We start from the raw sequence: 144,179 nt of genomic DNA on the forward strand, positions 1-144,179 counted from the left end.
GTTTTTTGGTGTTAACGGAATCGTGGAGGGCTGATTGGATAGTTTGAGCTACATCAAAAGTTTTTCCGGTCATGAGGAGAAAAATGTAAAGGGCTTGGCGTTTAGGAAGGTTTTGGAGATGGGAAGTGGGCAAGATGTTATTGCAGACCAGGTGCAGCCACGGCCTCGCCTCAGGCCAGAAATCGAAGCGTTTCAAGTAAAGCTCAACAGTGCGGGGACGATGCCAAGTGGCACCATCCCGGCATAAGGTCTGGACAATTTCATCATAAGGATAATTATCTCTATAATGTGAATAATGGGAATGATGAACCTCAGGAAGCCGGTAGTGGTGGGCTATGTTATATGTGGTGAAGGAGTAATTCACATGGTGGTCACGGAACAGGATGGATAACATGCCATGAAGGCGGGCGTAGGTGTAAAAGTGGCGGATGAAGGCATCATTGCCCATTTCTCATGGGCGAACCAATTCAGTCAATTGGGATTCCCAGAGTCTTTGGACAAAGGGGTGGTCTGGTGGGTCAAGAGGAAAGGGTCTCTCCTTAAGGAGGGGGCGCTTGTCTACTATCTTATAGAGGTCACCATAAGATAAGGCTTCCTTAGAGTCAGAGTCAGACACGGGTAAGGGTTCAGGATTTTTGGTGTGAGGCATTTTCCTGTAGCAACAAACAATAAGAACACTAAACACAAAACAAATAACCACAACCTAAACAACTTAGAAAAAAAAAAACAAAATTACAACCTAGACAGTAGCAAATGGTTAGTTAATGGTTCATAGGTTTTCAGAGGACCAAAAGTTGTCAAAATTAAGCAAAGAGATTAAAGAAAAACACAATGTACTATGAATCATTAGATAACCTACAGGCTACGTAACTACAAACTAACAGCAAAATAACCCACCCCAAACAACACAATACCAAAACAAACAAGCTAATAACAACTAAACAAAATTAAACTAAAGGAAAGAATAAAGGAAGGGAGAAACATACCGAGAGAGGAAACGAGAGACGCACGGTGGAGAGCAGAGAAAGAGAGAGAGGGAACCAAAGAGATAAGGGAGAAGAGAAGAGAAGAGAGGGGGAAGCCACTGAGAGATGGAGAAAGAGACAGAGGGAGCCGATAGGAGGGGAAGAAACTGTTAGAGCGCACACTGAGAGCAGGGAAGCCGAAGAGGGAGATGTTCAGAGTGAGGGGGTCGACGGTTTCAAATGGAAGGCTTGAGCAAAATAATAGGGACCGGCAGATGTGAAGAAAGAAATAGGTTAAAAAGGGGGGTTTAAATGAATGGGGGAGGGAAAAGACCAAAAAGGGCTCAGGAGAGAATGGTGGGTGATTCAGAATAGGGGGCAAAATGGTAAAATCACGTGAAAAATCAGGGAAAAATGAAACCGCCCACCGCAGAAACGGCGGGTTCGCTGCGGCTAAACCTTCCTGAGAGCAACACACAGAGGCCAGCAACCTTCGCTGCGGCGAAAGAAGAAGTTCGCCGCGGTGAAACATAACCGAGAGTGACACAAAAGGAAACGAGCCACTTCGCCGCAGCGAAGGCTAGGGTTTGCCACGGCGAAGTGTCACAGAGAGCACAGAACAAAAATATAAACACTCAAACATCAGAGAAACACAACACCAAACAACAGATGAAGCTGGATACTTTAAAAACTTTAAAGTGCTTCAAAAGAGATCAAAAGGTGTTCAACAAGTCCATGATTAAGTAGAATACCACATACAAATTTTCTCAATCAATCTGAATCATATAATTCATTCCAAACACCAAATCATCAAGCACAAAATAAGATAGGACAGAGATCAAAACTTCCAGGGGGTTTTATTGAATTGAAACAACAACTACACTACTTTCCTACTGAAAAGAGTTTCTCCCCCACACTCATTCAACATACAATGCACAAAACATAGCAAGATCAATAATTAAGCAAAAGCATGTAAATTAGTGAAGGAAAGAAATGACCAGGGAGTTAAGGAGGCTTTTGGTTCTCATGGTAGAGCTTCAGTTGATGGCCATTAACTTTAAGTTTTGCTCTAGTTTCCTCATTAAGAAGCTCCACCATTCCAAAATGATGCACCTTTGTGACTGTGTAAGACCCATCCCAATGAGTATTGAACTTTCCTTGCTTAAACGTGAATCTGGCCTTAAACATCAGTACCTTGTCTCCCACCTTGAAATTCTTCCATAGGAGACCCTTATCATGCACAAGTTTTGTCTTTTCCTTGTAAAGTCGAGAGTTCTCATAAGCCTCCAATCTCAACTCCTCTAACTCTTGCAGCTGCAACTTTCTCTCCATCCCAGAAGATTCCAAGTTCATGCTACATTGTTTGACTGCCCAATATGCTTTATGCTTCAATTCTACAGGTAGGTGGCATGCTTTGCCAAAGACTAAGCGATAAGGAGACATTCCAATTGGTGACTTATAGGCAGTTCTATAGGCCCACAATGCTTCCTCTAATCTTAGGCTCCAATCTTTCTTGGATGGTTTGACTATCTTCTCCAGTACCTGTTTCACCTCTCGATTAGACACTTCGGCTTGGCCATTGGTTTGGGGGTGATATGCAGTGGAGACTTTGTGGGTGACACCAAATTTAGAAAACAAGTTATCTACTACCTTATTACAAAAATGTGTACCTCTATCACTCACCACAGCCCTTGGAATCCCAAACCTACAGAAAATGTTGGACTTAAGAAACTTAGAAACTGCCTGGGCATCATCTTTTCTAGTAGGTACAGCCTCTATCCATTTGGAAACGTAATCAACAGCTAGAAGAATGTATATAAAAAAAGGACGGAGGAAAGGGACCCATGAAATCAATTCCCCAAACATAAAAAAATTCACAAAAAAGTAAAGGTTGTTGGGGCATTTTGTGTCTTTTACCTAACCCTCCAAAACGTTGACATTTGTCACAGGACCGACAAAAGTCATAAGAATCTTTAAAAAGGGTTGGCCAATAAAAACCAGAATCTAAAATCTTCCTAGATGTTCTTCTTGCACTGAAATGACCACCATAAACCATGGAATGGCAAGCTGCAATGATAGACTCAAACTCTTCACTAGGCACACACTTTCTTATAACCTGGTCACTACATATTCACCATAAGTGAGGGGCATCCCAAATGTAGTGTCTCGATTCGCTTTGAAGTTTTTGTGCCTGAAATTTAGACATAAAAGGAGGGGTGAGTCTAGTTATAAGATAGTTAACAATATGCGCATACCAAGGCTCTTTAACAGCTAAGGCACATAATACTAAATCAGGAAAGGAATCACAGGTGAGTTTAGAAGAGTCTACTCCCTGTGTATCATCTGGTAGCCTACTTAAGTGATCGGCTACATGGTTCTCTGCCCCTACTTGATCCTTGATTTCTATGTCAAATTCTTGGAGAAGTAAGGCCCACCTAATCAATCTTGGCTTATATTGTGGTTTCTTGAGAAGATAGCGAACAACTGCATGATCAGTGAAAACAGTCACATAAGAGTTTAACAAGTAAGGCCTAAACTTTTCTAAAGCGAAAACAACTGCAAATAGCTCTTTTTCTGTTGTTGTATAGTTGACTTGAGCTGCATCCAGTGTTTTCGAAGCATAGGCAATGACTCTTGAGAGCTTCTCCTCCTTTTGGCCTAGCATAGCTCCTACAGCAAAATTAGAAGCGTCACATGAAATTTCAAAGGGCATAGTCCAGTTGGGTGCAACAAGAATAGGAGGAGAAATGAGTTTAGACTTTAAATCATCAAAAGCAACTCTACAAGAATCATCAAAATCAAATTTCACATCTTTTTGTAAAAGCTTTGAGAGAGGTAAAGCAATCTTGCTAAAATCTTTTATAAACCGCCTATAGAATCCCGCGTGACCCAAAAATGATCTAATATCTTTAACACAAGCAGGATAAGGCAAAGAAGATATAACCTCAATCTTAGCTTTATCAACTTCAATTCCTTTTTTAGAAATCAAATGCCCTAGCACTATCCCTTCATTGACCATAAAATGACACTTTTCGAAATTTAAAATCAAATTCTTTTTAATGCATCTTTTTAAAACTTTTCAAGACTAGCAAGACAATCATCAAAAGAGCCACCATAAACAGTAAAATCATCCATAAAGACTTCCATACATTCCTCTAAGAAATCACAGAATATAGCCATCATACAACGTTGGAAAGTCCTTGGAGCATTACATAACCCAAAAGGCATCCTTCGATAGGCAAAGGTACCAAAAGGACATGTGAAAGTAGTTTTATCTTGGTCCTCTAGTGCAAGAGGTACTTGAAAGTACCCAGAGAAACCATCTAGAAAACAGTAATGAGATTTGCCTGCCAGTCTCTCAAGCATCTGGTCTATGAAAGGAAGAGGAAAATGATCTTTTCGTGTGGCATCATTGAGTTTTCTATAATCTATGCACACACACCAAGAATTCTGAACTCTCGTAGGAATAAGCTCATCCCTATCATTTCTAACCACAGTAACCCCACTCTTTTTAGGCACTACATGTATCGGACTAACCTACTCACTATCAGATATGGGATAGATGATCCCAGCACTTAGAAGTTTGGTAATTTCCTTCTTAACCACATCAAGAATCAGGGGGTTTAGTCTTCTCTGGGGTTGTCTCACTGGTTTGGAACCTTCACTAAGCAAGATCCTATGTGTGCAAATGGCTGGACTAATCCCCAAAATGTCCGCTAAAGTCCACCCAATAGCCCTCTTATGCTCTCTCAATATAGTAAGGAGTCTTTCTTCCTCAACCTTAGACAGGGAGTTAGCTATAATGACAGGTAATCGCTCATCAGAATCTAGAAAAGCATACTTCACAGTAGGGGGTAGGGGTTTCAAATCAAGCACAAGTGGTTGCACAATAGAGGGAATCAAATTATGAAGTTCAAGAGAGAAAAGATTACTCCCCTTTCCTTCAACCAGTGAGAGTTCCTCAACCTTGCAGATAGCTTCCTCTCCAAGCGTTGAACCAACTTCTAGTTGATTTACAGCAACGCCTTTAGAGGGAATCTTCTCCATGACTTCTTCCTCCATATCTGATATAGCAACAGAAAACCTTTCCCCAAGGGAATCATCACTGACAATAGAGGAATCATAGTCTAATTTGGAGTCAAGGGAGGAAACAGAAAATGCATGTGGGATGGAAAGCATACAATTAAACACAGTGCAATCAAGGCATGTAACTTCACCACCACATGAGCAAGAAGAAGGTGTAGAGTAAAGTGATGAAAAAGAAGAAATAGTGTCATCCTTATCAGCAGAATCAAATGAATAAAATTTAGAACAAGAGGAGTCATCTTGCAATTCAAACTCAGAACAAGCATCATCAACAGCAACATCAATCATATTAACACCCAAAAGAGAATAGTCTTCATAAGGATGCTTCATTGCTTCATACATGTTAAAACAAACCTTATGATCTCCTACCTCCATAGTAATGGTACCTTCTTTCATGCTAATCATAGTGTTAGCAGTCCTCAAGAAAGGTCTACCAAGAATCAGTGTGGTCATGAACAAGCTTAGAAGACATGTCAAGTATATAAAAATCAGCAGGAAAGACCAAATCCTTAACCTGGACCAAAATATCCTCTATGATGCCTTCTGGATACCTAATAGTCCTATCAGCTAACTGGAGTACTACAGTGGTTGACTTAAGAGTCTTCACTCCTAGTGAAGTGTATACAGACTTAGGCATGACATTAATAGCTGCTCCTAGATCTAACAAGGCTCCCCCTATAGAAACTTTTCCTATAGTGCAAGGGATAGTGAAGGATCCAGGGTCTTGGCATTTCATAGGGATTTGAGGTTTAAACAGGGCAGACACATTTGAGCTCACTTGGACTCTTTCATTTGGTCTAAACTTTCTCTTATGGGTACACAGGTCTTTAAGGTATTTAGCATAAGTAGGAACCCTCTTAACAAGATCAAGCAAAGGAATATTAACTTCCACTCTACTAAACAAATCAATAATATCTTTTTCATACTTAGTTTCAGTCTTTCTTTTGCTTATCAAGTACGAATTAGGAAAAGGAAGGTCTTTGAGATTTACCTCTTTATCATTCAGCTTATCGGCTCTATGCTAAGATGACCCAACATGCTCCTTTGATGTTACTTGCTCATAATTGCTCTCATATCTTGCTTCTTTGCTACTTAGAAGGGTTGACTTATTTTCATCTAGCAGTTCTCTCTCTTTTGCACTCTCAGAATTCTTAACCCTTGTAGATATAGGAAGAGGCTTATCACACTCAATCTCCTCATCAACTGATTCTTCATCCTCTTCACTGAATCTTACTTGCCTCCCACTTCGCAGTGTGATTGCATTCAAACCCTTGGGGTTTATGACAGTATTTGAAGGAATGGTGCCACTGCTTCTAGCTTGTTGCTCACTCATGTTGTTAGATAACTGAGTTACATAGGAGTTAATGTTCTCAGATTTAGTCATCTCCATTGCTCCATTCTCTTTTCCAAAGCACTAAATCTAGCATCATTCTTGGATGAGTCTTGTTGAATTAGTGAAGCTAAGAAGTTGAACTGAGTAGCGTTGGCAGCCCTTTCTTCCTTCATTAAGGCAATCATATTTTGTAGGAGTTGATTTGTTTCATCCTTAGGTGGGACCGCCAAGGCTTGAGACTGGTTTTGGAACTGCTTTGAAGATGGGCCAGCTCCTCCACTCTTTTGAAATCTGTTTGGAGGTCTAATGTCATTATTCCTCCAGCCCAATCGAGGGTTTGCTTTCCACCCCTCATTGTAAGTGTTGGAGTAGGGGTCCCACTTTTGATTTGGACGGCCTTGGAAGACTGCAGATACTTTTTCATAGCGGTCTGGACAAATGCTAGAAATATGCATAACTGATCCACATGTTTCACAACTAGGCGCTGTAATGTCCATAGGAGCGGATGGGCAATACACACTCATATTCTTCAATTCAGTAGTGATCAAAGACAGTTGAGACGTCACTTTGCTTCCCAAAGAATCTACTTTTGATTCTAAAGCGTCCATTCTTCTACTGTGCACCGAAGCAGCTCCTATCTCATGTACTCCTCTAGTATCTCTCATACCATGTTATTGATGATTCAGGGCCATCTTCTTTATCAAATCCCAAGCCTCCTCAGCGGTGGAGTCTATCAAAGATCCTCCTGATGTAGCATCTAACATACCCTTCTCTTGGTTCTTCAACCCATCATAGAAGTACTGGACCAATTGTTCATCCGGGATTTAATGATGTGGGCATCTTGAAAGTAGGTCCTGAAATCTATTCCAGTAATCATAGAAAGATTCATCGTAGTCTTGCTTGGCAGAATAAATCTCCTTCCTCATTGATGAAGTACGAGAAGCCGGAAAGTATTTCTCTAAAAATGCCTTCCTTAAGTTCCCCTAACTGTGGTATGCATCAGCTACATGTCTTGGGAGGCTCATGTACCATTCCCTAGCTTTGCCTTCCAAGGATAGATGAAAAACCTTCCATAGCACTTGGTCCAATGATGCTCCCACAGGCTTCATACTCTGACAAATCATGGAAAGAGATTGCAGATGGAGGTATGGGTCTTCTCCTGTTAAGCCATGAAATTTAGGAAGAGAGTTAATCAATAAACCTTTAATCTCAAAGTTAACTTCAAAATTTGGACAAGTTGCAGTAAAAGGGTCAAAATTTACATCAGAAGTTGTGGCTTCTCTAATTGTTCTTCTCCTAGGGTTTCCATTATTTTCTCCTACTCTCTCTTGTTCACCATTTCCACCATTCCTCACTTGATTAGCATTCAGGTTAGGATTAGGTTGATTTTGCGGTAATTCAGCCATTATCTCTTGGTCAGTAGGCTCACTCTCACTACTGGATAGGCTAGATTCCATAGAAATATTCTCTTGCTCAATCACCAACTCACTTGTCCCTTCAATTCTTTTCTCTCTTCTTATCTCTCTAAGTCTTCTCTTAATCTCAGGGTTATAGGGCACAAGTTTTGTTTTCCGTGGCATGCAAAATAAAAGTCACAGGAGAAAGAGCAAACAAAATTGACTTGCAGCACACAAAGTCAACTAAAAGCATGCAATGTGATGAATGCAAGTGTATGGTTAAGTATACAAGTATATGGGTGAGTATGAGTATGTATGCACAGAAAAAGAAGCAAAAAGTGTAAGTTTCAAAATTTCCAGAAGGGTTCACCGCAGCGAAAGAAAATATTGGCCGCGGCGAAAGTTGACAGAGGTGACCAGATATCTGATTGTAGGGAGTTGGCCGCGGTGAAAATAGAGGTTGGCCGCCGTGAAAGTATCCCGAGAGGATTCCCTCGGTAATTCAGACAGTTGGTCGCGATGAAGGAGAATGTTGGCAGAATGCTTATCAGATACTGGACTCCACTGATGCAACGTGAGAGATGCTAAAAATCAAGAAAATCAGTATATTTGTTTGTATTTCCAAAAATTTTGATGCTATGCAAGATGAAAACCTATACTATGAACAAATATGCAACTAAACTACCTAAGATGCTACCCAAAAAGATCAAAACTTCAATTGACAATCAAATAGCACAAGCTAACCTAGAGAACCAATTTCTTGGCTCCCCGGCAATGGCGCCACTTGAAAGAGAGCCTTTTTGTCGTTCGCTTTAGGGTTCTCACTCAAAATTTGATTCCAAGCTATGCAATAATGCAAACTCGGGTCGTTTCTCTTTTGGGAGCCTTAATTAATTACCTAAGTTAGACTAAATGCTATGCAAAGTAATGAAAAGGGGTTTTTGGGTTTTTAACATTTAATGAAATGTGCCAAAATTGAATGCAATGAAAGCAAACCTAAGATACTATGTTTTTGGAGTTTTTAAGATAATGATAATGTAATGGAAGTGATTGATAGGAAATCTCTTGAAAATGGTTTTGATAGCAATCACGGTTCATTTAAATATGGGAGTTTCACAAATCATTAGGTTTTCTTAATAAGAACCTCATTAACTCAATGAGTCCAAAGCTTCCATTAATGAACTCATTAATGAAAACTTTGTTTAGCTTCCCTAATGTGTAAAATTGGAATGATCATGCAATTGGCTCAATGTAACACACAATCAACTCAGTACCCAAACACAACCATGCAAGATATGAGAGAATCATGAGAGTTACAATAAGCATATATGCAACTACATATATTTAAGCTCATAGTTCAACATCAATCAATCCAAATTACAAATGACAATCAGTAACCACTGATTACAGAATTAATCAAAGTACCTAACTAAGATTTTACAACTCCTAGACCTAGGAAATCATAAACACATAGCTAGAAACTAAAGATTAAAACTAAAACTCCCCTTTAAAGCTTAGGAACTCATGCTACTCTACCATCTTCAAGAGTTGAGAAGCTTAGCTCATCATAGCCTTAGAATCAGCTCCAGCCAGAGATAAATCTTCAGCCATAATGGTAAGGAGATGAAGGAAAATGAAAATGGGTGAAGAAGAGGTGCAGGAAAATGGAAGGTAAAGAAGATGGATATGGAGGATTAGGGTTTCTGAGGGAGAGATGAGAGAAGATGATGATAGAAACGTAGATGGAGGCTGAATAATAAGGGTCTGACCTCACCATACCCAAAATAGGGTTTCTAACCCGAAAATGACGTGTATGGGTTGGTTCCTGGAGGTGGGCAGGTCAGATTTTCCCAAAATGGTCAGGTCTGAAATTTGCTGATACGAGGCATTCGCCGCGGCGAACCATGGTAGAGAGCTATGCTTCTTTGACGACGATGTTCGCCACGACGAAAGCAGAAGTGTGTCGTGGTGAACTATGGCAGAGGCTCCTTTTCGCTCTTTGTGCCTTGAGTCTTCAATTTTGGCCCCAATCTCTAGTGTCCTACAATAAAAAGCAACAAATTGAAGCATCAATTGTCCTAGAAATCAATTGAATACAATTAATAACCAATTATGACAATTTTATCCTCAAAAAGACACTAACTTAAAGTAAGGACTCTTAATCTAAATTAAGCACAATTATCATTAAAAAGGGCCAGAAAATCCCACAAAATCATGGATAATGTAATGAAAAGATAATAATATCTTAAGCTTAATCAGGGATCAATAGAGACTTAGGAGATGATGGTAGCTCAACCTATTGTAAATCTGTAGAATGGGAGAGTGTCTCTTCATGGTGGCTGCCCCCTAGGTGTAGAAGCTCAGAAACCTATTCCAAAATGCACAGCTTCACTTAACGCACTCAGGTCGCGACTGCAGGAGTGTTAGGTTGTGACTTACGGGACTCAGATCACAACCTTAGGAGTATCATGTCGCGACCTAGAAAGACAGAGAGCTTTCATCTTGACTCAGGTCCAAAACACATAGTTTCATTAAAAGGGCATCCAGGTCGTGACCTCAGAAGTCCATGTCGTGACCTGGGGAGGCAGAACACTCTAAACTCTTATGTTTTAGTCCTTGTAGCATTGTTGCTCCATCCATGTTCCATCTTGGTTCTTGGATCCTTCTCCAATTGCCTGAAAATTACGACAAAGAGCTTTGTAAAGATCAACTGATTACAGATCAAGGCAATTAAAATTTGGGAGAGAAAAATGACCCTTTTTACCCCTTAAACGGGAAAATGCAATGCATGACCCAATGTAATCAAATGAATATAAATACATTCATAATGAGAGTAAAAGTGTTGCAAAACATTAGAGAACACTTGAGAAAACCATATAAAGATTGAGTTCTATCACTCCCCCACACTTGAACCTTTGTACTCTTGGACAGAGACTTGAATCATTCTAAAGAGAGTACAGCTACAATTAAGGAAACTAACATGTTCAAAAGTGACCTCAAGAACTAATCAATCAACATCTTTCAGGAATACAAAAATGATAAGATAAACAATGCTAAGTAATTGGATACAAGGTGCAATTGACTTTAAATGCATGAACATCAGAGATTTGCTCACAGAGTATAAGTGTTTGATTCGCTCATCTCTGCTCATCGGGGTTCTTTTCTCTCAAACATCCAAGCAGCAAATATTCTACCATAAGCTTGTAATGACTCTAAAATCTTCACTACTATTCAGCATTTCATGTAAAGAATTAAGAGGACTTTTAAGGTTATAGTGATGGAAAGGCTAAATGGAACAGAAAAATAGTGAACTCGAGTGTCAAGAATTAAATAAATATGAGTTGAATATCATCTATTTTTAGACAAGGGAGTTCAGATCCCAACCTTCTACCATCAAGAGAGTACTTTATTCAACTTTATTTTGTTGCTATAGCTTATATATATATATATATAAGAAGTATTTCTTTGCTTTTTTGTTCCTTTTGCTTTCTTTTCTTTTCTTTTCTTTCTTCTTCTTGTTTTTTTTTTAAACTTTGAAATAAAAGTAAAATTCTCAATTAAGACCCATGAAGATCTGTAAATCATAATTGTCGAGATGGAATCAACTCAATTAACATCGTTGCTCAAAATACTCAAAATAGTAGACGAAATGAAGGAAGTGTAGGCTCAAAAATGGTTAAGCAATAGATAGATGGTTGTAGGTTGTATTTGGGTAGAAAGGTGTAGAAAAGAATGCCTCTATCATTATTCAAAATCATAAATGCACACGTAATTTTGACCAACAGCTAAAACAAGTTCTAGAGAATGTAAACCACATGAATAATTGTCACATCCAGTAATATGGCATTTAGGAATAGGGATATTCCTAAATATTTAAAGGCCAAAAAGAATAAGGAGAAATAAAAGATTTATAGTGGAAAATAATTATTACTCCCTCCGTTCCTTATTATAAGAGACATTTGATGCTTATGGCATGTTCTTACATATAAGAGACACTTAAAAGTTGTCTCTACTTTTTCTTGTTGATTTCCTATTTTACCCATATTTATTATCTCTAACTCACACTCTCTCTCCCTCCCACTTCTCTTTCTTTTAATAATTTAATTGTTCTCTCTCATGCTCTCTCTCCTTATTAATGAGGGCATTTTTGGAAAAAAAATTATACTTTTTACACATTAATTGTTCTTAACTAATTTTAACTATTTTTTTGATCAACGTACTTCGGTTATTTGTCTCTTATAATAAGGAACGGAGGGAGTATAATTTTCCAAGTCGATTATGAAAAGTTTGACTAATTAAAGAAAATTGGTCAAGAATAATTATGAAAAAATATTTCCAAGCCTCAAAAAATTAGGAAAAAATATGTACAATGTTCTTTGAGAATTATATGGGATTATAAAATTGGTTTTATAACCAAATTGCCCTTAGAGGAATTACAAAGGAATTTAAGGGCGATTAAAGCTAGTTTAAGGTCCATTATTTAGAAAATTCCAAATAAAGATTTGGAAGGATAATGAAATACCAAGAAAATTCCTATAATATCCCAAAAAATTATAAGAGATTATGGAGTTAAAAGAAGACTCTCAAGTATCCAAGATTTTTCTCAGTTTATTTGAAAAGTGGAAAAATCACTAAAGAGAAGGAAATTAGTTTTCCTTTTTATTTAATTATTGGGAAATTAAATTTGAGACAAAGAGGGAAATTTGGAAAGATAAAAATGAGGAGAATAATTTATGAATCTGATAGAAAATAATTACAAAGGCCAGAGTAAAGTAATTATAGAAAAGAAGTTAAACCCGGAGTAAAAGTGCACCGATAAAGTAAAGACTAGAGTCTTATACTTTACTTGGCCCACAAGTTGCCACTTGTCAAGCCTCTAATGGATGGTAATTAAAGCTTTCAAGTGTCAAGCATTAAGTAGAGAGATCTTGACTTTGGAATTTAATTACATTATGATTTACTTAATTAAGAGAGAAATTTCAAGACTAAGTAGGAAGGTGACACTTGGCAACTCATTTATGATGGTGGTTGGGATATTTTGGTACATTAATTGAGCTCTTCCTCCCCCTAAATCAGATGTTAGTTTTGGCCAAGAGCAAACTAAGAGGAAAAAGAGAGAGTTCAAGGAGAAATCAAGAGAAAAGGCACCAATTTTGATCATCCAACTAATATCCAAGGTTAGTTTTTAGTTCTAAGTTGCTCCTTGCCTTGTTTGCTTGAGTTGTATGGTTAGAATTTCTGGTTCTACCCTTTTTCATGAGCTAGCTGAAATGTTTATTGAGTGGCAAAGGAAGTTTGGTTGTTAAATCTTGCTAGAACACTTCAAAGTATGATAGATCCAAGTGGTTACAAGTGGTTATAGGTTGATTTTGGAGTGTTTTCTTTGTTACGTTGCATGAAAACCATTTTGGCCAAAGCAAGAATTGGACCCTCATATGTGTTTTTCAAAGTTTTGAGGCTTCCATTGTGTTCAAAATGGAAAATGGTGTAGGATAAACCTAAAGAACAAGTGTTGGAAGCCATAAAATCAAAGTTGTAATTTTTGAAAAATAAACCATAGTGGTTTGGCCAAGCTGAAACTAGAAGAGAAAGTTTTATTTTCTTAAATCTAAGTAGATATTTGGAATCTACATGAAAAATCATGTAGGAATGATTTAAGAGGGAAATTTTAGGGTTAAGGAAATAAACTTTAAAAATTCAAGAACAAAGATGGAAGTTTTTAGGGGTTTAGGAGTTATTTGAATTATGTTATTAATTTTATATGGAATGGTTGGTAACCTTGCTGCCCTTTTTGTGATATATCAGGATTAGGGTTTGTTAATTGTGGAGAAGAGGAAAAAGGTCAAAGAATCAAGAGCATTGGATGAAGGTAGTAAGGTTTAATTGATCTTAATGTTGAGTGTTGTATTGATTGCTATGCAATTTCATGTGCTATTATGTGGTTGAGCTAAACGATAATGATGATGATGATTGTGTAGCTATACTCCTTGCTTTATGTGCCTTGGCTATTGCATGTTAGATTGCTACATGTATGAGGTAGAGTAATTCCCTATTAATAGTAAAAGGTTGGAATGCTTGTAATTGATGCATATTGATGTTTTGGTTGATTGATCTTGCTACTGGGATTTTATTGAAATCTCATCCCCCACATGTAACCTAATATTTTAGGGACTAAATCATCAAAAGGTAGGCTGTAAATCCAAGGATAAATATGGTGAGGAACCATGAGGAAACATTTATATTTAGTTATGTATAAGTATGTATGGTTGGAGCTGTAATCCCTAAGCAGGATGCCAAATTAGAGCCATATTTTATTAAGTTCCCAAATGAATTTCTGCATGAAATTTGATATGCTTAAATTTGATATCATGAGCTTCAAATCAATAGGTATCATGTTAAAAATGGCCAACTACACAATTTTTTAATTATTTTTCAAAGTTAAGATTCAGAATCTGGAAAAAGGATTTTTACCAAATGGACAAAGATGACTTTCACATAAACCAGACACATTTTCAAATGGAATTGATTCATAAGATTATTTTTCCTTGAAAGAGAATTCAAAGAGCTTTTTATATAATTTTTAACCACTCTATTTTGATTTTTCTAGATTAAGTTATGAATTTTTGAAATTGAGCCAGAAAACTTGATTTTTACCCAATGAACAGTAAAAATCCGAAAATCAGCATTTTTTATGGATTTTTGAGCCCAAGACCATCCAAGGTAGTCTAAAATAGTTTTAATTAAACTCTAAGTGGATCCGATAGTAAGGTGTGACATTTTTGTATCAGAGTGGAGGTTCTGGCATAGGATAGAACACTCTGCTTAGTTAATGTGTCAGTTAAAAGGAAAATTGACATTGTTATAGGAGTTGTGATGGAAAACGCAATGGATTGGGATGCTAGATTTGAGAAGTTGGTTAATGATGGGGATACTAACATAATTGATCTCACAAAAGAGGATCCGGTGGGATGGACTATGGGCACTGCTAGCCCAGGATATTCAACAAAAGGGTCCAACAATTATCCAGACCATGGGACTAACCTTTTAAGGATTACTATGAAGGATTTAATGAATCTTCCTAGGTCCAGTAACCCGGTGGATCCCACAACTAATTTGTATCAGGAACCAGTGGACCCTAGTTTTGACATTCAGTCTCACAGACAGCTTGTTACCCCAAGTGTGTACCCAAGCGACATCCTCGGACCTAGTACTAAGCCAGGGATACCCCCGACACCCATAGTACCTATCCCTATTCCAACTAAGCCTAAGATCCACAGTCAGGATCAGCTGAGAGATAAGTTGGAATTCTTGGGTCGACATATCAGGAAAGATGAGGATCAGTAAGACCTGAACATTTACGTAAAATACCTTCAGGGAGTAAAGGTGTTATATCAGACTCAAGGACTAGGTAAGCCTTATGTAGACACTAAGGACTGGATCTATACGATGACAAACATGCTTCCATATTTACCCTTCTGGGTATATGAGTTCTGTCTCCTGAATCAAATAGTGGATTTAGGTGTTGAGGATTACATCCAGCACCTTGAAAACTTTGTTAAGATTCACTATTTTTAGATAGTCAGATCCTCATAAAACTGAGGTAGGACTTGTTTTGATACTACTAACTTGAGTAGGTTAGTTTAGCATGTTTGATGGCTATGTATGTTAAACTATATTGCTGTGACTGAGGACTGATGCTTGAATAATGTATTATGAATGCATATGTTGTTAAATGAAATCCAAGCATGATGTTTACTTCTTGTTCCTCTATTATGCTATCCGTTAAGTTAGCACAATGGTTAGAGCCCAAAGAAACCTTTTGCCAAAGAGACCCTCAGGACATGACGTAAGGGTCCATCCTGATCCAATACAATTAATTTTAGAATGCTTAGAATCACAATAAAAGGTTATTGAAGGGATGAGGGCGGCACAAGCTAGCCAGGAACAAGAAAGAGATGCCGTAATAATAGCAACAGTAGCAGTGGAAGTTCCTAGATTGGCAGCCAGAGGAAGAAGCCCCAGCAGCACAAGCAACAGAACATTTGCCTAGATTGGCAGTGCTAGCAGTAGACCCTGACAGCATCCAACAGTGGATGACTCACTTTTGCAAGCACAATCCGCCATCCTTTGATGGAGTGATTGACATCCAAGCAGCAGATGACTGGATCATCTGCTTGGAAAAGATTTTCGAAGTTCTAGATTGTCTGACTAAGCAGAAAGCCTAAATGGCTATTTACCAGCTAGAAAAGGATGTCGATCATTAGTGGAAGAATACCAAGATTCTTCTGGATGCTTGGAACACAAGTGTGACATGGGAACTGTTCCTGGAGCAGTTTTATGAAAAGTAATTATGCGGTCAATCAGGGACGAAAGGGAAGAGGAATTCCTAACCCTAAAGCAGAAGGATAATGAGCCATTTGATGAGTACTTAGCTAAGTTTGTACGTCTTTCTCACTACTTTAGTTATCTATGTTACCAAGATGATGAGAGGCGAATGACCAAAAAGACGGTCAGAGGACTGAAATAGTCCTTAAGGGAGATGATTGCTCCCAGGCAGTTCAAGCACTTCAACATTGAGGCTTGCCGAATTACAGAGAACAGCTTAAATCATCATTTGATGATTGAGCCTCCTCCCAAGTTAGAGAAGGGAGATCAGGGTGGCACCTCTTATAATGCCAACAGGAAGAGGAAGAGGCTATGGGGCAACCGAAAGAGTAACAAGGGAGGTAAGCCCCTAAATAGCAAGGAATGCCCAATTGCAGCAAGAGTCACAGTGATAGAACGTTTATGGTCAAGAAAAACATTTGTTGTACTTGCGGCAAGTCCAGACACTTCTCTAGAGAACGCCTACAGAATACAAAGAAGCCAAGGTCATGCACCCAAGGACGAGTATTTGTCATTATAGGGGAAAAGGCCTGGAAGTCTCCTTAACAACTCCCTAGTGATTACAATGTTTAATTAAGGTACTAGTCATTCTTTTATTTTATATGCCTGAGCTAAAAGACTTGGCTTGATTATGAATACATTGCCTTATGATATACATGTGTCCACACCAACACATAATAGGATAATTACATTTGATGTGTGTTTAAACTGTATAGTTGGTTATGAGCACTGTTAAGTTGCCTTAGACTTGATATATATGCGTTTTATGAAGTTGATGTGGTGATGGGATTGAATTGGTTGTCTTCCCATAATGGCAAGGACAAGACCTTGATCCTACCCCCAAGAGAAATGGAGTAAATCTGAAAGTTAAGTTAAACTTCATAACGGATGCCCAGACAAGTAATGGTATGATGAATGAAGCTACGTAAGACTAGCAAAGGTTAAGAGAAAAGTGTGTTTCATCATGATAAACCAAGGGAATTAGTGGTGATGGATGGATACGGAGTGATTACTAAAGGAGATGGTAACTTCTATCACTGCAAACAAGGATTCCAGTCATGATGAACAAACACAATAAGTCTCAGATGTTGAGGTGGTATCTCAACGAGATATAACGTCTTTTAGAGGTCACAGAGAGTAAGATAAGTAGAAGTCAGGAAGAGAGCAGTAGCCACTATTTAGAGTTACTAGATTCCCCCTCAAAAAGAAATGTAATGATAAGGAGTTAAATAAGACAGTTAGGGGTTGAGTCTTTACACCGCTAAGAAGGTGTAAGTGGCAACCTAAGCTAGATAAACTCTTACAACCTCATTAGGGCTAGGGCACCATGATAGAGTAGCTATCTCAAGTCCTAGAATAGATGAATAGGAACTTTGAGATAGTGAAGTCAAGATGGAGAGCTCTAATGAAATGTCTTAAGGATCAAGAAGAAGAGGACAAGACAGATAGCTTTGTAGGGAACTAGCTTAGAGGTTGGCATGTTCCCCTTAATATTAAAGAATACTTAGTCTCTTGGAGTTTAGGTTGAGAGGCACCCTTTTCAAGAGATAAGGTCTTAGCCAGGAATCTTCCTAGAGAAAATGGGAATTGGTCCTCCAACTTAGAATTGATGTTGCTCAAGATGGAGCAAGGTACCTTATTCGAGCGGGAAAGGGAAGCAGCCGAGGCACGACAAGTAGAGTGACCTTACCCAATGGAAGTATGACTAGCCAAGAACGAAGCTAGGCTTAGTTGTATCAGAGCTTAGCAGAGTACTAGAGAAAGTAGAAAGAAGAAGAACCTCAAAGTCCTCTCCTTATCACTTTCAAAAGCAACTGCGAACAGAAAGAGAGGCTCCCTTTTTAGGGATGAGATATCTGGTTGGCACACTACAGATATAGCAACCAGTAAGAGCTTGCACTCCTTGCATTTGAAATGCCAGGCATTATGCATGTTAGAGCATACTCCTACTAAAAGGTAAAGTAGAGGAAAGAGAAGTTACATAAGTCCTCTCTTTGTAACGTTCTAAAATAGTAAGAAACAGTAAGAGCAGCTGGAGGAATAAGAGAACTCCTAAGACAAATTGGCTTAGGCACCTGCAGAGACAAATAGGTGGCCTAGGGAATTGACATGAAGTCTAAGAGAATGGTATTGGTTCTTGGAATAGTTTTGGAAAATTATCAGTTAGGTGACCAACTGAGAGGAGGTGACTAAGTCCTATGGTCAAAAATCTCCCAGAAATCTTAAGAGTATGATACCACTTTGGGAAGATAAGGACTAGGGATAAGTTGAGGATATGGAAACCTCTTGCAGTTGTAAACCAATACCAAGAGAGTACCCACGACTTCCTTCTAGAAAACCTTATCATTAATTAGGCTGGATTCAATTTCCTTCCGATTAACAGAGGAAAGCCAAAGTTAGAGGAGTTAGAGCCATAAGACTTGAAAAAGAGACATTCATGCTAGCTTTAAATACAAGAAGAACCCATGTTATACAGAGACAAACTGAGTATTGATGGACAGATCCTTAAGATCAGGTGAGAGACAAGAATATAAGTTGAAAAGACCAAACTAAAGATAGATCAGAAAAGGGGTCTAAGATAGCAAAGTACTAGGGTGAGCCTATCAGAATCAGTGCCTCAGTTTCCCGTTAGTACTATTTAGTTAAGTGTTTCAGGCAAGAGTAGCCCAAGGAAGGGTGACCCTGGGAAAAATGTGAGAAAGTGCAAAAGCCAAAAATGTTAGCCATTTTGGCAAGAATGCACTAAGTCCAACAGAAAACGGGAGATGAAAGTTAAGGAAGCGCTTAAGCTACCGAGTGTCCTAAGCAGTATTGTTTTGGACGGAGACCCGAGATTTACTTGAAGTTTTGGAGGTTCTTATGAAAGAAATGGACACTACTCTCAGATTCAATACAACCTACCATCCTAAGATGATGGGCAGACATAGAGAATGATACAGATGTTAGAAGATATGCTACACGCATATGTGCTTAATTTCAGTGGTAACTAGGATACGTACTTACCGTAAGCTGAATTCAGTTAAGATAACCATTTCTATCTAGTATCTGAATGGCACCATATGAAGCATTCTATGGGAGGAAGTGTAGATCTCCCTTGTGCTGCATAAAGTTCAATAAAAGAAGTAAGTATGGTCCTAATTTAGTGGATCAGACTTCCCAATAGATTAAAGTTATTCAGCAAAGACTTCTAGCGGCTCAAAGTAGACAAAAGAGCTACTCAGACATTAAAAGACACCGTTAAAGATTAAGGTTGGTGATTAAAGTGAAACCAATAACAGAAGTCAGTCGATCCCTCAAGATTAATAAGTTAAGTCCAAAGTATGTTGGATCATTTCAAATTTTGTCCAAAGCTGGACCAGTAGCTTATAAGTGACCCTTCCCTTGAATTTGAGTCAAACTCATGATGTCTTCCATGTCTTCTAATGAAAGAAGTACTGTTTAGACCCGACACATGTCATAAGCTATAATGACATTGTGATCCAGGACAACCCGTCTTTTAAGATCAGACTAGAGCAAATCATTGATCAAAAAGTCAAACAGCTGAGAAACAGGTAGTTTTTACTGGTTAAGGTTGTCTGGAAAGGTTTTATACTGGAAGAAGCTACAAGGGAGATAGAAACTGAGATAAAGAAAAAGTGTTCTGAACTTTTCCAATAAGATACGCTTTAAATTTCAAGGATGAAATTTATTTAGGGGGAGAAATGTAACATCCAATAATATGACATTTAAGAATAGAGATATTCCTAAATATTTAAAGGCCAAAAAGGATAAGGAGAAATAGACGATTTATGGTGGAAAATAATTATTATAATTTTCCAAGTCGATTATGAAAAGTTTGACTAATTAAGGAAAATTGGTCAAGAATAATTATGGAAAAATATTTCTAAACCTCAGAAAATTAAGAAAAAATAAGGACAATGTTCCTTGAGAATTATATGGGATTATAAAATTAGTTTTATGACCAAATAGCCCTTATAGGAATTACAAAGGAATTTAAGGGCGATTTAAGCTAGTTTAAGGTCTTTTATTTAGAAAATTCCAAATAAAGATTTGGAAGGAGAATAAAATCCCAAGAAAATTCCTATGATATCCCAAAGAATTATAAGAGATTATGGAATTAAAAGAAGACCCTCAAGTATCCAAGATTTTTTCCAGTTCCTTTGAAAAGTGAAAAAATCACTAAAGAGAAGGAAATTAGTTTTTCTTTTTATTTAATTATTGGGAAATTAAATTTGAGACAAAGAAGGAAATTTGGAAAGATAAAAATGAGGAGAATAATTTATGGATTTGACAGAAAATAATTACAGAGGCTAGAGCACTGTAATTATAGAAAAGAAGTTAAACCCGGAGTAAAAGTACATCGATAAAGTGAAGACTATAGTCTTGCACTTTACTTGGCCCACAAGTTGCCACTTGTCAAGCCTCTAATGGATGGTAATTAAAGCTTTCCAAGTGTCAAGCATTAAGTGGGGAGGATCTTGACTTTGGAATTTAATTACTAAAAATCGCCTTGACTGTCTTTGTTTACACCTTGGGGCTAATTTCAAAATTTATCCAAGGATTGTACTATAGGCACAACCTCGGGTAGTTTCACTTGTGGAGCCGAAATTATGATCCTAGATTAACTAAATGCCATGGTTATGCAAATTAAGCTTGAAAGGTTAGGGGTTTTCATTGAGATTTGTAATTAAGATAAAATGCAATAGAATGTAAATATATTTTTGGATTTTTGGGAGATTAAGATGAAATGGATGAAATCAAGTACTGAATCAATTGATAAAACCTCTTGAAAATGGATTCTTGGCAATCATAGTTCTCTTAAGATATGGGAGTTTTAGAAATTCATTAGGTTTTCTTGATAACAACCTCAATAACTCATTGAGTCCAATGCTTACATTAATGAACTCATTAATGAAAACATTGCTAAGCTTCTCTAATGTGTAATTAAGAATGATTAATGCAAATGGTTCAATGCAATAGAAAATCAACTCATCATCGAAACATGACCATACAAGATGAAGAGAATCAAGAAAGCTACAAAGAACATATATGTAACTACATATATTGAAGCATGAAATCCAACATTAACCAATCCAACTACAAATATGAATCATCAACTAATGATTACATATCAATCAAAGTCTTTCACTAAGAATTTACAAATCTTAGACCTAGGAATTCATAAATACATAGCTAAACTAAGATGAAACTGAAACTCCCCTTTTAAGCTCTTAGAACTCATGCCAATAATCCATCTTCAAGAGCTGGAGGAAGCCTAGCCACTTATGGTGTGCAGAAACATCTCCATTGAAATTGACTCAGTGTTGCCCATGGATGAAGATGACAGTGGAAGATGAGGGATTAGGGTTCTGGTGGGAGAGATGAGAGAATATGAAGAGAAAAACTTGGATGGTGGCTCAATCTTTGTGTCTGACCTCACTCATACCGAAAATAGGGTTTCTAACCCGAATATGACGTGTCTGGGTCGGTTCATGGAAGTGGGCAAGTCAAATTTTCCCGAAATGGTCGGGTCTGATTTTGTTGGTACGAGGGGTTCGCCGCAGCGAACCATGGCAGAGAGTTTCATTCCTGAAGGCAGACGTACACTGCAGCAAAGGCAGAGTGCGCCACGGCGAACCATGGCAGAGGCTCCTCTTTTTGCTCTTTGTGCGTTGAGTCTTCAATCTTGGCTCCAATCTCAGGTGTCCTACATTGAAAAGCAGCAATTAAAGGCATCAATTGTCCTAAAAATTAATTGAATACAATTAATAACTAATTATGACAATTTTACCCTCAAAAAGACACTAACTCAATGTAAGGACTCTTGATATAAAATAAGCTCAATTATAGCCAAAAGAGCCAGAAAATGCAACAAAACCATGGATGATATAATAAAAAGATAAGAATAATTTGAGCTCAATCAAATTTCCCTACACTTAGACCTTTGTACTCTTGGACAAAGCTCAAAAATAATTCAAAGAGATATCAGCACAAAGAGAAGCACTACCATGCTTAAAGATGAAAGCAGAAGATTAGTAAGAAATTCTCACAGGAGTTGACAATAGTAAAACAAGGATATGCTAAGAAAATGAGCACAATGGACAATTAACCCAAAAGATTTAGCAAAAGAAATCTATCTCACGGATAAGTGTTTCGCTCTTAACTCACTTGTCTTGGGATTATTTCACTCTAAGTCTACTCAATCCAATTTCTATCATAGGCTTGTAATAATTCTACCTCTCCATAACAGGAAGCAAACTTTGCAAATTAAGAGGACTTTAAGGGGTTAGAATTTGAATGAAGGCGAAATGAAATGAATTGAATGAGAATGAAAATGGAAATGAGTACAAGCATACAAATTATTAAAATAGAATTAATCTAAATAAAAGTAAGGAGAGAAGCTACTTATTATTTTTGTTTTGTAATGTTTATATCTCTAACCTTTCTTTTCTTTGGTTTTTTTTCTTTTTTGTTCTTCCCTTTTTTTTCCGATTGGCGCAACTTCTCTCTGTTTTTTTTAATGACAAAATAATTGAATGAATGAACTCAAGATGAAGGTCCAAAGGGGTTAACAATAGTGAAATGATTGGGTTTGTGTTTGGGAAACGAGGGTTTGAAATCGAATGCCTCTATCATTTTTACAAAAAGAAAGAACAAAGGAAGAGAGAAAAACATACCACATGAGAGAGAGGGAGTCAGCGCCGAAGGAGAGCAAAGGAGAGAAGGGAGAATAGAATATGGAAAAAGGAAGAGATAAAAAGGAGAAGAGGAAAGAGGGAGAGTGCGATTGAGAGGAATGGAGAAGGGTAGAGGTCGACGGTCTGAATGGCTAAAGGTGAAGAGAGCGCCGACTTGTTAAGGGTGGAATGCGAAGAGTGGAGCTGTTTCTAAGGGGGAGAGGCCGAGCGGTTCAAGTTGGGGGGCGACGGTTTTGAAAAAAATAAAGGGTAAAGGGAGTATAATGGAATGGGAGAGGGAAAAAGACCAAAATGGGCTTAAGATAATGGAATGTATTGGCAGAAATGGAGGGCAAAAAGGGAATTTCACAAGTGAAAATAGGGAAAAACGAAACTGATCAGTGCTGAAACGGAGGGTTCGCTGCGGCGAAACCATCTCGAGACGAAAACGAAGGGAGAGAAGGATGTTTCGCCATGGCGAAGCTAGAAGTTAACTGCGACAAAACCATCCTGAGAGCAACACCTAGAAGCTAGCGATATTCGCCCGGCGAAGTCAGTGTCTGGCCACGGCGAAAGGTCACCGAGAGCAACACAAGAAACACAGAACCACTTCGCCGTGGCGAAGGCTTAGGTTTGTCGCGACGAAGTGTCATAGAGAGCACAGAACAACACAAAAAACACCCAAACAACAGAGAAACACAACACACAAACAACATATGTAGCTGGATACTTTAAAAACTTTAAAGTGCATCAAAATAGATCATAAGGGTACCTAATAAGTCCATGATTAAGCAGTATACCACAAACAAGCTTTCTCAATCAATCTGATTCATATAATTCATTACAAGCACCATATTACCAACAAGCACAAAATGAAATAGCATAGAGATCAAAACTTGCAGGGGGTCTTATTGAATTCAAACTACAACTACACTACTATCCTAGTAAAATGGTTTCTCCCCCACACTCATTCAGCATACAATACACTAAACATAGCAAGATCAATAATTAAGCAAAAGTATGTAAATGAGTGAAGGAAAGAAACGACCAGGGAGTTAAGCAGGCTTTTGATTCTCATGGTAGAGCTTCAATAGATGTCCATTAACTTTGAATCTGGCCCCGGTCTCCTCATGTAGTAGCTCCACCATACCGAAATTGTCCACTTTAAAGACTGTGTATGGCCTATCCTATCTGGTGTTGAATTTTCCTTGCTTGAAAGTAAACCGAGCCTTATACAACAACACTTTATCACCTTCCTTAAAGTTCTTTCTCAAGATACCCCGATCATGCACAAATTTGGTCTTTTCTTTGTAGAGTCTGGAGTTCTCATAAGCTTCAAGTCTAATCTCCTCCAACTCTTGCAATTGCAGCTTCCTTTCCATGCTAGAGGACTCTATATTCATGTTGCACTGCTTGACCGCCCAATATGCTTTGTGTTCCAGCTCCATTGGCAAGTGACATGGCTTTCCATAAACTAGATGGTAGGGAGACATGCCAATGGACGATTTGTATGCAATCTGGTAAGCCCATAATGCTTCTTCTAAACGTGAGCTCTAGTCCTTCTTGGATGGTTTAACCATTGTCTCCAGAATATGCTTCACTTCCCTATTAGATATTTCAGCTTGACCATTGGTTTAGGGGTGATAGGCAGTAGAGATTTTTTGAGTGACACCAAATTTGGACAACAGGCTGTTGACTATCGTATTACAAAAATATGTGCCTCGATCACTCACTACAGCCCTAGGAATCCTATACCTACAGAAAATATGTGATTTTAGAAATCTATGAACAATTGGGGCATTATCTTTTCTGCAAGGTATAGCTTCAATCCATTTGGATACATAATCTACAGCTAATAAAATATATACAAAACCAAAGGAAGAAGGAAAGGGTCCCATAAAGTCAATTCCCCAAACCTAAAAAATCTCACAAAACAGAAGTGGCTGTTGAGGCATCTCATGTCTTTTTCCCAACCCCCCAAATTGCTGACACTTGTCACATGATCTACAAAATGTAAAAGAATCTTTGAAGAGGATGGGCAAATAAAATCCAGAATCTAAGAGCTTCCTAGATGTCCTCCTTGCACTAAAATGACCACCACAAACCATGGAATGGCAAGCTGAAATAATAGGTTTAAAATCCTCCTCCGGCACACACTTTCGTATCACTTGGTCACTGCACATCCTCCACAGATGAGGGGCATCCCAAAGGTAATACTTTGACTCACTACGAAACTTTTGTGCCTGAAATCTAGACATAAAGGGAGGAGTAAGTCCAGACATGAGATAGTTGACAATATTAGCATATCAAGGCTCTATAGTAATCACAGAACATAAAGCTGAATCAGTAAAAGAGTCACAAGTCAAGTCAAAAGAATCTACTCCCCTTGTGTCCTCCGGTAGCCTACTCAGGTGATCAGCTACTTGATTCACTGCCCCGAGTCTATCCTTAATCTCAATGTCGAACTCTTGAAGCAGTAAAGCCCATTTGATCAATCTTGGTTTAGATTGTGGCTTTTTAAGTAGATAGCGGACAGCTGCATGATCTGTATACACAACCACTCGAGAATTGGTTAGATACTGTCTAAACTTATCTAAAGCAAATACAATAGCAAACATTTCTTTCTCAGTGGTGGTATAGTTGACTTGAGCTGGTCAAGTGTCTTAGAGGCATAGGTTATGACTCTAGATTGCTTCTCCTCCTTCTGGCCAAGCATAGCACCCACTGCACAATTAGAAGCATCACATGAGAGCTCAAAATGTAAATTCCAATTGGGTGCAGTCAAAATAGGAGGTGAAACAAGCATAGACTTGAGAGTATCAAAGGCATGTCTACATTTTTCATCAAAATTAAATTCAACATCCTTTTTAAGAATAGTAGAAAGGGGCAAAGCAACTTTACTAAAATCTTTAATAAAGTGCCTATAAAACCCTGTATGCCCAAGAAAAGATCTCAAATCTTTAAGATAAGTGGAGTAAGGCAAAGATAAGATAACTTCAATTTTAGCCTTATCAACCTCAATCCCTTTGCTAGAGATGAGGTGACTTAACACTATACCACTACTCACCATGAAATGACATTTCTCAAAGTTCAAAACAAGATTTTTGGCTATGCATCTCTCTAGAGCCTGCCTTAGGCTATTCAGGCACTGATAAAAGCTCTCCCCATAAACCGTAAAATCATCCATGAAAACCTCCATATTGTGCTCTAAAGGGTCACTAAAAATCGCCATCATGCACCTTTGAAAGGTGCCTGGAGCGTTATATAACCCAAATGGCATCCTTCAATAAGCAAAGGTACCAAAGGGGCATGTAAACATGGTTTTGTCCTGATCCTCGGGGGCTATGGGTACCTGAAAATAGCCGGAAAAGCCATCTAAAAAGCAGTAATGTGATTTACCAGCTAGTCTCTCCAACATTTGGTCAATGAAGGGTATAGGAAAGTGATCCTTACGTGTTGCATCATTAAGTCTCCTATAGTCTATGCACACACGCCATGAGTTTTGAACCCTTGTAGGAATTAACTCATCCCTTTCATTCCTTACTACTGTTACCCCACTCTTCTTTGGCACAACATACACCGGACTGACCCACTCACTATCAGAAATTGGATATATTATCCCAGCACTCAATAATTTAGTAATTTCTTTCTTAACTACATCCAATATGAGAGGGTTCAATCGTCTTTGGGGTTGTCTCACTGGTTTTGATTCCTTACTCAGTAAAATTCTATGTGTGCATACAGCAAGACTAATTCCTGGTATATCTGCTAGTGTCCAACCTATCGCCCTTCTATGCTCCCTCAAAAAAGACAAGAGTCTCTCTTTCTCACTCTTAGACAGTGAGTTAGCAATTATAACAGGTAGTTGTTCATTAGACTCAAGGAAAGCATATTTCAAAGTAGGTGGTAAGGGTTTCAAATCAAGTGTAGGTGGTTGTACAATAGAAGGAATCAATTTATGAAGTTCAAGAGAGAACAGATTACTCCCCTTTCCTTCAACCAGTGATAATTCCTCAGCGTTGTAGTTAACTTCCTCTCCAAGCGTTGAACCAACTTCTAGTTGATCTACAATAACCGCCTTGGAGGGATTCTTTTCCATGACATCTTCCTCCATATCTGAAACAACAACAGGAAACCTTTCCCCAAGGGAATCATCATTGACAATAGAGGAATCACAGTTTAACTTGGAGTCAAGGGAGGAAACAGAAAATGTATGTGGGATAGAAAGCATGCAATTAACCACAGTAAAATCAAGACATGTAACATCACCACCACATGAGCAAGTAGAAGGTGTAGAGTAAAGAGATGAAAAGGAAGAAATGGATTCATTCTCATCAATAGAATCATTAGTGTAAAGATCTGAATAGAAAGAGTCATTTTGCAATTCAACTTCAGAACAAGCATTCTCAACAGAAATGTCTATCATGTTAAACCCCAAAAGTGAATAGTCCTCATAAGGATGTTTCATTGCTTCATACATGTTAAAAGAAACTTTATTATCACCCACCTCCATAGTTATGGTGCCCTCTTTCATGCTAATCATGGTATTAGCAGTCCTTAAGAAGGGTCAACCAAGGATGAGTGTAGTGTCATTTACAAGTTCAGAAGATATGTTAAGCAAATAAAAATCAGCAAGAAAAACCAATCCCTTAACTTGGACTAAAATGTCTTCAATAATGCCCTCAGGATACCTAATAGTCCTATCAGCTAGTTGGAGCACAACAGTAGTAGACTTAAGAGTCTTGACTCCTAGAAAGGTGTATACGGACTTATGCATGACATTAATGGCTGTACCTAGATCTAACAGGGCCCCCTATAGTAACCTTTCCTATAGTGCAAGGGATAGTGAAAGATCTAGGGTCTTGACACTTTACAGGAATTTGGGGTTTAAACAATGCAGACACATTAGAGGGTAATTGGACTTTTTCATTAGGTTTAAATCTCCTCTTTTGAGTACATAATTCTTTTAAGACCTTAGCATACTTAGGAATCTTTTTAATCAGGTCAAGCAAGGGTATATTCACTTCTACTTTCCTAAATGTCTCAAGCAACTCATGATCTTGCCTCTCCTTACCCATTTTAACATTTTTCAAATAAGCATGAGGGAAAGGTAGTTCATTGATGTTTACCTCCTTACCTTCTTTGCTTGAGGCTCCATGATTGCTTGGCTTAGATTCCATAGCTTTACCCTTGCCATCATGTTCTTTTGGGGCTTCTTTCAACTTTAGCTTCATCTCCTTGGAGCTCTCAGAATTCTTGACCTTTGAAGATGCTTATGGCAGCTCATCACTCAAGATTTCCTCATCTATAACTTCCTCCTCCTCTTCTCTAAAATTCACTTGCTTCCCACTCCTAAAGGTAATGGCATTCAAGCCCTTAAGATTGATAACAGTGTTGGAGGGGATAGCGCCACTGCTCCTTGCTTGTTGCTCACTCATGTTGTTAGACAACTGAGTTACATAGGAGTTGATATTCTCAGACTTAGTTTCCCACTGTTCTATCCTCTTTTCCAAAGCACTAAATCTAGCATCATTCTTGGATGAGTCTTGTTGAATTAGTGAAGCTAAGGAGTTGAACTGAGTAGCGTTAGTAGCCCTTTCTTTCTTCATTAAGGCCATCATATTGTGTAGGAGTTGGTTGGTATCATCCTTGGGTGGTGTAACATCCCAAAATTTCTAACATAGAAATAGGGAAATATGTCATACCCTGATATCTTTAGTATGATTAATGAAAGATTTAGGGCTGACCAAGGCCAGGTGAGATAAAAGATAGATAAACAGCATAACAATTGAAGTGAGAACTGAAAAAGGACCAAATTGTCATTTTTAAAATGATTGGTCTACAAAGGGCATTATCATAATTTTTGTCCAGAAATCCTAAAAATTTCCAGTAAATCATGGAAAGTAGAATTAATGTCGTAGAATGGTATTTGAGGTCTAGAAAGTAAATAAATACAGGTTGAAAATAATTTATTAAAAATTATTTTAATTATTAATATTCTGGCTAAATTAAGGAAAATTAGCCAATGTTAATTATTAAAAATATTTAGAGATTTCAGAAAATTATGAAAATTTAAAGGAAATTTATTTAGGAATTATGGAAATTTATAAAATTATTTCCAACCCTAGATGATGAGGAGGTTAGCTTTAATTGAATTTAAAACTAAATTAATATCGGTAGATTGTCTGTTTTTATAGGAACGACAATTTAAGGAGTTATAGAGGGAGAAAAATTGTGAAATTAATCAGAGAAGTTCCCTTTACTGAGACATAATTAATGGTGAGTTGATATAAGAATTTTGAGATACTAGAATTTTTTAGCTATCAGATAAAATAAACCAGTACTATATTAAGACTCAGTAGACTGTCTGGACAACAGGGGTGATAAAATTTCCTACAGATGGACAAGGACAAATGTCACACCTAAATTAGCCAAGAAAAGAAAAAAGAAAATAAAAAGAAAAAGAAAAAGAAAATAATAAATCAAGATAGGTTAAAACCTAATTAGGTTTAAGTAAGATGATTAGGGTTAAGTCATCTTTCGTAGGATTGTGACATGTGGCAAACATGATTCATTGGATGGCTAGGATTCAACCATCTACTTTTGAAAAGTCAAAAGTTTCTAGAAGGTTGATTAGCCAAGTTAATCAAGGGATTAAGAGAGTAAACCTTGATTAGAGCCTAATTAATCTTAATGGATAAGAAGAGATGACATAAGCCCTAATGACTCATCATCCAAGTGTCAACATATTAAGCTACTTAGCCTAAGCTTTGTACATGTGGAAAGAGGTAAAAATTGGAGGGCTAAGATTAAGTCTTATGCAAGAAGGGCATATGTGGAATTAGTGAAATATGAAGCCTATAAATACCCCCTCACATGTTCATTTCATGCAAGACCTTTCAAGTAGGAAACCTCTTGCAACTTTCATGTAGAGAGAGAAAGAGGAGAATTCTAGTGAGAGAAAGTCATCTGGAAGCAAGGTAAGCTTCTAAAACTCTTCCATTTCAAGTTATAATGATAGGATGTTAGTTTTAGGCTATTTTAATGATGGTAGAAAGTCATTTTCCTAAGGGGAAGTGCTGTCCAAATTTTATCAAAATGATAGGGAATGGTTTAGATGAAGATTAGGTGGTTAAAGGTTAAAGATTAAGTGGTTACATATTAGTTTGGTTGAAAATCCTTTTCCCTACCAATATATATATGGTTCGGCCAAGCTAAGTCAATAGAAAGGGATTGGATTTTCATAAAACTAATATGATAAATGGATTCTACATGGAAAATTATATAGGAAAGGCCCAAGAAAGTTCAAGAATCAAAACTAGAAAAATAAACCCTAAAAATCAAGAAAAAGGGGTTTAAAGGGTTATGTTAAGTTGTGAAGTTGCAATGATACTTAATGTTGTGTCATTGTTTGCCTAATAGGCTATACATAACAAAGGGGCAAAGATCTAGTCAAGAGGAAAGAGTTCAAAAGGAAGGAAAGTGTTCAAGGTAGCTTTTGCAATTCATTATATTAGAGTATTACCTTACTTTGTATGATTATGGCTATGTGTTTTGCTAATCTGTTATGCTATGAGGTGGATGAGAATGTTATGTTATATGGTGTTGCCTCCATGCAAATTATGCCTTGGCTTATGCTATGTTGAGTGCTATGAATGTTTATGATGATATATCCTTGCCATAGCATGAACATAAAGTTAAAGTATGCATGCATGTAACTTGATTTACAATGTATTGTGTGACCTTGATAATGTATGCAATTGCTACTAAGATTCCTCAAGAATCTTACCCCAATATTTAAACAAACCCTAGGGCCTTCAACATCCAAGGGCAAAGGAAAGGAGTTGGCTCTTACTTGAAGAGGTAGTAAGCCATAGTAACTTTATATGGCTTTGAACCTTTCTATTTTGGAGGAATGTAATATGAAGCATGCTTTATGTTTCCAATAGTATGATTAAGGTTAGAGGTATACAAGCATGAGTAGAATGGTCCAAGCATGATTAGAAATAGCTAATATAGCTAAGCAGAGTATGCTATGATGTTAAGTGGTCAATTAAGTTAAGTTACCCTTCCAAAGGGGTAAAAAGTCAACTAAAAGGGATCAAAGTTTGACCATTGACCATTTGAGTAAACGAGTGAGTTAGGTTTTGAAATTTGGCGAGCAAAAAGATCTTATTTTTCTCTTTAAAAAGAGGGGTAGTTTGTCTGATTCCGATAACCGAGCAGAAAGTTTTGCCTTTCCAAAGTTAGGCAAAAATCAAGTAAAATCCGAAAATGACCAAATGAACAGTAACTTTTTCAAAGAAAATTGGGCTCGAATTCCAAGGAAATCAGTCCAGAAACTATTTTTCCTCAAAATTTTATCCAAAGAGCTTTCTGTAGAACTTGGAATCACTCAATTTTAATTTTTCTACAATTAGTTATGAATTTTCGAAGTTTGTCACATTTTAAGGTGACAATGAATAGTAACCCGTAAATGAAAATTTTCAAACTTGATTTTTCATCATTTGTAGCCTTCATAAGTGATTCCAAATGCTTCTGCAAGATAAGTTATTTGGTATAAACATAAGGTGTTACAGGTGGGACGGTTAGGGCTTGAGATTGGTTTTGGAACTAGGTTGAAGATGGACCAGCTCCTCCACTCTTCTGAAATCTGTTTGGAGGTTTACTATCATCATTCCTCCAGCCCAATCGAGGGTTTGCCTTCCATCCCTCATTATAAGTGTTGGAGTAAGGGTCCCACTTTTGATTTGGACGGCCTTGGTAGACTGTAGATACCTCCTCATAACGGCCTGGACATATGCTAGAAATATGCATAACCGAGTCACAAGTCTCACAACTAGGGGCAGTAATATCCATAGGGGGTGCTGGTCTATGCACATTCATATTCTTCAATTCCGCAGTGATTACAAACAGTTGAGAGGTCATCGTGCTTTCCAACGAATCCATCTTTAATTCCAAAGTGTCCATTTTTCTATTGTGAACAGAAGCAGCTCCTGTCACACCTTACTAATATATTGACTTAGGTTCCTTTTAAAATCATTTTTGAACACATTGGAAGGTCTTGGGCTCACTTTTTACCATAAAAACACTAAATTTCGGATTTTTACTGTTCATCAGGTAAAAATCCAGTTTTTCTGGCCCAACTTCAAAAATTCATAACTTATTCTACAAAAATCCAATTGGGGTGGTTCAAAATTCTACTTAAATCTCTTTAAGTCCTATTTCAAGGAAAAATAATCTCATTGTCCAATTACCTATGCGAAAGCATCAGGTTTTTGAGAAAAGCAACACTGTCCATTTGCCAAAAACCCTGATTCCCAGATTCTGACCATTAATTTTAAAAAATCATTATAAATCTTATACTAGGCCATTTTTAATGTATTAGCTATCAATTTGAAGCTCAGGACGTTATCTTTCATCATGCCAAATTTCATGACTAAACACGTTGGGGAGCATAATCAAAAAGTCACATGAACCAGTCAGTGTCAGTGTGCTTTCAGCACTGTTAGTTTAATATGTCCATAACCAAATGAGCTCACCAATTTTTATGGCTAAACCCCACAAATTACCCTTTAATCTGCAGCTTTCCCTTGGAGGATTCAGCCCCTAAAATGTTATATTATTTTTGGGGGACGATATTTTTGAAAATCCCAATAGCAAATTAACCAACTATAGCACCAAGCAAGCATCATTATTATGCATGATCACATTAGCTACTATTGATGAACTAACATGCTTATCATTTGGCAAACTCAATCATGCAAAGGCTAAAGCAAGATACTATAAAGAGCAGCCACATAACAATCAAGAGAGCTCAACCACAATAATAGCAATTAATCATACAATAATCAACAATGCTAGTGATTGGTAGTAGCTAGGTTTAACTTGCTACCTTGATCCAAAGATTTGTGCTTTCCTTGATTCTCTTCTTTTTCTTCACAAAGGTCAAACCCTAGCATGATAATCCATAAAAGGGACAACAAGAATCATTATCCATTTCAACCAAAAGCAAGAACATAACTCAAAAATACTCTTGCTTCATAAAGGTTCCATCTTTGCTTTTGCTTTTGAACTTGTTTTCCATAGGGTTTAAAAATCCTTTCTTGCCTTATCCCCACATTTTTTCCATTTTAAACACCATGGAACCATCAAAACATTGAAAATATCATCCTAGGGGCCATTTAGTGTCAAAACCAAAATGCTCCTTACAATACACAATAAAGAACACACATCCAAAACACCCTAAAATCACTTGTAACCACTTGGATCTTTTATGTTTTGAAGTGTTTTAGCATATTTGAGCAATATAACTCCTCCTCCTACACTATCATCATTTCGTCCAGCACCCAAAGAAGAGGAGAAACAAGATTTCCAACCATACAAAGCAAGAAAACAAGGCAAGGAACAACTTAGAACCAAAAACTAACCTTGAATCTCACTTGTGTGCTCCAAGATGCTATCTTTCTCCTTATTTCTTCCCTGGTTCCACTTGAAACACTCTCTTTTCTCTCTTGGCTATGGCCTGCACGAAATGGAGGTTTGATTTTAGGGGAGGACGTGCTCATTTAATGCTTTAAAATATCTCAACCACCCCCATTAATGCTAATCCAAGTGTCACTACCCCCTTGGTTCCTTCTTTCTTTTTCTTAATTAACTAAATCCAAATGAAATTAATTACCAAAAGTCAAAATCCTCTCCATTTAGAAAATGACACTTGACAATTTCAAATCCTCTCCATTAAGGGCTTGACACTTGGCTCAATGAGGATCATTCAAAATGCAAAACTCTTTATCAGTGCACTTTGACTCCGGGTTTGAATCCTTTTCTATAATTACAGTATTCTAACCTCTGTAATTATTTTCTATCAGAGCCCTATTTTATTCTCCTCGTTTGTTTCTTTCTAAATTGCCCTCTTTTGTCTCGAAATTGATTTCCCCATAATTAAAATAAAAGGAAAAATTAATTTCCTTTTTTTACGGATTTTTCCTCTTTTCAAAGAATTTAGGGAAAATCTTGGATACTTGAGGGTTTTCTTTTAATTCCATAATTTCTTATAATTTCTTGAGATATCATAGGAATTTTCTTGAACCTTTCTTCTCCTTAAAATATTTATTTGGAATTTTCCAAATAAAAGCCCTTAAACTAGGCTAAATCACCCTTAAATTCCTTTTTAATTTCTCTAAGGGTAATTTGATCTTAAAACTAATTTTATAATCTCATATAATTCTCAAAGGATATTATCCTTATTTTTCCCTCAATTTCTATGACTTGGAATATTTTTTCCATAATTATTCTTGACCAATTTTCCTTAACTAGTCAAACTTTTCATAATTGGCTTGGAAAATTATAATAATTATTTTCCACCAAAATCCTTCTATTTCTCCTTTTTTTTTACCCTCAATTATTTAGGAATATTCCTTATTTTGAATTACCATAATACTGGATGTGACATTTCTCTCCCCTAAATAAATTTCGTCCTTGAAATTTAAAGCGTACCTTAATGGAAAAGTTCTGGGTACTTCTCCTTCATTTCGGTCTCCATCTCTCATGTGGTTTCTTCAGATGAAAGACCCTTCCAGACCACCTTGACCAGTGGAATTTGCTTGTTCCTCAGCTGTTTGACCTTCCGATCAATGATTCGCTCTGGTCTAACCTCAAAAGACAGGTTGTCTCGAAGCACAATCTCATTATGGTTTATGACATGTGTCGGGTCTGGATGGTACTTCTTTCATTGGGAGACATGGAAGACATTATGAATCCAATTCAAATTCAAGGGGTAGGCCAACTTGTATGCTACTGGTCCAGCTCTGGTCAAAATCTGAAATGATTCAACGTACTTTGGACCCAGCTTCTTAGTCTTCGAGGATCGACCGACTTCCCTTATTGTTACACTTTAATCACTAACCTCAACCTTTAACGGTCTCCTTTAATGTCTGGGTAGCTCTTCTGTTTATTTTGAGTCATTAGAAGTCTTTGTTGAATAACTTTAATCTACTGGGAAGTCTGATCCACTGTCTTAGGACCATACTTACTTCTTTCATTGAGTTCTGTCCAGTATAAGGGAGAGCTATACTTCCTCCCCAAGAGTGCTTTGTATGGTGCCATTCGGATACTTGCATGGAAATTACCATTATACGCTACTTCAGCTAACGGTAAGTACGCCTCTGAGTTACCACCGAAAATAAGCGCAGATGCATACATTGAATTTGAGGGTAGTGTCCACTTCTTTTATAAGGACCCCTAAAACTTCAAGTAAATCTTGGGTCTTAGTCCGAAACCATACTACTAAGGACACTAGGTAGCCTAACAGCTTCCTTAACCTTCGCCTTTCATTCTTTGCTAGACTTAGTGCATTCTTGCCAAAATGGTTGACACTTTTGGCTTTTGCAAGCATTCTTGCCAAAATGGCTGACACTTTTGGCTTTTACACTCTCTTACATTACTTTCCGGAGGTTACCTATCACTGGGTTACTCTTGCCCAGGCACGCTTAACTGAACAGTGCTGACGGGAATCTGAGGCACTGATTCTAATAGGTTCAACTCTGGCACTTTGCTATCATAAACCCTTTCCTGACCTATCTTTAGTCGGGTCTTTTTAGCTCACCTTCTTGTCTCTCGCCTCATCTTAAGGATTTGCCCGTCAATACTCAGTCTGTCTCAGTATCGTATGGAGTTCTTCCTGTATTTGGAGCTAGCCTGAATGTCTCTTGTTCAGGTCTTACGGCTCTAGTTCTTCTAACTTTGGCTTTCCTCTATCAATTGGAAGGAAATTGAGCCTAGCCTAACTAATGATAAGGTTATCTCGAAGGAAGTCATAGGTACTCTCTCAGTATCGGTTTACAACTGAAGGAAGCTTCCATAACTTCAACTCATCCCTAGTTCTTATCTTCCCAAAGAGGTACCGATCCGTAGGGGACATAGACTATAAGACCAAGTAAAGTTACCTCCACTCAGTTGGTCACCTAACTGATAATTCCCCAAAACTATTTCCAAGAACCAATACCATTCCCTTGGGCCTTGCGTCAATTTCCTAGGCCACCTATTTGTCTCTTTAGGTGCCTAAGCCAATCTATCTTAGGAATTCTCTTATTCCTTCAGCTGCTCTTACCATTTCTTATTATTTTAGAATGGTGCAGAGAGAGGGCTTACGCAACTTCTCTTTCCTCTACCCTACTTTTCAGTATGAGCATACTTTAACATGCATAATGCCTAGCATCTCAATGCAAGAAGTACAAGCTCTTACTGGTTGCTATATTTGTAGCGTGCCATCCAGACATCTTATCCCTACCAAAGGGAGCCTTTCTTTCTGCTTGCAGTTGCTTTGGAAGTCATAGGGAGAGGACTTTTGAGGTTCTTCTTCTCTCTACTTGCTCTAGTATTCTGCTAAGCTCAAATACATCTAAGCCTAGCTTCGTCCTTGGCTAGTCATACTTCCATTGGGTAAGGTCAACTCCACTAGCCTTGCCTCGGCTGCTTCCCTTTCCTGCTCGGATAGGGTATCTTGCTCCATCTTGAGCAACATAGATTCTAATCTGGAGGACCAATTCCCACCCACTCTAGGAAAACTCCTAGCCAAGACCTTATCCCTTGAAAAGGGTACCTCTCAACCTAAACCCCAAGCGACTGAGTATCTCTTAACATTAAGGGGAACATGCTAACCTCTAAGCTAGTTCCCTGCATAGCTATCTGTCTCATCCTCTTCTTCTTAATCCTTAAGACATTTCACTAGGGCTCTCCATCTTGACTTACTATCTCCAAGTTCCTATCATCTATTCCAGGACTTGAGATAGCTACTCTATCATAGTGCCCTAGCCCTAATGAGGCTATAAGAGTTTGTCTAGCTTAGTGACTACTTCCACCTTCCTAGTGGCATGTACACTCAACCTCTAACTGTAGCGATGGAAGTTACCACCTCCTTTGGTAACCACTCTGTATTCATCCATCGCCACTAATTCCCTTGGTTTATCATGACTTACATAGCTTCATTCATCGTACCATTGCCCGTATGGGCTTCTGTTACGAAGTTTAACTTAACTTCCGGATTTTACTGCATTTCTCTTAGGGGTAGGATCAATGTTTTGTCCTTGCCATTATGGGACACAACCAATTCAATCCAATTACCTCATCAATTTCATATAAGACATACATATTAAGTTTAAGGCAGTAAACAGTGCTCACAACAACTATAATTTAAGCACACATCAGATGTAATTATCTTATAATGTGTTGGTGTGGACACATAGATCATACAGCAACATATTTATAACTACGCCAAGTCTTTTAGCTCAGGCATACAAAATAAGGTAACGACTAGCACCCTAATTAAACATTACAATCACTGGGAGGTTGTTAATAATGATCATGCCTTAGATCATTTCTGGTGACTTTTGGGCTTCTTCCTATGTGATGGCAAATACTCGTCCTTGGGTGCGTGGCCTTGCCTTTTCCGTGTTTTGTGGACATTCTCTTGAGAAGTGTCCGAGCTTGCCTCAAGTATAGCAAACATTCTGCCTGGCCATACACGGTCTATCACCGTGACTCTTGTCGCATGTTGGACATTCTTTGTCATTCGAGGGCTTGCCTCCTTTCTTATTCTTTTGATTATCCCATAGCCTCCTTCTATTCCTATTGGCATTTGAGGAGGTGCCACCTTGACCTCCCTTCTTTGCTCTGGGAGTTGTCTTGACCATCAGGTGATGGTTTAAGCTACTTTCTGTGATTCAATAGGCCTCCACTGCTTTGTTGAATTGTTCTAATTGTCTGGGAGCAATCATCTCCCTCAAAGATGGCCTCAGTCCTCGAACCATCTTCTCTGTCATCTACCGCTCATCATCTCGGTAACGTAGGTAACTGGAATAGTGGGAGAGACGGATAAACCTAGCTAAATACTCGTCAAATGGCTCATTATCCTTCTGCTTCAGGGTCAGGAATTCTGCTTCCCTTTCATCCATGACTGACCTTGGAAAATATTTCTCATAGAATTGCTCGAGGAGCACTTCCGATGTCACCCTCATGTTCCGAGCATCTAGGATAAGTTCAGTATTCTTCCACCAGCGGTCGGCATCTTTCTCTAATTTGTAAATTGCCATCTGAACTTTCTACTCTGTCGGGCACTCTAATACTTTAAAAATCTTCTCCAAGTGGTTAATCCAGTCTTCTACCACTTGGACGTCAAACACTCCGTCAAATGACAGTAGGTTGTGTTTACAGAAACGTGCCATCCCTTGCTGGATACTGTCGGAATCTACTGCTGGCATTGCCATTCTAGGTAATGGTTTTGTTGCTTGTGCCGCTGAAATTTCTTCCTCTGGCTACCTCCTATTGAGGTTAGCCATTGCCGCTGCCACCGCTACTACACTATCATGGCATCCCTCTCTTATTCCTGGAGAGCCTGTGCTGCTCTCATCTCTTCGATGGTCTTCTGCTATTACTCGAGACGATCCATAATTATTTGGAGTGGGTCAGGAGGGACCCTTGCGTCTTGCACTGGGGGTCTTTCTGGCGAAGGGTTTCATTGAGTTCTAACCATCGTATTTAATTGCTTGGATAGTATAATAAAGGAACAAGAAGTAAACATCATGCTTGGATTTCATTTACCAAAACATTCAGCATACAATACTTATGCATCAATCAAAGCAGCAAGTTCAGAACATACATATGAAAAGCAAACAATATTATAATCAAGCACCGCCAGTCTAACCTACTATTTGATCCAGGCAACAGGATCCCTTCACCCACGAGGGTAAATATGGAAGCATGTGCATTATCATATAATCCCAGTCCTCAGTATTTAGATAAAAGTTATCTAATCTATACGTCTGATACAACACCTTCAGCCCCTGAAGGTAATCTAGGTAAATCTTACTGATCCTCATCTTTCCTGATATGATGACTGAAGAACTCTAACTTCTCTTTAGACTGCTCATGACCATGGATCCTAAGCTCCATTAAATCAGGGTCAGGCATTGCAAGTGCCGGGGGTTTCACTAGCCTGATAAGATCTATCAAATGACTGAAGAACTCTAACTTCTCTTTAGACTGCTCATGACCATGGATCCTAAGCTCCATTAAATCAGGGTCAGGCATTGCAAGTGCCGGGGGTTTCACTGGCCTGATAAGGATCTATCAAGTGTTGAATATCCTAGGCTATCGGTCTCTATGGTGGTCTATCTCACTGAATCCTCCTTACCAACACCGTTATCTAACGATAACTTAAGCAGAGCGTTCTATCCTATGCCAGAACCTCCGCTCTGATACTAAAATGTCACACCTTACTAATATATTGACTTAGGTTCCTTTAAAACCATTTTGAACACATTGGATGGTCTTGGGCTCACTTTTTACCATAAAAATGCTAAATTTCGGATTTTTACTGTTCATCGGGTAAAAATCCAGTTTTTCTGGCCCAACTTCAAAAATTCATAACTTATTCTTAAAACTCCAATCGGTGGTTCAAATTCTACTTAAATCTATTTAAGTCCTATTTCAAGAAAATAATCTCATTGTCCAATTCCTTATGAGAAAGTGTCAGGTTTTTGAGAAAAGCAACACTGTCCATTTGCCAAAACCCTGATTCCCAGATTCTGACCATTAATTTGAAAAATCATTATAAAATTTTACTGGGCCCTTTTTAACGTATTAGCTATCAATTTGAATCTCAGGACGTTATCTTTCATCATGCCAAATTCATGACTAAACATTTGGGAGCATAATCAAAAAGTCACATGAACCAGCAGTGTCAGTGTGCTTCCAGCACTGTTAGTTTAATATGTATAACCAAATGAGCTCACCAATTTTTATGGCTAACCCCACAAATTACCTTTAATCTGCAGCTTTCTTGGAGGATTCAGCCCTAAAATGTTATATATTTTGGGGGCGATATTTTTGAAAATCCCAATAGCAATTAACCAACTATAGCACCAAGCAAGCATCATTATTATGCATGATCACATTAGCTACTATTGATGAACTAACATGCTTATCATTTGGCAAACTCAATCATGCAAAGGCAAAGCAAGATACTATAAAGAGCAGCCACATAACAATCAAGAGAGCTCACCACAATAATAGCAATTAACCATACAATAATCAACAATGCTAGTTAGTGGTAGTAGCTATGTTTAACTTGCTACCTTGATCCAAAGATTTGTGCTTTCCTTGATTCTCTTCTTTTTCTTCACAAAGGTCAAACCATAGTATGATAATCCATGAAAAGGACAACAAGAATCATTATCCATTTCAACTAAAAGCAAGAACATAACTCAAAATACTCTTGCTTCATAAAGGTTCCATCTTTGCTCTTTGCTTTTGAACTTGTTTTCCATAGGGTTTAAAATCCTTTCTTGCCTTATCCCCACATGTTTTTCCATTTTAAACACCATGGAACCATCAAAACATTGAAAATCTCATCCTAGGGGCCATTCAGTGTCAAAACCGAAATGCTCCTTACAATACACAATAAAGAACACACTTCCAAAATACCCTAAAATCACTTGTAACCACTTGGATCTTTTATGTTTTGAAGTGTTTTACCATATTTGAGCAATATAACTCCTTCCCCTACACCATCATCATTTCATCCCACCCAAAGAAGAGGAGAAACAAGATTTCCAACCATACAAAGCAAGAAAACAAGGCAAGGAACAACTTAGAACCAAAAACTAACCTTGAATCTCATGTGTGCTCCAAGATGCTATCTTTCTCCTTATTGGTTCCTTCTTTCTTTTTCTTAATTAACTAAATCCAAATGAAATTAATTACCAAAGTCAAAATCCTCTCCATTTAGAAAATGACACTTAGCAATTTCAAATCCTCTCTATTAAGGCTTGACACTTGGCTCAATGAGGATCATTCGAATGCAAAGCTCTTTATCGGTGCACTTTGACTCCGGGTTTGAATCCTTTTCTATAATTACAGTATTCTAACCTCTGTAATTATTTTCTATCAGAGCCCTATTTTATTCTCCTCATTTTTTCTTTCTAAATTGCCCTCTTTTGTCTCAAAATTAATTTCCCATAATTAACATAAAAGAAAAATTAATTTCCTTTTTTACGGATTTTTCCACTTCTCAAAGAATTTAGAAAATCTTAGATACTTGAGGGTTTTCTTTATTTCATAATTTCTTATGATTTCTTGAGATATCATAGGAATTTTCTTGAACCTTTCTTCTCCTTAAAATTTATTTGGAATTTTCCTAATAAAAGCCCTTAATGAGGCTAAATCACCCTTAAATTCCTTTGTAATTTCTCTAAGGGTAATTTGACCTTAAAACTATTTTATAATCTCATATAATTCTCAAAGGATATTATCCTTATTTTCCCCTCATTTCTTGACTTGGAATATTTTTCCCATATTATTCTTGACCAATTTTCCTTAATTAGTCAAACTTTTCATAATTGGCTTGGAAAATCATAATAATTATTTTCACAAAAATCCTTCTATTTCTCCTTATTATTATTTTTAACCCTCAATTATTTAGGAATATTCCTTATTTCGAATTACCATAATACTGGATGTGACAGCTCCCAACTCATGTACTCCTCTAGTATCTCTCACACCGTATTGTGATGATTCAGGGCCATCTTCTTAATCAAATCCCAAGCCTCCTCAGCAGTGGAGTCTATCAAAGATCCTCCTGATGCAGCATCCAACATACCCTTCTCTGGTTCTTCAACCCATCATAGAAATACTGCACCAGTTGTTTATCCGGAATTTGATGATGTGGGCATCTTGAAAGCATGTCCTGAAATCTATTCCAATAATCATAGAGAGATTCGTCATAGTCTTGCTTGGCAGAATAGATCTCCTTCCTCATTGATGAAGTACGAGAATCGAAAAGTATTTCTCCAAGAATGCTTTCCTTAAGTTCCACCAACTGTGATATGCATCAGCTATGTGTCTTGAAGACTCATATAACACTCTCTAGCTTTGCCCTCCAATGATAGGTGGAAAACCTCCATAGCACTTGATCTAATAACGCTCCCACAGGCTTCATACTCTGGCAGATCATAGAAAGGGATTGCAAATGAAGATATGGATCTTCTCCTGTCAACCCATGAAATTTGGAAGGGAGTTAATCAATAATCCTTTAATTTCAAAATTAACTTCAAAATTTGGACAAGCAGCAGTAAATGGGTCAAATTGACATTAGATGTGGTTACTTCCCTAATTGTTCTTCTTCTAGGGTTCCCATTATTTTCTCCACTCTCTCTTGTTCTCCATTCCCTCCATTACCTCCATTCCTCACTTGGTTGGCATTGGGGTTAGGATTAGGGTGGTTAGGTGGTAAATCAGCCATTATCTCTTGATCAGTAGGCTCACTCTCACTACTAGATAGGCTAGATTCCACAGAAATGTTCTCTTGTTCAACCACTAACTCACTTGCCCTCAACTCTTTTCTCTCTTCTTATCTCTCTGAGTCTTCTCCCAATCTCAGGGTTACAGGGTACAAGTTTTGTTTTTCGTGGCATGCAAGAAAAGAATCACAAGAGAAAGAGCAACAAATTGACTTGCAGCACACAAAGTCAGATAAAAGTATGAATTGTGATGGATGCAAGTGTATGATTAGTATGAGTATGTTTGCACAGAGAAAGAAGCAAAAAGTGTAAGTTTCAAAACCTTTCAGAATAGTTTGTCGCGGTGAAAGCAGTGGTTGGCCGCGGCGAAAGGGGACAGAGGTGACCAGATAACTAATGCAGGAAGTTTGCCACGGCGAAAGCGGGAGTGTGCTGCGGCGAAGGTATCCTGAGAGGAATCCTTCGTGTTTCAAAAGTTTGCCGTGGTGAAGGGATAGGTTGGTCGCGGCGAACTGTTACAGAAAGCTTATCAAATACTGGACGCCACTGATGCAAGGTGAAAAATGCTGAAAGTGTAGAAAATCAATATATTTGTTTGTATTTCCAAAAATTTTGATGCTATGCAAGATGGAAACCTATACTATGAACAAATATACAACTAAACTCACTAAAATGCAACCTAAAAGGATTAAAACTTCAATTGACAACCCAATGACACAAGCTAACCTAGAGAACCAATTTCTTGGCTCCCCGGCAACGGCGCCACTTGAAAATCGCCTTGACTGTCTTTGTTTACACCTTGGGGCCAATTTCAAAATTTTTCCAAGGATTGTACTATAGGCACAACCTCGGGTTGTTTCACTTATGGAGCCGAAATTATGATCCTAGATTAACTAAATGCCATGGTTTACAAATTAAGCTGGAAAAGGTTGGGGGTTTTCATTGAGATTTGTAATTAAGATAAAGTGTAATAGAATGTAAATGTAGTTTTGATTTTGGGAGATTAAGATGAAATGGATGAAATCAAGTACTGAATCAATTGATAAAACCCCTTGAAATGGATTCTTGGCAATCATAGTTCTCTTAAGATGTGGGAGTTTTAGAAATTCATTAGGTTTTCTTGATAACAACCTCAATAACTCACTGAGTCCAATGCTTACATTAATGAACTCATTAATGAAAACATTGCTAAGCTTCCCTAATGTGTAATTAAGAATGATTAATGCAAATGGTTCAATGCAACAGAAAATCAACTCATCATCATAACATGACTATACAAGATGAAGAGAATCAAGAAAGCTACAAAGAACATATATGTAACTACATATATTGAAGCATGAAATCCAACATTAACGAATCCAGCTACAAATATGAATCATCAACTAATGATTACATATCAAAGTCTTTCACTAAGAATTTACAAATCCTAGACCTAGGAATTCTTAAATACATAGCTAAACTAAGATGAAACTGAAACTCCCCTTTAAGCTCTTAGAACTCATGCCAATCATCCATCTTCAAGAGCTGGAGGAAGCCTAGCCACTCATGGTGTGCAGAAACATCTCCATTGAAATTGACTCAGTGTTGCCCATGGATGAAGATGACAGTGGAAGATGAGGGATTAGGGTTCTGGTGGAGAGATGAGAGAAGATGAAGAGAAAAACATGGATGGTGGCTCAATCTTTGTGTCTGACCTCACTCATACCGAAAATAGGGTTTCTAACCGAATATGATGTGTCTAGGTCGGTTCATGGAAGTGGGCAAGTCAAATTTTTCTGAAATGGTTGGGTCTGATTTGGCTGATACAAGGAGTTCGTCGCGGCGAACCATGACAGAGAGTTTCATTCCTGAAGTCAGACATTCACCGCGGCGAACCATGGTAAAGGCTGCTCTTTTTGCTCTTTGTGCCTTGAGTCTTCAATCTTAGCTCCAATCTCAGGTGTCCTACACTGAAAAACAATTTAAGGCGTCAATTGTCCTAAAATTAATTGAATACAATTAATAACTAATTATGATGATTTTACCCTCAAAAAGACACTAACTCAATGCAAGGACTCTTGATCTAAAATAAGCTCATATAGCCAAAAGAGCCAGAAAATGCAACAAAACCATGGATGATGTAATAAAAGATAAGAATAATTTGAGCTCAATCAAATTCCCCCACACTTAGACCTTTGTACTCCTGGACAAAGCTCAAAAATAATTCAAAGAGATACCAGCACAAAGAGAAGCACTACCATGCTTAAAGATGAAAGCAGAAGATTAGTAAGAAATTCTCACAGGAGTTGACAATAGTAAAACAAGGACATGCTAAGAAAATGAGCACAATGGACAATTAACCTAAAAGATTTATCAAAGAGATCTATCTCACGGATAAGTGTTTCACTCTTAACTCACTTGTCTTGGGGTTATTTCACTCTAAGTCTACTCAATCCAATTTCTACCATAACCTTGTAATAATTCTACCTCTCCACCACAGGAAGCAAACTTTGCAAATCAAGAGGACTTTAAGGGCTTAGAATTTGAATGAAGGCCAAATGAAATGAATTGAATGAGAATGAAAACGGAAATGAGTACAAGCATAAAAATTATTAAATAGAATTAATCTAAATAAAAGTAAGGAGAGAAGCTACTTATTATTTTTGTTTTGTAATTTTTATATCTCTAACCTTTCTTTTCTTTGGTTTTTTTTTCATTTTTTTTCTTTTTCTTCCCTTTTTTTTTTCGATTGGAGCAACTTCTCTCTTTGTTTTTTAATGACAAAATAATTGCATGCATGTGACGAGAGCCTTTTTGTCATTCACCTTAGGGTTCTCAATCAAAAATAAATCCAAGTTAAGCAGTATAGTGCAAACTCGGGCCGTTTCACTTTTGGGAGCCTTTATTAATTACCTAAGCTAGACTAAATGCCATGCAATGTAACAAAAGGGGTTTTTGGGTTTTTAACATTTAATGAAATGTGCCAAAATTGAATGCAATGAAAACAAACCTAAGATACTATGTTTTGGAGTTTTTAAGATAATAATGATGTAATAGAAGTGATTGATAGGAAATTTCTTGAAAATGGTTTTGATGGCAATCATAGTTCACTTAAATATTGGGATTTTCACAAATCCATTAGGTTTTCTTAACAAGAACCTCATTAACTCAATGAGTCCAAAGCTTTCATTAATGAACTCATTAATGAAAACTTTGTTTAGCTTCCCTAATGTGTAAATTTGGAATGATCATGCAATTGGCTTAATGTAACACATAATCAACTCAGTACCGAAACATAACCATGCAAGATAGGAAAGAATCATGAGAGTTACAATAACCATATATGCAACTACATATATTTAAGCACAGAATTCAGCATCAATCAATCCAAATTACAAATGTTAATCATTAACCAATGATTGCAGAATTAACCAAAGTGTCTAACTAAGACTTTACAACTCCTAGACCTAGGAAATCATAAACACATAGCTAGAAACTAAAGATTAAAACTAAAACTCCCCTTTGAAGCTTGGAAACTCATGTTACTCCACCATCTTCAAGAGTTGATAAACCCTAGCCCTCCATAGCTTCAAGAAAAGCTCCAACTGAAGTGAATCCGTCGGCCATAGTAGCTGGGAGTGAAAGGAAATGAGATGGAGTGAAGGAAAGATGAAAGAAATGGATGGATAAGAAGATGGAGGTGGAGAGGCAAGAGGATGGGAGAATAGAGGTGTTGGAGATGATAGAATGGAGTTCTCTCCCAAAAATAGGGTTTCTAAGGGTTTAAAGGGTCCATATGGGTCGGATCATATGATTAGAGGCTCCATTTTCGCGTTCTGATCCGGATCTGGCATTGCTGATACGAGTCTTTCACCGCGGTGAAGCATTCTTGAGAGGAGGTCTGCCTAATCTTGTGATTTTACCGCGGCGAACTCTGCTCGAGAGATTACTGGTGAGATTTCAATTTGGCGCCGCGGTGAACTGTGTTAGTGCTGATACTCTGATCTTGTGTTGTGTCATCCTTTGGTCTTTGATCTTGGCTCCAATTCTCAAGTGTCCTACAATAAAAAGCAATAATTTGAAGCATCAATTGTCCTAGAAATCAACTGACTACAATTAATAACCAATTATGACAATTTTAACCTTAAAAAGACACTAACTCAAAGCAAGGACTCTTGATCTAAATTAAGCACAATTATCATCAAAAGGAGCCAAAATCTATGATAAATACCCTTAAAATGATATGAAATAACATAGAACAATTGGGTTCAATCAGCATGAACTCAAGATGAAGGTCCAAAGGGGTTTACAATGGTGAAATGATTGGGTTTGTGTTTGGGAAACGAGGGTTTGAAATCGAATGCCTCTATCATTTTTACAAAAATTGATTCACTAAGCTTCGATTAAGAATTAAAACAATTTCTAGAGAAATATGAAATAAGCAGATTCACTCAATTTAATAACTTTAGGCCAAAAAATCCTTCCAACAAGGCTAAAGTCTCAATTAGTCAATCTCAAGGGTTAAAAACCACATAATCCTAATTTCAAAGCATATCATCATTTACTATCTGTCAAAAACATAAGAATAACTAGTCCAAGTTCAACCCTCATTTAAAAGCATGGAAAACTTTCTAAAAGGACTAGTACAAATTGAACTTTCCATCAATTTTAAAAGGGATGCAGGAGCATAAAGAATCTAAGCCAGGAAAAATATCTGAAAATCAGCTGAAATTGCAAAGACTTTATTATTTATTATTATTGTAAATTTTTTTTCTTTTTTTAAAATATTCTTTTTTTTTTTTGGGGTCGTCGCGGCGAAGAATGGGGGTTGCTGCGGCGAAGGCTCACAGAGAGCCAAGTCTGGAGAAAGGGCCTGCTTTGCCGTAGCGAAGTGTGGCTGAGAGCTACATTAACGTTGATAAAAGGGCTTTTGCCACGGTGAAAGTAGATGTTTGTCGTGGCGAAAGGTGAAAGAAAGCAGTAAACAATGCAATTTTCAACTATTCAGAAAACTAAGTTCAAAATATTCACAATTCAACAAATTTATTAGTTAAAAAATACCTCAAAATCACATAGATGCATGGATGCATGAGAATTATTTGCTAAAATCCACAATAGGTCCCTCCCCCACACTTAAACACAACATTGTCCTCAATGTTTGATCCAGTATAGGCAAACTAATCACAAAGTGAACTGGAAGTTGCGAAGTCCAGTTGAAATTGAAGCATAACACATCGAATTCACCAAAAGGAGGCAGAAGGTGATAGGTTGCATGCAAAACAAAGAGGAAAAGAAAAAAAATAGAAGTTGGGACCAATGTAAGAGTAACAGCAAATTGTAAAGGCCATTAGTAGCCAAAGAGTCGAACCACATCCAATGTAACATCCAAAATTTTAACAAGTAACCAGCTACACCAACTAAAAAGAAACACAAAGAGTAATAAAGAAAACAAAACACAAGCAAAGAGCTACTGTTGTGTCCCAGTATCATCTGCCCCAAACCCGGATGGTCCTGCACTAGAAGTGCCTACTCCAGATGTGCCAGCTCCGCTCTGAGGGTCTTCCACTTCGAGAGGTAGGATAAAGTTCAACCAGTCAGCAATCAGAGCATCCACACGACGACAGTAATGTCGGTCTCGATCATACAGAGCATCATGGTCCTTTTGCCTCTTTATCTCGCGGAGGAGGGGGACTCGCAACTGGTGGACATGGTCTGCCAGCTCATCAATATCATTAGCCAAGGTGTCTAAGGTGACAGGCTCAGGAGCTTTTGGATCTGGCTGTTCTTCTTGAGCTTCAGGAGCTGGTGCACCAGTTGCATGTACTGCGCCAACATCATACACAGGGTGGATGGGTGGAGGGGGTCCAATGACAGGCTATTTGAGGCGGTCATATCTAAACAAAGGGGCTGGCTCAAAGTAGCTGTCATTATTGTACTCAGGGACATTGGTAGCCCTAAAAAGGTCAGTCACTAGGTGGGGAAAAATGATACTGTTGGTGAGTTTGGGGGTGTTGATGGCATCATGGAGGGCTGAGTAAATGGTGTTGGCTACATCAAGGATCGGCTAGTCATGAGAAGGTAAACGTAAAGGGCTTGGCGCTTTGGAACATTGGCTAGGTGGGTGGTAGGTACGAGGTTGTTACAGACAAAATGCAGCCAGGGGTGAGCCTCAAGTCGGAACTCGGATCGCTTAAGGTATTGCTCAGAAGTACGGGGGCGATGCCAAGTGGCTCCGTCATGACATAAGGTTTGGACCACATCATCAAATGGGTAGTTGTATCTGTAGGCCGAATAACCCGAATAGCGACAAGGGGGAAAGCGGTAATGGAAACGGATGTTGTCAGCGGTAAAGGAATGACGAACGAGGACATTGCGGAAGTCAATGACCAAGGAGCCATGGAAATAGGCATAGGTGTAAAGGTGGCGAACAAAAGCGTCATTACCCATAGAACGCTCTTGGACCAAACCGGTCAATTGGGAGGCACGGAGCTGGCAGATAAAGGGGTGATCAGGGGGGGTCTAAGGGAAAAGGTCATTCCTTAAGGAGGGGTCTTTGGTCAATTTTTCAGTATAATTCCCCAAAAGTGTATTCATCCCCCGAATCAGACTCAGACACAGGTGCAAGGTTCTTAGTGTGAGGCATACTCTGAACACAAGAAGTAAAACACACTAAACAAGGGCCACACAAACAACAACTAACACTACCCCAGAAAAACCAAAATCACAACCTAGACAGTAGCAAATGGCTATGTAATGATTCATAGGTTTTCAGTTTATCAAAAACTTTCGGAATCAAGCAAAGAGATTAAAGAAAAATGTCACACCCTGATAATTTTATTCTAATTGATGAATGATTTGTGACTGACTAAGGCCAAATAATATAGTAGACTGGTAGAGGATCCAAGCTATGAGGAAAAATTAGGATAGGGACATAACGGTCATTTTTGAAAAGATCGGTCAAGAAAGGGCAGTATTGGAAATAATGTCCAAAATTCCTGAAAATTCCCAGAAAATCATGAAAAATAGAAAGGAGGGTACAGAATAATGTTTGAGGCTTAGAAGATGAATATAGGATTAAAAATAATTTATCAGGAAATTATTTGTAATTATTGGAATTTTTGGTTAATTAAGGAAAATTAGCCAATTTCCATTATTTAAAATATATAGAGGCTCAAAAATTCAAGGAAAAATAGGGATAAATTATGTGACATATTATCCTAATTATAAAATTACTTCCCACCTTTGGATGTACAGAGGTTAGCTTAAAGAATATTTATTACCGAATTATTATCGGTAGAATAGTGATTTTTGACAGAATAAAATTTAGAAAATTATAGAGGGAGGTAAAACTTGAGAAAAATCATGGAATACCTTTGGAATGAGGGGAATTTAATGAGGTGTTGAAATCAAAATTTTGTGACAGTAAATTGGACAGGATTGTTGGAAAATCGGATCGAAAATACACAAATAATCAGTGGATTGCACTGAATATTGGATGAGTCATTTTTTTTCCGAATATTTAGAGTAATATTTCGGCCAAAAAATAAAGGGGAGGACAAATTTGGAATTTTTCAAATTGTTCAAGGGCATAAAGGGAAATAAGAGACAAAACATTAAAATAATATTTTATTTCCACATGAAAATTACATTGTGATTAGGTGTCCATCCATGTGTCAACTTCTTATGGTGTGTGCCTTAGGATTTTTCCATGTGTAAAGTGGAAAAAAAATGGACGACGAAGATCGCATCTTTTACCCGAAGGGCATTTTTGGAATTTTGAAAAATCAAAGCCTATAAATACCCCCTTTCATGAACAATTCAGCCAAAGTGGTTTGGTAGTGAGGGAATGTTGTGTTCTTGAGTTCTAGGAGAGAGAAGGAAGAAAGAAAGAGAGAGAAAGGGAGAAAGCAAAGTTAGACACCTCTAATCGCCGATTAAGAGCTAATTAAGGTATGTCTACCTCCCTAAGTGTTAATTATTTTTAGTTACTTATTTATTTGAGGAAGATTAGGATTAATTACCTTGATTAATTATGGTTTAGTGATAGCTAAGATTAATCATGTTATTTGATTAAAGATTAGTAAGTAATTAAGGTTAGCTACCCTGATTAATTAGTAATTAGTGATTAGTTATTAATTATAATTAATCATGTTGATTAAGGAATGATTAAAGGTTAATCATATTGATTATAGAATGATTAATGGTTAATCATGTTGATTAGAGAATGATTAATGATTAATCCATAAGGGATTAGTGACTTAATCTTAGAAGATTATGTTGTACTAATGACTATGTGACTTGAGGACCTTAATTAAATATTGGATTAAGGATTAAGGGTTAGTGATTAACCGAGAAAGCATGATTAATCATGGATTAAGGAAGAATTCCAAGACCTTGACTGAGGATTAAGGCTTGGTCAAACCAAAGTCAAAGGATTAGGAAAGGTATACAGAAATTATAAATTGAAAGGCATAAGGGTAGCATTATATAGAGAAAGAATTGTATACTGGATATAGAATTTACCATACCCTTACTGTATGGTTGATAGGCAATTTTTTGGAAATCTAGGAGGATCTCAAGCAAGGAGACAAGGAGGAAACATTAAGCGTGGAACTGAGGTAGCGTGAACTTGCAATTATTTTGTTGACCTGCATTTAGTGTTTCTGCTATGTGTGTTTATGTGCCATGAGAATGTTTATGTACAGATGATGTGAACTCCTTGCAATGTATGCCTTGGCTCTTGCATGATTGAGTTTTGACCAGAATGATTATATGCTCCATGATATGATGACATGGATACAGAATGGTTATGGCATGGCATAAAGACTAGCAATGTTATTTTACTGCATGTAGCATGACATCTTATGCATGTTGACTTGATGGTTGTATATTCAATGTTACTGGGATTACTATGAAATCTCATTCCTCCTATAACATGATATCTTAGGTGCCACTGCTTCCAAGGAGAAGGGAAAAGAAATAATCATGGCTTGAGGAAGTTATGAGTCATGTACTGTATTATATGGTTTTGAACCTTTTTCTTTCAAGCCATGTAAACATATTCTAATCTTGAATACATGATATGATAACCTTTTTGGATGTATATTAATGGTAGAGTACCTTTATATGTGATTATTGTATTCTTATAGTGAAAAACGAAATGGTGCTAGAATTAGTGAAAAAGGAGATAAAAATGATCTAGATTTGACCAAACTTTGACCAATGAAGACCCTGATCAAATAGTTGACCTTTTCTCTAAAATTTGGCATGCAAATAGATCTTATTTTTCCCTTTAAAATGAGTGGTAAAACATCACGATCGGAGCTCTGTACAAGAAGTTATGCCTTTTCAAAGTTAGGAAAAAATCCTGGAAAATAGAAAAATGACCAAATGAACAGTACTTTTCGAAATTAAAAACGGATGCGTTTCTGATTAAAGTGGAACTTGAGGTCATTCAACTCGGTAACCTTAACTTGTGCTTCCGAGTATCTTAACTTGGCATGATATAAGGTCATAAACGTAAGGTGTTACAAAAAACACAATGCACCATGAATCATTAGATAACCTAAGAGCTACGTAACTACAATCTAACATCAAAATAACCCAACCCAACAACAAAATAACAGAACAAATTAAAAGACTAACAACTAAAAGAATTAAACCAAAAGAAAGAACAAAGGAAGAGAGAAAAACATACCACACGAGAGAGAGGGAGTCAGCGCCGAAAGAGAGCAAAGGAGAGAAGGGCAAAGAGAATATGGAAAAAGGAAGAGATAAAAAGGAGAAGAGGAAAGAGGGAGAGTGCGACTGAGAGGAATGGAGAAGGGTAGAGGTCGACGGTCTGAATGGCTGAAGGTGAAAAGAGCGTCGGCTTGCTGAGGGTAGAATACGAAGAGTGGAGCAGTTTCTAAGGGGGAGAGGCCGAGCAATTCAAGTTGGGGGGCGATGGTTTTGAAAAAAATGAAGGGGTAAAGGGAGTATAATGGAATGGGAGAGGGAAAAAGACCAAAATGGGCTTAAGATAATGGAATGGGTTGGCAGAAATAGAGGGCAAAAAGGGAATTTCACAAGTGAAAATAGGGAAAAACGAAACTGATCAGCACTGAAACGGCGGGTTTGCCACGGCAAAAGCATCTCGAGATGAAAATGAAGGGAGAGAAGGATGTTTTGTCGCGGTGAAGGTAGAAGTTCGCCGCGGCAAAACCATCCCGAGAGCAACACCCAGAAGCTGGCAATATTCGCCGCGGCGAAGTCAGTGGTTGGCCATAGCGAAAGGTCACCAAGAGCAACACAAGAAACACAGAATCACTTCACCTTGGCGAAGGCTTAGGTTTGCCTTGGCAAAGTGTCACAGAGAGCACAGAACAACACTAAAAACACCCAAACAATAGAGAAACACAACACATAAACAACATATGTTGCTGGATACTTCAAAAACTTTAAAGTGCATCAGAATAGATCATAAGGGTGCTCAATAAGTCCATGATTAAGCAGTATACCACAAACAAGCTTTCTCAATCAATCTGATTCATATAATTCATCACAAGTACCATATTACCAACAAGAACAAAATGAAATAGGATAGAGATCAGAACTTGCAGGGGGTCTTATTGAATTCAAACTACAACTACACTACTATCCTACTAAAATGGTTTCTCCCCCACACTCATTCAGCATACAATGCACTTAACATAGCAAGATCAATAATTAAGCAAAAGCATGTAAATGAGTGAAGGAAAGAAACGACCAGGGAGTTAAGGAGGCTTTTGATTCTCATCGTAGAGCTTCAGTAGATGGCCATTAAATTTGAATCTGGCCCCGGTCTTCTCATGTAGTAGCTCCACCATACTGAAATTGTACGCTTTAGTGACTGTGTATGGCCCATCCCATCTGGTGTTGAATTTTCCTTGCTTGAAAGTAAACCGAGCCTTATACAACAGCACTTTATCACCTTCCTTAAAGTTCTTTCTCAAGATACCCCGATCATGCACAAATTTGGTCTTTTCTTTGTAGAGTCTGGAGTTCTCATAAGCTTCAAGTCTAATCTCCTCAAACTCTTGCAATTACAGCTTCCTTTCCATGCTAGAGGACTTTATTTCATGTTGCATTGCTTGACCACCCAATATGCTTTGTGTTCCAGCTCCATTGGCAAGTGACATGGCTTTCCATAAACTAGACGGTAGGGACACATGCTAATGGGCGATTTGTATACAGTCCGATAAGCCCATAATGCTTCTTCTAAATGTGAGCTCCAGTCCTTCTTGGACGGTTTAACCATTTTCTCTAGAATATGCTTCACTTCCCTATTAGATATTTCAGCTTGACCATTGGTTTGGGGATGATAGGCAGTAGAGATTTTATGAGTGACACCAAATTTGGACAATAGGCTGTTGACTATCCTATTACAAAAATGTGTTCCTCGATTACTCACTACAGCCTTAGGAATCCCATACCTATAGAAAATATGTGATTTTAGAAATCTATGAACAGTTGGGGTATCATCTTTTCTGCAAGGTATAGCTTCAATCCATTTGGATACATAATCTACAGCTAATAAAATATATACAAAACCAAAGGAAGAAGGAAAGGGTCCCACAAAGTCAATTCCCCTAACCTAAAAATCTCACAAAACAGAAGTGGCTGTTGAGGCATCTCATGTCTTTTTCCCAACCCCCCAAATCACTGACACTTGTCACATAATCTATAAAATGTAAAAGAATCTTTGAAGAGGACGGGCCAATAAAATCCAGAATCTAAGACCTTCCTAGATGTCCTCCTTGCACTAAAATGACCACCACAAACCATGGAATGGCAAGCTGAAATAATAGGTTTAAAATCCTCCTCCGACACACACTTTCATATCACTTGGTCATTGCACATCCTAAATGTAATACTTTGACTCGCTATGAAGCTTTTGTGCTTGAAATCTAGACATAAAGGGAGGAGTGAGTCCAGACATGAGATAGTTGACAATATTAGCATACCCAGGCTCTATAGTAACCACAGAACATAAAGTTGAATCAGTAAAAGAGTCACAAGTCAAGTCAGAAGAATCTACTCCCCTTGTGTCCTCTGATAGCCTACTCAAGTGATTAGCTACTTGATTCACTGCCCCGGGTCTATCCTTAATCTCAATGTCGAACTCTTGAAGCAGTAAAGCCCACCTGATCAATCTTGGTTTAGATTGTGGCTTTTTAAGTAGATAGTGGACAGCTGCATGATTTGTATACACAACCACTCAAGAATTGATTAGATACTATTTAAACTTATCTAAAGCAAATACAATAGCAAACATTTCTTTCTCAGTGGTGGTATAGTTGACTTGAGCTGGGTCAAGTGTCTTAGAGGCATAGGCTATGACTCTAGATTGCTTCTCCTCCTTCTAGCCAAGTATAGCACCCACTGCACAATTAGAAGCGTCACATGAGAGTTCAAAATGTAAATTCCAGTTGGGTGCAGTCAAAATACGAGGTAAACAAGCATAGACTTGAGAGTATCAAAGGCGTGTCTACATTTTTCATCAAAATTAAATTCAACATCCTTTTTAAGAAGAGTAGAAAGGGGCAAAGTAACTTTACTAAAATCTTTAATAAAGCACCTATAAAACCCTGCATGCCCAAGAAAAGATCTCAAATCTTTAAGACAGGTGGGGTAAGGTAAAGATAAGAGAACTTCAATTTTAGCCTTATCAACCTCAATCCCTTTGCTAGAGATGAGGTGACCTAACACTATGCCACTACCCACCATGAAATGACATTTCTCAAAGTTCAAAACAAGATTTTTGGCTATGCATCTCTCTAGAGCTTGCCTTAGACTATTCAGGCACTGATCAAAGCTCTCCCCATAAACAGTAAAATCATCCATGAAAACCTCCATATTGTGCTATAAAAGGTCACTAAAAATCGCCATCATGTACCTTTGAAAGGTGCCTGGAGCGTTACATAACCCAAATGGCATCCTTCGATAAACAAAAGTACTAAAGGGGCATGTGAAAGTGGTTTTGTCCTGATCCTCGGGGGCTATGGGTACCTAAAAATAGCCGGAAAAGCCATCTAAAGAATAGTAATGTGATTTACCAGTTAGTCTCTCCAACATTTGGTCAATGAAGGATATAGGAAAGTGATCCTTACGTGTTGCATCATTAAGTCTCCTATAGTCTATGCACACACGCCATGAGTTTTGAACCCTTGTAGGAATTAACTCATCCCTTTCATTCCTTACTACTGTTACACCACTCTTCTTTGGCACAACATGCACCGGATTAACCCACTCACTATCAGAAATTGGATATATTATCCCAGCACTCAACAATTTAGTAATTTCTTTCTTAACTACATCTAATATAAGAGGGTTCAATCGCCTTTAGGGTTGTCTCATTGTTTTTGATTCCTCACTCAGCAAAATTCTATGTGTGCACATAGCAGGACTAATTCCTGGTATATCTACTAGTGTCCAACCTATTGCCCTTCTATGCTCCCTCAAAACAGACAAGAGTCTCTCTTCCTCACTCTCAGACAGTGAGTTAGCAATTATAACAGGTAGTTGTTCATTAGACTCAAGGAAAGCATATTTCAAAGTAGGTGGTAAGGGTTTCAAATCAAGTGAAGGTGGTTGCACAATAGAAGGAATCAATTTATGAAGTTGAGAGAGAACAGATTACTCCCCTTTCCTTCAACCAGTGATAATTCCTCAGCCTTGTAGTTAACTTCCTCTCCAAGCATTGAACCAACTTCTAGTTGATCTACAGCAACCGCCTTGGAGGGATTCTTTCCATGACATCTTCCTCCATATCTGAAACAACAACAGGAAACCTTTACCCAAGGGAATCATCACTGACAATAGAGGAATCACAGTCTAACTTGGAGTCAAGGGAGGAAACAGAAAATGTATGTGGGATAGAAAGCATGCAATTAACCACAGTAAAATCAAGGCATGTAACATCACCACCACATGAGCAAGTAGAAGGTGTAGAGTAAAGAGATGAAAAGGAAGAAATGGATTCATTCTCATCAATAGAATCATCAGTGTAAAGATCAGAATAGAAAGAGTCATTTTGCAATTCAACTTCAGAACAAGCATCCTCAACAGAAATGTCTATCATGTTAACCCCCAAAAGTGAATAGTCCTCAAAAGGATGTTTCATTGCTTCATACATGTTAAAAGAAACTTTATTATCACCCACCTCCATAGTTATGGTGCCCTCTTTCATGCTAATCATGGTATTAGCAGTCCTTAAGAAGGGTCGACCAAGGATGAGTGTAGTGTCATTTACAAGTTCAAAACATGTCAAGCACATAAAAATCAGTAGGAAAAACCAATCCCTTAACTTGGACTAAAATGTCTTCAATAATGCCCTCAGGATACCTAATAGTCCTATCAGCTAGTTGGAGCACAACAGTAGTAGACTTAAGAGTCTTGACTCCTAGAGAGGTGTATACGGACTTAGGCATGACATTAATGGCTACACCAAGATCTAACAGGGCTCCCCCTATAGTAACCTTTTCTATAGTGCAAGGGATAGTAAAAGATCCAGGGTCTTGACACTTTACAGGAATTTGGGGTTTAAACAATGCAGACACATTAGAGGGTAATTGGACTCTTTCATTAGGTTTAAATCTCCTCTTTTGAGTACATAATTCTTTAAGACCTTAGCATACATAGGAATCTTTTAATCAGGTCAAGCAAGGGTATATTCACTTCTACTTTCCTAAATGTCTCAAGCAACTCATGATCTTCCCTCTCCTTACCTATTTTAACATTTTTCAAATAAGCATGAGGGAAAGGTAGTTCATTGATGTTTACCTCCTTACCTTCCTGCTTGAGGCTCCATGATTGCTTGGCTCAGATTCCACAGCTTTACCCTTGCCATCATGTTCTTTTGGAGCTTCTTTCAGCTTTAACTTATCTCCTTGGAGCTCTCAGAATTCTTGACCTTTGAAGATGCTTGTGGCAGCTCATCACACAAGATTTCCTCATCTATAACTTCATCCTCCTCTTCTCTAAAATTCACTTGCTTCCCACTCCTAAGGGTAATGGCATTCAAGCCCTTAGGATTGATAACAGTGTTGGAGGGGATAGCGCCACTACTCCTTGCTTGTTGCTCACTTATGTTGTTAGACAACTGAGTTACATAGGAGTTGATGTTCTCAGACTTAGTTTCCTACTAATCCATCCTCTTTTCCAAAGCACTAAATCTAGCATCATTCTTGGATGAGTCTTGTTGAATTAGTGAAGCTAAGGAGTTGAACTGAGTAGCGTTAAGCCCTTTCTTTCTTCATTAAGGCCATCATATTGTGTAGGAGTTGGTTGGTATCATCCTTGGGTGGGACAGTTAGGGCTTGAGATTGGTTTTGGAACTGGGTTGAAGATGGACCAGCTTCTCCACTCTTCTGAAATATGTTTGGAGGTCTACTATCATCATTCCTCCAGCCCAATCGAGGGTTTGCCTTCCATCCCTTATTATAAGTGTTGGAGTAAGGGTCCCACTTTTGATTTGGACGGCCTTGGTAGACTGCAGATACCTCCTCACAATGGCCTGGACATACGCTAGAAATATGCGTAACCTAGCCACAAGTCTCACAACTAGGGGCAGTAATATCCATAGGGGGTGCTGGTCTATGCACATTTATATTCTTCAATTCCGCAGTGATTACACACAGTTGAGAGGTCATCGTGCTTTCCAACGAATCCATCTTTGATTCCAAAGTGTCCATTCTTCTATTGTGAACTGAAGCAGCTCCCAACTCATGTACTCCTCTAGTATCTCTCACACAGTATTGTTGATGAGTCAGGGCCATCTTCTTAATCAAATCCTAAGCCTCCTCAGCAATGGAGTCTATCAAAGATCCTCCTGATGCAGCATCCAACATACCCTTCTCTTGGTTCTTCAACCTATCATAGAAATACTGCACCAGTTGTTCATCCGGAATTTGATGATGTGGGCATCTTGAAAGCATGTCCTGAAATCTATTCCAATAATCATAGAGAGATTCGTCATAGTCTTGCTTGGCAGAATAGATCTCCTTCCTCATTGATGAAGTACGAGAAGCCCGAAAGTATTTCTCCAAGAATGCTTTCCTTAAGTTCCCCCAACTGTGATATATATCAGCTATGTGTCTTGGAAGGCTCATATACCACTCTTTAGCTTTGCCCGCCAATGATAGGTGGAAAACCTTCCATAGCACTTGATCTAATGATGCTCCCACAGGCTTCATACTCTGGTAGATCACAGAAAGGGATTGCAAATGAAGATATGGATCTTCTCCTGTCAAGCCATGAAATTTTGGAAGGGAGTTAATCAATAATCCTTTAATTTCAAAATTAACTTCAAAATTTGGACAAGCAGTAGTAAATGGGTCAAAATTGACATCAGATGTGGTTGCTTCCCTAATTGTTCTTCTTCTAGGGTTCCCATTATTTTCTCCCACTCTCTCTTGTTCTCCATTCCCTCCATTGCCTCCATTCCTCACTTGGTTGGCATTGGGGTTAGGATTAGGGTGGTTAGGTGGTAAATCAGCCATTATCTCTTGATCAGTAGGCTCACTCTCGCTACTAGATAGGCTAGATTCCACAGAAATGTTCTCTTGTTCAACCCCTAACTCACTTGCCCCCTCAACTCTTTTCTCTCTTCTTATCTCTCTGAGTCTTCTCTCAATCTTAGGGTTATAGGGTACAAGTTTTGCTTTTCGTGGCATGCAAGAAAAGAATCACAAGAGAAAGAGCAACAAAATTGACTTGCAACACACAAAGTCAGATAAAAGTATGAGTTGTGATGGATGCAAGTGTATGGATTAGTATGAGTCTGTATGCACAGAGAAAGAAGCAAAAAGTGTAAGTTTCAAAACTTTTTAGAATAGTTTGTCGTGGCAAAAGCAGTGGTTGGCCAGGTTGAAAGGTGACAGAGGTGACCAGATAGCTGAATGCAGGAAGTTTGCTGCGGTGAAAGCAGGAGTGTGCCGCAGTGAAGGTATCCCGAGAGGAATCCTTCGATATTTCAGAAAGTTTGCCGAGGCGAAGGAATAGGTTGGTCACGGCAAATTGTTACAGAAAGCTTATCAGATACTGGACACCACTGATGCAAGGTGAAAAATCCTGAAAGTGTAGAAAATCAGTATATTTGTTTGTATTTGCAAAAATTTTGATGCTATGCAAGATGGAAACCTATACTATGAACAAATATGCAACTAAACTCACTAAAATGCAACCTAAAAGGATCAAAACTTCAATTGACAACCCAATGACACAAGCTAACCTAGAGAACCAATTTCTTGGCTCCCCCGCAACGGCGCCACTTGAAAATCGCCTTGACTGTCTTTGTTTACACCTTGGGGCCAATTTCAAAAATTTTCCAAGGATTGTACTATAGGCACAACCTCGGGTCGTTTCACTTGTGGAGCCGAAATTATGATCCTAGATTAACTAAATGCCATGGTTATGCAAATTAAGCTGGAAAAGGTTGGGGGTTTTCATTGAGATTTCTAATTAAGATAAAGTGTAATAGAATGTAAATGTATTTTTGGATTTTTGGGAGATTAAGATGAAACGGATGAAATCAAGTACTGAATCAATTGATAAAACCGCTTGAAAATGGATTCTTAGCAATCATAGTTCTCTTAAGATGTGGGAGTTTTAGAAATTCATTAGGTTTTCTTGATAACAACCTCAATAACTCATTGAGTCCAATGCTTACATTAATGAACTCATTAATGAAAACATTGCTAAGCTTCCCTAATGTGTAATTAAGAATGATTAATGCAAATGGTTCAATGCAACAGAAAATCAACTCATCATTGTAACACCTTACGTTTATGACCTTATATCATGCCAAGTTAAGATACTTGGAAGCGCAATTTAAGGTTACCGGGTTGAAAAACCTGAATTTGAAAATTTCTTTTCCCGCATTACTATTCATTGTAACCTTAAACTTGGCATAACTTTGGAAAATCATAACTAATTCTAGAAAAATCAAAATAAGGTCGTTCTAAGTCTCACTTGAAGCTCTTAACAACAACTATCAAGGAAAAATGACCTCAGGGTCCTCTTTAATCAGAAACGCATCCGTTTTTAATTTTGAAAAGTACTGTTCATTTGGTCATTTTTCTATTTTTCAGGATTTTTGCCTAACTTCGGAAAGGCATAACTTCTTACACAGAGCTTCGATTGTGACGCTTTACCACTCATTATAAAGGGAAAAATAAGATCTATTTGCATGCCAAATTTCAGGGAAAAGTCAACCATTTGACCAGGGTCTTTGTTGGTCAAAGTTTGGTCAAATCTAGACCATTTTTATCCCCTTTTTCACTAATTCTAGCACCATTTCGTTTTTCACTATAAGCATACCATAATCACATTTAAAGCTACTCTACCATTAATATACATCCAAAAAGGTTATCATATCATGTGTTCATGATCAGAGTATGTTTACATGGCTTGAAAGAGAAAGGTTCAAAACCGTATAATACAATACATAACTCATAACTTCCTCAAGCCATGATTATTTCTTTTCCCTTCTCCTTGGCAGTAGTGGCACCTAGGATATCATGTTATAGGAGGAATGAGATTTCATAGAAATCCCAGTAGCATTGAACATACAACCATCAAGTCAACATGCATAAGATGTCATGCTACATGCAGTAAAATAACATTGCTAGTCTTTATGCCATGCCATAACCATTCTGTATCCATGTCATCATATCATGGAGCATATAATCATTCTGGTCAAAACTCAATCATGCAAGAGCCAAGGCATACATTGCAAGGAGTTCACATCATCTGTACATAAACATTCTCATGGCACATAAACACACATAGAAGAAACACCAAATGCAGATCAACAAAATAATTGCAAGTTCACGCTACCTCAATTCCACGCTTAATGTTTCCTCCTTGTTTCCTTGCTTGAGATCCTCCTAGGTTTCCAGAAAATTGCCTATCAACCATACAGTAAGGGTATGGTAAATTCCATATCCAGTATACAATTCTTTCTCTATACAATGCTACCTTTGTGCCTTTCAATTTATAATTTCTATATACCTTTCCTAATCCTTTGACTTTGGTTTGACCAAGCCTTAATCCTCAGTCAAGGTCTTGGAATTCTTCCTTAATTCATGATTAATCATGCTTTCTCGGTTAATCACTAACCCTTAATCCTTAATCCAATATTTAATTAAGGTCCTCAAGTCACATAGTCATTAGTACAACATAATCTTCTAAGATTAAGTCACTAATCCCTTATGGATTAACCATTAATCATTCTCTAATCAACATGATTAACCATTATTCATTCTCTAATCAACATGATTAACCATTAATTAATCATCCTTCAATTAGCATAACTAATCACTAATTACTAATTAATCAAGGTAGTTAACCTTAATTACTTACTAATCTTTAATCAAATAACATGATTAATCTTAGCTATCACTAAACCATAATTAATCAAGGTAATTAATCCTAATCTTCCTCAAATAAATAATTAACTAAAAATAATTAACACTTAGGGAGGTAAATGTACCTTAATTAGCTCTTAATCGGCGATTAGAGGTATCTAACTTTGCTTTCTCCCTTTCTCTCTCTTCTTTCTTCCTTTCTCTCTCCTAGAATTCAAGAACACAACATTCCCTCTCATGCAAACCACTTTGGCCGAATTGTTCATGGAAGGGGGTATTTATAGGCTTTGATATTTCAAAATTCCAAAAATGCCCTTCGGGAAAAAGATGCGATCTCGGCCGTCCATTTTTTTCTACTTTACACATGGACATTAGGGCACACACCATAAGAAGTTGACACATGGATGGACACCTAATCACCATGTGATTTTCATGTGGAAATAAAATATTATTTTATTGTTTTGTCTCTTATTTCCCTTTATGCCCTTGAACAATTTGGAAAATTCGAACTTTGTCCTCCCCCTTTATTTTTGGCCGAAATATTACTCTTAATATTGGAAAAAAATGACTCATCCAATAATCAATGCAATCCACTGATTATTTGTGTATTTCCGGTCCGATTTTCCAACAATCCTGTCCAATTTACTGTCACAAAATTTTGATTTCAACACCTCATTAAATTCCCCTCATTCCAAGGGTATTCCATGATTTTTCTCAAGTTTTACCTCCCTCTATAATTTTCTAAATTTATTCCGTCAAAAATCACTATTCTACCGATAATAATTCGGTAATAAATATTCTTTAAGCTAACCTCTGTACATCCAAAGGTGGGAAGTAATTTTATAAATTAGTATAATATGTCACATAATTTATCCATATTTTTCCTTGAATTTTTGAGGCCTCTATATATTTTAAATAATGGAAATTGGCTAATTTTCCTTAATTAACCAAAAATTCCAACAATTACAAATAATTCCTTGATAAATTATTTTTAATCTTATATTCATCTTCTAAGTCTCAAACATTATTCTGTACCCTCCTTTCTATTTTTCATGATTTTCTAGGAATTTTCAGGAATTTCGTACATTATTTCCAATACTGCCCTTTCTTGACTGATCTTTTCAAAAATGACCGTTATGTCCCTATCCTGATTTTTCCTCATAGCCTGGATCCTCTACCAGTCTACTATACTACTTGGCCTTAGTCAGTGTCAAATCATTCATCAATTAGGATAAAATTATCAAGGTGTGACAATCATCATAACATGACTATACAAGATGAAGAGAATCAAGAAAGCTACAAAGAACATATATGTAACTACATATATTGAAGCATGAAATCCAACATTAACCAATCTAGCTACAAATATGAATCATCAACTAATGATTACATATCAATCAAAGTCTTTCACTAAGAATTTACAAATCCTAGACCTAGGAATTCATAAATACATAGCTAAACTAAGATGAAACTGAAACTCCCCTTTTAAGCTCTTAGAACTGGCTGGAGGAAGCCTAGCCACTCATGGTGTGCAGAAACATCTCCATTGAAATTGACTCAGTGTTGCCCATGGATGAAGATGACAGTGGAAGATGAGGGATTAGGGTTCTGGTAGGAGAGATGAGAGAAGATGAAGAGAAAAACGTGGATGGTGGCTCAATCTTTGTGTCTGACCTCACTCATACCGAAAATAGGGTTTCTAACCCGAATATGACGTGTCTGGGTCAGTTCATGGAAGTGGGCAAGTCAAATTTTCCCAAAATGGTCGGGTCTGATTTTGCTGATACGAGGGGTTCGTCGCGATGAACCATGGTAGAGAGCTTCATTCCTGAAGGTAGACGTTCGCCGCGACGAAGGCAGAGTGTGCCGCGGTGAACCATGGCAGAGGCTCCTCTTTTTGCTCTTTGTGCCTTGAGTCTTCAATCCTGGTTCCAATCTTAGGTGTCATACACTGAAAAGCAACAATTTAAGGCATCAATTGTCCTAAAAATTAATTGAATACAATTAATAACTAATTATGACGATTTTACCCTCAAAAAGACACTAACTCAATGCAAGGACTCTTGATCTAAAATAAGCTCAATTATAGCCAAAAGAGCCAGAAAATGCAACAAAACCATGGATGATGCAATAAAAAGATAAGAATAATTTGAGCTCAATCAATTACATTACGATTTACATAATTAAGAGAGAAATTTCAAGACTAAGTAGGAAGTTGACACTTGGCAACTCATTTATGATGGTGGTTGGGATATTTTGGTGTATTAATTGAGCTCTTCCTCCCCCTAAATCAGATTTTAGTTTTGGCCAAGAGCAAACCAAGAGGAAAAAGAGAGAGTTCAAGGAGAAATCAAGAGAAAAGGCACCAACTTTGATCATCTGACTAAGATCTAAGGTTAGTTTTTGGTTCTAAGTTGCTCCTTGCCTTGTTTGCTTGAGTTGTATGGTTAAAATTTCTAGTTCTCCCCTTTTTCTTGAGTTGGCCAAAATGTTTATTGAGTAGGGAAGGAAGTTTGGTTGTTAAATCTTGCTAGAACACTTCACAGCATAATAGATCCTAGTGGTTGTAGGTTGATTTTGGAGTGTTTTCTTTGTTATGTTGCATGAGGACCATTTCGGCCAAAGCAAGAATTGGACCATAGTTGTGGAGGAGAGGAGGAAGGTCAAAGAATCAAGAGCATTGGATGAAGGTAGTAAGATTTAATTGACCTTAATGTTGAGTGTTGCATTGATTGCTATGCAATTTCATGTGCTATTATGTGGTTGAACTAAATGATGATAATGATGATGATTGTGTAGCTATACTCCTTGCTTTATGTGCCTTGGCTATTGCATGTTAGAGTGCTACATTTATGAGGTAAAGTTGTTCCCTATTAATAGCAAAAGGTTGGAAAGCTTGTAATTGATGCATGTTGATGTTTTGGTTGATTGATCTTGCTATTGGGATTTCATTGAAATCTCATCCCCCATATGTAACCTAATATTTTAGGGACTGAATCATCAAAAGGGAGGTTGCAAATCCAAGGATAAATATGTTGAGTAACCATGAGGAAACATTTATATTTGGTTATGTATAAGCATGTATGGTTGGAGCTGTAATCCCTAAGCAGGACGTCAAATTAGAGCCATGTTTTATTAACTTCCCAAACGAATTTCTGCATGAAATTTGATATGCTTAAATTTGACATCATGAGCTTCAAATTGATAGGAAGCATGTTAAAAATGGCTAACTACATGATTTTTAATGATTTTTTGAAGTTAAGGTTTAGAATTTAGAAAAAGGATTTTTGCCAAATGGACAGAGATGACTTTCACAAAACCTAACACTTTTTCAAATGGAATTGATTCATAAGATTATTTTCCTTTGAAAGAGCATTCAAAGAGCTTTTTATATAATTTTGAGCCACTCCATTTTGATTTTTGTAGATTAAGTTATGACTTTTAGAAGTTGACCCAGAAAACTGGATTTTTACCCGATGAACAGTAAAAATCCAAAAATCAATGTTTTTCATGGATTTTTTAGCCCAACACCATAAAATACTTTTAATTAAACCCTAAGTGGATCCTATAGTAAGGTGTGACAATAATCACTCAATATAGAAATTAAGGCTCAAGAATATTCTTCCAACAAGAGGTTCACATCTCAATTGCTCATACAAGAAGTTTCAATCAATATACATTAGTCACAAAGGCACTAAGAGACTTATAACAAAAGCAACCCATAAGATGAGGATTAAAAAGATCAAAATAATCACTTGAGAACATACTTGAATCTCAAAAGTGACTATAAAGTCTTTAGAAAAATCATTTTAAAAAATCAGTGCTCTTAAAAGTCCAAGGATGGCATGGTTTTCAAGAAAAACTGTTTGATGCAATGAGGGTATATTAAAAAGGCAATGGTTTGCTTGAAAAAGATGCAAAGGTAGCTTAAAAAAGTTCCTCCTACATAGCATTGCAAAAAGCAAAGAGAAGGATAGCGGTGCACAGCAAAAGAGGCTAGGTTGCGACTTGAAAACAGTGAGGTCGCAACCTAGGTACACAGAAGCATTAAGTTAGGAAAGGGGGGTTAAGGTCGCGACTTAAAATCAGTAAGGTCATGACCTGAAATCATAGAGAGCCCTCCCTTGCCAAAATCAATCCTTAAGTTGTGACCTAAAGTAGTAAGGTCGCAACCTGAAGTCATAGAAACTACCAACAAAATTTTTTTCAAAGCTTGGCTAACATATAACAAGTAAAAGCCCTTTCAGCAAGCATCAAAATAGATAGAAATGATCTAATTCACAGCAATTTACCATCCATAACCAATTCAAAGCCAAATAATGATTATGAAAGATTGGATTTTCAAAAAAAAAAAAAATTTACCTATTTAGCAACAATCACCAAAATGAAGCAACACTAGGAAACAACAAAGCAAAATGAAATCCTCCCCCGCACATAAACTTGACAGTGTCCCCACTATCAAAGGGGAAGGGAAAAGAGCAGCAGCAACCATAAAAGGGGACACAGTAAACTGACCATTCATTGCAAGGGAGGACAAGAACAGTGTAACATCCCAAAATTTCTAACCTAGAAATAGGGAAATATGTCATACCCTGATATTTTTAGTATGATTAATGAAAGATTTAGGGCTGACCAAGGCCAGGTGAGATAAAAGATAGATAAACAGCACAACAATTGAAGTGAGAACTGAAAAAGGACCAAATTGTCATTTTTAAAATGATTGGTCTACAAAGGGCATTATCGTAATTAGTGTCTGGAAATCCTAAAAATTTCTAGTAAATCATGGAAAATAGAATTAATGCCGTAGAATGGTATTTGAGATCTAGAAAGTAAATACAGGTTGAAAATAATTTATTAAAAATTATTTTAATTATTAATATTGGCTAAATTAAGAAAAAATTAGCCAATATTAATTCTTAAAAATACTTAGAGATCTCAAAAAATTATGAAAAATTAAAAGAAATTCATTTAGGAATTATGGAAATTTATAAAATTATTTCCAACCCTAAATGATGAGGAGGTTAGCTTTAATTGAATTTAAAGCTAAATTAATATTGGTAGATTTTCTGTTTTTACAAAAATGACAATTTAAGGAGTTATAGAGGGAGAAAAATTATGAAATTAATTAGGAAATACCCCTTTATTGAGACATAATTAATGGTGAGCTGATATAAGAATTTTGAGATACTAGAATTTTTTGGCTATCAGATAAAATAAACCAATACTATATTAAGACTCAGTGGACTGTCTAGACAACAGGGATGATAAAATTTCCTACAGATAGACAAGGACACATGTCACTCCTAAATTGGCCAAGAAAAGAAAAAAGAAAAAAAAGAAAAAGAAAAAGAAAATAATAAATCAAGATAGGTTAAAACCTAATTAGGCTTAAGTAAGATGATTAGGGTTAAGTCATCTTCCGTAGATTGTGACATGTGGCAAACATGGTTCATTGGATGGTTAGGATTCAACCATCTACTTTTGAAAAGTCAAAAGTTTCTAGAAGGGTGATTAGCCAAGTTAATCAAGGGATTAAGAGAGTAAACCTTGATTAGAGCCTAAGTAATCTTAATAGATAAAAAGAGATGACATAAGCCCTAATGACTCATCATCCAAGTGTCAACATACTAAGCTACATAGCCTAAGATTTGTACATGTGGAAAGAGGTAAAAATTGGAGGGCTAAGATTAAGTCTTATGCAAGAAGGGCATATGTGGAATTAGTGAAATATGAAGCCTATAAATAGCCCCTCACATGTTCATTTCATGCAAGACCTTTCAAGTAGGAAACCTCTTGCAAATTTTCATGTAGAGAGAGAAAGAGAAGAATTTTAGTGAGAGAAAGTCATTTGGAAGCAAGGTAAGCTTCTAAAACTCTTCCATTTCAAGTTATAATGATGGTATGTTAGTTTTAGGCTATTTTAATAATGATAGAAAGTCATTTTTCTAAGGGGAAGTACTGCCCAAATTTTATCAAAATGATAAGGAATGGTTTAGATGAAGATTAAGCATGGTTAAAGGTTAAAGATTAAGTGGTTACATGTTAGTTTGGTTGAAAATCCTTTTCCCTACAAATATATATATGGTTCAGCCAAGCTAAGTCAATGGGAAGGGATTAGATTTTCATAAAACTAATATGATAAATGGATTCTACATGAAAAATTATATAGGAAAAGCCCAATAAAGTTCAAGAATCAAAGCTAGAAAAATAAACCCTAAAAATCAAGAAAAAGGGGTTTAAGGGGTTATGTTAAGTTATGGAGTTGAAGTAATGCTTAATATTGTGTCATTGGTTGCCTAATAGGCTATACACAACAAAGGGGCAAAGATCTAGTCAAGAGAAAAGAGTTCAAGAGGAAGGAAAGCCAACAAGGTAGCTTTTGCATTCTATTACTTGTTAGAGTTACTATACATTGTATGTTCATTGCTATGTGTTATGATGTTATGTCATGATGCCTCCATGCATGTATACCTTGGTTTATGCAAGGTTGAGATGATATGTTATGTTATGATGTTATGTTTTTGCATGGCAAGTACATAACACTCAAGTATGTATGTATGTATGTAGCTTGAATTACATTGTGACGTGTAACCATAGTAATGTATGCAATGTGCTACTAAGATTCCCCAAGAATCTTACCCCAATATTTAAACAAACCCTAGAGCCTTCAACATCCAAGGGCAAAGGAAAGGAGTTGGCTCTTACTTGAAGAGGTAGTAAGCCATAGTAACTTTATATGGCTTTGAACCTTTCTATTTTGGAGGAATGTAATATGAAGCATGCTTTATGTTTCCAATAGTATGATTAAGGTTAGAGGTATACAAGCATGAGTAGAATAGTCCAAGCTTGATTAGAAATAGCTAATATAACTAAGGAGAGTATGCTATGATTTTAAGTGGTCAATTAAGTTAAGTTACCCTTCCAAAGGGGGTAAAAAGTCAACTAAAAGGAATTAAAGTTTGACCAATGACCATTTGAGTAAACGAGTGAGTTAGGCTTTGAAATCTGGCGAGCAAAGAGATCTTATTTTTGTATTTAAAATGAGGGGTAGTTTTCCTGATTCTGATAACCGATCAGAAAGTTTTGCCTTTCCAAAGTTAGGCAAAAATAAGTAAAATCAGAAAATAACCAAATAAACAGTAACTTTTTCAAAGAAAATTGGGCTCAAATTCCAAGGCAATCAGTCTAGAAACTATTTTTCCTCAAAATTTTATCCAAAGAGCTTTCCGTAGAACTTGGAATCACTCAATTTCAATTTTTCTGAAATTAGTTATGAATTTTTGAAGTTTGTCACATTTTAAGGTGACAATGAATAGTAACCCGTAAATGAAAACTTTCAAACTTGATTTTTCATCATTTGTAGCCTTTAAAAGTGATTCCAAATGCTTCTGCAAGATAAGTTATTTGGTATAAACATAAGGTGTTACAAACAGCAAGGGATGAAATTATTGAATTGAGAAACTACAATGTAAATTAAGCTAAACTACTCTTCCTACTGGTTGGTTCCCTCCCCCATACTTATCCCAAAAACATATGGAATAGGTAAATGAGATATGTAAAGGAAAGAAACAATATAAGGTGTTACAGGGGCTGATAGCTCTCCTTGAAGAATCATAGGCATTCATTTTTGACTTGGAAGAACCGGCCTAGAGTGTGCTTTATAACAACCTTCCCACATTGGCATGTGGATAGAACTTCAAAGGGTCCAATTAGTTTGGCCCGTTTTCCTGCTTCTGGTGTGTGATCGGTGGATAGTAGACCCTATACTTTAGCACCAGCTTTAATCTTAATAGCCTCACTCACGGTTAATAGATGAGGGTCCTCAGGTGCCAGATTAAACATCTTGTAGTTGCCAATAGAGAGGGGGAAAGTAGTGGATATTGTCTTGATCTTCTCTTCCTTAGGATCCCCTTTCTTGCTATTCGTAGCACCCACCATATTACGTGATTAGTTGTCTCAGTTGAGGGCACAAAGATGGCAGGGTGAAGGGCAACTAGAATTACAACTGGTCTATGCACGACACTCAGGGCATGCAACTCCCTGAAACAGTTGAAGCACTTCTTCTTCTTAGAAGTCTTTGCAGCTCTACTAACACCTACATTAACATCAGAAACAAGGCCTCTCTTGGGCTTAAGAGGGTTAGTAGAAGACTTTCCAAGTGTATCATTAGCAATAATAGAATCAGATGGAGTGGGAAGGGTGTAATCTAACTGATGGACAGCAAAACAGCCCACGTCACTACCATTAAAAACGGAGGGGGAAGCAAAATCAGAAGCAGGGGGTGAAACATGTATTTTATTAACATTATAAAGCTCATCAATAAACAACCCATCAACAAAATTAACATCACACATAGAAAAATCTTCATGCGTTTGTTTTATTTGTTCATACATATTGAAATAAGCAAATTTATCCCCAGTAAACATAGTGATAGACCCCTTTTGCATGTTAATGTTAGTATTAGTAGTTCTTAGAAAAGGTCTACCCAAAATTAAGGCCCCATCCCCATCTTGTTCATTAGGCATATCCAAGACATAAAAATCGGTAGGGATAACTAAGTCTTTGACTTTCACTAGGATATCCTCTAAGAAGCCATTTGGGTACCTCATGGTTCTATCAACTAACTGGAGCCTCATGGTGGTAGGTTTAAGACTTTTGATTTGTAAGGACTCATACATTGTCTTGGCCATAACATTAATGGCAGCACCTAAATCAAGTAAAGCCTTGGGAATAGTTGTCCTACCTACAATACAAGGTATAGTAAAGGAACCATGGTCATGAAATTTAATTGGGAGTTGTGGTTTAAACAAAGCCGACACACTAAAGGGAAACTAGACTCTTTTATTAGGTTTAAACTTCCTCTTATGTGTGCACAACTCTTTTAAAACTTTGGCATACTTAGGGACCTTTTTAATCAGTTCAAGCAAGGGTATATTTACTTCAACTTTTCTGAAAGTTTCAAGCAAATCATTATCTTGTTTTTCATTAGCAATTTTCATACTTTTCAAGTAAGGCTGAGGAAAAGGGAGTTCATTGAGATTTACCTCCTTACCCTCATTGCTCATAACTCCATGAGTGCTTGTTTCTACTTTGTCTTTCCTCTGTTTGCCCTCACATTTTGATCCTTCCATAGTGTTTTTCTTTTCTTATGTGTCTTTATTTTCTTGGGATCTCTTCCTCCTTAGAAGTTCTTCCTCCTTGGAACTTTCAGATTTGCCCAACCTTATAAGAGTGAGTGAAGAGCTCTCTATTTCATGCTCAAATACATCTTTGCCTACCTTTTTATCATCAAAGTGGACCTTTCCTTTCTACCACTTCTCAAGAATATCACATTAAGAGCTTTAGGATTGATCATTGTGTTAGAAGGAATGCTACCCCTACTCTTGCTTGTATGTCATTGACCATATTAGACAGTTGGGTCAAATGACTAGTGATATCGGTGTTCTTCAAGGTAAGCTCCTCTAATTTCTGGTGCACATCAGAGTTATCTTTCTACATCTCTTGCAATATGGTAGTTATTGAGACAAACTTGTCATCACTCTCCTTTATTTGTCCTTCGATGTTTGTCATCTGTGTAGCCATACTCTTTAAAAGTTGAGAAGTGCTATCCCCTCTTGGTAGTGGTTGAGATACCATAGCCTGTTGAGGGGTTGTAACTATTGCTCTTGAAGGGTCTTGAAAATTGCTTAAGGAAGCCCCAGTATTGTGAAATTGATTACCTTGGAACTGATTTAGCCTATTTTCTCCTCCTCCCTATTTAAAGTTAGGGTGGTCTCTCCAGCCAGGATTGTAGGTATTAGAGTAAGGGTCCCTTTTCTGATATGGCCCCTCTTTACTTTGGTACATTGTATTGACTTCTTCAATTAGCCTAGGGCAATTTGGTGTAGTATGCATTGAAAGTCATAAACCCCACAACCTGTAGCCACTAAAGTAAGTGACTATGGCTTGTTGGAGTAGATGCTTTCAATTGTATTTGCAAGCTTAGACATGTCTTGGGCTAGCTTTACCAAAAGTGGATCTCTTTCAAATTTGTGGTCCCTTGAATCCCTTAAGCTCACATGTTGTCTATTAAGAGCAAAGGTCCTTATTAACTCCTATGCAGCCCTTGGTTCTATATTTTCCATAGACCCATTTGCAGCGGCATCCAAGACATGTGTATCATATGTTGACAACCCATTATAGCAATATTGTACCAGGTGCTCCTAAAAAATCTAATGATTGGGGCATCAAGTAAGCATCTCTTGGAATTTGCTCTAAAATTCAAAGAATGTCTTCAATGGCTCTTGCTTAACTGTCAAAATTCCTTACAGGCGGCTGAAATCTTTGTGGAGGGGAAATACTTATCCAAGAATGCTTTCTCCAAACTGGTCCATGACTCATAAGCATTGTCCACATAGAGTGGCAAGTTCATGTACCATTCTTTAGCTTTATCCTCTAAAGATAAGTGAAAAACCTTCCATATAATGTCATAAATACTTGCTCCAACTGGCTTCATGGACAAGCACTGCATATAAAGAGTTCAGAGGTGCAAGTTTGGGTTTTCTCCTGTAAGGCATAAACCTTAGGTATTGAGTGGATCAACTGACCTTTAATCTCAAAATCTGCATGATTGAACCCAATTCTTCATTGTCTTTTCATATCATTTTAAGGGTTTTCATCATAGTTAGTAGCTCTTTTACTGTTTATTGTGCTTAATTTATATTAAAGTGCCTTACCTTAAATTAGTGCATAATAGGGGCAAAATTGCCATAATTAGAGATTAATTATTATTAATTGATTTCTAGGATAATTGATGTTATATTATGTATGATTTTACTTATAGGTACTTTGGGAGAAATTTGGGCAAATTTGGAAATCACACTTTAGTCCCAACATTAAAAGTAGTAAAAGATCGAATTAATCGCAGAAAAGGGCCCCAGAATTCAAGAAATTACACCAAAGGGCCTGAGTAAATGAAGCTTTGCGTTTTGGCTGAAAAGTACCTTCCACCGTGGCAGATTTGTCAAAATTGTAAAAGTTGCGATTTCAGCATTTTGATTCGGATCCCTAAGCTTCAACCCGACCCAAAACCACCTTTAGTAGCCAGTATAAGCTGAGTTTCAACCTAGGAAAGCCTCATTCGGTCTCTCCTCACCTTTCTTTAACCGAATCATCCTCTCATCTCCTCCTTCCATCAATTCTTCATTACATTCCATCATCTTTCCCTTTAATCCATCCATAACCTCTTCTTCCATGGAGATTCGACTGTCGCTGCAGGCTGGAGCAATGCTTGGAGCTATGGAGGGCTAGGGGTTCTTCAACTCTTAAAGATGGTTGATGGGCATGAGTTCCAAGAGCTTCAAAGGGGAGTTAGCTTCATTCATAGTTCTGGTTGTTTATTTATGAATTTCTAGGTCTTAGAATTTGTAAATTGGGGCTGAACTGTTTTGATTATGGTTGTAATCAATTCTGGATGATTATCTTGTGTATTGGATTAGTTAATGTTGAATTTGAGCTTCAATATATGTGGTTACATATATGTTTCTATGTAACTCTTTTGATACTCTCTTTCTTGCATGGTATTGTTTGATTGTTGAGTTAATCTGGGCTTGCATGCAACCTAGTGCATTAATTAATCTTAATACACACACTAAGTAAGCTTAATAGGATCTTATAAGATGGGTGGCCATTGATTAAGATCCTAGACTTAAAGGGTTCTTTAAGGTTTTTTCTTTAGAAAACTTGGTGATTTTTACTCCCCAAAATCATTTTAAACTATGATTGCCAAAGGTCCAATACTTGTTTCCCATCCATTCCATCATAATTTCCCAAAAATCCAAAAATATATTTACATTGCGTTTTATCTAAATTAATAGTTTTAATGAAAAACCCCCAACTTTACCCTAGTCAATTTGCATTTTCATGGCAGTTAGTTAACTTAGGATCAATAGTTAAGGCTCCAACAAGTGAAACGACCCGAGGTTGTGCCTATAGTACAATCTTTGGTTTTAATTTTTAATTTGACCCTAAGGTGTAAGCAAGACAGGTCACATTTCAAGTGGCGCCTGATAAACCTTGTCACTAGGTAATCAAAGTTTTACTGGGGAAATGCAGCAAGTGAGACATTACCTAGGTCATTCTTCTCAAGAAGCCTTAAGTTGTATTTCAATTCTTAACAATTCACTTTTAATTATCAAATTACCAAGATGAAAGCTTGAGTTTCAGAAAACAGAAATTGAAACAAGAAACAAATCTAATGAAAGGTAAAATGCAAAAGAAGATTCAGATAAGAGATAGTAGTTCCCCTAGCAATTTATCCAACCTTCCTTGTTCAATCTTATAATGTGGAGTCTTTTAATGTCAATTAAATGAATAGATTCAACTACTGCTCAAATCTCTCTAAACACAGATCAGAAACAACTATCTTACTAGATTTATTGTTTTGGTCTGTGAGAAGGAACTTCAATTGACAAGAACACTTGAGAAGCAAGTTGCAATTCTCTAAGAATGATCACAACTGTGAATCATCAATATATTCAACCAAAATTCAGATTTACAGAATAACAGTCCAAGTAAAAACGAATTAGATTTACAAATCAACAGAGAATTCTCTATTTAACTGAATTAAAGGACACAACTCACATCTGAATGTTCAATCAGATCTAAATTGCAAGAAACATAAATCTGATCATCCAACCTTCATTCTAACCACAAATGTTCAACTGAAACAAATGAACCTTAGAATAGAAAGTAGAAACTAGATCTGAATGACTTCCTGTTCAGCTCTATGAACTCAGGTCAGCTTCATTGTTAGAAGAACTTGGAAATTCAGCTACTCATACTCTAGATTAGGGTAAAAACAGTAAGAATTGATGAAAGATTCATGGTTGATCGGTGGAAATTGATGAATTTGGACGAAAATGGAAGAAGAAATTGAGAGAGGGCGGAGAGAGCAAGAAAATCGCGTCTGGAGAGAGAATGAGGAACTGAAAATCTGATCGCGCGGTTGAAGTGCGCGACTCTGTATTTAAATCTGGAATTTTTCGTCATCCGCCACGGTGCCTTCGTCTATCTGCCGCGGTGCCTGGCCCATACAGTGCTATTTTGATTAGTGATCCTGAGCTTCATGTAAATACCAATCTGCCATGGCGCCTCTGTCCATCCGCCGTGGCGCTTTTTACTGAGAGTCCCCTTGGAAATCCACCGTGGCGCCTTCCCAAATCCGCTATGGCGCCTCAGACAGAACTGAAACTCCCTGAAATTCACACCAAAGCAGGGATCAAAAGTACACACATATAAAATCATATAAAAGCATGTAAAAACACCTGCAAGACCTCACAATTCCTCTCACCAACTCGTCCAAGAATCTTCAAGAAGGATCAAGAAGGCATCATTATGAATTGATTATGATTTAAATTCATTTTTTTTGGGTCAATAACCTAGGGAACCAATTTCTTGGCTCCCCAGCAACGACGCTGATAAGTCTCATTATTTGCATACATTTCTAGCCCTAAACTCATGCTTTTGCCATCTACAATTGCATACTTTGGGCATAATTAGCTTCCATTGTGCATATTTCTTGCACCAATTGGTTTCTTGGCTTGGTCACTATTGAACAGTTGGTTGTGTTGCTTTAACTTGTGGTTTGATATTTTGTGAATGTGTAATTTTGGTTTTAAATCCATTTAGATGCCCACACCATCTCTCCAAGTCACTTATAATTGGTTTTGAAAGTGTTCACATTAGGAAATTGGTTTTGAACTCATTTGCTCAAAGTTGATTTTGACAACTTAAAGTTTTGGAGTGTATAGAGAAAAATTTTGGTTTAATATCTTCAATTTTGTTTCAAAGGGTTTTTGCATGAAAAGTATTCATATTCAAGTGTATTTAACTTCTTGGAACTTATTTTGATTGGTTTAGAACTTTGGTTGCTGGAAAAATTCAAGTTGGCATCTAATCTGAAACTTTTTCTAAATTTTTTCTATTATTGTTGGTGGTTCTGTGAAATCCGCCGTGGCGCCTGTCTCCAACACGTAGAAAATTTGTTTCTGTTAAAGAGGCCATGGCTCTTTGGTTCATCCGCCACAGCACATCCTCTCTGTCAAAAGTGCCGCAATGCCTTTGCAAATCTGCCGTGGCGCCTGCACTGTTTTAAAAAAAATCTTTTTCTTTTTCATCTATTCTTGTGCACACACCTCATACACACACTTACCACCCATACCATACATCTTATACATATTTTCACACACTTGCATCCATCACATCTCATGTTTTTATTTGGCTTTGTGTGCTTTTCAAGTCAATTTTATTTTCTTCTATTTTGATTTGAGTTACTCTCTTGTATGCCCCGAAAGACCAAACTTGTACCTTATAACCCTAAGATTGAAAAGAGTTTAAGGAAGATAAGAAAAGAAAAGAGAGCTGAGGGGACAAGTGAGGTAATAGTTGAAGAAGAAAATATCTCTCTAAAGTCTAGTTTTTCTAGTAGTGAGAGTGAATCAGTTAACAAAGAGATAATGGCCGACATCCCACCTAATCCACCCAACCCTAACCCCAATGGTAACCAACTTAGAAATAGTGGTAATGGAGAGCATGAGAGAGTTGGAGAGAATAATGGCAACCCTAGAAGAAGAACTATTAAGGAAGCCACAATATCTAATGTTAATTTTGATCCCTTTACTGCTACTTGCCCTAACTTTGAAGTAAACTTTGAAATTAAAGGTTTATTAATTAACTCACTTCCAAAGTTTCATGGCTTGTCAGGAGAAGATCCACACCTCCATTTGCAATCTCTTTCTATGGTGTGTCAGAGTATGAAGCCTGTGGGAGCATCACTAGACCAAGTCTTATGGAAGGTCTTTCATTTATCGTTGGAAGGAAAAGCTAGAGAATGGTATATGAGTCTTCCAAGACATGTGGCAGATGCTTATCACAATTAGGGAACTTAAGGAAAGCATTTTTAGAGAAATACTTTCTGGCTTCTCGTAATTCATCAATGAGAAAAGAGATCTATTCAGCCAAACAAGACTATGATGAGTCACTGTATGACTACTAGAATAGATTTCAAGATCTTCTTTCAAGATACCCGCACCATCAGATACTGGAGGAACAACTGGTGCAGTATTTTTATGATGGATTAAGAAATCAAGAGAAGGGTATGCTAGATGCTGTATCGGAGGGTCTTTAATTGACTCAACTACTCAAGAGGCATGGGACTTGACTAAAAAGATGGCCTTGAATCACCAACAATATGGGCCTAGAGATGCAAGAGCTGTGCAAGAACTAGGACTTTCAACTGCACATGCTAAGAGAATCAATTCTTTGGAAGCCAAGGTGGTTTCTCTCAAATCCAAGATCACATCTCATCTCTCTTTAATCACTGCTGAATTGAAGAATTTGAGTGTTCAAAGGACTTCTTCCACTTCTCAAGCTTTAGTTGCTCCAAGCTGTAACACTTGTGGATCTATTATGCATGTCAGCAGCTTATGCCCTAATACTCCTGAAGAGGTATCTGCTGTCTTTCAAGAGAGACAAAACCATGATCCAAAATGGAATCCCTACTCTAACACCTACAATGAAGGATGTAAGGCTAATCCAAATTTTAGATGGAGGAATGGGGACAACAATAATAACTTCAAGGGGAGTACTTCTGGAGCTATGGTTCCTCAAGAGCAATATTCTAGAGATGATGATAAGATTGGTCAAATTCTCAAAGGCATTCAAGTGATGAATGATAATATCTCAAAGAATGAAGTTAGATCTGAAGCAAGATTTGCCTCTATTGAAAGTAAGATGGAGCAAATAGAAACTAGGGCCAACAACCTCAGTTCTTATGTCACTCAATTATCTAATAATATAAGTGACCAACAAGCTAAGAACTCGGGAAATATGCCTTCCAATACTGTCATTAATCCTAAGTCTGTGAATGCCATATGTCTACGAAGTGGAAAGAAAGTTGGACCTGTTCAAGACTTGAGTGATGACGAAGAGGTAGATGAAGAGATTGAGGTTGAAAATCCACCCAAGAGGTTTAAAAGCACTAAAGAAATGAAGCTACTAAAAAAGGAGTCCACTAAAGAGCACGAAAGCAAGGAGAGCAAGAAGCAACCAGAGACAAGCACTCATGGAACCTTAAGCAATGAGGGTAAGGAGGTAAATCTCAATGAGCTCCCTTTTCCTCACTCTTACTTAAAGAGCATGAAAATTGCTAATGAAAAACAAGATAATGAGTTGCTTGAGACATTTAGAAAAGTTGAAGTTAATATACCCTTGCTTGAACTGATTAAGAAGATCCCTAAGTATGCTAAATTTTTAAAAGAGTTGTGCACAAATAAGAGGAAGTTTAAACCTAATAAGAGTTCAGTTACCCTCGAGTGTATCTACCTTGTTTAAACCACAACTCCCAATTAAGTGTCAAGACCCCGGTTCCTTTACTATACATTGTACTGTGGGTAGGACAACCATTCCTAAAGCTTTACTTGATTTAGGTGCTGCAATTAATGTTATGCCTAAATCAATGTATAACTCTTTACAAATCAAAAGCCTCAAACCTACCACCATGATGCTTCAGTTAGCTGATAGGACCGTGAGGTATCCACATGGCTTCTTAGAGGATATTCTTGTGAAGGTAAAAGATTTAGTTATCCCTGCCGACTTCTATGTTTTGGATATGCCTAATGAACAAGATGGGGATGGAACTCTAATTTTAGGTAGACCCTTTCTTCGAACTTCTAATACCAATATTGACATGCAAAAGGGTTCTATCACTATGTCTGTTGGGGATAAATTTGCATATTTTAATATGTATGAACAAATGAAACAACCACATGAAGACTATTCTATGTGTGATGTTAATGTTATTGATGGGTTGTTCATAGATAAGCTTGATAATGTTAATGAGATGTATGTTTCATCTCCTATTTTTGATTCTGCTTCCCCCTCCCTTTTAAATGGTAGTGACGTGGACTGTTCTATTGTTCATCAGTTAGATTACACCCTTTCCACTCCATCTGATTATGTTATTACTGATGTTGCATTTGTGAAGTCTTCTACTAACCCTCATGAGCTCGAGAAAGGCTTTGTTTTTTATGATGTTACAGGTGCTAGTAGAGATGAAAAGACTTCTAAGGAAAAGAAATATTTCAACCTTTTTAGGGAGCTGCGTGCCCTGAATGATGTGCATGGACCTGTTACAGTTCCAGTTGTTATCCACCCTACCATCTCTACACCCTCAACTGAGACAACCTATCAAGCGATGGTGGCTGCTCCTACTGATAGAAAGAAAGTGGATTCTGAGGAAAAGAGCAAAGAGCCTATATCTCTCAAGCTCTGTTTTAAGGAGAAGAAGAAAATTAAGATACCTTCTGCCACTTTCCCTCCTCTCTCCATTGACCACTACAAGGTCATTGATCTAGTCTATGAAGACCCTTTCCTATCAACTCCTGAGGAGGCTACGAAGATTAAAGCTGGTACTGAGGTATGGGGTCTATTGTCCACTTATCAGACTCCAAAGGCTGAGAAAAGGGCCAAATGGATTGGACCTTTTGAAGTTCAGTCAACATGCCAGCGTAGGAAGGTTGTGATAAAGGATGTTGAAGGCCGGTTCTTCCAAGTCAAAAAGGAGCGCCTTCATTTCTTTAAGGAGAGTTATCAGCCTCCATGACACCTCAGGTCGCTTCTTTCCTTTACCTATCTTGTTTACCATGTTTTGCTTTGTTTTGATTGATTTGATTGTTGCATGTGTTAGTGAGATAAGTATAGGGGAAAGAGCTTACCAGTAGGAAAAAGTAGTCTAGTTTTAGCTTGTAGTTTTTTATTTTAATAATTTTTCCCTTTATGTTCTTGTCTTTTTCCTTTCTTCCTTTATGCTTAATAGTCTACTTGGTCAGGCATTGAGGACAATGCTTTATTCAAGTGTGGGGGAATAGGGATTGATATTCAATAATTGTGTTGTGTTTTTCTGTGTTTATTGAAAAATCTAGTTTTCTAAAAATTTTCAAAATTTTGATTGATTTTTGAACTTAATTTGAAGATTTTGAGTCAAAATTTTTGAAAATTTTTGCTTCAATTAACTTACACTTGAATTTGTGTATTCTTGGACTTTGGTAGCTATTTTTGAACTTGTATTGATACTCATGAGAATTGCTGTTTGTTCAAGGTTGATTGTTTTATTCTCATTGGTCACAATTCTTCAAGTTTGCTTTTATAGTGATTGAGTGAATGTATTATGATTAATCTAGAGTACAATTAATCTTTGTGCATGTTCATTTAAGATTTAGCCTTGTTGGAAGATTCTTTGAGCCTAATTTCCAGTCATAGTGAGTTGTATCCACTTACATCTTCTACTTTCTAGAACTTGTTTTAGTCCTTATTCAAGACCTAGTTGCATTGATTTGATGAGCATGATAGAGGCATTCTTTTCTAAACCCATACATCCCAGACATAAACCCTCACAATTTCATCCATTGCCAGCCATTTAAGCCTTCACCTTTTCTAAAGTGCTAAAGCATGCATTACATGTCCAAGTATTCAACAACATCTTACTATTACATTCATGATTTGTTGAACTTTGTCTTCTTGGGTTTGGAATTGCCATAAAAAAAAAAGAGAGAAAAGAAGAGAAAAGAAATAGAAGAAATAGAAAAAGGCAAAGAAATAGAAGAAAATGTTGAGAAAAGCCAAAGAAAGAAAGATAAAAATAAAATGATACCAAAAGAATAAACTTTTGAAATAAGGCAGTTCATTGGTGGTTTAAAGAACAAAGTTGTGCTTCAAGAGAAAGTAAATGTTAGTTGGAAGCCCTTTCTAATCATGCTTGGTGCTTTATCACTTTGTATCTTTTCACTTCATGTCATTCCATTTAGCTTTTTCCATTTATCATAACCTCAAAAGTCCTCTTCATCATTGCATTCATGCATTAAGAGTGGAGAGGTAGGATTTTAACAAGCTTATGGTTAAGTGGTTGATTAAGTGGATTTGAGAGAGAATTACCCCAACATGGTGAGTAGAGTGGAACAGTTTATATATTGAGTGTTTTCTCTTTTACTCATTCCCATTGCATTGATTGTACTCTACTTTAATCCCTCCTTATTAACTTGGATCACTATGATTGCTTGTTCGAAGAGTTGGGTTAATGGCACTACTGCTTTCTTACTTTGAATTCATAGCGATTCCCATTTGTATCAATACTATTCTCTTGCCTGGGTTTTGTATTGCCTTTGTCCAGGAGTACAAAGGTTTAAGTGTGGGGGAATTGATTGAACTCGATTCTTCATTGTCTTTTCATATCATTTTATGGGTTTTCATCATATTTAGTAGCTCTTTTACTGTTTATTGTGCTTAATTTATATTAAAGTGCCTTACCTTAAATTAGTGCATAATAGGGGCAAAATTGTCATAATTAGAGATTAATTATTATTAATTGATTTCTAGGATAATTGATGCTATATTATGTATGATTTTCCTTGTAGGTACTTTGGGAGAAATTTGGACAAATTTGGAAATTACACTTTAGTCCTAACATTAAAGGTAGTAAAAGACCGAATTAATCTCAGAAAAGGGCCCCAGAATTCAAGAAATTACACCAAAGGCCCTGTGTAAATGAAGCTTTGCGTTTTGGCTGAAAAGTACCATCTGCCGTGGCAGATTTGTTAGAATTGTAAAATTCGCGATTTCAGCATTTTGATTCAGATCCCTAAGCTTCAACCCGACCCAAAACCACCTTTAGTAGCTAGTATAAGCTGAGTTTCAACCTAGGAAAGCCTCATTCGCTCTCTCCTCACCTTTCTTTAACCGAATCATCCTCTCATCTCCACCTTCCATCAATTCTTCATTACATTCCATCATCTTTCCCTTTAATCCATCCATAACCTCTTCTTCCATGGAGATTCGACTGTCGCTGCTGGTTGGAGCAATGCTTGGAGCTATGGAGGGCTAGGGTTCTTCAACTCTTGAAGATGGTTGATTGGCATGAGTTCTAAGAGCTTCAAAGGGGAGTTAGCTTTATCCATAGTTCTAGTTGTTTATTTATGAATTTCTAGGTCTTAGGATTTGTAAATTGGGGTTGAATTGTTTTGATATGGTTGTAATCAATTCTGGATGATTATCTTATGTATTGGATTAGTTAATGTTGAATTTGAGCTTCAATATATGTGGTTACATATATGTTTCTATGCAACTCTTTTGATACTCTCTTTCTTGCATGGTATTGTTTGATTGTTGAGTTAATCTGGGCTTGCATTAAACCAAGTGCATTAATTAATCTTAATACACACACTAAGTGAGCTTAATAGGATCTTATAAGATGGGTGGCCATTGATTAAGATCCTAGACGTGAAGGGTTCTTTAAGGTTTTTCCTTTAGAAAACTTGATGATTTTTACTCCCCAAAATCATTTTGAACTATGATTGCGAAAGGTCCATTTTCAAGAGGTTTTATCAACTGTTTCAATACTTGTTTCCCATCCATTCTATCATAATTTCCCAAAAATCCAAAAATATATTTACATTGCATTTTATCTCAATTAATAGTTTTAATGAAAACCCCCACCTTTACCCTAGTCAATTTGCATTTTCATGGCATTTAGTTAACTTAGGGTCAATAGTTAAGGCTCCAACAAGTGAAATGACCCGAGGTTTTGCCTATAGTACAATCTTTGGTTTTAATTTTGAATTTGACCCTAGGTGTAAGCAAGACAGGTCACATTTCATTGCATTAAAAGTACGAAAAGCACCAGGCATAGGATCAAAGTTCCCATCCAATTGAGTTAGTTCCTTAATAGTTCTACCCCTAGGTTGTTCATTAATCCTATTCTGGCTATTATTTTCTCCTTGCCCCTTATTACCACTATTATTAGGTCAATTATAATTACTATTCCCATTCCCACCAGTTGGACTATAAGGAGGTACTTCAGCCATGATTTCTTCTTCTAGTTCCTCGCTCTCACTAGATGAATGGAATAGGTCTCGTAAGATAAGTGGGCTACGAGCTCCTGTATATCTACCTCTCCTCTCCTTACGTGCTCTAGGCATGCACAATTACTAAAAAATTCAAGCACAAAAGAGTTCAAGAAAGAGGTAGTTTCAAAACCATGTATTTATTAAGTGTGTAGTTCAAAATTGAGGCAAACTCAATGATTTTAAATAGTACTCAGTGAGTTTGAGGTGTATGAAGTTGATGGAGCCTTAGTCGTTATGGGCTCTCAAAAACAATTCAATTCCGGATAGGAACACACTATAGTGGTACGATCCGGGTCGTGTTCACTTTGAGGAGCCTGATTTGATTCTATGTAATCTAAGTGACAAAACCATGCGAAGAGATAAAATCGGGGGGATTGTAAAACCGAATTAAGTTGCAAGTAAAGGAAGTAAAGTCTTTTTTTTTGTCGTTTTCTTTTAGTGAATTAAAATAGTAATGAAAGCAATTAAATGGATAGTTTGAAAACTCAATTAATGAAAATGCCCTTTGGAGAATTGATTAAACCTTCATTACTACAAAATATGTTGGGAGTTTACTTGAAAACCAATCTTAGCTAGTTTAGAAAACCTCACAAACTTAGGTAAATTAAATTGTTAATGAAACCTTTGACCCAAAGACTCACAACAAAACTAATCACCCTCATGAATGCACACTTAGCGAGATTGATGCAATGGTAAAAACAACTTGAACATAATAACCAATTATGCTAGCAAGACACCACATTTAATCAAAACCAAACTTGGATTGAAACCAATCAAATTCACAAGACTAAACACAAAGTTCTCATTATAAACCAATACCACAACATAAATTCTCAACATCCAATCCAAAATAACAAGATCATATCACTAAAGTTTAGTATTAACAGCAACACATAAATTTTAACCAAGAACAACTGAAATACTATTAAAGTAATGGAAAAACAAAGTAAAAATCCCCAAATTAAGTCCCAAGCTCAAGCGTTCATCAAAACTCCTCAGGGCAAAACGTTTTAGCCTCTCATGACCTCAGAAATAACTCCTCCGAGCTTTAAAATCACAGCACCAGCCATAATAGATGAAGGTGGATGATAGATGATGCTAAAACTGATGGAATAAGGTGGGAAAAGGGTAGGAATTAGTAGGAATTAATAGGAGAACCTCAAGAACCCTTAAAGAACCCTAGGAGATGAAAATGGGAGTGTCTGGACGGTGAGAGGCAGTTGGCTCACGTGGTATATTTTCCAAAATCACAATCTGAGGTTTAAAACCTGATTCTATGTCAACGTCCTTTTCGTCTTGACTAAATATCCAGTTCGTTGTGACTAAATGGTCAAAACGAATAGTTGCATTTAATTGGGCCTTTTCTATAATTCCTCAAATCTATTGAGCCTTAACTGCAATTTTCTCAGACTTAGGTCTTTCCGAGATATTTTTCGCTTGACCCTTGACCTGAAAATCAATTTAAGCATTTGTAATATCCAATTCAATTTGTAAATGATGATTAATTAAAATGATACACAATTTGAAAATTTTACCCCTACAAAATGCTTAATAAGAATTTAAACTCACAATTAAAGATTACTACAATTCACATCAAAACATGCATTTTAAACCAATTAATTCCTCTAAAAACATGCAATTGGACATGAATTAATGCAATAAAGCTTGGTCAAATCAACTCCCCCACACTTAGACATTTGCACTCTTGATCAAATTAAAAATAGAAATAGCCAGAGTTATGAGAAGACTAGAGTCGAGAACAAACAATAACAAGTGCTCCTCACAACCAATCAAGCATACATCAAAGACCAATAGTAACTCAACTAAACCATGGGATGAAAGCGACAAATCAAATAGCAGTACTCTATTATAAGCAAAAATAGTGGGAAATACCATGCAAAGCATTAATCAAAACAACCAATCAAACAAAGGGAATGAGCATTGGAGATCACTCAAAGGGTAGAAGTGTATCGCTCAACTCACCTTAATTGGGTCTCAAATCCACTTGACAAAAAAATCTACCATAAGCTTGTAATAGTTCTACTATCTCTACTAAGAATGCAATGATGTACTGGATCAAAAGGACTTTAAGGGATGTAATGATAAAGGAAGGCTAAGTGGAATGAATGATAGAATGAAATAAAACAAGTACCAATATCCAAAATTAATTTCCAACTAGCTTTACATTGAAATTCTTGATGCACAAAACTTTAATCTTCAATCCACCAAGAAATTTGCCTTATTCAAAATTTTTATTCTAAGGATCCTTTATATATATATTTTTCTTCTTTCTTTTCTCCTTTCTTTTTTCAATTTGGCCATTCAAAACCCAAGAAGACAAAGTACCACATTATGATTGTAGTAGTAAAAAGTGTAGTTGGAACTTGAATAAACTAAACATGTTTTGGTACTTAAATTTGAAAAAGGCTCAAAGTGGTGAACAAGGGTTAAATAAAGGGGCTTGTGTTTGGGTAAATGGTTTAGAATTGAATGCCTTTATCCTATCCAAAACATGAATGCATATGAAGCTTTGACAAAGAACAGGACAAGTTCTAAAGAATGTAAAATCAAAAGCACAAATCACACTAGAATTGAATTTGGTTCAAATAACTTCATTAAATCTCTCATGTTCATCCACAATGCTCAATTGAATGTAAGATTAATTCCATTGTATGAATGAATCCACTAAAATTGCAAATCAACAAATGAAAACCATTTGAAAAGTTTCAAACACCATGAATAAGTCAAGAACTAAAAGGGTTTCAATGCAACTTGAAAATTCTGAAAAAATAAAATTTCCTTCCACAAATAAGCAGTCAGAGTCTAAATGTGGGTGAGTTTAGCTAGACCTCTACACAGTACACGAAATAGCTTTTATGGAAAACAATGCACGTTCGTCATGACTAACACAAGAATTCACTATGACCAAGATAATCACAGAAGCACCGAAATGAAACTTCATCGCGGCCAATGTTGTAACTAGTCGGGATGAATCAATCAAACTGTAAGCAACACATGCATAAGAAACAGCACTTTATCGTGACCAAAATAGCTACTCACTGCGACAAAAATGAAGGCAGAGGCAAAATAGAAACAAAAGAGCATAAACACTCCCCTCCCCCACACTCAAATGCTATAATGTCCTCATTGTAAAAGTTAACACACAAAAACTTGAGGCATCTCGAACACACAAGAATGAGTGAAACAAAGCATATAGCAATTTAAGCAACAAGGAGGTCATGCAATTTCCAACATAACTTAAAGTCAAAAGCAACATCAAGAGGAAAGTCAAAGTCAAGGTTCAACAACAGTACAGAATCCAGGTAATATCCAAAATTAACCACTGGAAGAAAAGGAGATACAGCAAAAGGAAAACAATCAGGGATAAAACAAAGCTCTAGTCCTCCTCGTTTGCCCTCCTTTCTTTAGTAGGTGGTTCCATATTCAATGGCTGGGACCTAGAGGGTGTAGCAGATGATTCAAATAGCCCTCTGTAACCAGGGTAACTAGTGCTAAATGCTCCCTCAAACCCAAGAGGTAAAGGAATCCCAAATTGCGTAGCCAAAGTCGGTATCATAGGATCAAAGAACTGTTGTCGCCTGGCTTCTTGAGTGAGGACGTAATTCTACAGAACTGTAATTCTTTGATCAAAACTATCCTAGAGCAAGGCAATTTGCTGGCTGAGACTCTCCAAGGTGATACTAGAGCCATCGGTCCCTTCAGTTGCTTCAGTAGTGTCAGCAAGCTCGTCTTCAGCAACTCTCTTGCCCTTTTTCCAGCTACGCACCTGATTCTTACCCAGTACCTTTTCTAGACCTTGGAGGTTAAATCAAAACTTTTATCCAAGGATTGCACTATAGGGTGCAGTCTCAGGTCATCTCACTTAAATGGAGCCTTAGCGAAATAGACCTAAATTAGCTTAAATGTCATACAATGCAAGCTTGAATATAAACAGAGGGGTTTTGGTTTTCTTCGAAATCATTGAGTGAATTGAATGAAGGGTAAACAAAATATATGTATAATTTTTTTTGGATTTTAGGGAATAAGTGATGGATGCAGGTAGACAATAACCAAATGATAATTAAGTTCCTCTTGAAAGTGTGCTCAAGCTGTCATAGTTCAAAATCAATTGATATGGGAGTAGAAATCACTAAGTTTCGAATTGATAAACCTCAAGGTACTCTTTGAGTCCAGAATCTTGATAAATGAACTCCATTTCTCAAGATCCTGTTAAGTGCTCTTAGTGTATATAGAAAAATTGATTAATGTAACAGGTCAAATGCAATCAAAATCATCTCAATATCAAAACACAACCGTACAAGGGTAAAGAGAATCAAAAGATTACAACTGACATATTTGAGATTTCACATATTTAAGCTTAAAGTTCTACAATAATCAATTCACTAGGCATATGAAAATCCAAGCTGATTACAACTATAATCAAGTGGTTCAGCTACCAAATACAAATCCTAAACCTAGAAACTCATAAATTCATAGTTGAACTAGGATTAAACTACTCCCTTTCTTAGCTAATTGAACTCTAGCCATTGCTACACCTCCAAGAGGAAGGAAAACACCTAGCCACTCATAGAAATCTGAAGCATCTCAACTAAGAATGAATCTGAGCTTCCTATGGTGGAGGTTTGATAGTGAAAATGGAAGAAATTAGGGTTAGATGATAGAAAGATGAGAGAGAACAAAGATGGGGGCTGGTGTCTCGATGAATGATGTCACTTACATGACAATAAGGTTTCTAAACTAGTAATGGGGTGTATTGGGTCAGTTTCTGAGAGTGGGTAGGTAAAATTTCTGAAAATGGTTCGGGTCTGGGTTGCTGATTTGAGGGGTTCATCGCGGTGAAAGTATATGTTTGCCACGGCGAACCTTGGTTGAGAGTACTTCTGTTGAAGTAATGTCTTCGCCGTGGCAAAGCCTGGCAGAGGTATCAATCCGTCTTGTGTGCTAGACTTCCTTGATCTTCACTCTTGGCTCTTCTTCTTAAGTGTCCTGAAATAAAAAGTAATGGTCTGAGGTATCGATTATGCCAGAAATTAATTAAATCCAATTAATGAATAAATATGACAATTTTATCCTCAAATAACACTAACTCATAACAAAGACCCTCAATCCCAATTAAGCACAAATATCATTAAAATAAGCCAAAAAGTGTAACAAAAATATGGAGAAAGTCATCAATTAGTATAAACGATTTGAGCTCAATCAGCACCTCTGCAGCCTGGTTATTGGAGCGCTTGTAGCATTTAGTTTGGACTCCCTCAAATAAGGCATCATCGTCCTCCACTGGCATTCCTGTTTTAATGCAAAGCTCAGAGATCAGTGGGGGAACACTAGATTGGCTCTGGTAGAGCGAGCACACTGTAGAAGGGACTCCAAAACAATCATAGGGATGTCAATCTTTTCTCCCTCCATCGAGAAGTACAACAATAGGGAACCTTCCTTAGTGACGTTAGATATATGGGCACTAGGCATGACATTATAGCATATAAAGTTTAGCTAAATGCCTCATCGTTCATAGCCTTCCTTTCTAGGTATACTTGATCCTTGCCCCTTCCAGCCCAAGTTCCACCCTCCACACACAAAATCTTTAGGACGTCGTCCCAGTCAATATCTATCAAATTCTTTCTGTGGTACTGGAATTTACACTTTTTCACCACTGGCAAGTTATAATGTTGACGAACAGCTTCTTTTGTGAACTGTATACCCATTCGGCATAGCCTAATGATCGGAGTATCGTCAGCCCTCGTGGTGGTGTAAAACTCCCTAACCAAAAACTCATTACTAGGTTCATGCTTCTTCATCATCTCCCCAAACCCTCTTTTGATAGCCAACTGATAAAACTCACACTCAGAGGTTTCTGGGAAATCTCTCTCCAGTAGAAGAGGTCTGGTATAGATTATAGTTTGGGTTTGCTCTTTGGTTCCAGCTAGGGCAGTATGAGGAGGCATATGCAAAAGTAAGACAACACCCACAAGACACAAAGGCAAATAAACAAAACACACAAAAGCAACTTCCTAAACTTCTAAGAAGGAAAAAAAACTAGGCTAGACAAATCCTAAGACACTGTACTCCTCTATATGCTACTCAACTAAAACTGAGCAAACTGAATTGGTTGAATTAAAAGAACTCGATTGCAAGCGAAGTTGGAAACCATTTCAAAATACAACAGAGAAATCTGGAACAAAGAAGATTCAGCACATTCGTCACCCAATCATAAACCTTGGTCGTGATGAATACTCATAATAGTCCCTATTCTAGCTTCTGTAAAAACAATTGGTCGCGACAAAACACAAATCTCACTACGACGAAATAGAGCAGAAATTCACGAAAACTAGGTTTAAAATAGGGGAACTAAGAAACTAAGTAATGCCCAGCAGAAAACTTGTAAACCAGTTTAATTTATCAGTTAGAAATAGCCCAGCAACAGTCTAAAACCCAGAAATACCACTCTATACACCCCACCTCATGTAAATCACCAAAAACTGGACCACCCTCCCACTAAAAACTAAGAACTGACAAAGGCAAGAATAGGGAGAGGGAGAATGAAATACCTTAAATGGAATAGGAAAAGAGTGGTGGGGGAAGGTTTGATGAGTTACTTGGGTGAAGCATGAATAATTGCTTCGGTGGAGGAGGTTGAGATGAAGAAGGAATTAGAAAAATAATAGAATGTGAACTGAAAGGGGGAAAGGGTAACTGTCAAAGATGAGGGAGGTTTTGGGAGTTATGGGAGGTGAAAGACCAAAGGGTTAAGGAAGACCCAGGTGAATGTGGACGGTTTTGGGGAGAGATTCGAAGGGCGAAATAGAGAAAACACGAGTTTAGGTTTCTGGAAATGAAGTGATTTAGTCACAACCAAACAGTATTTTAGTCGTGACTAAAAACTGGACAGAGGCATTTGGGAAGTCAGGAAGGCATATGTAGTCGTGACAAACCAGGTGTTAGTTGTGACAAAAAATCAGACCGAGAGCAACCTTGAGAAAAACAACCAACAACCTTTCTAACCAATAACCACTGAATTCTAAGCCCTTATACCAAACCAGTGACCAAACACCCTTAGTAAACTAAGCCCTAACAATAAGAACCCTCTAAATTAAACCAAAACCACCCCCAAAACAACACAGTTCAGCAATCATCAACTAGAAACATAGGCAAAAGCACCACACAGACCAAAACTTGTAGCAGAACAAGGAAGGAACAAAACAAACAAAGAAACACACCAGTAAAAGGCAACAAAGAACAAACAAAGCAAACTACAAAAGCAAAGAACATCTATACTACTAGAGAGTTTCTTCCCTCACACAAATCCAACAATCTAAATAACAGTTGATATCACGAGCAGTCTCAAAATGATAGAGGATAAGGAGAGGAAAGAAACAACCTAAGGTTACATTTCTGCAGGCTTGCCATAGAAAAGCTTGAAGAGGTGTCCATTGGCTAGATGTGTCGTGCCATCTTTTTCATCTTTGAGCTTAAAAGCTCCATATCCAAGGACTTTTGTTATGATGTAAGGTCCGTCCCATCTCTCCTTCAGCTTCCCGTCTCTAAATTTGAAACAAGCTTTGAATTTAAGGACCTTGTCACCAAGCTTGAAACTCTTCCTCAAGATACCACTGTCGTGGATGGCCTTGCACTTTTCCTTGTATATCCGAGAGTTATCATAGGCTTCTCGTCTTATTTCCTCTATCTCTTGAAGCTGAAATAGCTTTTCCTTGCCAACTTTGTCCATTTCCTTGTTGCATGTCAAAACAGCCCAATAAGCTTTATGCTCTAGTTCTACTAGTAAGTGGCATATTTTTCCATAGATAAAGCGGTATGGAGACATCCTGATAGGGTTCTTGAATGCTGTTTGATAAGCCCACAGGGCATCATTAAGCTTCAAACTCCAGTCTTTTCTTGAAGGCTTTATTATCTTCTCTAAGATCCGCTTTATTTCCTGGTTGGATACCTCTGCTTGTCTATTTGTCTGTGGGTGATAGGCAATAGAGGTTTTATGTGTGACCCCATATTTAACAAGTAGGCTACGAAGAAGCCTATTGCAAAAGTGGGTTCCTTGATTACTCACTAAAGCCCTAGGAATCCCAAACCAACTAAAAATGTTAGAATTTACAAACTCAACTATAGTTTTGGCACCATCTTTTCAAGTAGGAATGGCCTCTATCCATTTAGAAAAATAATCAACTGCTAGAATGATATAATTGAAACCATTAGAAGAAGGAAAAGGGCCCATAAAGTCAATAACCCAAACATCAAACATTTCACAGAATAACATGGGTTTTTGAGGCATCTCATGTCTCCAATTCACTCCCCCAAATTTTTGGCATGTCTCACAAGATTTGCAGAACTCATAGCACTCTTTAAACAAGGAAGGCCAGTAAAATCCACTCTCTAAAATTTTCCTATGCTGTCCTTTTTGAGCTAAAATGCCCCCTACATGACAAAGTATGGCAACAAAGATAATCAGTGGCTGCTCCTATTGAGGCACACATCATCTTATGATCTGGTCCCCGTATGGCTTGTAGAGGAATGGTTCATCCCATACATAGTATTTGGACTCTGCTTGGAGCTTCTACACCTAGTAAGTGGACATGGAAGGTAGGGTTAGTTCGATCATAAGATAATTCACAATGTGAGCATACCAAGGCTCCCTAAGAGCTTTGGAACATAATATCTTATCAGGAAAAAATCAAAGATAAGATCAGATTTATCAACTCTCCTTGTGTCATGGGCAACCGGTTTAAGTGATCTGCCACATGATTTTTAGCTCCGGCTCGGTCCTTGATCTCAAGATCAAAGTCTTGCAAAAGGAGAGCCCAATGAAGTAACTGAGGTTTTGGGTATGGTTTCTTAAAAAGATACCCTACCACTGCATGGTCAGTAAATACAACAACCTTGGAGTTAATCAAATATGGTCTGAATTTATCTAGAGCAAAAATTATAGCAAAAAGCTCTTTCTTAGTGGTTGTGTAATTGACTTGCGTAACATCCAAGGTTTTTGATGCATAAGCTATCACCATCGAGAGTCTATCCTCCTTCTATCCTAACATGGCTCCAACAGCAAAGTTAGAGGCATCACAGGAAATCTCAAAGTGTAAGTCCCAATTGGGAGCAACTAAGATAGGTGGGGAAATCAGTTTAGCTTTTAAGGTATCAAAGGCAATTTTATAGGTTTTATTAAATTCAAACTCCGCATCCTTTTTCAAGAGGTTTGAAAGTGGTAAGGCTATTTTACTCAAATCTTTAATAAATCTCCTATAGAACCCCGCATGCCCCAAAAAGGATTGAATTTCTTTAAGATTAGTAGGGTCTGGGAGGGAAGAGATAATTTTAATTTTTGCCTTATCCACTTCTATGCCTTTACAAGAAATCAAATGGCCCAAAACTATGCCCTCATTAACCATGAAATGGCATTTTTCAAAATTCAAGACTAGCTTCTTTTCAATACATCTTTGTAAAACCTTTTCTAAGCTGGACGGGCAAGTAGTAAAGGAGTTACCATACACACTAAAGTCATCCATAAACATCTCCATGCAATCTCCCAAGAAATCATTAAAGATTGATATCATACATCGTTGGAACATTCCTGGGGTATTGCAAAGTCTGAATGGCATCCTTTTGTAAGCGTAGGTCCCAAAATCACAAGTGAATGTTGTCTTCTCTTGGTCCTCCGATCCAATAGGTACCTAAAAATAACCGAAAAAACCATCAAGGAAACAATAGTGGGATTTACCTACTAATCTTTCTAACATTTGGTCAACAAAGGGAATAGGGAAGTGGTATTTACGTGTAGCATCGTTGAGTTTGCTATAGTCAATACAGACACGCCATGCATTTTGGACTCTAGCTGGTATGATTTCATTCTTTTCATTTTTCACTATAGTCAAGCCACTCTTTTTGGGCACTACCTGAACAAGGTTGACCCATTTGCTATCTGAAATGGCGTAAATGATTCCCACACTTAGGAGCTTTGAGATCTCCTTCTTAACTACCTCCTTAATCAAAGGATTTACTATTCTTTGGTTTTGTTTTACTAGTTTTGCCCCTTCCTCTAAAAGGATCCTATGTGTACAAATGGTTGGGCAAATACCAGGTATATCAGCTAGAGTCCATCTTATGGCTTTCTTATACTTTTTCAATATATTAAGCAACATGTCTTCCTCTTCTAGGGAAAGATAGTTAGCAATTATGACTGGGAGTTGCTCATTAGACTCTAAGAAAGCATATTTAAGGTTGGGTGGCAAGGCTTTAAGCTCAAGAGTGGGTGGTTGAAGAAGGGATTAATTTAGAAATATCAATAGAAGAAAGTACAAGATTTCTCCCCTTTCCCTTCTCGACTGTAAAATGAATCCTAAGGTTGGTTGAGTCCACCACTAATCCCTTTATTTCTCTAAGGGTTGAATCAACCAGCTATTGATCATTGTTAATAATGGCCTTGGATACCATATCCATATCACTTGAGCAACAAGTTAGGGCACCATCAAACAGATATTTCAAAGTGTGAGTAGAAATGGTGTAAGAATTTGGTTCACAAGGTGAGGTAGGAATCTCTATAGCCCTTAAACCAAGACTCCTTCTATGAAGCAGGTGTGAAAGTGGAACAGCGACAGTAGACGGACACTCTGGGTTTGTAGCACTTTGAGGGGTTTATCGACGTGACTAGTTCATTTCATCACGGTGAGATGAATGAGCAGAGCTGACACCTCTCGGGATAGAGTTGTTTATCGCAGCCAAACATACTTCTTGTCATGGCGAATGGGCAAGATAGTAAGCTTCATTTTCAGAGACTGTAATGCTCTGCCTCTCCTCTAAATCTAAATCTCCTGTAACACTAACAGAAAGTTCCTCTCTAAAAGAGTTGTCACTGACAATTGAAGGTATGGTGCTAATGCAAGATTCAGATTCACTAGGTGACAATAAAAGTGGGCATGGGGCCAGTTGTGTACAATTAACTATTGCACAGTTAAGACACATCTCACTGCCACCACATGAACATGCAGAGGGAAAAGAATAAAGGGAAGAAAATAAAGTAAGGACTCACATGAATAAAAGTTAGAGATATCAGAGATAACCTTAATTCAAATTCAGAAATAGCATCATCAACAGCAACATCAATAACATTTAAATCTAAAAGAGAATAATCCTCATATGGATGCCTCATTGCCTCGTACATATTGAAAGAAACTACTTGCTCTCCCACCTCCATGGTTATAACACCATCTTTCATTTGAATCATCATGTTAGAAGTCCTCAAGAATGGTCTTCCCAGAATGAGTGCAGATTCACGAGACAACTCATTAGCCATATCAAGCACATAAAAGTAAGCAGGAAAAGGTAAACCCTTGACTTGTACTAGGATATCCTCTAGAATTCCCTTAGGTTTCCTAGTTGTTCTATCAGCTAGTTGGAGTGTAACAGTAGTGGTATGTAAGATACCTACTCCTAAAGCTTGATACACTAATAGTGGCATAACATTTATGGCCACCCCTAAATTAAGTAAAGCCCCAGCTATGGCAACCTTTCCTATAGTGCAGGGAATAGTGAAAGCACCAGGGTCTTGGCATTTAACCAAGATATGGGGTTTGAACAAGGCAGAAACATTTAGACTAATTTGAACTAATTCATTGCATTTAAATCTTCTCTTATTTATGCAAAGCTCTTTTAGGTATTTAGCAAAAGGAGGGGAATTCTTAATCAAATCAATGAAAGGTAAATTCACTTCAAACTTACTAAAGAAATCCCCAACCTCTTTTAAAGTTTTAGATCCCACAACCCTTTTAGACATAAGATATGAATTGGGAAAAGGAAGTTTCTTAGAATTTACCTCCTTACCATCATGTATTAAGGCTCCTTCTTTGCTTGTTTCTCCTTTCTTTGTAGCAGCTTTTCTCTGATTTTGCTAAACTTTCTTGGGTTGCTCCTCATTGCATTTGTTTTTGTCAACAACCTCTTGATCAACTCGTTGTGGTTCCTTAGATTTCTTAAGCAATGCCTTCTCTTTAGAGCTTTCAAAAAGCTTCATGGGTGAGAGAGGTAGGCTTTCACCTTCATCATTATTGCCCTTCTCTTGAGCGAACTGAACTTGCTTCCCACTCCTAAGCTCAATAGCATTGAGAGACTTAGGATTTATGATAGTGTTTGAAGGCATTGTACCAGTAGCTTTAGCTTGTTGATCATTCATGGTATTAGACATATGAGTAACAAACCCATTAAGATTTTCATGTCTAGTCTTAAGCTGTTCAATCTTCAAATAGACAGTTGTAAAATTGTTCTCAAACTAACTTCCCATGGCCCCTATCTTCCCTTCTACTTGGCTCATCTTATTATCTAGGGAAGTTATCTTGCTGTCACTCTTTGACATTTGGCTAGACAAGTTCTCAATCCCCTTCAAGATAATTTGCAATTCACTGCTTCTACCACTTCGTTGTCTTGGATAATTGCTTGAGGAACCACCTTGGTAGTTATTTCCTTGAAAATTTCCAGCTTGACCTTGATTGTTGCCTCACCCCCACTTGAAGTTAGGGTGATCCTTCTACCTGGGGTTATAAGTATTAGAATATGGGTCTCATTCTAGTATTGATTCGGCCTCTATTGATACATAGCAAATACATTTTCAGTGGGACTAATACAGTCTTCAATTCTATGCACTAGGTAATCACATATGCTGCAAGAAGTAACGACCAAAGCTAGAGGCTCAGTATGAGGTAGGTTGCTCCTCAAATTCTGAACTGTAGAAGTTAGTTTAGCCATGTCTTGGGCTAGTTTGACAAGAAGTGGATCTCTGTCCCCCTTATACCCTCTAGTATTTCTAGGGCTCACATGTTGGCAGTTTAAGGCAAAAGTGCAAATTAAGGCCCAAGCAGCTTGTGGCTCCATTAATTCAACTGATCCGTTAGTTGCAACATCTAACACTTCAGTATCATGTGGCAACAGACCATTGTAGAAATACTAGACAAGGTACTCCTCCATAATCTGGTGATTCAGGCACTTAGTTAGTATATCATGAAATCAGCTCCAGAATCAGAAGAAAGTCTCTCCTTCCTCTTGCTTAGCAGAAGATATCTCCTTTGTAGCAACAGAGATCTTAGTAGATGGGAAGTATTTGTCAAGAAAAGCTCTCCTCAGTATAGTCCAAGATTCATATAGGTTGTCCACATACAAGGGCTTTCCCTTCCAGAGATAAGTGAAAAATTTTCCACAGCACATCTTCAATTCTTGCTCCAGTTGGCTTCATAGATAAGCATTGCATATGAAGGTACTTCAAATGAGTATATGGATTTTCAGCTAACAAACCATTGAACTTAGGAAGTGGGTGTGTTAACTGACCTTTAAGTTCAAAATCATTTTCAAAAATAGGCAAAGCACCAGGAAAAGGCTCAAAATTAGTATAGGATTGAGTAAGGTCTTTAATGGTTCTACCTCTTTGTGGCCTATTAGTACCATTAAATCCCATATTCTCACCGACTCCCTCTTGTCCATTACCATTCACACCATTGCCCCCAGTTGGTTCATTCTGCCTAGTGTCATTAGGGTTCATCCTAGTACTACCTACCCCTTCCATGATTGGGATCTTTACAAGTGTATCTACTGGGTTTTCCTTCTCTTCACCAATGGGTGGGTCAGGATTTTGGGAATTAGTGGTAGCTAACCCACGCTCTCTCCTTAACCTCCTCAAATCTCTCTCCAACTCAGGTTGAAAAGGCAATAAAGGTTCAATCCTTCCTCGCATGCATAGTCAAGTGATGCAAAAATTCTTTGCACACAAAGCAATTCAAATAAAATGGATGAATAAATAGAGTGCAAGAGTATATGGTATGAATGAATGATGAATGAATATGACTGTACACTCAAATAAAATGTGGAGTGAGTAAGTAAAAGTTTTTAGCTCAAAAATCTAACATCACAACCAAGACTCAAAAACAATTTTAGCTCCAAAAGGTTTTTCATCGTGGCTAAACTAGAGTTGGTCGTGACTAAAGTGTTCACCAAAGCAAACCCAGAAAAATGGAAAGCAGTTCATTGTAGCAAAACAGATTTTGGTCGTGACTAAATATCTTGACAGAATCAACTGTAGAACAGGGCAACAGCAAAAACAGAGCACTCACAAAACCAGAGGTAGTAAAGCCACACAAGGATCAGAAAGCTGCAGTAAACAAGCCAATAACCATAGTATTGATGCAAGAAACCTAAAGAACTAACAAAAGAAACACAATTGCAAAACTTGAAAGAAATCAAGATTTTTATGAATTTTCTAAAAAATTTCTATGCTTAAGACTAAGGACTCTAAGATACTAAAATGCAAATGTGACTACTAAATAGCCTTGATCACACAGTTTGAACCCAAGCTCAACACTTAAGTTGACACCAAAATTACACGAGGAACCAAATCAATGGCTTCCCAGTAACGGCTCAAGTTTGATGGAGCTTTAGTCGTTATGGGCTTTCAAAAACAATTAAATTTTGGATAGGAACGCACTATAGTGGTACGATCCAGGTCGTGTTCACTTCAATGAGCTTGATTTGATTCTATGTAATCTAAGTGACAAAACCGTGTAAAAAGATAAAATCAGGGGGATTGTAAAACTGAATTAAGTTGCAAGTAAAGGAAGTAAAGTCTTTTTTTTTGTCTTTTTCTTTTAGTGAATTAAAACAATAATGAAAGAAAGCAATTAAATGGATAGTTTGAGAACTCAATTGATGGAAATGCCTTTTGGAGAATTGATTAAGCCTTTATCACTGCAAAATATGTTGGGAGTTTACTTGAAAACTAATCTTAGCTTGTTTAGAAAACCTTCTAAACTTAGGTAAATTAATTTGTTAATGAAACCTTTCACCCAAAGACTCATAACAAAATTAACCACCCTCATGAATACACACGTGGCGAGATTGATGCAATAGTAAAAACAACTTGAACATAATAACCAATTATGCTAGCAAGACACCATATTTAATCAAAACTGAACTTAGATTGAAACCAATTAAATTCACAAGACTAAACACAAAGTTCACATTACAAACCGATACCACAGTATAAATTCTGATCATCCAATCCAAAATAATAAGATCATATCATTAAAGTTCAATTTTAATAGCAACACAGAAATTCTAACCAAGAATGTCACACCTTACTTATATAGTACCTTAGCATTCATTTAGAACTATTCCAGACCATGTTGGATGGTCTTACACTTAAAAATTTCAATTTAGACGTTAATTTTCGGAAAATTACTGTTCACTGTCCAGTTTTCAGATTACAGGTCCAACTTTGAAAAATCATAACTAATTATAGAAAAATCGTATGGAGGTGTTCCAAAATTCTAGAAAAAGATCTTTCAATGATCTTTAAGGAGAAAAAAATATTCAATTGGACTTATTCTTGCCCAATTCGTACAGTTTATTGGGTTAAGATTACTATTTGTTTGGTAAAATCTGGACTCTCCAGATTCTGGGCCTTAACTTTGAAAATTCATATCTCTTCGTATACACATCCAAATGAGGTGATTTACCGCTCATTTTAAAGCTTGGGATGTGCACTATAAGTATACCAAATTTTGTAGTTTAAATAATTCATAGGATAGGTCAAACTGAAAGATCGAAACTAACTGCTCCATGACCTACGTTTTATCCCTTAACATCTCTTTACTTTAATTCTTTTTATTTCTTTGGCATACCTAACATGGGCTTACTTTTCCCATTCATGCTCATACATTCTTATACATGCCATAAGCTTTATAATTAAATACATGGCATTCACAACATAATTATAACATAGGAGAATTATACATTGAACATAATCTTAATCATTAACGTAAATAATTCTCCACTTTCTTCTCCTTGCTTCTCATGCCGTTAGTGTCCATCATTGATTGACCTAAATGGTTGATTATAAAGGGGTGAGATTCAAGGGAATCTCAGTAGCAAACATTACCACATACATGCACAAGATGGATGCTAGTGTATGGTATGTAGTTTTTCATAAACTTAAGTTAACTAGTGACATGCCATCATGCTTTATGCTTGGTATAAAAATGCATGGTCAAGGGAACATATTAAAAATAGCATTTCCAGCAACAATCATCATGTCACAACATCATTCAAACAACAAATACAAACCAACACATTTGCATACCATGTCAAGCACATAAAGGGTAAGTTCACTACCTTGCACCTCAAGCTTTCCTCTTGCTTTTCCTTTGACTCCCTTGACTTTCCAACCATGTGGGCATTCAGTCAACATCACCAAACATCCTCTTGGATGTTTCAAAGGTCCTAAACATAACCATAATGATCACACAATCCATTAGGACCATTAGATTACATAAAGTTCAAGACTAGCTTTCTTGAACCTCAACCCTTTCTCTTAGTCTTAGGGTTTTCTTTCTAACTTTTCTAATATAAATCTTATCATTTCCTATCCTTAAGATCTATTTCTTGTCAATTAGGACCACTTTAGATGGCCTTATATTCAAGAATACCAAATCTGGAAATTTTGGTTCGCGGGTACTGTTCACGCCGAAACTCCAGAATTTTTGATTAACTTCAAAAATTCATAATTAAATCTAGAAAAATCCAAATTGAGTGATTCCAAGTCTCACTGAAATCTACTTAAGTTAAATTTAAAGGAAAAATAGTTTCAGGAACCAATTATATGCCTAACAGTACCAGAATTGTACGGAACTTGACACTCTCCAAAAAGTTCAACACTGTTTCCAGATTTCAAACCCTAACTTTGAAAAATCACCATAAATCGTACACATATACAAATAAAGTGTTCTATCCATGGATTTAAAGCTCAAAGAGTGTACTTTACACATACCAAATTTCAGAACTAGATATGAACAGTAAGTGATTCGAAATGGGCATCAAATCAGCACGTAATTCTTCCAATTTTCACATAGATCCACTTGGATCTACCATACTTTAAGGTGTTCTAGCAACATCTAACAACCAATCTCCCTTCCCCACTCATCAACCATTTCGACCAGCCATCAAAAGGGAGAGAAGACAGATTTTTCAACCTTAAAAGAGAAGGAAAACAAGACAAGAACACATCTAGAACCAAGATCTCACCTTGAATCCTTGATTGATGACCAAAGTTGATAGCTTTCCTTGGTTCTCCTTCCAAAACCCTCTCTTTTCCTCTCCTCTTTGCCTTGGACAGAATTCCCATCTGATTTAGGGGAGAGATGAGCTCCTTAGTGCTCTCAAAATATCTCATCTACCACATTTAATGAAAGTCCAAGTGTCAAATGCCTAAGCCTTCTTGAAACTCTCTCTTAATGAACTTAATTCATAATATAATTACATTCCAAAGTCAAGATCCTCTCTATTGGTAGCTTGACACTTGGAAAGCTTTAATTACCATCTATTAAAGGCTTGACAAGTGGCGACTTGTGGGCCAAGTAAAGTGCAAGACTCTGATTAACACTTTATCGGTGCACTTTTACTCCGGGTTTAACTTCTTTTCTATAATTACAGTGCTCTGGCCTCTGTAATTATTTTCTGTCAGATCCATAAATTCTCTTTAATTCTAGAGAGTATCTATGAATTTTCTTAGGCCGTAACACTTCCTTTAAGCCTTGCATAAAATTCATTTACTAAAATACCCTTTTATCGGCAAAACCGGCTCTTTAATTTATTAAAGCCACTCCACTGGCCTTTTGGTTGCGGGACTAATTTTATAAATTAGTATAACCTTCTAACCATTTAAGCTCATTTTTATATACATTTTTGAGGCCTCTTGCTATTTTAAATAATTACCTCAAACAGTGTACTTTTTACTGGCCATAACCTCATAAATTCCATTTAAGCTATCTCAAGGGTATTCTCATCTTTTCTTTTCACAGAAGAGGCTTAGAATATTATTTCCCTTTTTTTTGGGATTTTCTTGGAATTCTCTGTGCACTCTTCCATTTTTATCCCTGTTGGTCATTACTTTTAGAATTTACAGTTTAGTCCCTGGTTGGACTTAACTTTATATAATCCTCTCTTTGAGGCTTCTAGCTCAACCTTTGGCCTATATCTAGTCTCTTTTCTCTCTCTAGGCCTTCGAGACTTTACTGGAGTCTCTGACCTTGATTATACTGAAGCCCCTGAAAAACTTTTACTTTGCAATTTAGTCCCTGAAACTGCTTTGACTTCCTTTCTCATCTTTGGGACTTCTGCTCAAAAAGGGGTCTAGTAGCCTATCTAATTCAGGCTATTTCTGGTACTTCTAGGCCTAAAAGTTTGGATGTTACAAAGAACACTGGAAATACTATTAAAGTAATGGAAAAGATGAAGTAAAACTCCCCAAATTAAGTCCCAAGCTCAGGCCTTCATCAAAACTCCTTAAGGCAAAACGTTCTAGCATGGATGTTATATTGATAAAACTTCAAGAATTGAACCATAGGTTGGATAGTTTGACAAATGAGAAATGCTCTTCGTTTCAACCTTCCTCTCCCACACCTACTACACTTGCACAAGTTAAAGAAGTAGAACAATCATTTTCTATTGAGATTGATCATTCAGGTGCCACTGTAATCTATGATATTTCCATTGATTCCTGTAATAATTCACATGTTGATATGCTGGAACATAATACCTCTTTTAGTACTGGGCCTAATGATGATGCTACTATCCTTAATAAGCTTGAGAAAGGTTCTTGTAGTATTTTGACAGATTCTAAAGGTACATTTGAAGATAAAACCTGTGTTGATCTTGCAAGGAAGATTGAGTAGCTATGAAAGTAATTTTTAAATAGCCAACAAGAATCAAGCTATTTGGTTTCAAAACAAAGAGAAGAAGGCATAGATTAAAAAGGTTGAAGCAAAGACCATTATATATCATGCCAACAATCCAAGAAAGTAAGGAAGAGGACCAATCAATATCCATGGAGTTGGTTGGTAATTCTCTTGAACCTACCGGTTCTCATACTTGTGAATCCATGAGTGAAGTCATTTCTCTTGAGCATGAATTTTCCATAGCTACCGATGATATGAGTGATGATACGTCTAATCATGAACTTTCATTTGATGCTAAGGATATTAATAGAGATATTTTAGACCATGAGGTGGCTGAAACTGAATTTCTTGATGATGATATGATAAAATATGATTTGCTTAAATCTGATCTAATTTCCTTCTCTTCTTTTCTCTTTCCCCCTTGTTCATGTAAGAGTGACGTGTGTTGCATTGATTGCTTGTCAATTGATAGGCTCCTTTCCACCTCATATGCATTTTATTTTTACTTTTCTAATTCTTGTAATGATCTTATTTCTTCTTTTTCTAGTCATGACGATCTTGGGAAAGGCTTGTTTGATGATTTTGCAGGATTGTATGAAGAAAAAGAGACTATACAGCAAGCTGAAGATGATGGTACATTGCAAACAAAGTCCCTACTTGTCCAGTTTGAGGATTCCCAAGCATTCTAGCCTATCAAGGAAGAAAAGCCCATATCTAAGAATCATGAACCTAGGGGCCATTTTATTGACTCTATTAACATTAATCCTTCTTTTACATGTCATGATAATAATGATTATGTGCATGAATATGATATTTCATTCATTGATGAATTACCTACTAAATCTGCACTCAGAATTGAAAATTCTTTGCATAGAAAAGACATTGATCTACTTGGGCATACTAAAGCTAGTCTTGAGTGTTTCACATTCTTCCTATATGATAATAACCATGATCAAGGGTCTTTCTATCCCATACTTTCATGTGACCTAACACCAGACATTAAAGGGTTGTGTGGTATTGAATATGATCTCTTTGAGTTTAGTGTTGAAAGTCCTCCTAATCTGAGTTTTAGTCCTAGGCATATCTATGATTCTACTCACGAGGTGCTCTTTTATGATTTACCGCCAGATTTAACTACACTTAAGCATGATGAATTGAATTTCATGACTTTTATTGATACTATTGATACTAATCATAGTTTTTGCTTACAAGAGTTTAAATGGGAAGGCTTTCTACAGAAACAATATACATACATTTTAGAGCCATTTCCAATTGATCCAGAGGCCCTACCAAGGAAGAACAACTTAAGAGAACAGACTACATTGCTGAAATTTATTATTCTCATCCGGGATGAGAATTTCTGTTTCAAGAACCTAAACAGATTTTGATTCTACGGTTATCCCTTTCCTTCCCTAAATTTCTTGATTTACTTGAAATATTATTTGTTGGATTTACTGTTTAACAAGTGTGGGGGAGGGGATTGGCCTAGTAGTAAAAGTTTGGTGATATGGCTTAGGCTTAGCTCATTTCTCCTACTCCTATTTGCTATGCAAATTTGGTTTTCCCTATTCTGTCATCTCTTTTGTTACATCTTACTATTGTATCATCTTAGGGTTCAATTACAACTATTTTAGACCACATTAGATGGTCTTAGGCTCAATTTTATCTCAAAAATGCTAAATTTTCGATTTTCACTGTTCATCAGGTAAAAATCCAGTTTTCTGGCCCAATTTCAAAAATTCATAACTTAATCTAGAAAAATCAAAATGGAGTGGTTCAAAATTGTATAAAAATATCTTTGAATGCTCTTTTAGGAAAAAATAGTCCTATGAACCAATTCCATTGGAAAAAGCATCAGGTTTTTGTGAAAGTCACCTCTATCTATTAGGCAAAAACCCTTTTTCCAGATTCTGAACCTTAACTTTGAAAAACATTAAAAATCGTGTAGTTGGCCATTTTTAATGTGTTAGTTATCAAAATAAAGCTCAGAACATGATCTACAAAAATGCCAAAATGTCACGTAAAGGTGACGGTGTCAATGAATTTACAGCACTGCCCAGCATAATATTACATAACCCAAATGTCCACGAATTTTTATGGTATGATACCATACTTTTAACCCTCAATCTGCAGCTTGCCCTTGGATGTTTTAGGTCCTAAAATATTAGATTGTATTTGGGGAATGAGATTTAATTGAAAGCCAAATAGCAAATTAACCAACTATATCATCAACAAGCATTATCAACATGCATAATTATATTAACTACTATTGGTGAACTAGCATGCTTATCATTTGGCAAACTCAATCATGCAAAGGTCAAAGCAAGAAAGTGCAAAGAGTAGCCATATTACAATTAAGAAAGTTCATCCACATAATAGCAATTTATCATGCAATAATCAATAATGCCAAGTCAATGTTAGTAGTTAGGTTCAACTTGCTACCTTGCTCCAAAAGCTTGAGTTCTCTTTGTTTCTCTTCTTCTCCTTCACAAATATCAAACCCTACCATGGCATTCCACCAAAAAGGACAGCAAAAGTCATTAACCAAACCAAGTAAAAGTAAGAACACAACTTAAATATGACTCTTGCTCCTTAAAGCTTTACCTTTGTTCTTTATTTTTGAATTTGTTTCCTCTTAACCCTAAAAATTGTTTCTTGACTTATTTCTATATGAATTTTCATGTAGATTTCAAAAATATGCTTAGATTTAAGAAAATGAAACCCCTCCTTTCAGTTGCTCTTGACCGAACCAAGAGGGTTCTTTAACCCAAAAATTACAACTTTGGTTTTAATACTTCCAACACTTGTTCCTTTTGGTTTACCCTACACCATTTTTCATTTTGAGCACCATGGAAGCCTTAAAACATTAAAAAACTCATCCTAAGGTCTATTTACTACCTTGGCCGAATGGTCCATATGGTACCCAACCAAGAAAGCACTTCAAAAATCAACTCACAACCACTTGCAACTACTAGGATCTAATATGTTTTGAAGTGTTCTAGCAAGTGTGATCAACAAAACTTCTTTCCCCACATGAAAAGCATTTCGTCCAGCACCCAAAGAAGAGAGGAAACAGAAATTTTCAACTATACAAAGAAAGAAAACAAGGCAAGGATCCATTTAGAACCAAGAACTAACCTTGAATCCTTGGTTGTATGATCAAGTTACTAGCTTTTCCCTTGATTTCCCTTTGAACTCCCTCTTTCCTCTCTCGGTTCCCTCTTGCAGGAAATAACATCTGAATATTAGGGGAGATGAGCTTGTTTAATGAGCCAAAATATCCCAACCACCATCATAAATGAAATTCCAAGTGTCATTACCCTTTTTAATCTTACTTTCTCTTTCATAATTAACTAAATCCAAATGAAATTAATTACCAAAAGTCAAAATCCTCTCCATTTGAGGAATGACACTTGGCAAGTTCAAATCCTCTCCATTAGAGGCTTGACACATGGCTAATTGTGAACCATTTGAATTGCAAGACTCTAGTCTTGCTTTACCAGTGCACTTCGACTCCGGGTTTAACTTCGTTTCTATAATTACAGTATTTTGGCCTCTGTAATTATTTTATGTAAGATCCCTAATTTATTCTCCTTATTTTTATATTCCCATATTGCCCTCTTTGTCTTAAAATTAATTTCCCAATAATTAAATAAAAAGGAAAACTAATTTCCTTTTCTTTAGGGTTTTTCCACTTTCCAAAGGTATTGGGAAATATCTTGGATGCTTAAGAGTCTTTATTTAATTCCATAATCTCTTATAATTCCTTGGGATATCATAGGAATTTTTCTAGGATTTTGTTCCCCTTAAAAATATTTATTTGGAATTTTCCAAATAAAATCCCTTAAATTGGCTTAAATCACCCTTAAATTCTTTTATAATTTCTCTAAGGGTAATTTGGTCATAAAACCAATTTTATAATCTCATATAATTCTCAAAGGATATTATCCTTATTTTTTTATTAATTTTCTAAGGCTTGAAAATATTATTCCATAATTATATTTGACCAATTTTCCTCAATTAGTCAAATTTTCATAATTGGCTTGAAAAATCATAATAATTATTTTCCACCAAAATTCTTCTAATTCTCCTTATCATTTTTTGCCCTTAATTATTTAGGAATATTTCTTATTCCTAATTACCATAATACTGGATGTGACATTTCTCCCCCTTAAATAAATTTCGTCCTCGAAATTTAAAGCATACCTTAATGGAAAAGTTTAGGGTACTTTTCCTTCATCTCGGTCTCCATCTCCCATGTGGCTTCTTCAGAGGAAAGACCCTTCCAGACCACCTTGACCAGTGGAATCTGCTTGTTCCTCAGCTGCTTGATCTTTTGATCAATGATTCGCTCTGGTCTAACCTCAAAAGACAGGTTGTCTCGAAGCACAATGTCATCATAGCTTATGACATATGTCGGGTATGGATGGTATTTCTTCAGTTGGGAGACATGGAAGACATCATGAATCTGACGTAATTTCGGGGGAAGAGCCAACTTGTAGGTGACTGGTCCAGCTTTGGACAAAATCTGAAATGGTCCCACATACTTCGGACTTAGTTTCTTGGCCCTCAGGGTTCGACCAACTCCTGTTGTTGGTGACACTTTAAGGAAAATGTGATCACTAACTTCAAATTGTAACGGTCTCCTCCTTGTACCTGCATAGCTCTTCTGTCTGCTCTGAGCCGTTAGAAGTTGTCACACCTTACTAATATATTGACTTAGGTTCCTTTTAAAACCATTTTTGAACACATTGGATGGTCCTAGGCTCACTTTTTACCATAAAAATGCTAAATTTCGGATTTTTACTGTTCATCGGGTAACAATCCAGTTTTTTTAGCCCAACTTCAAAAATTCATAACTTATTCTACAAAAATTAAATTAGGGTGGTTTAAAATTATACTTAAAGCTCTTTAAGTCCTCCTTCCATGAAAAATAATCTCATCGTCCAATTCCTTATGCAAAAGCGTCAAGTTTTTGAGAAAAACAACACTGTCCATTTGCCAAAAACCCTGATTCCCAGATTCTAACCATTAACTTTGAAAAATCATTATAAATCGTATACTAGGCCATTTTTAACATATTAGATATCAATTTGAATCTCAGGATGATATCTTTCATTGTGCCAAATTCCATGACTAAACGTATTCGGGAGCATAATCAAAAAGTCATGTGAACTAGTCAGTGTCAGTGTGCTTCCAGCACTGTTAGTTTAATATGTACATAACCAAATGAGCTCACGAATTTTGTGGCTAAACCCCACAAATTAGCCTTCAATCTGTAGCTTTCCCTTGGAGGATTCAGGCCCTAAAATGTTACATTATTTTTGGAGGATGAGATTTTTGAAAATCCCAGTAGCAAATTAACCAACTATAGCACCAAGCAAGCATCATTATTATGCATGATCACATTAGCTACTATTGATGAACTAACATGCTGATCATTTGGCAAACTCAATCATGAAAAGGCCAAAGCAAGATACTAAAAATAGCAGCCACATAACAATCAAGAGAGCTCAACCACAATAATAGCAATTAACCATACAATAATCAACAATGCTAGTTAGTGGTAGTAGCTAGGTTTAACTTGCTACCTTGATCCAAAGATTTGTGCTTTCTTTGATTCTCTTCTTTTTCTTCACAAAGTTCAAACCCTAGCATGATAATCCATAAAAAGGACAACAAGAATCATTATCCATTTCAACCAAAAGCAAGAACATAACTCAAAAATACTCTTGCTTCATAAGGGTTCCATCTTTGCTCTTTGCTTTTGAACTTGTTTTCCATAGGGTTTAAAAATCCTTTCTTGCCTTATCCCCACATGTTTTTCCATTTTAAACACCATGGAACCATCAAAACATTGAAAAATTCATCCTAGGGGCCATTTAGTGTCAAAACCGACATGCTCCTTACAATACACAATAAAGAACACACTTCCAAAACACCATAAAATCACTTGTAAACCACTTGGATCTTTTATGTTTTGAAGTGTTTTACCATATTTGAGTAATATAACTCCTTCCCCTACACCATCATCATTTTGTCCAGCACCCAAAGAAGAGGAGAAACAAGATTTCCAACGATACAAAGCAAGAAAACAAGGCAAGGAACAACTTAGAACCAAAAACTAACCTTGAATCTCACTTGTGTGCTCCAAGATGCTATCTTTCTCCTTAATTCTTCCTTGGTTCCACTTGAAACACTCTCTTTTCTCTCTTGGCTATGGCTTGCATGAAATGGAGGTCTAATTTTAGGGGAGGAAGTGCTCATTTAATGCTTCAAAATATCTCAACCACCACCATTAATGCTAATCCAAGTGTCACTACCCCCTTGGTTCCTTCTTTCTCTTTCTTAATTAACTAAATCCAAATGAAATTAATTACCAAAAGTCAAAATCCTCTCCATTTAGAAAATGAAACTTGGCAATTTCAAATCCTCTCCATTAAGGGCTTGACACTTGGCTCAATGAGGATCATTCAAAATGCAAAGCTCTTTATCGGTGCACTTTGACTCCGGGTTTGAATCCTTTTCTATAATTACAGTATTCTAAACTCTGTAATTATTTTCTATCAGAGCCCTATTTTATTCTCCTCATTTGTATCTTTCTAAATTGTCCTCTTTTGTCTCGAAATTAATTTCCCCATAATTAACATAAAAGGAAAAATTAATTTCCTTTTCTTACGGATTTTTCCGATTTTCAAAGAATTTAGGGAAAATCTTGGATACTTGAGGGTTTTCTTTTAATTCTATAATTTCTTATAATTTCTTGAGATATCATAGAAATTTTCTTGAACCTTTATTCTCCTTAAAATATTTATTTGGAATTTTCCAAATAAAAGCCCTTAAATTAGGCTAAATCACCCTTAAATTCCTTTGTAATTTCTCTAAGGGTAATTTGACCTTAAAACTAATTTTATAATCTCATATAATTCTCAAAGGATATTATCCTTATTTTTCCCTCAATTTCTATGACTTGGAATATTTTTCCCATAATTATTCTTGACCAATTTTCCTTAATTAGTCAAACTTTTCATAATTGGCTTGGAAAATCGTAATAATTATTTTCCACCAAAATCCTTCTATTTCTCCTTATTATTATTTTTTTACCCTCAATTATTTAGGAATATTCCTTATTTTGAATTACCATAATACTAGATGTGACATTTCTCCCCCCTAAATAAATTTCGTCCTTGAAATTTAAAGCGTACATTAATGGAAAAGTTCTGGGAACTTCTCCTTCATTTCAGTCTCCATCTCTCATGTGGTTTCTTCAGATGAAAGACCCTTCCAAACCACTTTGACCAGTGGAATTTTCTTGTTCCTCAACTATTTGACCTTCTGATCAATGATTCGCTCTGGTCTAACCTTAAAAGACAGGTTGTCTCGAAGCACAATGTCATCATAGTTTATGACATGTGTCGGGTCTGGATGGTACTTCTTTCATTGGGAGACATGGAAGACATTATGAATCCAATTCAAATTCAAGGGGAGGGCCAACTTGTAAGCTACTGGTCCAGCTCTGGTCAAAATCTGAAATGATTCAACGTACTTTGGACCCAGCATCTTAGTCTTTGAGGATCAACCGACTTCCCTTATCATTACACTTAATCACCAACCTCAACCTTTAACGGTCTCCTTTAATGTCTGGGTAGCTCTTCTATTTATTTTGAGTCGTTAGAAGTCTTTGTTGAATAACTTTAATCTACTGGGAAGTCTGATCCACTATCTTAGGACCATACTTACTTCTTTCATTGAGTTCTATCCAGCACAAGGGAGAGCTATACTTCCTCCCAAAGAGTGCTTTGTATGGTGCCATTTGGATACTTGCATGGAAATTACCATCTTATGCTACTTCAGCTAACGGTAAGTATGCCTCCGACTTACCACTGAAAATAAGCGCAGATGCGTACATTGAATCTAAGGGTAGTGTTGACTTCTTTTATAAAGACCCCCAAAACTTCAAGTAAATCTCGGGTCTTAGTCCGAAACCATACTGCTCAGGACACTCGGTAGCTTAACAGCTTCCTTAACCTTCGCCTTTCATTCTTTGCTAGACTTAGTGCATTCTTGCCAAAATGGATGACACTTTTGGCTTTTGCACCCTGTTACATTACTTTCCAGAGGTTACCTATCATTGGGTTACTCATGCCCAAGCACGCTTAACTGAACAGTGCTGACGGGAATCTGAGACATTGATTCTGATAGGTTAAACTCTGGCACTTTGCTATCGTAGACCCTTTCCTGACCTATCTTTAGTCGGGTCTTTTTAGCTCACCTTCTTGTCTCTCGCCTCATCTTAAGTATTTGCCCGTCAATACTCAGTTTGTCTCTGTATCACATAGAGTTCTTCCTGTATTTGGAGCTAGCCTGAATGTCTCTTGTCAGGTCTTACGGCTCTAATTCTTGTAACTTTGGCTTTCCTCTATCAATTGGAAGGAAATTGAGCCCAGCCTAACTAATGATAAGGTTATCTCGAAGGAAGTCATAGGTACTCTCTCAGTATCAGTTTACAACTGAAGGAAGCTTCCATAACTTCAACTCATCCCTAGTCCTTATCATCCCAAAGAGGTACTGATCCTTGGGGGACATAGACTATAAGACCAAGTAAAGTTACCTCCACTCAGTTGGTCACCTAACTAATAATTCCCCAAAACTATTTCCAAGAACCAATACCATTCCCTTAGACCTTGCGTCAATTTCCTAGGCCACCTATTTGTCTCTTTAGGTGCCTAAGCCAATCTATCTTAGGAATTCTCTTATTCCTTCAGCTGCTCTTACCATTTCTTATTATTTTAGAATGGTGCAGAGAGAGGACTTATGCAACTTCTCTTTCCTCTACCTTACTTTTCAGTATGAGCATACTTTAACATGCATAATGCCTAGCATTTCAATGCAAGAAGTACAAGCTCTTACTGGTTGCTATGTCTTTAGCGTGCCATCCAGACATCTTACCCTACCAAAGGGAGCCTCTCTTTCTGCTTGCAGCTGCTTCTGGAAGTCATAGGGGAGGACTTTTGAGGTTCTTCTTCTCTCTACTTGCTCTAGTACTCTGCTAAGCTCAAATACATCTAAGCCTAGCTTCGTCCTTGGCTAGTCATACTTCCATTGGGTAAGGTCAACTCCACTGGCCTTGCCTTGACTGCTTCCCTTTCCTGCTCGGATAGGGTATCTTGCTCCTTCTTGAGCAACATAGATTCTAATTTGGAGGACCAATTCCCACCCACTCTAGAAAACTCCTAGCCAAGACCTTATCCCCTGAAAAGGGTGCCTCTCAACCTAAACCCCAAGCGACTGAGTATCTCTTAACATTAAGGGGAACATGCCAACCTCTAAGCTAGTTCCCTGCATAGCTATCTGTCTCATCCTCTTCTTCTTAATCCTTAAGACATTTCACTAGGGCTCTCTATCTTGACTTTACTATCTCCAAGTTCCTATTCATCTATTCCAGGACTTGAGATAGCTACTCTATCATGGTGCCCTAGCCCTAACGAGGCTGTAAGAGTTTGTCTAGCTTAGGTGACTACTTCCACCTTCCTAGTGGTGTGTACACTCAACCTCTAACTGTCTTGTATAACTTCTTATCATTACTTTTCCTTTTGAGGGGGAATCTGGTAACTCTAAATAGTGGCTACTGCTCTCTTCTTGACTTTTACTTATCTTACTCTCTGCGACCTTTAAAAGTCGTTACGTCTCGTTGAGATACTACCTCAACATCTGAGAGTTATTGTGTTTGTTCATCATGACTAGAATCATTGTTTGCAGTGATGGAAGTTACCACCTCCTTTGGTAACCACTCTGTATTCATCCATCGCCACTAATTCCCTTGGTTTATCATGACTTACATAGCTTCATTCATCGTACCATTGCCCGTATGGCTTCCGTTACGAAGTTTAACTTAACTTCCGGATTTTACTGCATTTCTCTTAGGGGTAGGATCAAGGTTTTGTCCTTGCCATTATGGGACACAACCAATTCAATCCAATTACCTCATCAATTTCATATAAGACATACATATTAAGTTTAAGGCAGTAAACAGTGCTCACAACAACTATATAGTTTAAGCACACACTAGATGTAATTATCTTATAATGTGTTGGTGTGGACACATAGATCATACAACAACATATTCATAACTACGCCAAGTCTTTTTAGCTCAGGCATACAAAATAAGGGAATGACTAGCACCCTAATTAAACATTGCAATCACTGGGAGGTTGTTAATAATGATCATGCCTTAGATCATTTCTGGTGACTTCTGGGCTTCTTCCTGTGTGATGGCAAATACTTGTCCTTGGGTGCGTGGCCTTGCCTTTTCCGTGTTCTGTGGACATTCTCTCGAGAAGTGTCCAGGCTTACCGCAAGTATAGCAAACATTCTGCCGGCCATACACGGTCTATCACTGTGACTCTTGCCGCAGGTTGGACATTCTTTGCCGTTCGAGGGCTTGCCTCCTTTCTTATTCTTTTGATTATCCCATGGCCTCCTTCTCTTCCTATTGGCATTTGAGGAGGTGCCACCTTGACCTCCCTTCTCTTCTCTGGAGTTGTCTTGACCATCAGGTGATGGTTTAAGCTGCTTTCTGTGATTCGACAGGCCTCCACTGCCTTGTTGAATTGTTCAAATTGTTGGGAGCAATCATCTCCCTCCAAAGATGGCCTCAGTCCTCGAATCATCTTCTCCGTCATCCACCGCTCATCATCTCAGTAACGTAGGTAACTGGAATAGTGGGAGAGACGGATAAACCTAGCTAAATACTCGTCAAATGGCTCATTATCCTTCTGCTTCAGGGTCAGGAATTCTGCTTCCCTTTCATCCCTAACTGACCTTGGAAAATATTTCTCATAGAATTGCTTGAGGAACACTTCCCATGTCACCCTCGTGTTCCAAGCATCCAGGATAAGTTCAGTATTCTTCCACCAGCGGTCAGCATCTTTCTCTAATTTGTAAATTGCCATCTGAGCTTTCCACTCTGTCAGGCAGTCTAATACTTTAAAAATCTTCTCCAAGCGGTTAATCCAGTCTTCTGCCACTTGGACGTCAAACACTCCGTCAAATGACGGTGGGTTGTGTTTACAGAAACGTGCCATCCCTTGCTGGATACTGTCAGGATCTACTGCTGGCATTGCCATTCTAGGTAATGGTTCTGTTGCTTGCGCCGCTGAAGTTTCTTCCTCTGGCTGCCTCCTATTGAGGTTAGCCATTGCCCACCGCTGAAGCTATCGCGGCATCCCTCTCTTGTTCCTGGCGAGCCTGTGCTGCTCTCATCTCTTCGATGGTCTTCTGCTGTTGCTCGAGACGATCCATAATTATTTGCAGTGGGTCAGGAGGGACCCTTGCGTCTTGCACTGGGGTCTTTCTAGCGAAGGGTTTCGTCGAGTTCTAACCATCGTATTTAACTACTCGGATAGTATAATAAGGAACAAGAAGTAAACATCATGCTTGGATTTCATTTACCAAAACATTCAGCATACAATACTTATGCATCAACCAAAGCAGCAAGTTCAGAACATACATATGAAAAGCAAACAATATTATAATCAAGCACTGCCAGTCTAACCTACTATTTGATCCAGGCGACAGGATCCCTTCACCCACGAGGGTAAATATGGAAGCATGTGCATTATCATATAATCCCAGTCCTCAGTATTTAGATAAAAGTTATCTAATATATACGTCTGATACAACACCTTCACCCCCTGAAGGTAATCTAGGTAAATCTTACTGATCCTCATCTTTCCTGATATGATGACTGAAGAACTCTAACTTCTCTTTAGACTGCTCATGACCATGGATCCTAAGCTTCGTTAAATCAGGGTCAGGCATTGCAAGTGCCGGGGGTTTCACTGGCCTGATAAGGATCTATCAAGTCACCGGGTCCAGGTAGGTACAGTAATTGTCCTATGAAAATCCCTACAAGGTTAGCCCAATGCTCTGGATAAATGTTGGACCCCTTTGTTGAATATCCTAGGCTATCGGTCTCTATGGTGGTCCATCTCATTGAATCCTCCTTAACCAACCCCGTTATCTAACGAGTAACTTAAGCAGAGCGTTCTATCCTATGCCAGAACCTCCGCTCTGATACCAAAAATGTCACACCTTACTAATTTATTGACTTAGGTTCCTTTTAAAACCATTTTTGAACACATTGGATGGTCTTGGGCTCACTTTTTACCATAAAAACGCTAAATTTTGGATTTTTACTGTTCATCAAGGTAAAAATCCAGTTTTTTAAGGCCCAACTTCAAAAATTCATAACTTATTCTACAAAAATCCAATGGGGGTGGTTCAAAATTCTACTTAAATCTATTTAAGTCTCTTTCAAGGAAAAATAATCTCATTGTCCAATTCCTTATGCAAAGCGTCAGGTTTTTGAGAAAAGCAACACTGTCCATTTGCCAAAACCCTGATTCCCAGATTCTGACCATTAACTTTGAAAAATCATTATAAATCGTATACTAGGCCATTTTTAACATATTAGCTATCAATTTGAATCTCAGGACGTTATCTTTCATCATGCCAAATTTCATGACTAAACGTATTCGGGAGCATAATCAAAAAGTCATGTGAACCAGTCAGTGTCAGTGTGCTTCCAGCACTGTTAGTTTAATATGTACATAACCAAATGAGCTCACGAATTTTGTGGCTAAACCCCACAAATTAGCCTTCAATCTGTAGCTTTCCCTTGGAGGATTCAGGCCCTAAAATGTTACATTATTTTTGGGGGATGAGATTTTTGAAAATCCCAGTAGCAAATTAACCAACTATAGCACCAAGCAAGCATCATTATTATGCATGATCACATTAGCTACTATTGATGAACTAACATGCTTATCATTTGGCAAACTCAATCATGCAAAGGCCAAAGCAAGATACTATAAAGAGCAGCCACATAACAATCAAGAGAGCTCAACCACAATAATAGCAATTAACCATACAATAATCAACAATGCTAGTTAGTGGTAGTAGCTAGGTTTAACTTGCTACCTTGATCCAAAGATTTGTGCTTTCTTTGATTCTCTTCTTTTTCTTCACAAAGTTCAAATCCTAGCATGATAATCCATAAAAAGGACAACAAGAATCATTATCCATTTCAACCAAAAGCAAGAACATAACTCAAAAATACTCTTGCTTCATAAAGGTTCCATCTTTGCTCTTTGCTTTTGAACTTGTTTTCCATAGGGTTTAAAAATCCTTTCTTGCCTTATCCCCACATGTTTTTCCATTTTAAACACCATGGAACCATCAAAACATTGAAAATTCATCCTAGGGGCCATTTAGTGTCAAAACCGAAATGCTCCTTACAATACACAATAAAGAACACACTTCCAAAACACCCTAAAATCACTTGTAACCACTTGGATCTTTTATGTTTTGAAGTGTTTTACCATATTTGAGCAATATAACTCCTTCCCCTACACCATCATCATTTCGTTCAGCACCCAAAGAAGAGGAGAAACAAGATTTCCAACCATACAAAGCAAGAAAACAAGGCAAGGAACAACTTAGAACCAAAAACTAACCTTGAATCTCACTTGTGTGCTCCAAGATGCTATCTTTCTCCTTAATTCTTCCTTGGTTCCACTTGAAACACTCTCTTTTCTCTCTTGGCTATGGCTTGCACGAAATGGAGGTCTGATTTTAGGGGAGGAAGTGCTCATTTAATGCTTCAAAATATCTCAACCACCACCATTAATGCTAATCCAAGTGTCACTACCCCCTTGGTTCCTTCTTTCTCTTTCTTAATTAACTAAATCCAAATGAAATTAATTACCAAAAGTCAAAACCTCTCCATTTAGAAAATGACACTTGGCAATTTCAAATCCTCTCCATTAAGGGCTTGACACTTGGCTCAATGAGGATCATTCAAAATGCAAAGCTCTTTATCGGGCACTTTGACTCCGGGTTTGAATCCTTTTCTATAATTACAGTATTCTAAACTCTGTAATTATTTTCTATCAGAGCCCTATTTTATTCTCCTCATTTTTATCTTTCTAAATTGCCCTCTTTTGTCTCGAAATTAATTTCCCCATAATTAACATAAAAGGAAAAATTAATTTCCTTTTCTTACGGATTTTTCCGCTTTTCAAAGAATTTAGGGAAAATCTTGGATACTTGAGGGTTTTCTTTTAATTCCATAATTTTTTATAATTTCTTGAGATATCATAGGAATTTTCTTGAACCCTTATTCTCCTTAAAATATTTATTTGGAATTTTCCAAATAAAAGCCCTTAAATTAGGCTAAATCACCCTTAAATTCCTTTGTAATTTCTCTAAGGGTAATTTGACCTTAAAACTAATTTTATAATCTCATATAATTCTCAAAGGATATTATCCTTATTTTTTCCTCAATTTCTATGACTTGGAATATTTTTCCCATAATTATTCTTGACCAATTTTCCTTAATTAGTCAAACTTTTCATAATTGGCTTGGAAAATCATAATAATTATTTTCCACCAAAATCTTCTATTTCTCCTTATTATTTTTGACCCTCAATTATTTAGGAATATTCCTTATTTTGAATTACCATAATACTAGATGTGACAGAAGTCGTTGCTAAATAGCTTTTATCTGTTAGGAAGTCTGATCTACTATGTTTGGACTAAGAATGCTTCTTTCACTAAGCTCTGTCCAACATAAGGGAGATCTACATTTCCTCCCATAAAGTGCCTCGTATGGTGCCATTCGAATACTTGAATGGAAACTGTTATTGTAGGCAAATTCAGCTAATAGTAAGTATGTATCCCAGTTACCATTGAAATCCAATACACAAGCACGTAACATATCCTCCAATGTCTGAATCGTTCGTTCTGTCTGCCCATCTGTCTGGGGATGGTAGGCTGTGCTGAATCTGAGAGTAGTGTTCATTTCTTTTTGTAGGGACCTCTAAAACTTAGAAGTAAATCTTGGGTCTTGGTCTGAAACAATACTGCTTAGGACACCATGTAGCCTAACAATCTCCTTGATGTAAAGTGTAACACCTCATGTTTAAATCAATTAACTTTCCTTGCGAAAGCATTTGGAATAACTTTTGAAGGCTACAATTGATGAAAAATCAAGTTTGAAAATTTTCATTTACGAGTTACTATTCATTGTCACCTTAAAATGTGACAAACTTCGAAAATTAATAACTAATTTTAGAAAAATTGAAATTGAGTGATTCCAAGTTCTACAAAAATCTCTTTGGACAAAATTTTGAGGAAAAATAGTTTCTGAACTGATTGCCTTGAAATTCAAGCTCAATTTCCTTTGAAAAAGTTACTGTTCATTTGGTCATTTTCGGATTTTACTGTATTTTTGCCTAACTTTGGAAAGGCATAACTTTCTGCTCGGTTATCGGAATTGGGCAAACTACCCCTCATTTTAAAGAGAAACATCAGATCTCTTTGCTTGCCAAATATTATGACCTAACTCACTCGTTTGATAGGTCAAACTATAGCTACAAACTCACTGCTCCAGGACTTACGTTTTATCCCTTAACATCTCTTTAATTCTTTTTATTTCTTTGGCATACATAACATGGCCTTACTCTTTCCCGTTCATGCTCATACACTTTCATTCATGCCATAAATATTATAATTAAATACATGGCATTATTGGCATTCATAACATAGTTCACAAAATAGTAGAATTATACATTTATCAACAGTCTCATCCATTAACAAGAATAATTCTCCGCTTACTTCTCCTTGCTTCTCATGCCATTATTGCCCATCATTGATTGACCTAAATGATTGGTTAAGGAAGGGTGAGATTCGGAGGAATCTCAGTAGCAAACACTACCCATAAGCATGCAAGATATAATGCACATGCATGACATGTTATAACATTAACACATGAATGCCATGGAAAGTAAGCTAAAGCATTTCATGCTTCCATAACATATTGCCAAGGCAAAACATAACATAAACTTGCAAACATAACTTTACAAACATTTCATCATAGCTTAGTCACATCATGGCAACACAATCACATCATGCAAGTATACATATCAAGCACACAGTATAGGTAAGTTCACTACCTTGTAACATGGCTTTCCCCTTGCTTTTCCTTTGATTCCCTTGTCTTTCTAATCATGTAGACATTCGGTCAACATCACCAAACATCCTCTTGGATGTTCCAAAGGTCCTAAACATAGTCACATTGATCATACAATCCATTAGGACCACTAGATTACATAAAGTTCAAGACTAGCTTTCTTGAACCTTTTCTCTTAGTCTTAGGGTTTTCTTTCCAACTTTTCTAACATAAATCTTATCATTTCCCATTCTTAAGATCCATTTCTTGTCAATTAGGACCACTTTAGATGCCCTTAGATTCAAGAATACCAAATCTGGAAATTTTGCTTCAGGTACTGTTCATGCAAATTTTGCCAGAATAACTTTAAAAATTCTAAAAAAATCCAAATTGAGTGGTTCCAAGTCTTACTGAAAGCTCCTTAAGTTAAATTTACATGAAAATTATTTTTAGGAACCAATTCTATGCCAAACAGTACCGGAATTGTACGGAACTCGAAACTCTTCCAAAAGTTCAATACTGTTTCCAGATTTCAAACCCTAACTTTGAAAAATCACCATAAATTGTACACATATCCAAATGAAGTGTTCTACCCATGGATTTAAAGCTCATAGAGTGTAATTTAAGCATGCAAAATTTTAGAATCAGATACGTACAGTAACTAATCCGAAATAGGCATAAAATCAGGTGCTATAACCATCACATACCTTGTTTTAGAGTTTGATCTGGCTTGGAACCACTTGGCCTTTCTTTCTCCCTCTTCTTTCTCTCTCTAGAAACCATTTTGCAAGAGCTTCCCCATGGATTCCTTATGCTTGGACGAAATGGTAGGGAGGGGAGGGGGTATTTATAGAAAAGCAGACTGAATCTGGACCGTTGATCTTAAAAATACGTGGCTCGATCTGGACCGTCCATTTTCTCTTTTGATCTTACGATGACAAGTGTCCTATGACATCAGGCTTACCTCATCATGATGACATCATGCTTACCTCATGCTGACATCATCAAGCCACATGTCTTTAATCCAACCGCACATGTGTCTTGCATCCGACCATACATGTGTCTTCCATCTAGCCGTACACGTAATATTTTCTTTTTCTCATCTAACCTTACACTTGTCACTTTCATGTCCTTTCATCATTTATGGCATTAAAATAGGGAGAAAATAAGTGGACAATTTGTGCAAAAATATTTTCTTAATTATTTCTCCACCTATCAAGCCAATCTTGCACCATATCAGATACTTTTCGAGTCTTGACTTACCTTGTACCGTTGGGACAACTTCTTCTTAAAATTCTGGCCAATAAAAGGTACATATATGGTGCCATCTCAGAGGAGCATAGATGAAAATAATTAGCTCTACTGACAGGCTACTTAACCTTACTGAGTCATGCAGTAGAGATTTCACTATAACGGGTAAACAAAAGACTATCTAAAATATTCCCATACTGCGTTCTAATTTTTATGCTGTCCATAAATATCTTCTGGTGACTCAGCATGATGACTTGTAGGTGTCATGATTATGCTTGATGACTCAGCATGATAACTTGTCGGTGTCATGATTACGCTTGATGACTCAACATGCTGACTCAGCATCGTCATGATGGCTCTTAGATATTTTCTTTGGTTTTGTATCCTGTTTAGGGGACAAAATTATTTAATATTTAACTGAAACATTTTATTCAATCCAGAGCTCCAAAAATTCATCTAAAAATATCATAAAATTCCTCATATTCTAGAGAAAATCTGTGAATTTTCTTAGGTTATAACTCAACCTATAGCCCCACTTAAAAATCATTCTTTAAAATGCCCTTTTTTTAGCACAACTAGCTTTTAAGTATTCTTAAAGCCATTTTGCTGGTCTTCTGGGGATGAGACTAATTTTATAATTTTCTATAGTCTCTTAGATCATAATCCCTATTTTACCATAATTTTCTGAGATTTCCTTATGACTCAAACAATTAAATCTATCTCTACATCTCAAATTGAGCCATAAACTTATAAATTCCTTTTAAGTTACCTCAGGGGTATTTTCATCATCTCTCTTCACAAAAGAGCCTTAGAATATTATTTCCCATTTTTTGGGATTTTCTTAGAATTTTCTAAGTACTTTTCATTTTTACCCCTGATGGCCAACTTTCTGAATTTACGGTTTTACCCCTGCTTAGGCTCAACCTCATAAAACCATCTCTTTGAGGCTTCTAACTTAACCTTTGGTCTGTATCTAGCCTCTTTTCTCTTTCTGGGCCTTTAAGACTTTACTGGAGCCTCTAACTTTGATTACCCTTTGGCCCCTTAAGACCTTCACTTTACAGTTTAGTCCCTAAAACTGTTTTAACATCCTTTCTCATCTTTAAGACCTCTACTAAAAGGGGTCTGGTAGCCTATCTCATTCAGGCTATTTCTGATACTTCTAGGCTCAAAAATCGGGATGTTACATAAAGTCTCGCTAACTTTTCAGGAGAATCTTTAACATTCATAGCGAGGAAGTGCGCGGACTTGGTCAGACGGTCTACTATAACCCATATCGCATCATGTTTAGCTACTGTCATCGATAATCCTACTATGAAATCCATAGATAGGCTATCCTATTTCCACTCAGGGATATCTAAAGGTTGTAACTCTCCTGTAGGCTTCTGATGTTCCATCTTTACTTTCTGGCAAGTGAGACACTTTGCCACATACTTTGTAATATCCTTCTTCATTCCAGGCCACCAGAAAAGCTCTCTAACATCATGATACATCTTTATCATTCCTAGATAAAGAGTATATTTGCTCTTATGGGCTTCTGCTAGTATCTTTTCTCTGAGGTTGGCTACTTGGGAAACGTAGGTTCTTCCTTAAACTTTAATATCCCCTCCTCTAAAATTTTAAAGTTCTTAGTTTCACCTCTAGACAATTTTCCTCTGGGAATTTCTACTAGCCAATCCTGTGACTGTGCTTCTCTGATTTGCTCCTTAAGCAGAGTTGTAAACTGGGTTCTACCTCTATTTCCTTCTACTAACTGCATTTGATATAGAGGAACCCAATCTCTGAAATCCTCTACCAGCTTTTGCTCCTTAATCATTAGTGATGCTACCTACACTGCCTTTTTGCTCAAGGCATCTGCAATCATGTTTACTTTTCCTGGATGGTACTTAATCTAGAAATCGTAGTCTTTAAGCAAGTCCATCCATCTTCGTTGTCTCATATTCAACTCTTTATGATCATGGAGGTACTTGAGGCTCTTGTGGTCGCAAAACAATTCTATTGTTGCTCCGTACAAATAATGTCTCCATATTTTCAATGCATAAATTATCGCTGCCAATTCCAGGTCGTGGGTTGGGTAATTCTCCTCATGAGATTTCAACTGGCTCGAGGCATATGCTACTACCCGCCCTTGCTGCATAAGCACACATCCCAGTCCCTGCTTGCTAGCATCTGTATAAACCACATAGGGTTGCAAAGGATCAGGGAGTAAAGGTGAGCTTCCTCTTTAGCTCCTGAAAACTAGCCTCACTCTTCTCGTCCCATAAGAACGGCTGGTTCTTCTTGGTTAACTTGGTCAATGGAAGAGCAATTCGAGAAAAGTCCTGGATGAATTTCCTGTAATACCCCGCTAGTCCGAGGAAACTTCTGATCTCGGTCACCGTCTTGGGTCTCTCCCAATTGAGTACTGCCTCGATCTTACTAGGGTCGACAGCCACTCCCTCTCGGGAAATTACATGGTTGAGAAATCAAACTTCCACTCACTAAGTTTGGCCACCAACTGCTTCTCTTTTAGGGTATTTAGGACAATTATCAAATGTGTCTTATGTTCTTCAGGAGACTTGGAGTATACCAGGATATCATCGATAAACACTACCACGAATTGATCTAGGTAAGGGCAAAAGATCCTATTGATGTATTCCCTGAATATCGCAGGTGCATTCGTCAATCCGAATGGTATCACTAAGAACTCATAGTGCCCATAGCAAGTTCTAAATGCAGTCTTAGGGGCATCATCAGGTTTAATCTTGAGTTGGTGGTAGCCAAATCTTAAATCAATCTTAGAGAACACACTAGCACCAACTAACTGGTCTAATAGATCATCTATCCTAGGGAGTGGATACTTATTCTTGATTGTGACTTTATTCAACTCCCTGTAGTCTATGCACAATCTTAGACTGCCGTCCTTTTTCTTAACAAATAACACTAGAACACCCCATGGCGATACGCTTGGTCTAATAAAACCTTTCTCAAGTAATTCCTCTATCTGCCTTTTAAGTTCTGCCATTTCATTTGGAGCCATTCTATAAGGGGCCTTAGAAATTGGTCCTGCTCCAGGTATGATGTCAATCGTGAATTCTACTTCTCTGTCTGGGGGTAGCCCTATGATCTCTGTCGAAAACACTTCTGGAAACTCCTTAACAACTGGGATTTCTTCTATCCCTTCTTCTACCTCTACTTACATCGAGAAGAAAATGAGGAATCCTTGACAACCTTTCTGTAGGCATTTGCCCGATTGGGCTTCCGTTAAGAAATTCAATCTAAACTCCAGATTCAACTCTAAATCTCTCGAGGGTAAGATTAGGGTTTTGTTCTTACAATCTATTAGGATATTGTGGGATGATGACCAATTTAGTCCAATCACCACATCAATTTCATGGAAGGGCATACATATTAAGTCTATAACAGTACAGCAGTACTCATAACAAACTATGCAATTTAAGGACACATCAGATGTAATTACCCTATTCCATGTTGGTGTGGACACATGTATATCATACGGCAATGTATTCATAATCAAGCTAAGTCGCTTAACATAGGCATACGAGATAAAAGAATGACTAGCACCCCAATCAAACATTGCAATCACTAGGGAGTTGTTAATCATGATCGTACCTTGAATCATCTCTAGGGACTTCTGGGCTTCTTTCCCAGTGAGGGCAAACACTCAGCCTTAGGGTTTATGGAAACCAACTCTAAAAATTCAAGAACAAAGGTGGAAGCTTTAAGGGGTTTAGGAGTTACTTGAATTATGTTATTAATTTTTATGAGGAATGGTTGATGATTCTTGCTATCCTTTTTGTGGATTGCCATGTTAGGGTTCGGCATTTATGGAAGCAAGAAAGGAAAACAAGAAAATCAAAGAGCATTGGATTAAGGTAGTAAGATTAACCTTAATGTTGAGTGTTGCATTGATTGCTGTGCAATTTCATGTGCTATTATGTGGTTGAACTAAATGATGATGATGATGATGATTGTGTAGCTATACTTCTTGCTTTATGTGCCTTGGCTATTGCATGTTAGAGTGCTACATATATGAGATAAAGTAGTTCCCTATTAATAGCAAAAGGTTGGAATGCTTGTAATTGATGCATATTAATGTTTTGGTTGATTGATCTTGCTACTAGGATTTCTTAAAATCTCATCTCCCAAATACAATCTAACATTTTAGGGCCTAAAAATTTCAAGAGAAAGCTGTAGATTGGAGGCTAAATTATGGTGTCACACCATAAAAATTCGTGGACTTTTGGTTATGTATAAATATCAATGGTTGGTGCTGTAATCTTTGAGCAGGACGTCAGTTTAGAGCCACATTTTGTTAAGTTACCGAATGAATCTTTGCACTAAATTTAGTATACCTATAGTTGACGTCCTGGGCTTCAAATTGATAGGAAGCATGTTAAAATTTCCCAACTACACAATTTTTAATGATTTTTCAAAGTTAAGGTTTAGAATCTGGAAAAAGGATTTTTGCCAAATAGACAGAGGTGAATTTCACAAAAACCTGATGCTTTTTCTAATGGAATTGGTTCATAAGATTATTTTTCCTTGAAAAATAATTCAGAGAGCTTTTTATAGAATTTTGATCCACTCTATTTTGACTTTTCTAAATTAGTTATGAATTTTTTATGTTGGGCCAGAAAACTGGATTTTTACCCGATGAATAGTAAAAATCCGAAAATAAGCTTTTTTCATGAAACTTTTAGCCCAAAACCATCTAATGTGGTCTAAAATGGTTTTAATTAAATTTTAGGTGGATCCGATAATAAGGTGCGATAGATTTCATTGAAATTCCAATAGCAAATTAACCAACTATATCATAAACAAGCATTATCAACATGCATAATTATATTAACTACTATTGGTGAACTAGCATGTTTATCATTTGGAAAACTCAATCATACAAAGGCCAAAGTAAGAAAGTGCAAAGAGCAGCCACATTACAATCAAGAAAGTTCATCCACATAATAGCAATTAATCATGCAATAATCAATAATGCTAAGTCAATGTTAGTAGTTAGGTTCAACTTGCTACCTTGCTCCAAAAGCTTGAGTTCTCTTTGTTTCTCTTCTTCTCCTTCACAAATATCAAACCCTACCATGGCATTCCACCAAAAAGGGTAGCAAAAGTCATTAACCAAACCAAGTAAAAGCAAGAACACAACTTAAATATGACTCTTGCTCTTTAAAGCTTCCACCTTTGTTCTTTATTTTTAAACTTGTTTCCTTTTAACCCTAAAAATTATTTCTTGACTTATTCCTACATAGATTTTCATGTAGATTCCAAAACTATGCTTAGATTTAAGAAAATAAAACTCCTCCTTTCAGTTGCTCTTGACCGAACCAAGAGGGTTCTTTAACCCAAAAATTACAACTTTGGTTTTAATGCTTCCAACACTTGTTCTTTTTGGTTTACCCTACACTATTTTTCATTTTGAGCACCATGGAAGCCTTAAAATATTGAAAAACTCATCCTAAGGTTCATTTACTACCTTGGCCAAAATGGTCCATATGTTACACAACCAAGAAAACACTTCAAAAATCAACTCATAACCACTTGCAACTACTAGGATCTAACATGTTTTGAAGCGTTCTAGCAAGTGTGATCAACAAAAATTATTTCCCTACATGAGAAGCATTTTGTCCAGCACCCAAAGAAGAGAGGAAACACAAATTTTCAACCATACAAAGAAAGAAAACAAGGCAAGGATCCATTTAGAACCAAGAACTAACCTTGAATCCTTGGTTGTATGATCAAGTTAGTAGCTTTTCCCTTGATTTCCCTTTGAACTCCCTCTTTTCTCTCTTGATTCCCTCTTGCACGAAATAACATCTGAATATTAGGGGAGATGAGCTTGTTTATTGAGCCAAAATATCCCAACCACCATCATAAATGAAATTCTAAGTGTCATTACCCTCTTTAATCTTACTTTCTCTTTCATAATTAACTAAATCCAAATGAAATTAATTACCAAAAGTCAAAATCCTCTCCATTTGAGGAATGACACTTGGCAAGTTCAAATCCTCTCCATTAGGGGCTTGACACATGGCTAATTGTGAACCATTTGAATTGCAAGACTCTAATCTTGCTTTACCGGTGCACTTCGACTCCGGGTTTAACTTCGTTTCTATAATTACAGTATTTTGACCTCTGTAATTATTTTCTATAAGATCCCTAATTTATTCTTCTTATTTTTATATTCCTGGATTGCCCTCTTTGTCTCAAAATTAATTTCCCAATAATTAAATAAAAAGGAAAACTAATTTCCTTTTCTTTAGGGTTTTTCCACTTTCCAAAGGTATTGGGAAATATCTTGGATGCTTGAGAGTCTTCATTTAATTCCATAATCTCTTATAATTCCTTGGGATATCATAGGAATTTTCTTAGGATTTTATTCCCCTTAAAAATATTTATTTGGAATTTTCCAAATAAAATCCCTTAAATTGGCTTAAATCGGCTTAAATCACCCTTAAATTCTTTTGTAATTTCTCTAAGGGTAATTTGGTCATAAAACCAATTGTATAATCTCATATAATTCTCAAAGGATATTATCCTTTGTTTTTCTTAATTTTCTAAGGCTTGAAAATATTATTCCATAATTATATTTGACCAATTTTCCTTAATTAGTCAAATTTCCTTAATTGGCTTGGAAAATCATAATAATTATTTTCCATCAAAATTCTTCTAATTGTCCTTATCATTTTTGGCCCTTAATTATTTAGAAATATTTCTTATTTTTAATTACCATAATACTGGATGTGACATCTTTCACATTGAGGACAATGTCTATCTTAAGTGTGGGGGCAGTTAGTCTAGTGTTTCTTGGTCCTGTATGTAATCATTCACTGTTAGTCTTTAGGCTATAATAGAATCATGCTGAATCAATGATCTTGTTACAATATCCAGTGATGAGCTTTGCTTAAGTGCTTGTTGTTTAAATTTTTAACTATTGATCTCAGAATGTCCATTAGGATGGATAATTGAGTACATTAAGTTCAAATTACATGCAGTTTAATCTTGGCAGAAGGAAAGGAGAAAGTAAGGCTAATGGAAGGAAACTTTGAACTTGATTTTTTTTTTCAAAATTGTGTGTTGGTACCTAGTTTAAGATCTTTTCAGAACTTGTTTAGGCCCTTAATTTGAGACCACATTTGCAATTGGAATTGTGAAAATGAAAAAGGCATTCTTTTCTTAAACCCATTGACCCAAATAGTCACTAAACACCCTCTTAACCTTGTTAAGCCCTTTTGAGACCTTCACTGTTTCTTCTTATCTCTATTCATGATTGATGAGAGACTACATGTGTTAAACATATTAAGTTGCTGAGATTGTTTAGATAAAGAAATACCATGATGATTATTAGATTTAGTTTGTTGTGTCATACATTTCATTTGAGCCATAAAGTGGATCTTGAGTTGATTGCTAGGATTTTGATGTTTTGCCATCCAGTATTTGAAAGAGGTAATGATTAAAAAAAAGGAAAAGAAGAAAAAAATAATGAAGTCTGCAAAAAGAGAGAGAGAGAGATGAAGCAAATAACAAAGAGCTGATGGCAAAGTTGACGAGTTGTATTGGTTTAATTGATTCCATATACGTTAAGTGAATATCTTCAGATGTTTAGTGTATATGTTGCATAATTTAATTGACAGTCTCATGTTTGGCTATTACGTAAAGCATGTGTAGTATTTCATCAATCAAATGTTTCACTCCATTCCACCTTGGCCTTATCCAAAACTACAGCCCTTGTAAAGCCCCTTTGATTCACAAATCCACATGCTATCAAGTGGTGGAGATGTAAGGCCTTTACAAGCTTATGGTAGAGACTTCGCTAGGTAGCCTAAGAGAGGAGGAACCCCTATGAGAGAAGAGAGAAACACTTTACCTAGGTGAGGAGTCTTTCTCTAATTTTATCTCCCTCGCTTGAACTGTATGTAGTTATGTGCTTTTAGCTCTTGATTATTTCAGATTAATGGCATTTACAGAGTAATGTTGAAAAACTTGGATAGTTGCATTTAAATTTGATTCATCATTCTTTATTGTCATAAGTCTTGTGATTCAGCTGTCTTTGATTATTTTGCCAGGAGTGCAAAAAGCTAGTGTAGGGGGATTTGATAAATCCATATTTTACTATGCTAATATTTGAGAATATTGGAGTTTTTAGTATGTTTTGTGGGTTAAATTGCATTAATCTTGGATATTCTATGATTACATAATATTACAATATTATATATGATTTTTGCAGGATTAATGAGGAAAATTGCCAAATTTTAGGATTGAGTAAAAAGGACTAGCAGCCAGAATTACAATAGGGAACCAAGCAATTGATAAAATGATGGAAAGGGCCATAGACCAATGTTATGCGTTTTACTTGAGAGAATCAGATTGGGGATTTCACTGAGTCATCAAGGATTCATCGAATTCACTTCACACTTCGACCTCCATGATCCGTCTCATTCGCCCCATCTTCGTCTAGCTCTCTGTTACTCTGGCAATCTCCATCTCTTCATCACCACCGTCTCACGCTCTCCTTCAACCTCACCATGGCCAATCATTCTGTGGACCCCAGTGAAGCTGCCACAGTAATAAGAAGCTAGTCATCCTTAGTTCTCCTAGAGGTTTGATCCAAGCCTGAGCCCTTGCACCGTAGAGGGAGTTCTATATGATTCTTCTATTCTAATTTGATTCTGTATTGTGTACTATGTGAGTTATACATTCATTGTATGGTTTCAAATATGATATTACTATGCTTGTCGTGGAACTTCTAAATCAAATTAAGAGTTGGTATAGTAGTGATTCTATTTGCATGAACTCGGCCGAAGGATTGTATTCTTGTTTCAAAATAGGATTGATCTTAATTTCTGAATTGAGTTGAATCAGTTTTTAAGAACAATTTGATACATTCTAAAGTAATGTGCGGTCGTAATTACTAGAAAGAATTCAGTTTTGCTACACTACTATTCTCTTGCCAAACGAGTAACCTAATATTAGATCGCTAAATCTTGCCTCGGTTGAGCAGCTTTAGGGATTTGATTATAGGAGAACTGGAAGGTGTTTCAATTTACACGATGACTTTAGTTCAGAGAATTTGATAATCATTTTGGGCTAGGAAGGCAAGGTGGAGCTTCCAGGGAAACATTCATTCATAAGCGATACATTCTATTTCATCCAAAACCGTTCATTTTGTAAATCTTTAAAACAGAAACAAATAAACTTTTCATCCAGATTAGCATAGGGAAATCACAGAATCCAGTTTTTGTAGTGATTTGTTAATTTGATAAAAGTGGATTATGTAACAACCCCCGTAATTAATGGTAAATAAACATTTTCAAAATGATAATTAATTCTTTAAAGATTAATAAATAGAAAAGAATTAACCAATAACATTTAGGTAATAGCTATGGTAGGAAAGACAAAACTAATCAAATAGAAATCTACCATAGTCATTAACAATTTATTTCCATAACAGAGCAGCAGCTATTATTCTAGAATAGTAAAGATAGTTAATGAAATAAGAAGTAATCAATAGTTGATTTTTCACATACGTATCAAATCCATAAGCAATACTCTTGAATCTCAAAATACAATTAAAATAAGTTGTAAATGGGCTAGGGCCTTTAAAGCCTATTAGAATAACAGTCACTACCGCCCATAACATATATGTCTAAAAAGGCTCCGCCTAACAGCACAATTTCATAATGCAGCGAAAAAGTTAAAATTATGTTAAGTATAACAAAAAGGCTCTAAACTTTGGCAATATACATCAATCAAATCATGTATACCAAAACAAAGGCTATACAGAGTGAAAAGGAAAACTCAAGCCTCGGACAAGTTCCCTTGGGACCAACACCTGAACCCTCGCCTAAAAAAATATTAAATAACTATGGGGTGAATCAAATAGACTCAATAACCACAATTCTAATTCAACAAGTATACATGGAGTGATTACCAGATAGTTAAGCGGGCAAAGCACAATTTCAAATAACATATAAGATAAATATCTTTACAGAAAACAATATATAATAATTCAAAAGGTAACTTGCATTCATAGAACTTCATCAACCATCCTTATAACCTTCTTGTAACCTCTGACAGAACCCATGGGCTATTCACATATAACAAGATTCGTTTCTTTAACAAGACTGCACCAAGCTCTCCAATAATAAGGTATAACTCGGCCAAAAGTTACAAAGTTTATATCGGACCATGGGTTCCCTTTCTTTGGAATATGAAAAGGTGTCATGTCCCTTAGACTGACCCTTGACTCAGCCAAAGGAAGGGTGATACCGAGGGCCCTGAGAATGTTAAAGCCAGCCACTGGGTGCCAACTAGCAGCTATACCACGTGGTATGAAATAACCAAACCTCCCACAATCATACTCTATCGCAACCCAATATAGTTCCATGATCAATTCAACAATTCAATTTCACACAATTCAATATCCATAAATTATTTCCATATTTAATACTTAGTTTTGTTCAACATCAACAATAGAATCTCAAGATAAAACAATTTATGCCCACTTAACTAACAAATTTATCAAAACATAAATTTCATATTTTTATTCCACACTTTTTATACACAAAACACTATAACATATAATGATAACATTTATAGCATCAATATATGCTTATAATCACATCAATAAGCATATAAGGTAAATTAGAAAGTGGTTACCTCAAGTTCTTGGCACAAGAACTAAAATGAGAGGATTCAAGACCCAAGAGCTCAAACTAAGCTCACTCTACGATAATAAATTTATAAACATATATTAATAAATAAAAATAAAAAAATAATTAATATAGCATTAAAATGGTTTACTAATTAAATCCCCATAATTGTCTCGTATGGGGAGAATATCTTTAGGAAAAATAATAATTCACCTATTCCTCCTAACAACAATTTCTAGAATTCCCCAACTCTATTTCTCTCATTCACATTATTAATAAGAATAATTCCTTTAAATAATCCAAAAATTTTCTAAAAGTGCTTACTTTAATTCTAAGAAAAATAGCCATACATTAACCATCCTATTTCCTTCTTCTATTAATCACCTCTCACTCACTAGGATCATTAAATTTTAATATTTCCCCCAATTTACTCCAAACACCCAACTTTCACTAGTTAAAGTCTCTCTAAAAATCAACATTCTTATTTCAACAAAAATCCTCAAAGTTCAAGCAGTGAATCCTCAATATAACCTCCAATGAACTAAACTAAGAGATCAATTTTGAAATTAACATCATTATCAACACAAACCATAATTTTCCAAGAAAATCCTAACTTACATTGCCTCAAATCAACCATCTAAACAAAAATCCAGGTCTTAAGACTATTATTCTAACCCCATAAGCTCCATTAATATCATAATAATAAATTAAAAGCCTTAGATATTAAAAATCTAACATGCCCTAATGAACTTTATTTTCTATCATAAACTTACAAAAATAAAAAGCTAAATAAAAATAGTAAGATGAAAATAGCTTACCTAAATATCTTATACATACCCAAGTAGAGCCCATCCTTTCTCACACCCGGCTCAAACTCCCTCTCACCCTCACTTACTGCTGCAACGAAAGAAGAACCGAGGAAGAACAAGTGTCACACCTTACTATCGGATCCAATTAGGGTTTAATCAAAACCATTTTAGACTACATGGATGGTCCTCGGCTCAAAAATTCATGAAAAACGCTAATTTTCGGGTTTTTACTATTCATCAGGTAAAAATCCAGTTTTTCTGGCCCAACTTCAAAAATTCATAACTTGTTCCACAAAAATCCAAATGGAATGGTTCAAAATTCTATTTAAATCTCTTTAAGTCCTTTTTCAAGGAAAATTAATCTTATAATCCAATTCCTTAGGAAAAAGCATCAGGTTTTTGTGAAATTCACCTCTATCCATTTGGCCAAAATCTTTTCTTCCAGATCCTTAACTTTGAAAAATCATTAAAAATCGTATACTTGTCCATTTTTAACGTGCTTCCTATCAATTTGAAGCTCAGGACCTCAACTCTAGCCATACTAAATTTCATGCAGAAATTTGTTTGGTAACTAAATAAAACGTGGCTCAAAACTAACATCCTGTTTAGGGGTTACAGCACCAACCATCGATAATTATACATAACCAAATGTCCACAAATTTTTATGGTGTAACACCATAATTTAGCCTCCAATCTGTACCTTGCTCTTGAGAGTTTCAAGCCCTAAAATGTTACATTATATTTAGGGGATGAGATTTTTGAAAATCCCAGTAGCAAGATCAATCAACCAAAACATTAACATGCATCAATTACAAGCATTTCAACCTTTTGCTATTAATAGGGAACTACTTTACCTCATACATGTAGCACTCTAACATGCAATAGCCAAGGCACATAAACCAAGGAGTATAGCTACACAATCATCATCATCATAGTCATTTAGTTCAACCACATAATAGCACATAAAATTGCATAGCAATCAATGCAACACTTAACATTAAGGTTAATTAAATCTTACTACCTTAATCCAATGCTCTTTTGATTTTCTTGTTCTTCTTTCTTGCTTCCACAAATGCCAAACCCTAACATGCCAATCCACAAAAATGGCAGCAAGAATCATCAACCATTCCTCATAAAAATCAATAACATAACTCAAGTAACTCCTAAACCCCCTTAAAGCTTCTATCTTTGTTCTTGAATTTTTAGAGTTAGTTTCCATAAACCCTAAAAATTCCCTCTTGACCTTTTCCTACATGGTTTTTCATGTAGATTCCAAATATTTACTTGGATTTAATAAAATAAATTTCTTTCCTTCAGTTTTGAATTGGTTGAACCCTTAGGGTTGATTATCCAAAAATTGTAACTTTGATTCTATGGCTTCCCACACTTGTTCTTTAGGTTTACCCTGCACCATTTTTCATTTTGAACATAATGGAAGCCTCAAAACTTTGAAAAACTCATCCTAGGATTCAGATCTTGCTTTGGCCGAAATGGGTCTCAAGCTTCATAACAAAAAAAAAACACTTCAAAATCAACCTACAACCCCTTGTAACCACTAGGATCTATCATACGTTGAAGTGTTCTAGCAAGATTGAACCATAAAATTTCCTCCCCTACCCCATAAGCATTTCAGCCAGCTCCAAATGAAGAAGGAAAACCAGAAATTTCACTATACAAATCAATAAAACAAAGCAAGGATCATCTTAGAACAACTTACCAAGCTTGGATCTTAGTTGGAAGATCAAAGATGCTTGCTTTTGGCTTGATCCCTTCACAAATCACTCTTGTTCTCTCTCTTTTCCTCTAGGCTGAAGTGAGATCAGATTATGGGGGAAGGAAATACTCAATTAATGCTCTCAAAATATCTCATCTACCACATTTAATGAAAGTCCAAGTGTCAATTGCCTAAGCTTCCTTGAAACCTCTCTCTTAATTAACTTAATTCATAATATAATTACATTCCAAAGTCAAGATCCTCTCCAATGGTAACTTGACACTTGGAAAGCTTTAATTACCATCTATTAAAGGCTTGACAAGTGGCGACTTGTGAGCCAAGCAAAGTGCAAGACGCCGATTAACACTTTATCGGTGCACTTTTACTCCGGGTTTAACTTCTTTTCTATAATTACAGTGTTCTAGCCCCTGTAATTATTTTCTGTCAGATCCATAAATTATTCTCCTCATTTTTATCTTCCCAATTTTCCCTTCTTGTCTCAAATTTAATTTCTCAATAATTAAATAAAAAGGAAAACTATTTTTCTTCTCTTTAGTGATTTTTCCTCTTTCCAAAAGAATTGGAAAAAATCTTGGATACTTAAGGGTCCTCTTTTAATTTCATAATCTCTTATAATTCCTTGGGATATCATAGGAAATTTTCTTGGGATTTTATTCTCCTTAAAAATATTTATTTGGAATTTTCCAAATAAAGGACCTTAAACTAACTTAAATCACCCTTAAATTCCTTTGTAATTTCTCCAAGGGCAATTTGGTCATAAAACCAATTTTATAATCCCATATAATTTTCAAGAAATATTGTCCTTATTTTTTCTTAATTTTTTGAGACTTGGAAATATTTTTCCATAATTATTCTTGACCAATTTTCCTTAATTAGTCAAACTTTTCATAATTGGCTTGGAAAATTATAATAATTATTTTCCACCAAAATTCTTCTATTTCTTCTTGTCATTTTTTACCCTTAATTATTTAGAAATATTCGTATTCCCTAAATGCCATATTACTGAATGTAACAAGAAGGGAGTATTGACGCGATGGAAGGGAAAAAGAAAGAAAAGTAAAAGAAAGTCGCCTCCTGGACACCGAAGCAAGAATGAGCGGGTATGTGTGTGATTTTTTAAAAACCAAAAGTGGGTCATGTGAGCCCACACCTAACGCCTTACTAAACCTTTTTTATTTAATTTTTTTATTTTTTTATTTTAATAGATAAGGGGCCACTCCCCCTCTCTTATACACATGGCAGTCGGTGGCCACATGCCACCTACTTGCTTTATTATTATTTATATTTTTTAATTATTTTTATTTTTATATATTTATATAATATATATGTATTTTTTTTGTTATTCTTTTCCTAATTTATATGTATATTACAAAGATTATGATTTACAATTTATTCAATGAGATTTAATTTTAAACATTATTAATTAATCTCATACCCATATAACTTAAATCCTAAAATAAGATAAAGAAAAAAAATAAAATGTTACAGATTAGCTAGGAATTTTAACATCATTTAGGCTTCTTTGTGAATCGACCTAGGTTAGGCTACAATATTATAGTTTAGCTTGATTTAGTTTTTTTTCCCTTTGAAGAGCCCTACGACAAGGCTTTATCATTAAACTAGGTGGCCTATTTTGAAAAAAGAAGAAGGAAGAAGAGAAAACCAAATTGAACTCATGAACACATTCTCTTCTTGCCATTTGTTATGCCTCTTACTAACCAAGCTTTCTTGCAATTTCACCACATGGCCTTGAACTACTTCTTTGTTAAGTATTCTTATAAGCTTCTTCCATAAGTTTTATTATGTTAATCTTTTTTTCATCACATGTTTCTAGACATGCTCCTTCTAAAAAATTCTAACCAATAAAAAGGCTTCTATTTGGCACCTTATTAAGGAGAAATGGAGGAAGGCAAACTCAACTTGCATTCCTTAAGCTTTAAGAATTTTCCATATGGATATTACTCTAGAAACTCTACTAATTATTCCTCATCAAGCCTTTCACTATGTGATCTTGCCATGTGTCCAAGGCATTTTTCTTGTGCTTTATAATATATTATTTTAATCATTTTTCAAGTTTTGTCCTTGACAAATTGTATAATTCTAACCTTGTCTTCTTTATCAAATTAGCATTAAAATAGGGAGGAATATAAAGGAAAATTCCTATACAATTATACCCTTAGCTATTATTCTGCCTATTTTATAATTTTACACCATATCAGATACTTTTCTGGGTCCTGACTTATTCGGTATAATTAGCATATGTTCTGGTACCTTTTTCTTATCATAAATAATTTCATATGATATAATAATGCCAAATATTAGGCAAGAGGAGCCCTTAAAGTTTTGTGTGCCTAAAGGGAGATATCAAATTATTTAATTTCATGGTAAACTTGACCAAATACTCTTTAACATTTCTTGACTCTAAAAATCCATTCCTCTACATCATTCACTCCATTTTATTAAGGAAAATCTCTCTAATTTTTCTCAGGTCAAAGCTCAACCTATAAATATTTCTATTCAAGTTTTCCTTGAAATTGATCTTTTACCGACATAATTCAGCTTTGAATATTTTTAAAGCTGATCTTCTCACTTTTGAAGGTTGGGGATAATCTTACAATCTATGGTAAAATCCCAACAAAATTTGTTTTTAATCTCTGTCTAGATAATTGAGGCATCTAAACATTAAAAATAATTAGCCTTGGCTAATTTTTCCCTCATTACCCAAAAATACCCATAATTATAGAAAGTTCTCTGATAAATTATTCTTATTCTGTTTTCACCTTCTGGGTATATTGTTCTATACACTTGACTCTATTTTTTGTTGATCTTTGGGAATTTTCAAAAGTTTTGGGTATAGCTTCTAATATTACCGTTCCTTGATTGGAACTTTTCAAACTAACTGTTTGGTCCCTACCCGGGGTTTACTTCAAAAGTTATTTTGTCTCCTTCTCTACTATTTTATTTGACCCTCAGTCAATCGTATATTTCTCATTTTTCATGAAATTTTCGGGCCTACTTTCCATCATTATAATTAGGTCACTATTAGGGTTTAGCCTTAAGAATCATCACTTTAAGGTTTTTAACATAACCTTTAGCCCATATTCATCTCAATTTACCACACTCAACCCTCGAGACTCTATTAGAGTCTCTATCTTCTTTGTTTCTTGGTCCCAAAAAACTTGTACTCTGTAATTTAATGCCTGAGAAACCTCTTATTCTTTTAGGAACTTCTAGGACTCCTACCAATTAGGGTTCAGCAGCCTGCCCATTTTAAGCTATTTCAGGTACTTTTAGATCTAAAAGTTTGGAATGTGACACATACCCTCAAGAAGTCAACAAAAATGAAGTGAAAGAATGCCAAGGGATTAAATGTAGTAGGTGTTCAAACTAAGAGAATGAGCAACAGAGATTTCTCTCAAAAGTAAATTTTGAAGTAGGATTAGGGATTTAGAACTGACTATGGGTTAGATAAGATAGAAGAGACAGAGGCGGAACAACTTTTGATGTAGAACCTAGATAAGGACCAAACTATGATTTTGAAAAGGTTCAGTTAAAGAAGGGCAGTATTAGAAACTATGCCCCAAATTCCTAAAAATTCTCAAAAATTCATGAAAAATAAAGTAAAGTATTTTGAATAATATTTAGGGTCTAGAAGGTGAAAACAAAATGAGAATTAGTTATCAAAGAATTTTCTATAATTCTAGGTATTTTTTATTAAACCAGGAAAAATTAGCTAAAGCGAATTATTTTAAATATATAGAGGCCTTAATTGCTCAGACATAAATGGGAAAAAAGTAGTTGGAAGTTTATTACATATTCTAAAATTATTCCCAACTTTTGAAGGTGTAGAGATTGGCTTTAAAAATATTTAAATTCAAATTATGTCGGTAAAAGGTTGATTTTGAAAAATTTTGAATAGAAGGAGTTATAGGTCAAATTTTGACTTAAGAAAAATTAATGAGCTCCCCACAATAAAAGAGAATTATTGGCATAAAGAAATAAATTTTTAGAGCTACTAGATTAGATAGGATCTAAGAGAAATTTAACTGATATGGTAAAATTATACAGTGAAATAACCTAAATCTTCATGGAACAAATTTTCCTCCTATTTTTCAAGCGATTTTGGTGCCATTTTTATAAGGGGAAGGACAAGTTTGGAATTTGCTAAAGGAGATAATTAGAAAATGGATTAAAAATAATTATCTTCATCACAAGATGAATATACTAAAAAAAGACACTTGGCAAGATCAAAAGGTGGAAGAAAGGATCAAGAGACATATTGCCATGGGAATTGTAACATTTCTTAAGGGAAAAACAAGAAAAGCTAAGGGCAAGAATTTGTCTATTAATACCCCCATCCACACATAATTAAGCCCAATTGAGAAAATAACAAAAGGAAGGTTTTGCTCTTGAATTGAAGGAAAAAGGAAGAGAAAGAAAAAGAAAAACCACATCAACTTCAAGACAACAGATAAGGTAAGTTAAGGATTCTTTTGAGGGTTTCATTGCCATGATTAGTGATTGATTTGGATTTAATTTTGATGAAAAGAATGGCTAAAAAAACCCTATGATATCTTGCTACCCAAAATGCCATGTAACTTGATATTGATAATTAAAAGGTAGCCTAGGGATTAAAGGATAGAAAAAGGTTAGAAACCTGTGGTGTAACTTGATTTATGAAAGAATTCCAACTTGTTACACACATACATAGTTTAACCCAAATGGAGATGATAAGATTAGAGTTGTTTCATGTTAACTTGATGCTTTTAAGGACTTTGAAACTGTTGAAAAGATATGCTGGGAAGCATTAAAATAGAAATAAGAATTCTTGAACCTAAGAACCCTACCTCTTGGCTAAAAGAAGAATTCAAAGAAAGAGTTGGATTTTGATGAATCTAAGTTTAAATATGGATTTGACATGAAAAGTCATGTAGGAAAAGTTTGTGGGAGTTATTTTAAGAATGATGACACAAAAATCCTAAAATCAAATAGTTAGGGTTTATGTTAAGTCATTAATGTTGTTTAAGTTAAAACTTAGAATGTCTCTATTGTATATTTGATAGGCATTGTTTGTAGGCAAGAAAAGCTCTAAGGAGAAAGAAAGGGAAGCAAGAGTCAAGCTTGAAAGAGATAGTAAGAATTTACAACCTTGATGTTAACTTACACTGTTTGCTTGTTTGCAATATGGTTTATACCATGAGGTGGTTGAGCTAGATATGATGTGATATATTGAATTCTTTGCATGTCTTGGCGATATGTATAGTAGAGTTATAGAATGATATGATGATGTGCTCCCTTTCTATGGCATCAAAATGATAATGTATGATGATGTTAAAGAATGTATGAGAATAATGATTGATATATATATAGCATGACATAACATTGTATTATTAACATTTTTGTTATAGTTCATTACTACTGAGATTTGTTTGAAATCTCACTCTTTCTACATTTAGAATGACACAACGTAAGGGCTGGTTCTTCAAGAAGCTAAAGCAAAGAAATGGAGATTCTATGAAGAATTTTATGCAATGCTATAAAATTGTTACCCTTTACATTAGTTTATGTATATTTGAAATAATTATGGATGAATGTATGAAGTAGTAACCTCTCTAAATGTAACATATGTCTATATTACAATATGGATGGATATGTATGATAAATAAGGTTACATGATTTGACTATATGGCTCAAAAAGTCTAAGAAATGGCATTAAAAGGGATAATAATTAACTTGAGATGCCGTAAGTTAGTGAGTATGACTTTTTAAGTGAATAAATAAAGCTAGCCATGATACTTGGGTGGCTAAGAATGCTCATCCTAAGCTTCAAGTAGAGTATTAGATCACCTTATTTGGAGTTATGTATGAAAAGTTATGAATTTTTGAATTTATGGTAAAAATCTGAAAAATAAAAAATTTACCAATTGGATAGTACTTTTTATACAAAATATGGAGCTCAAATGGCAAAGGAATGAGACTAATGAGTATTTTTTCCTGTGTAGATAATTGAAAGAGCTTTAAATAAAACTTGAAATCACTTTGTTTTGAATTTTTTACAATTAGTTATGAATTTTTAAACTTGATCAAAATCTTAGGATTATCAAATGAATAATAACCCAAGAAGAAAATTTTTGAAAACTTGATTTTCTAATCTTAAGGCCATGAAATATGGTTCTTTTTACTTCTATTTGATCACTTATTTGGTGAGAAGGAGAGACGTTACATAATTTCTTTCACTCATTTTGACATAATTCCTTTACTCTATATTTATCTCTTCTTCTCTATTTGATTTCCCTTTCTTCCCTTCGCCTCTCACCTTTCTCTTTCACTCTTCCATATTCTTTCACCTCATTCACCATGGTTATGGATGTGGGCTGCTATCTGGAGCTTTTTTTATGGCTACAGGTGGCTAAGTCCATCATCTTTGGAGAATGGGTGGTGGTTAGAGTTTTAGGTCTTCAATTAGGGGAGTTTTGTAGTTCCATTTATACTTTGTTCTCCAATATATTTTCATATTTTCCTATTATTCATCAGCTCAATTGCTACATTGATAACTTGGCAATTGTTGTATTGGTATTAGTAATGTAGTACTTGTTGGCTTGGTAACAGAATGCCTTTGCATGATGTAATTCCCATAACTTCATGGAAGGAAAGACTATTATCATTATGATTTAAGATTGTTACTGAGTAATATAATTAGATAGGCTGGTGTTGTATAAGATGATTGAGCTTGGCTTTCTTCACATCAATGAATCAGTCCCTATATCATTGATGTGTATCCAAGGACCAGCTGGAAATTCCACTACAACAGCCATGAGTAAGGTGGTAAGACCCTATTTAGTGTGCTGGAAGGATTTTTCTATGAAATCTGAACAAGAGAGGGAATTAGGTTAAGAAAATAAAAGGAATAAAACTTGTAACACCTTAATTTATAACCACATGTGGAACCACATTGCATGGCATTAGGCTTAGAAAATCAAACTTTCAAATATCATTTTCCGGGTTGCTATTCATTTGGTAACCCTAAAATTTTAGCCAACTTTAAAAATTTATAACTAATTCTAAAAAATCAAAATGAGGTGGTTCTATATTCTATTTAAGGCTCTTTGTTCTTTATATGAAAAAAAAAACTCATTGGTCAAATACCTTTACCAATCGCGCTTAATTGTTTGTGTAAAAAGCATTGTTCATTTGATCAATTTTTAATTTCCAGCTTTTTACAATAACTTCAAAAGTTCATAACTTTACCACAGCTCCAAATTAGGTGATCTACCACTTCATGTGAATCTTAGATTTTGAACTTTAAGCTCACCAAATCTCATGGCTAGATTGCTTCACATGATTAGAAAAGTTACAGCCCTAGAAGATTGATTTTCTAAGGATTTCTATCCCTTTTTAATTGTATTAACTTATGAAATTTAGGCCATAACCTCCATAATTACCATTTACCACTCATACCATCATATACCTATGCATCATCATACCTCACAAGAGGTGGGAGTATTATCCCATACATCCATTCATCAAAGCTTACATAACATTACATAAATATATTCAAAGCTCTTAATTACGTGACATAGTTAAACATATAATTGCATGACATTCTATGCAACTTTCCATTGAGCCTCCACATTCTTTCCTTTTTTCCATTAAAGTGCCAACCCCTAGTGGTGTCAATTAGATATAAAGAGGGTGAGATTTCAAAGAAATCTCAGTAACAAAGAACAACAATAATAATTTTAACAATGCAAGGTTAATTTATGCTATAAGCAATCAACATTTTCATGCATTCATATAGAACATCATGTAATAGAAAGGGAGCACATAATCATACGACTAAACTCAACTATACATATTTTTAAGGGATAAATGCAAGGAGTTAAATACATTTCATCATAGCTAACTCAACCACATCATAGAATAGAACACATAGCAAAAACAACCATTACAAGTCAATACTAAAATTATAAGTTCTTGCTACATTGGTTAAATCCTTGATTCTTTTTCCCTTGCCTTCGTCCTTGAGTCTTCTCTTGCCCAAGATCAATACCTATCAATTACACAATAATGTCACTTTGAATATCAACTCAAACAACTTCATTAAAAACTAAACTTAAAACCTTAACCCTTTATCCTTGATTTTAGGGTTTTTGCATCATTTTTTCTCAGCATAATTCTCACATGCTTTTTCTACATATTTTGAATCTATATTTGAACTTAGATTTATCAAAATTCAATTTCCCCCCTAGATTTCATGTTGGCTAAAAGGTATGCCTCTTGAATTCAAAAATTCCACTTTCAATTTTAATGCTTCTAAACATATTTCTCAACATAGTCCTACATAGTTTCATCTTCTAAACTCATTGAAAGCATCAAATTTGTCACACCTTATTTATTACCCAATTTTACATCAGGTGGGAGCAATCGGAACCATTTCATAAGACCTTAAGTTGGAAAATTTTGAATTTTTAAATTTAATTCCTCAGGTTACCATTCATTGTAACCCTAATTGTGTTCAAACTTTAAAAAATCATAACTAATTCTACAAAAATTGAAATGACATGATTCTTAAGTCCTACTTGAAGCTTGCAATGAGCCCTTTAAGGAAAAAATATATCCAGAGTATGAACTCAGCTCATGTGTGCTTAATTTTAACGAAAAAGTGCAATGTTCATTGGTAACTTTTCTAATTTTTCAGAATTTATGCCTAACTTTGAAAAGGCACAACTTCTTGTACAAAACTCTAAATTTCATGAAATACCACTCATTTTAAAGCTAAAAATATGAACTACTAAACTGTTAAGTTTCATATCCAAAATTTTTCATTTCCTTAAAATTTTACATGGTCAAACTTTGCCCCTAATTAAGTCAACTTCCATAGGTGTTTCCTACACAATTTTCCATGTAGACTCCATTTTTTAGCTTAGATTCATCAAAATCCAATTCCTCCTATCATTTCTCTTCTTGGGCCGAATAGGTTACCTTAGGGTTCAAAATTCTATTTTCAATGTTAATGCTTTCAAACACATGTTCTCCTTATATCCCTACACAAAATCACTTTCTAAATCTACTAGAAGCATCAGAACAACAAAAACCAAACCCTAGGATATCCATTTCTATTTGGATGAATAGTATGCGTATTAGGGTTAGGATTTCTATTTTTTATTCCAATGCTTTCAAACATTTTCTCTTAGTGTTTTCTCACACAAAAACACATTCTGAACTTATTGGAATCATCAAATTAAATTGAAACAATCTCTAACCCCTTTAATCAAGCTTGGCCGAATAGGTGCCCTAATTAGGGAACTTGGAGTTTCTTCCAAAAATCAACCAAGCAAGCCAATCCAAGCTCTAAATTATGGTTTCTATTCGTCCCTAATCATTCCTCAATATTTTGAAATTTTGGAAAGTATGTACCTTAGGATTTTGTCACCAAATTCCACTTGAAACTAGTTAGAAACATAGTCAACTAAAAGCTTTAACATATCTTTCCTGCTTGATAATTCTTGGCTATTCCCTGTGTTTCCTTGGCTCTCTAAACTTAATTTTTCTATAGCAAAACCTCCCCCTCTTTAACTGCCAAAATAACCAAATTTGAAGGTATAAGATGGGGTATTTATAGAATAAATTTCAGCCTCCCCTTGCCTCCAAGTGTTCCATAAAAATCTGAAGGGGAAAGGCTATGTTTCCCCTTTAATGAACTGTAGAAACTTAGGAGTGTCCAAGTGTCCCAAGTGTCATGATGTTTAAGATAAAAACATGTACTAATTTATAATATTTTATTCCTTAATCTCATATGCTACTTGGTCCATGAATTTCTGGGCATTTTTTTGCCCAAAACCATGCCTAATGGGCTGGAGGAAGAAGGAAGGAGTATTACCCTTCAACTCCAAATATTTTTTACCCGATTTCGCCATATTGGCTAAAATTCCTGTCTAATTTTCAAAAATATTTTTAGACCTCCAAAAATTCATTTATAACTATCTAAAATCATATTTTAATATAGGAAGGTCCTCTAAAATTTTCTAGAATTTATTTTAACCTTTAACTACCTGTACTAAATTTTCTCCATAATTAGGCTTTATCGATAAGATTTTAGCAATAATTATTCTAAAATTAATCCTTTTACTTTCAGGGCCTAAAAATAATTTTATAAACTCACATAAATCCTCAAATATTTTTTTCATTTTTTTTTGGAATTATTGAGGCCTCTGTGTATTTAAAATAATTGTTTCTAGCTAATTTTTCACTGTTTTACTCGAAAAACCTCTATTTGCAGAAAATTCTAAGATAAATTATGTTCCTGCTATTTCTACCTCTGAGGCCTCAAATATGGTTCTAAATCCTCTAATTTATCTTTTTACTATTTTTTGAAATATTTCTCTAATTTTCCCATTTTGCCCTTCCTGAACCAATAATTTCAAAAATATCAGCCTGAACAAGAGTCAGATCTCAACTCAAAAGTTGTTTCGGCTTTGAATCTACTTTACTACTTAACCCTCTATTTAATTTATTATTTACACTCCCATGGTTAAAATTGGTGGGATGTGACAAAATTAACATAAATCAAACCCTAGTCTCATGATCCTCTCTTGGCCAAAACATATATGGACATGTCAGATGTTAGAATTCTTTCATAATCCAAGTTAAAACACAAGTTTCAATCATTTTTCATCCTCTAATTTTTATGACATCTTCTAATCATGTTACATGGCATTTTGAGCAACAAGGCTCCAGAGGATTTTTAGCCATTTTTGTCCATCCAAATCAATCCCAAAATAATCACTAATCAAGGTAATTAAATCTTAATGAAAGCCTTAACTTATCTTGGATGATTGCTTAAAGCTAACTTGGTCTTCTCCTTTCTCTTTCTCTTTTTTAAACTCAAGAGTAAAACCTTTACTCTCTATATTTTTTTACCAAAATTATTTAAATTAGGGGGTATTTATAAACAAATTTTTAGCTTGAATTTTCTAGTTTGCCATTGGTGAAATGTTAAAATTCCCATGGCCACTTGTCCTATGATCTTGTCCTCCCTTCCATCATCATGTCACATGTCATGCCACCTATTGCCCATGTAATTATAAAATAATATTTTATTATAATTTAACTTCTTCCAATTATTCCCTTACACAAATTGTATAATTTCATTCATGTCCTCCTCCTCATATTTGATGCCAAAAATAGTAGAAATTTTAGAGAAAAATTATTTCACCAAACTTCAGGTAATTCTACTATATAATCTCACCATTCTGGTTAAATTTTTCTTGGATTCTGTCTAATTCAGTATATCTAAAAATCCATTTCTTTGTGTTAATGACTTCCTTTTATTAAGGAGAAGTTTTTAAATTTTTTTCTAGGTCAAAATTTCACCTATAACTCCTTCTATTCAAATTTTCTTGAAATTGGTCTTTTACCGACATAATTGGGGTTTAAATATTTCTAAAGCTAATCTCTATACTTTCATAGGTTAGAAATAATTTTATAATCTGTAATAACCTCTCAACAAATTTTTTCTCATTTTTTTCTGAATTATTTAGGCATCTATATATTCAAATAATTCATCTTGGCCCATTTTTCTTAGTTAGCCAAAAATATCAATAGTTACAAAAAATTATTTAATAAATTATTTTTATCTTCTTTTTACCTTTTAGGTCTCAAATACTATTCTAGATCCTTTATTCTATTTTTAGAAATTTTTAAGAATTTTTTTTAAGGAATTGAAAGACACGCAGCGAAAAATAACTTTAAAATTTTCCAATCCCTTGCCCGAATCTACCGATTGTGTTTAAGTCAAGTAGTAAGAGGTGTTACCTGCAGTATTCGAATCGTTGGTGGCTTGGGGATTCTGACGTTCGGGATGCCTATGCTCTCCTTTCCTTCATGAGAAGTTGACAATTCAAATCAGCTTCCTCTACTGGTATCCACACGAACAGCGTTACAATCACGAACAACGTGTTAGCGCCTCTTGTCCTTCTAGGGTTTTTTTTCTTTCTTTCTTTGAGAATCCGTCCTCACCATCTCTCTTTTGGCCATTTCTTATCTGCAAACCTTTTGCACTCTTATTCACCAAACCCTAGCTCCTAATATCAAATATATAGGATGCTATCGGTATTATGAAGGATATTGGATTTCGGAATTGATCCTAAATTAATTCCGAAATTAATACAATATCATATATTGCGTAATCTGATAAGAAATTAATTAAATAAATACAGTTTATATTAAATCCAACCCACAGATTTAATTCACCTATTCATTTAATTCAAAATAAAGATATGACGGAATTATATTTGATTTATTCTAATAAATCGAATTTGAGATATTATAAGATATCATATCAATCTAAATTTCAAATTTAAAAGTGATAGAGATTTAATTTATCTTATAAATCAAATCCTATAAATATCTCTTATATCATATTATCTATATATACGCAAATTTATATATATACACACGTCCACCCTAGATTATTCATTGAATCTGGACATATCTTAGATTCAATAAATCTGGACATCATAGCTCAT

General features: G+C 36.4%; 1 pseudogene; it reads right to left on the bottom strand.

The window, feature by feature from the left end:
• Positions 1-3,438: 3,438 nt before the first annotated feature.
• Positions 3,439-72,742, bottom strand: LOC114755284 (uncharacterized; annotated as a pseudogene).
• Between the last annotated feature and the right edge of the window lie 71,437 nt (positions 72,743-144,179).

Source organism: Neltuma alba, unplaced genomic scaffold, assembly GCF_004799145.2.
Source record: "Neltuma alba isolate B1F8T4 unplaced genomic scaffold, ASM479914v2 tig00010247_pilon, whole genome shotgun sequence".
In the NCBI taxonomy this organism is placed as follows: Eukaryota; Viridiplantae; Streptophyta; class Magnoliopsida; order Fabales; family Fabaceae; genus Neltuma; species Neltuma alba.